The 143,650-nt window shown below is 37.3% G+C and overlaps 9 protein-coding genes and 3 long non-coding RNA genes across 18 annotated transcripts; 6 read left to right on the top strand and 6 right to left on the bottom strand.

Moving 5' to 3' along the window:
* Positions 1–5,012: 5,012 nt before the first annotated feature.
* On the bottom strand, positions 5,013–9,716 carry LOC119075457. The gene is made up of 3 exons (XM_037181900.1): positions 9,286–9,716; positions 5,464–5,672; positions 5,013–5,274 (listed from the first exon to the last, which is right to left on the bottom strand). The coding sequence occupies exons 1-3, from the start codon at positions 9,483–9,485 to the stop codon at positions 5,099–5,101; spliced, it is 585 nt and encodes a 194-aa protein (XP_037037795.1). The 5' UTR covers positions 9,486–9,716; the 3' UTR covers positions 5,013–5,098.
* Positions 9,717–19,873: 10,157 nt separating this feature from the next.
* Positions 19,874–29,917, top strand: LOC119075456 (solute carrier family 28 member 3). 3 transcript variants are annotated; one of them, XM_037181898.1, is made up of 12 exons: positions 19,874–19,968; positions 26,198–26,300; positions 26,809–26,856; positions 26,917–27,085; positions 27,149–27,386; positions 27,684–27,837; positions 27,914–28,111; positions 28,269–28,466; positions 28,606–28,823; positions 28,883–29,210; positions 29,382–29,562; positions 29,632–29,917. In XM_037181898.1, exons 2-12 carry the CDS (start codon positions 26,268–26,270, stop codon positions 29,697–29,699), a joined length of 1,833 nt encoding a protein of 610 aa, XP_037037793.1. In that variant the 5' UTR covers positions 19,874–19,968; positions 26,198–26,267; the 3' UTR covers positions 29,700–29,917. The 3 variants fall into 3 exon arrangements, with proteins under 3 accessions (XP_037037793.1, XP_037037792.1, XP_037037794.1); XM_037181897.1 differs by having other exon boundaries at positions 19,910–20,429; positions 26,200–26,300; XM_037181899.1 differs by lacking the exon at positions 19,874–19,968 and adding an exon at positions 25,985–26,021 and having other exon boundaries at positions 26,200–26,300.
* A 10,551-nt stretch (positions 29,918–40,468) lies between these two features.
* Positions 40,469–42,069, bottom strand: LOC119075455. Its single transcript, XM_037181896.1, has 2 exons — positions 41,939–42,069; positions 40,469–41,815 (listed from the first exon to the last, which is right to left on the bottom strand). Exons 1-2 carry the CDS (start codon positions 41,981–41,983, stop codon positions 40,535–40,537), a joined length of 1,326 nt encoding a protein of 441 aa, XP_037037791.1. The 5' UTR covers positions 41,984–42,069; the 3' UTR covers positions 40,469–40,534.
* A 19,470-nt stretch (positions 42,070–61,539) lies between these two features.
* Positions 61,540–88,971, top strand: LOC119075453 (protein anachronism). Of its 4 annotated transcripts, none has more exons than XM_037181893.1 (7): positions 61,540–62,437; positions 78,391–78,515; positions 78,588–78,702; positions 79,672–79,787; positions 80,035–80,267; positions 84,530–84,605; positions 84,672–85,095. In XM_037181893.1, the coding sequence occupies exons 1-7, from the start codon at positions 62,073–62,075 to the stop codon at positions 84,683–84,685; spliced, it is 1,044 nt and encodes a 347-aa protein (XP_037037788.1). In that variant the 5' UTR covers positions 61,540–62,072; the 3' UTR covers positions 84,686–85,095. The 4 variants fall into 4 exon arrangements, with proteins under 4 accessions (XP_037037788.1, XP_037037785.1, XP_037037789.1 ...); XM_037181890.1 differs by having other exon boundaries at positions 61,542–62,437; positions 80,035–80,271; XM_037181894.1 differs by lacking the exon at positions 61,540–62,437 and adding an exon at positions 64,117–64,616 and having other exon boundaries at positions 84,672–88,971.
* LOC119075454 (probable pre-mRNA-splicing factor ATP-dependent RNA helicase DEAH5) lies at positions 83,343–84,511 on the top strand. Its single transcript, XM_037181895.1, has one exon. The coding sequence runs from the start codon at positions 83,917–83,919 to the stop codon at positions 84,394–84,396; it is 480 nt and encodes a 159-aa protein (XP_037037790.1). The 5' UTR covers positions 83,343–83,916; the 3' UTR covers positions 84,397–84,511.
* A 2,232-nt stretch (positions 88,972–91,203) lies between the features above and the next one.
* On the bottom strand, positions 91,204–96,418 carry LOC119075452 (fatty acyl-CoA reductase wat-like). Its single transcript, XM_037181889.1, has 8 exons — positions 96,140–96,418; positions 94,980–95,581; positions 93,170–93,368; positions 92,829–92,917; positions 92,541–92,598; positions 92,350–92,472; positions 91,938–92,045; positions 91,204–91,772 (listed from the first exon to the last, which is right to left on the bottom strand). The coding sequence occupies exons 1-8, from the start codon at positions 96,310–96,312 to the stop codon at positions 91,484–91,486; spliced, it is 1,641 nt and encodes a 546-aa protein (XP_037037784.1). The 5' UTR covers positions 96,313–96,418; the 3' UTR covers positions 91,204–91,483.
* Positions 96,419–99,202: 2,784 nt separating this feature from the next.
* On the top strand, positions 99,203–99,880 carry LOC119075448. The gene is made up of 2 exons (XR_005087400.1): positions 99,203–99,420; positions 99,572–99,880. It is a non-coding gene; the product is annotated as an uncharacterized LOC119075448 (long non-coding RNA).
* Positions 99,881–100,407: 527 nt separating this feature from the next.
* Positions 100,408–133,657, top strand: LOC119075445 (putative sodium-coupled neutral amino acid transporter 11). Its single transcript, XM_037181885.1, has 10 exons — positions 100,408–100,861; positions 116,197–116,253; positions 118,917–119,099; positions 122,411–122,525; positions 126,485–126,740; positions 127,263–127,333; positions 127,404–127,565; positions 127,638–127,750; positions 128,476–128,661; positions 128,725–133,657. Exons 1-10 carry the CDS (start codon positions 100,805–100,807, stop codon positions 128,998–129,000), a joined length of 1,476 nt encoding a protein of 491 aa, XP_037037780.1. The 5' UTR covers positions 100,408–100,804; the 3' UTR covers positions 129,001–133,657.
* Positions 106,198–107,886, top strand: LOC119075446. The gene is made up of 2 exons (XM_037181886.1): positions 106,198–107,656; positions 107,690–107,886. The coding sequence occupies exons 1-2, from the start codon at positions 106,416–106,418 to the stop codon at positions 107,748–107,750; spliced, it is 1,302 nt and encodes a 433-aa protein (XP_037037781.1). The 5' UTR covers positions 106,198–106,415; the 3' UTR covers positions 107,751–107,886.
* On the bottom strand, positions 110,967–112,150 carry LOC119075447 (brachyurin-like). Of its 2 annotated transcripts, none has more exons than XM_037181888.1 (5): positions 112,019–112,150; positions 111,810–111,956; positions 111,580–111,721; positions 111,227–111,504; positions 110,967–111,158 (listed from the first exon to the last, which is right to left on the bottom strand). In XM_037181888.1, exons 1-5 carry the CDS (start codon positions 112,080–112,082, stop codon positions 111,013–111,015), a joined length of 777 nt encoding a protein of 258 aa, XP_037037783.1. In that variant the 5' UTR covers positions 112,083–112,150; the 3' UTR covers positions 110,967–111,012. The 2 variants fall into 2 exon arrangements, with proteins under 2 accessions (XP_037037783.1, XP_037037782.1); XM_037181887.1 differs by having other exon boundaries at positions 111,810–111,959; positions 112,019–112,116.
* A 2,372-nt stretch (positions 133,658–136,029) lies between the features above and the next one.
* Positions 136,030–136,574, bottom strand: LOC119075449. The gene is made up of 2 exons (XR_005087401.1): positions 136,400–136,574; positions 136,030–136,338 (listed from the first exon to the last, which is right to left on the bottom strand). It is a non-coding gene; the product is annotated as an uncharacterized LOC119075449 (long non-coding RNA).
* Positions 136,575–136,922: 348 nt separating this feature from the next.
* Positions 136,923–137,947, bottom strand: LOC119075451. Its single transcript, XR_005087402.1, has 4 exons — positions 137,833–137,947; positions 137,270–137,776; positions 137,050–137,215; positions 136,923–136,979 (listed from the first exon to the last, which is right to left on the bottom strand). It is a non-coding gene; the product is annotated as an uncharacterized LOC119075451 (long non-coding RNA).
* Positions 137,948–143,650: the final 5,703 nt, after the last annotated feature.

The following is a 143,650-nucleotide window of genomic DNA, read 5'->3' as shown; positions in this document are numbered from 1 at the left end:
TCTGCATTTTTCTTAATTTATTTACTCCCCTTTTTGTTAAATCTAACAGTGCAATTGTTCCCTGTTCATTTTAAAAGAGTGGTTCTGGAGATTGAATCTGGGGATAATTCTGTTGAATATTGTTTGCAAAACAGTAATTTGTAAAAAGTTTATTTTTAAACTCAAGACCGGAATCAGATTGATTTTTTTTTCGGTTTTCTATTAGATTCTTCGATAATGCCTTTGAAGGCATTGAAAATTTCGAGAGCTGTCTTATTTCTCACAAATACATCGATAACTGTTAAAATATATTTGTACCCCGAATTGACTGATGCGAAAGAAGTCATATTACACAAATCCATTTCCCACAATTGATCGATTGAAGTTACAATGTAATAGTTTCACCCAGACTGTGGTAAATGCTTTCTGTGTAGAGTAACAATATCCTGATTAGAAATCCATTCAGAAATTCTTTTTCTTGTAAAATGTTTTTTCCCACGTTTTCTTAGCTCATTCTGCATTTTTTGCAGTTCCAAGAAAAGCATCGCTTTCAGTGTCATAGAATTTTTTTTTCAGATTATCTTCCATTCTGCGTAATAAATATTTCCATGTATTTCCATTATAAAAATGACTCCGTGGTCTTTTTAGGTTCTTATCAATTGCTTTAATTTTTGTCTTTGAGTAACGAAATTATCGTGTTAAATTAGCGACAATAAAATAGCGACAAATATTTTATGACACGTGACCTCTGTTAATGTTATCTCTCACTCTTAAATTTTGCTGGCGCAAATGTAAAATTAAATTAGAATCTGCTATTCGCGTGGATTTTTTTCCTCTTTGGAAGCAATTAAATATTTTAAATATGAAACCAATATAAATATTCTCGTAAACATCTGGATCTAAGCTTGTTTGGTTCCAACATCGGATGTGTAACCATGAGATCATAGCAGCGCGATTACGTTTATTTAAACCGTAATCATGCCGTTATGTCTCATAAGGACACATCCGTATAGTGTGTGCGTGTAATTATTATACATTCGTCCCTTGCCGTTATCTTGAAGCGTCACAGTAATTTTTCAATCTGTGACGTTTCAAGATGGCGGAGAGAGGTGAATGTATACTACTTCAGCATTAATTGTAGACCTCCATGAAATGTGTCTTTGTGCAACTGATCCACTATCATTTTTGTCACCGTATGCATCTTTGTCAAAATGATTGGATCTCTATTTCTGTAGGATATCATTGCATTCTGCAATCTTCCCCCCACTCTCATTATTCCAGCTTCTTCCAAAAATGGATTCAATGATAATAGACGACTTTTCGCCGAAATTTCTAAATAATTCGTTCTTCGAATTTTTCTAGCGATTTCTAATTTCTAATTTGTGTAAATATATCTAATAGTTATTGCTTACTGCCTTTATAGCCGTAAAACGAGCAATGTATGCATTTTGGTAGAGTTTTTCCACTTCAGTTTACTGAACAATTATGTTTTTACTCAATAAAGAAGTTTTTTGTTTTTAAAAAAATTTTAGAACTGCTTTTCTATAACTATTCTCAATGTTTAAAAAAAATGTATTTGTTTACATTGAAAATCAGAAAATTATCAGATTGTTATCGTTATTATACAGAGATATGCTGCCATTCCATCCAGACAAATTTAAAACCGTTTTTGGGTGTGCAATGGTGGTTTCACTGCTGATAATTTGTTGCTGAGAATAAGTGCACATGACAGTACAAACACCATCAGAGCATGTAGTAACATATCAAGGCTGTATACGTCACGCAGATGCAGATACGCGGGTTACACACCACGTTTCATACAAAAATTCACCACGCCATACAAATTCAATTTTGGTGAATTTGTTTGTATGGAAAAGGTGTGTTTCCGCGTGTCTAATCAAATGGCAATCTGCGTGACCTCCCCAAAATATACAGCCTTGGTAATATATGACGTAGGACAGTATGGTGCTCCAGAATTCAATTTCATATTTGAGTCTATTGGGATCACAAATAGGTCTATTCCTTCTGTCAAAGTGACGTTTTAAACGTCAAACATAAAATAATAAAGTGGTAGCGAAATCTTTGATTTTTCTTAATTTAATTGTTAGCGAAAAAGCACTAAAAAAACAGCGAAATGACGAGCACTTTGAAATTATTTCGTGTTTGACGTTGAAAACGTCACTTTGACAGATGCAATATACCTACTTTTAATCCCAATAGACTCATTTACACTCTGTTATGTAAAAAGTGATCAGGTCCAAGTACTTAAAAATTCACTCCGAAAAAACAACCGTCAACAACAAGCTATGCTTGACGACGATAGCTTAGAATCAAGACGCCTCATCAGTCCCCGCAAAAAAAAGGGCTGCGGTATTTTTCGTGACATGTTTAATGTTGTAAATATAATTGATCAATTCACAAATGGAGTAAATCTCAATTTTATTTCAGTCAACACATTCGATCACTAATACACGAATATAGGAATTTCATATTTGGAGTAGCACAAAATTGCCACTGATAAATATAAGCAGTAGAAAACTGCTTTGTTTTCAAATTTTGGGATTTGAAAATTACCGATATTAGGTTGCATACAAAAAAACCGATATAAGCGTGTGCGGATTATTAATTAACAAGCACTAAAAAATGGTCCAACGAATGATAGATAGCAGCGTGGACTTTCAAATTATCTTGTTTAGTAACGATTCAATGAACCAACCCTAGCCCTAAACTAACCCTAAAACTATAACCCTAATAATAAGTTATCATCATTTACCAATAAACTTCGGGCTCAATGTAAATTGGAATCTAATGCATGGTACTGATCTGATGGCAGAATTCTGCTATTAATATAATCAAACTGCTCATTCAAAGACACGATACGAAATTGCTGGTAAGTTTCCATTCCGTTCTAGTGTCATAACACAATCTGCAATTGGTAGCAATGCGGATATATTTATTGGTTGCACTGTAGATGTAGCTAGACTTGATGTATTCTACTCATTCTCTTCTCTTATTTCTCGCAATAAGCCACATTTGTGGCTATGGATTCTATATCTGCTTGACTTAATAATTGGTTTATGTCTTCATTTACCTGGCTCAATATTATGGGTTCTGGGTGCTTTATCACATTTACAGTGATACGGCTGCGGATGTATTTTGTAAATACCTCTACTTTATTTATTTGCTGTACTGCAGTTGCCAGTATTGCTGGATATATCTGGCTCATGTCCTTCATTTATTTCAAGTGATAAACTGTTTGTGTGGGCTGTTATCATTACGGTATGGGGTCAAATGAGCTTATGTTGGCCAGTAAGTCAACATTATCATTCACTCCGCAAACACTATCTTAATACCAGAGTTGAGTTGCGCTACTTTTGCGCTAGTTTTACGCTAATTATTATCGGCTATATTGTAATTGCGTTATGGTTGATCATTATCTAACATTTAACGAAGAACAACTTTCAAAGCGTCGAAAAAATAATAGTCTAACAGTTGTAACGTTTGGAATAAAATGTATCGTCAAAGTTATGAGGATGAGTACTTTAAAGCATACTTTATAAGTAACAACAAACTTACCAATTATGATAGCTCTAAATTAAACAAAATTCAATCAAATCAAAAGGATTGGCGTGTGTTGTGCCATAAATTTATTTTCGACACAACTACTTTAACTCCTACACACATAGCAACGTGAATAGGAATTAATTTTTCATTTGCGTCGTTGTGTGCAGCTAGAAGTCAAGTACACAACCAGTCGGTGAAATGAACATCGCATTCATATTTCAACCCGAGCTGAAAATTTTGACAGATGGTCATTTTCTGTCAAAATATTTCACCGGCTAGTTGTATACTAGGCTAGAGTTAGGCTTGATTTACACTTACAAAAAAACACTCTGTTTAAGTAAACCACATCTCTTTTCTATTGTTTGAAGTATAAACGGAGAGGAAATGGAGTGCTTTTTTCGTAAGTGGAAATCAAGGCTTAGGCGGACATTTGTATTACTTTTTTCTTACCTTCGAAGAGCCTTTCCTAACGTAAAAGCTTTAACTTATCTTTAAATTATTTGAAGTTATTTCGGTCGCATATACTCAGCATACGCGATTCGGATTGTCTAAAAATGTGACAATACACATGGGTTGGGCTATTAACGTTGGGGGTTAGTTTTTCTTTATTTTTCGAAAGCTTCAATACGATAAAGAGAAATACATTTTGTGACGAAAGCTCCAGCTTCCTGTAACAATCGTGAAAGAGTAAGCAGATACATTCATTTGAGGAGGCTACGCAGCCCGCTGTTATTATTTCATTGAAGCCGTATCGCAAAAAATGTTTTTAACTGCAAATGCGTTTTAATACAAAATTTAAACGCAAATGGTCAAAGAGATGATAATATGACGATTGGGACGCCAGTCGCTGTATTATCTTCTCTCTGGAAATGGTTTCGCGCACCTACTTTCGTGTGAAATGCATAGTTTCCTCTTACTCCTCTCAGTACTTCGTGTGAGAGACAAAATTGATTTTTTTCAATTTTTTCTTTGCATATTTGACAGCTCGCTCTCTCACGGAGTACTTTTTGTTGAGTGGACACTTAAGCTGTTCTTCTTCAAAGAAATGATAAGTTGGTACTTATCATTTCTCTGGTTCTTTTGTGGTTTTTCTCATTACCCATTTGAAATTTAGCATCCACAATGAGAGAAATCAGAGAAACGGAGAGGAAAAACAGCTTAGATACAAAAAGGGGTTCTTTACGAGGACAAAGAAGATACTAACGTTTTGTATGAAAATGACAGCGGACTTTTGCGACAACGGTTCCATCCAGATTCTGCGTAACTTTCCAATGTCAATCAAGCTGTTTTGATTTCAAATTCAATAGAATCGCGGTTTTAGTGTTTTCGAAAGAAGTAAATTTTTGGGAGTTCTTGTTTGACATAGGTTAATGATCATGCATTATTAAGGGACATGTAAATCCTTAGGTTTGTCTTCTTTGTGTAGCTGCACCTCATGGATTTTGTTAAAGCTAGATTGTAAGATGAAAAAAAAAATGTTTTTCTTTATTAAAATTGTCGTTTTGTTAATAAATTTCTCGTTTTTTTATTTCCTTATTTTCTCCCAAAAACGTCATCACAATTTCGGTGGAAATTGCATTGTCAAATTCTTCATTATCGCCTTGCGTTGAAATTCAACTTCAGCCCGACAAAACCGTCCCAGAAATGGTGGACACTGGTACCGAACGGATTCCACACAATGCGTATGAATGTCCTTGTGGTGGGTAAATCGAAATTCGCCTCTGGAGTAAACTAGTTTGATGGACAAACAAAATGAAAATGAATTAACTCGAACGTAACATTGAATCACGAAGATGTATGCCGGCTTCACATTCCTGAACAATTGAACAATCGTTCAACTGTGACAAACCAGTGGGACTCACGAACGTGAAGCTAACATAACAAAATTGTTCCCATCTCCCCTTTCCGCATGAAACTTACGGCAATACAAGCCGCCTAAGAAGCATGTGGAATGATTTGATTCGATTGTATACAACGGTCCTTTAGCAGGTCGATCCAGTTTCTTCACAGCAAAGTCGGCATTGGCTACGTTTAGCCAGTACGGCCAATGTGAGAGTCGTTCGCGGTACATAACTGAATACTTCCAATGGTGAATGTGTCCTGAATCAGATGTTATTGTGAAATCGACGCTGTTGGATATACAAAGAAATCAATTTTAGGACTGCGATCGTCGTTCACATTTAGTAAAAGGTAAGACAAATAAGACAAGACATAAATTCGAAGAGAAAAGGTAGGTCCTAACGGTCATTTAATCTGAATGTAGCAGCCAATTACCCTGTCGTTTTCAATGTCTAACATTGAAGGTAATGCAAATCTTCAGCGGATCAGAAAAGCGGTTTATATGCTTTCGTCGCTTTTTCTTATTTGCGTCATCTTTTGCCCAAGGTTGTATATGAGGAGGTTAAGCCGATCGACATTTTTTCACTGCGCTGCTTAAAAAATGCGGTCGAATCTGATATTTTTAATTTTTGTATGGGATTTCACATTCAAACGTTGATATCTCCGTTGTTTTTGAAGAATAAGATCCAGATTTTGCTAGGTTTGCACCTTTTATGGAGTTTTATCGATTGGCATAATAAGGAAAAATGAGTAGAAATTTTTCGATAAAAATCGTAATTGTTCTAAGATACAGCAATTAACATCGGAAGTCCGTTTCAACTTTAAAATAAAACGCAATATTGTTTATTTTGACGCATCGTTTTTGTAAAGTTGTATCGTAAAATTCACTTTTATCGTTTTTTTAGGGTGGCAGTTTTCAATCAGTTTTCGATGAGACAAAATTGAAAAACCTTGAATTGTTTGTAATAAGAACGCATACCTAAGACAATGTTAAGGGTGATTAACATGTTAAATCAAATATTTCTACTCGAGACTCTCGAGCCAAGAGGCGGCGTGGAACCACAAAAATATATGTTAAACCGGTCATTAATTATCTAACGATTAGCCGTTGACATCTGAAGTATAAATGCTCAAATCTATCAAAAAACGAGCCGTCAGAACAGTCGGAGCGTTTGCTGCGACTGAGCCACGTACAAACCCGTACATCTATTGCGTACGTGACCCTAGTTCGTCCGTCGCCTTACTCTTACCGTAAGCCTACTGCGCCCGTAAACGTCGGTAAAGTAAAATTCTTATGAAATGTGTACGTCTTAAAAATTGCGCATAGCGCAATTACGAAGCCCCGTACGACGTTCCTTTCAAATGTAACACAAATTTCGAATTGACCTAAAATTAAGTAAGTATCATTTTCACCGATTTATATTGATTTTACAAAAATCCAAAATGGCGGCCGACGCCCATTTTGTTAGGAGGTGGAAAGTAGTACGGCTGCTTTACATTCGTTAGTACCTTTCAAACAAAAAAAAAAATTTGAAATTCGGTCAAAGTTTATTCGAGATATTAACAAAAAAACACCACCTTCACTGTACGGCCGAGTAGCCTCATATAAGCTCACTCCGAGAGACCTAGCTCACGCTCCGGTGAATCGAATTTCATAATTTTTTTTCCCTGATTGGTACGGTACCTATGTGTACCTATCTAATAAAGCAAAATCCATCTAAATACGTTCAAATTTGGCCAACCTACAAGCAAAAACGGCTTGCCGCCCTGTACCTAGTTCACACCAAGGGGTCTAACTCACGAGTCGGTCATCCAATTTCCATAAACTTTTTTTTTCATTTGACGTATCACTTACAAGTGTAGTGCTTAAATGTCTGGAGATATCGTCGAAAAACAGTTAGGCACTTATTGGGCCCCAGCTCCGGAAGGGTCGACCCAAAATCGCCCATCTTCGAACTTAGCCTCACTATTTTGACTATCTTTCAGGGAAAAAAAAATTTTTGAAATCGGATTTGATTTACTCAAGATATCGACGTGACAGACGGACGGACAGACGGACGGACAAAATTTTTATTGCGGATTCGTTATCTATGAACATAGGCAAACACTTTGCCCTTACCGTCTGCTTCGAACTCCATCAATTACACACGGCATCGTAATCCTATAAGCCCCTTCGTACTTCGTACGGGGCTAATAAGAAAAATTCGATTTTGGTACTGACCACCCTGTATTTTTTTGAGGTTAGGATGCCCATAACCCGAGAATTTCCAAAAATCAAGCTTATCACCCAAACTATTCTTTATCAGTGACCTATTTGCCATAGATTCCAGCAATAACATTTTGTCGACCTACCCGTTCCAACGCCTTGTTTCATAGCGAGTGTAGTTGTACTATTAGAGTTCTTTGTGGAAATAAGGATTTTTTAATAAAATAAGGAGGAATAAGGAGGTTTTTATAAAAATAAGGAAAAATAAGGAAATAAGGAGGTGTGAGAGGCCTGTAATTAGAAACAAATTTTTACTCAACACGAATTTTCAATGGCCGAACTAACACTAATCATACAAATGTTGATGATTTTATGTCTATGTCGATGAAATTTGACAGTATTTTGACAATTTGTATTGGCCTTGGAACAAACCTATTTTGAAATGATCAAAATCAGTGTTACCAACACAAATTTATTTGTCCCAGAAATATTCAGCTTTGTCTGTCTCATATGCCAAGATTCTGAAAGAACATGTTAAGATACTTTCGAGCTGATCACAAGGGCGGTGGAATCAAAATTTTCCTGTGGCGCCAACTAGGTTTGAGAAACTTTGACGAAATATGACGATTTCAACTTAAGAAAAAAAATGGTTTTCAAGTTGACTTTTCACACACAATATGTAATGAGTGCGTTTCACAAATTTGATTTCACCCGCCTTCATGAGTGTCTTAACTCATTCTTTTAGAACCTTGGCATATATCACTCCTTCATATGGATGAACTAAACTAGATTTTTGCGATACGGCCCCAGTGAAATAATTCCAGTCTGCGTAACGTCCTCATATAGAACGTCGATCGAATGAAAAATCAACCATTTCCTTTAGTTGCTTCCTCGTTGCAAACCACTCAATATAAAGTAGAAATTCCAACTCTTTCAATAGTTGATTGATCCAAAAGACCAAGCGTCGAAATATGAACCCCAGTTGAAACAGACATGACTCTTTCAATATTTTTGTTAAGTTTTAACTATTCCTAAATGTTCTGAACTACTTTCTCTTCAGAAGTGTGTCCAAATTTTCGTAGCATTTCCTTTAGAGCTCTAACTATGAATTAATCGAACGCTTTGATTTATTTGAAATATTTGAAAATCAAATTGCTAGTGTACGGAGGCTAAAACGCTGTTGATTTAATAAACATCGAACACAGTCGTGCTGTTTTTGTTTGTACCAAAATAATATTTACCAGATGCATGCGCGACGGATTCGCGCATCCAGCGAATAAAGCTGAACGAACAAAATATAAATTGCTGTGATCGACTAAATGTTCTTAAAAAATTGCTTTTCTATCGGTAGAAATCAGGTTCGGGTTATGGCGCCCAACAAAAAAAAAGTTTTTCAAGAGTCTTTTAGGGCCAACTTCAAAATTTTTTCCAATGTTTCATTTTTCAAGCGCTCTGGACCGAGGCCAAATGTGCCCTTCGGCTAAACCGACCCTGGAAGAAAGTTACAACATCCGGAGGACATGTAAAATAGCAAAATATACTTCGTTGTTATTAAACTCAACGATTTTAATTTGGTTTGTCTGTACCTGGGGCAATTTCGGCTATTTAATTTTTCGAAATTTTTTCATTTTCATAGCGAAATAGTAGAGAACATTCAGAGATAACACCATTATTTACGACGGCGTACAGACACTTACATAGTCGGATTAAGTAATTTCATTTTCGAAAAATCAGCCACAAATTCCCATACTTTGTCCGGTTTCGTATACTTTATAATCGCGTCCACTTCATATTTGTTATTGCTGGCAGAAAATATCATGTACAGTCCCAGCACAGCAATGCACAAGAGCGATATTCGTTTAATATTCCATCGAGTAGTTTGCATTTTCGCTCGCATTTTCGACGACAAACCGATTGATTTGAATTGCTAAGAATGTTCGAAGAATGATCGACGGCGCGAGTGATTTAGTTCACACACTGATTAAAATTTTTACTGACTTTCGTACCGAGAAAATCGATTTACTAAACGACCGTTTGCCACAATTGTTTCGAATACACAGAGAGGCTCAGATTTAATTTTTTGTTCACTTCTTCAACCAGAAACGTTTCAGTAGATTAAACGGCATCCTTTTAAGATAAACAGAAAAAAATTCTCGAAATGAGATGTTTATTTGCTGTTCGCTCCGTAGAAAGTCGAGTAAAAGAGACGAAAATAATCAAAACTAAAACTTTAACATTGCAGATGTAAGATGTTTTGGTGTGTATATTAGAGACTCATATTTACATCGTATACAACCAACTGTAACCACTAAGAAATTTATTATTCTTGTTGCCGTCTCTAATAATTCAGCTTCGAAAATTTGTTTTCTTTGCATCAGATACCTTACCAACCATTTCATTCTATCATATCCGATGCGATAGATCGTAAAACGTTAAATCTTTGCGTCCATTAAAAATGTATGGAGTCTTGGTATAGTGTTGCGGGCTAGGAGCAGTGTTAATGCTATGGTTCAGTAGAAAGTATACCAAAATTGACTGATAATTAACGACATTTTTGAGTTACTGTGACGATCAAAATAACGGTGCTGTGCGCGCGGCTTGTTATTATACTACCTTTGCGGGGATTCACATGGTAAGCGTGGGATGATTATTTCTACTCCTAACCATCTTATTTGTCAAAATTGTTCAGTTAATTTATTTCATTCATTGTCAAGACCACGGCAGAGTAAAATAAACCAGGCAGGAGCGGTTCATTTTTGAAACGTCAAATAAGGGACCTAATACATGGGATGAAAATGAACTCAAATGAACACTGACATAAATTGAAAAATTTTATTCGCAAAATATCAAGGGCTACTAGATTATTCAGGTCCCTAGTCAAACAAGCGCTCCTGCCTGGTTAACTTTACTCTGTCGTGTCAAGACACATATATATGAAAAGTCTTCGTATATCCTCGCGTTTATCTCTAATATGCAAGTTACAATTCGAAAGAGCTGTTCGCCTAGTCGGTTGGTCTGTAGAGGCGCCACATTTTTAGACCCGTACAAAGTACTGGGGTCTTATAGGTTTACGCATACGTTTGTAACACGTCGAATTGGACTCCCTGAGTAAGGGGAAACCTATTGTGGTTGTCTAGAGATGCCAAATCCGCGAAAAAAAAATGTCCGTCTGTCCGTCTGTCTGTCTGTCTGCACGATAACTTGAGTAAAACGCATCCGCAGGCTAAGTTCGAAGATGAGTGATTTTGGATCGACCCCTCCCGAGCTGTGGCCCAATAAGTGCTTTACGGTTTTTCGAAGATATCTCCGGACATTTAAACGTTAAACTTGTAAGTGATACGTCAAATAAAAGGTATTTACAATACCGATCGACAAAAAAAAAGTTTATGGAAATCAGATGACCAACTCGTGAGTTAGACCCCTTGGTGTGGAACAGGCACAGGGCGGCAAGCAGTTTTTGCTTGTAGGTCGGCCACATTTGAACATATTTCGTCTGTTTTAGCTTTATTAGATAGGTATTGACCGTACCAATCAGGGAAAATTTTTGTTATGAAATTATGTTCTCCGGAGCGTGAGCTAGGTCTCTTGGAGTGAGCTCTTATCTGGCTACTCGGAAGTACAGTGAACGTGGTGTATTTTGACAATATCTCGAGTAAATTTTGACCGAATTTCATGAATTTTTTTTTGTTTGAAAGGTATTAACGAATGTAAAGCGTCGGTACTATTTCCGGTCTCCTAACAAAATGGCTGCCGGCGGCCATATTGGATTTTATTAAAAGTGATATATCTTGGGAAAAATGGTACTTAGAGAGTTTCTGTTAACTTGGAAATAATTTGTTATGTGTGTGGGGTTTCAGGGATTCCATATATGGACATCTATATATACCTATATACAGCTATATTGAGCTATATACAGGCATATAGAGCTATATAATATCATATTTTTCTGTGAAATGTTTATTTATAGTGAAATATAGTTAAATATAGCGGTACATAGCTGTTTAAATAGGAATTTATGAAATTTGTCTTCGTACGGGGCTGTCTATGTATATGATAACAAGGCAAAGAGTGGATAATGTAAGTGATTTTAAAGGAAGAATAGTTTTTCAGCAGAGAAGAAAATGAAGTAAGAGAAATGAAGAGTTTCACATTAAAGGCTTTTGATACGAATAGGTGTTTCGTACGGGTCGGCGTTAGCTATGTTTTTTATGTACTTCAATCTCACTTGACTATTTTTTTGTGTAACAACTTCACATTGATTCATTCCCATGAAATGTCACAGCAGTGAAGTTTGTTCATAAAAAATTAATTCAGTGACAGCAGTTTTTTTCTGAAGAGAAGTACTAAATTGTATTAGATTTTACCCTTAGTTTCTAAACTCCATTCTCCTATAGAGTTCCTATATATACGAGGTTTGCATTTTTGATAAAAGCACTGCATTTAAAGCAGCAACATTCACAAAAATGTTTTTATCGGTAAGTCTTGCTGAACCTCGTCTAAATGGATCTTAAAAGTCAGTACAGAGACGCCGACTTGTGTTTGGGAGTAGTGGTGCTCATACAACAAGCGAATCTGGGAGTAGTGGTGCTCTTTTAAGTAAAACTGGAAAGGTGTAGTGGTGCTCATCATTCGAGTAGTGGTGCCCGAGCCTCGCTTGTCCTTAGAAGTCGGCGCCTCTGAGTCAGTACAGGTTCAACGTAAGAAAAATTCGAATAATGTGTATAGAGGAGGAGGAACATGAGCACAGATGTCGCGCGATGTTTTTATAAAAATATTCTGATTCTCTTTCATTATGCTTTGCGATGGCTCTTCGATAATGCGGCGCAGATAATTTCGTTTGTACAAACACTTGTCATACTTAGTCGGGATGTCGGGAAACATACAAAATTTTTATAATTTATTTCTTCCAAATGTCTCTTCCAAATTCTGTTCAAAAAGACTGTCAGGAGACTGTAAGTTTTTTAGAACAGTTTAGAACTTTCGCATTTACTAACACACATAAACTAAATAGCCTCAATACAAACAACACACACTCTACGGATAATAGCGGCAGAGTCAAAATGACCCAAAATTATATCGGCTAAATTCGAAGTTTTTGGACAAAATGATGTATGGACGACTTGTTCATTTATCAAAAATAAGGGGCACCTTCCATACATCACTTTTCGATTGGACCACGGGAAGAGTGTGTGTTGTTTGTATTGAGGCTATTTAACATAAACAATAACAAAGGCACATCGGAGCCGTGTTGTAACATTGCCGATTGTTGTAAAAATTTGATGTGAGTTTTGTGGATTTTCATTTCAATTTAAAAAATATAAAATTGTGTCTTTTTCATGTGTTGTAGAAGGATTATTTTCTTAAAATAAGCTTATGAGTCAATTCCCCAAAACTTCGAACAACTTAAAAACAAGCCATCAGCGATTTTCGGCGGGTACACAGTAATCGATTCAGGTGATCCTCCTGAGTCATTTGCAACAACAAAAAATCCTCGAAATAATTATGTTTTCACGACGGAAATCATGAAAAAATGTACTGCGCTAGGGTGACCAAAACAGTTTTGGTTGCATACCACCAAGAATACGTAACGCATTTATCTGAAATTATGGTCATTGGTAGAGGTGTTGACGCCGCATAAGCTGGCCTTTAAAACATTTCGAAATTTTTCGTGTTTGTGGTGCAGTAGCTATTTTAGGGGGAAAAAATTCCAGAGTGTTTTCAAAAAGTTACAACGATAGACTTGGAAGATATGGGTATCGTTGGGTAGGTAGTGACCTCTACTATCCATGACACCATAAACCTACCGCGGCACGACTTTCGTTGAGCATCAATTTGGATTGAAGTGTACTAACACAAAAATTCTCTATAATTTCGTTTTTATTCGCCTATATTTCAATTTTTCTGACGTATGAGACAATTTTAAATCAGGGCTGTAGTTACTGCCACCTTACGCTTCGAGAAATTTCGTTTGGGGCCTATAAAATTTGAAACAATACCAACTGATTCAATTGTGTCATATGTTCCTCGGGTATCTCCCGACTTCCCAGTACGGCCAGTGCGGCACTGTATCAAGTGTTTACTAGCACTTGGTCACATCTTATTGATGTGGTATGCCCTTGACTATTGTGAATATTTATTTCCGTTATATTGGTTCTTTACTCATTGAGGAGAAATTTTTGAAATTTTGCATTAGTTTCATTTGTAGTAGAGGTCCATGCTAGTGTAAAAGTCCAAAAATAGTTCAGTTCATAGTAGAGTTGTGAAATTTGGACCAGTGATACAGCCTGCCCCTATGATTCCAAAACGATTGACAGACCTTGAAAAAATCCCACCTACCGTCAACCACCCACTTTTTGGATGGAATTAGTTTTAGAGTGTTAGACAGATTATTAATGACTCTTTAATGCCGCAATAGGTTTTAATTTGTACAATTTGTGCAAATGAAATGAAAACAAGGCATCAGAACAGTCGGAGCGTTTGCTACGACTGAGCCCCGTACGACCCGTAAACCTATTTAGCCCGAAACCATTATACGTCCATAGCCCTAATAAGCCCGTAACCCTTATTCGTCCGATATCAAAATGCTTCCGCAACCTTATTGCGTACTTGACATCATTGTCTATTTTTGCAAATTGTAAACTGTAAGCGTTCATCTTTAAAATTGCGCTTAGCGCAATTACAAAAGCCCGTACGAAGTACTTCTCAAGTATAAAACAAAAGTTTACGATGTAATCTTAGGAATCCGAATTTACAACTTTTTTTTATCCCAACTTTCTTTCGGTATTGAATTATCTGTCAAACGAAACAAAAAGTAGCAAAATCTGATGAAATATACTCGATTTATGTGCAAAAAACACTTAGGGCCGAGCAGCGGCCTTAGTTCAAGGGCCCAAATTTGAAACTTTTTTCGCCACGTTCTTTTCTGTATTATATTACCTTCCATAGAAAACTAAATCTAGCAAAATCGGATGAGATTTACTCGATTTATGTGCAAAAAACACTTAGGGCCAAGTAGTGGCCTTAGTCCAAGGGACCCAATTTGAAACTTTTTTCGCCACGTTCTTTTCGGTATTCAATTATCTCTCAAACGAAACGAAACAAAAACTAACAAAATCGGATGAGATTTACTCGATTTATGTGCAAAAAACACTTAGGGCCAAGTAGTGGCCTTAGTCCAAGGGACCCAATTTGAAACTTTTTTCGCCACGTTCTTTTCGGTATTCAATTATCTCTCAAACGAAACGAAACAAAAACTAACAAAATCGGATGAGATTTACTCGATTTATGTGCAAAAAACACTTAGGGCCGAGTAGCGGCCTTAGTCCAAGGGCCCAAATTTGAAACTTTTTTTGCCATCATTCTATTCGGCATTCAATTATCTCTCAAATGAAACAAAAACTAGCAAAATCAGATGAGATTTATTCGATTTATGTGCAAAAACTACTTAGGGCCGAGTAGCGGCCTTAGTCCAAGGGCCCAAATTTGAAACTTTTTTCGCAACGTTCTTTTCGGTATTCAATTACCTTTCATAAAAAACTAAATCTAGCAAAATCGGATGAGATTTACTCGATTTATGTGCAAAAAATCCTTAGGGCCGAGTAGCGGCCTTAGTCCAAGGACCCAAATTTGAAACTTTTTTTGCCATCATTCTATTCGGCATTCAATTATCTCTAAAATGAAACAAAAACTAGCAAAATCGGATGAGATTTATTCGATTTATGTGCAAAAACGACTTAGGGCCGAGTAGCGGCCTTAGTCCAAGGGCCCGAATTTGAAACTTTTTTCCCCACGTTCTTTTCGGTATTCAATTACCTTTCATAAAAAACTAAATCTAGCAAAATCGGATGAGATTTACTCGATTTATGTGCAAAAAACACTTAGGGCCGAGTAACGACCTTTGAGCCATCCCAACAAGCCCACATTGCATCTTACCCAAAAACAATGTTCAGCAACTTTGTTCTACTTGTCAATACCTTTCATTTGATATATCACAAGCAGGTATTGCGTGCGTATTTCGGTAGATATCGGCGAAAGACTGAAAAACACCTATAGGGCCCTAGGTCTGGAAGGGCCGGCCCTACCATGCCCATTTTCGAACTTGACCTTACTTTTGTCCATACCAATCGGGGAAAAAAAGAATTTTGAAAAAAGGTTGTGATTTACTCTAGCTAGAGGGGTCACGGACGGACGGACGGACGGACGGACGGACGGACGGACGGACGGACGGACGGACGGACGGACGGACGGACGGACGGACGGACGGACGGACATTTTTTTTATTGCGGATTTGTCATCTATGAACATAACCAAATGCTTTGCCCTTACTGGCTGCTTCCAATTCGACATGTTACAAACGGCATATTAATCTTATAAGCCCCCAGTACTTCGTACGGGGCTAAAAATGAAAATAGGCAAATACTCAAATAAGAATCTTACAACTGCGTGTAAGACTTCATTTTTCGAATAGTGTTGCCCAAAAAAGTCCCTTTTTCGTATAATCCGAAATTGATATTTTTGTAAAATTTACTTATCGATAACAGCCGTGTACTGGACACTTGAACATTGGGTAAGACTGCTTTATAGGACCCTTGATATACAGTCGTTGTTATTTCATTTTACTTACTGTCAAATTTCAGCTGTTTTTTCAATGCATTTTGAATTGGCAAAACAGCTGAATTTTGATAGCAAGTAAAATGAAATGACAACGACTGTACAAAAAATAAAAGATAATTGCGAGCGTAGCGAGGTCTTTTTTTATAATTATGCTGCTAAAAAAATCAAATGTTGTCGTAAATTCGAATGAAGATAAAGTTCGTTCCTAGACGGACGGACCCTCAAAAACTTCGCTAACGCTCTCGTACATAAACATTCACACTTGGATATATATACGCACGCACACATTCGTCATGTAATTAACATACTATAACAAAACTTGAATGAGATTTTTGAATATTGTCCCGTAAAACAAATTTGATTCAGTTTGATAAATCTCATTCATTTCGCTTCGTTTCAGTGAAACATTTTTTAAGAAATGGAAATTGCATTGTTGCTGTGGATCCTCAAAATCTCCAAATTTTTATCAGAATAAAGTTCCGCACCGATTAAAAATAAATTTGGTAACGTAATTCCGAGAATGTAGTGAAGGTAACGCTGAAATTAGTCATATAAAGTGAAATGCCGCGCAGCGAGAATTTTTGACTTGCTTCGTTTTCTTCTACAGTTTAAACCATTTTTGATTTAAAAATGATTTTCATTGTGTCGTCGAGTGTTGCTCAGCCTCGTCGAATTTGGTCATAGTGTTGCTCGAGCCTCGCGGCAATACCGTAGTCGGCGCCTCTGACACAATTGAATCAGTTGGTTTTGTTTTTTTTTAAATTTTATAGACCCTAAACGAAATTTCTCGAAGCGTAAGGTAGCAGTAACTGCAGCCCTGATTTAAAATTGTCTCATACGTCAGAAAAATTTAAATAGACGCGAAGAAAAGTGAAATTCTAGAGAATTTTTTGTGTTAGTATACTTCAATCAAAATTGCAACTCAATGAAAGTAGCGGTAGGTTTATGGTGTCATGGATAGTAGAGGTCACTACCTACCCAACGACACCCATATCTTCCAAGTCTATCGTTGTAACTTTTTGAAAACACTCTGGAATTTTTTCCCCCTAAAATAGCTACTGCACCACAAACACGAAAAATTTCGAAACGTATTAAAGGCCAGCTTATGCGGCGTCAACACCTCTACCAATGACCATAATTTCAGATAAATGCGTTACGTATTCTTGGTGGTATGCAACCAAAACTGTTTTGGTCACCCAAACGCAGTACATTTTTTCATGATCTCCGTCGTGAAAACATAATTATTTCGAGGATTTTTTGTTGTTGCAAATGACTCAGGAGGATCACCTGAATCGATTACTGCGTACCCGCCGAAAATCGCTGATGGCTTGTTTTCATGTTTCATACAACTTGGTTGAAGTTTTGGCGAATTGACTCTTATTTGTCAAAATAAATTATTCGCTGTTTCCCGACTAATTCTGTAAGAAATTATATTCTGCCGGAAAGATGTATTTGCTCAATATTGTTCGTTAAAATAAGCCTAACGGACACTTTCTAAAGCCTGGCGGATAATTATTAGAGCTCAGCGGTGATTTGTTAAAGCTCAGCGGAGAATTATTAGAACTCAGTCGATATTTTTATTCAAAGAGGTGGCATAATTAAACATAGCGAAGTCTTCTTAGCTTAATAAAGAAGAACGAACATTTATTTCCGCTCAGCACAGTCTTAAGAGATGTCAAAATTTTAATAAATGCTCTCCCATCGTTTGAAGAATGTCGGCTGAGCTCTCGTAAAGCTTCGAAAAACGGTCGGTGAGCAGTTGTGTCGAGATATTTTCTGTGTTTTTGTCGCGACAAAACAAAAAACAAAATTTAGTTTTCGCATTGAGTAAAGTGCTTTAGTGTTCAAATATGCCTTGGGGACCTAAAGAGACGATGCACGAATACAATGGAAAGCATCATGGGTGAGTTTCTGTCATTTCGCTATGACGGACGGGCCTTCTGAAATTTTCACCGCGAAATTTTGCCACGTTGTGACACAAACTTTGTTTTGTAAAATTTGCTTTGTAAGAGGTCCAAATCATGCATAGAAAGCAATCACATCTGTTAAGCGTGAAAACCGTTAATACCTCAAAATAATCTTGTACAAGTGATACACTTGTGGTTAGTTCTTTCCTTGCCACTATCGCCACGGCCTGATGAAATGTTGGCAAAAAAAAAAAATTTAAACTTTTGAGGAATTATGAAATTGCATTGCTCAGATCGGAACAGTTGCAGAAACCATGTCGCTAATTTTAACGTCGTTACTGTATCGCTCAAAGCTGTTCTAGTGCTGAAAAAATCAACATTACAATACTTGTAACACATCATACCATTACACAACCAAACATACAAAATTATTCAAATCGAAACTTATGAGTCGATTCGCCAAAACTTCGAACAGTCGGGATTCAAGCCGACGGCGATCCAAACGAGCTATTGCTCAAATGAATCGTCGTTCAATTCTGATAATATCGTGGAACAACTTTTTTCCAGAAAATTTTTTGTTGGAATGACATGGCCCTTAGAAAAATTTTCTCCGGAGTTGTCGTGAAAATCGTTTTTTATCAATAGATCCAACATGCAAAATGTGAAGTATTGTGTACGTTTATGAAGGTCGATGAGCTGAATATTATTGAGCAACAAACGCCGATGTTCGGCCCACCCAGCCGCCGCAACAAGTGAAAAACCTCGAAAAAACCGAAACTTTTGAAGGGCTCTGTGCGGTTGGGAAAGTTAGTAGCAGGAAACTCTAACCCGAAGTTTTGTAGCTTACTTCTCGCCCTATCCATTGACACCCCACTCGACCATACTCACCGTCTCAGATAGATACTCACCGCCCAGAGCCTTTCAAAATTTCGGTTTTTTCGAGGTTTTTCACTTATTGTGGCGGCTGGGTGGGTCGAACTTCGGCGTTTGTTGGTCAATAATATTCAGCTCATCGACCTTCATAAGCGTACACAATTTGACATTATTCACATCTCGCATGTTGGAGCTATTGATAAAAAACAATTTTCACGACAACTCCGGAGAAAATTTTTCTAAGGGCCATGTCAGCCCAACAAAATTTTTTCGGGAAAAAAGTTGTTCCACGATATTATCAGAATTGAACGACGATTCATTTGAGCCATAGTTCGTTTGGATCGCCGTCGGCTTGAATCCCGATTCCATATAAGCTGTTCGAAGTTTTGGCGAATTGACTCTTATCTGCTTGGAATGTGAGAGGTGCACAGCAACACACCTTTTGAATACTGTGAGTACCGCTAGCAGATAAAATTAAGTGGTAACCAAACACTTGTCTTTTAACATGCTACTACTCACCCAACAGACTCCCTACACATCAAAACTGAAATTCGAAAACAAGTACGAAATCTTCTATTTCTATGCTTCGGAGGAGAGAATGAGGGCAATTTTTTAGTTTTATGAGTTTTACATGTGTATGTACCTGTTTTGGAAGATTGATCTGAGGCAATTTCGCTCGTGAAATTATCTCAAATCAATAGTCCAAAACAGGTACACAAATAACTATTGTTGGCCGAAACGCATATCTACCAGTTTATTGTTGTGTGCTTAAATTTGCCTCTCAAAAATTCATACGCCTGCCATATAGTTACCTAGCTCAATCTCTCAATCTGCTAGAGATTATGCTCTCTTATCAGAAATGATTCGAAATTGTCGAATAAATTCAATTGTCTTGTCACATTTTATATCGGTAGAGGTTTAGGTACCAGTACGTGCTACAGGTGCGATTAGTTTTAAACCGAAGTTTTTTCGTCACAGTCGTGCATTTTGAGTGTGTAATTAAACATTAGCTTTTTAATGTCTATCGAAAGACAAAAAAAAATTCAGCTGACTCGTTGGAGCATTTGAATTCATCAATTAAAAAAACTTGTTTTTCGTCAGAGACTCTGCGCTAATCCAACGTGAATAATAAAAACAAAAATTTTTGTTGTTACGATTTTGTTGATGACCTGGAGTCGGTTGTGATTTTAGTTCTGCGTCGCTTTCATTGAGCGAGTTTGAGAAAAGTTAATTATTTTTGCTTTGTTATCGAGAGAGTGCTTTCATATGCTAAATATTCGGACCTTCCCCGGCGGACAAAAGTTTTAATTTCAATTCAACTAACGTTTGAATCGGTAACAAACCTCTGTGTGTATAAGGTGCTGACGTTTTGGGTGTTTAACTTTTAAACTAAATTATCATTTTTGTGTGTTGGTTTTACCAAATTGTTGGATGCGATACATTGTTCTGTAAGTAAACAGTAAACACACAACGACAAATTGATGTCAACTTTTGTGCTTCCCAATTTTTTTTCGAATATTCTACACTGCTGAACTCATCAAATAACTCGTCAAACGAAACACTAATTTTCGTCATTTCTATCATCTCTTATCAAAATGACAGAATCATCTCTTGTGAACGTAAATCAATGTCCATTCAATTAAACGTTTTTTTCAGTAATTGAATCGGTACGACCGTACGACGAAATCTTTCTCAAGTATTTCGATTGGTTCGGGCACTTATCTCTTAACATTTACCTTGAAGTTTCTCTAAGTATTAACTTGTGGCACTTGTAGAATATTCCGAAGGTCATCATTGAGATTTCTGAATTTGTCAAAACGAAGACGGAATCCTATCCGCTTTTATGTATCTGAGAAATCCTTTATCTCTGTAATTCCTTTAGAATAGTATTCTGCTCTGGTGGAAAAGCTTTTTTAAAAGCTAACAGTCATGTAACATAGCCAACTACTTAAATGAGATGGAGTTCAATTAGATACAGCTATTTTCACCTTTTCGACGCAGAACGTTATTCTAAGCACAAAGTTCTGCTGTAGGTCTCTAAAATGCGTGAAATTGTTGATAAATTTAGTTTTGTCAGCCGCTCAAAATTTGACTGAGGCCATTTATAGCTGCGATAAGAAGAACTGCCTGGGAGCTAGATACATATATGTTTTGGCTACAATTTCGATCAATAAAATGTCTCAAAATGGCGTAAAATTGAAGACAACGGTCCGTTAGTTAGTAATTTTCTAATGGGCGGTACCAATACTCTCACTAGCAAACAAACTCTCAGCTCTATATGTCAAATTCACACCTTCTTTTGTATTCTCATTCTATAGAAACACTATTTTACATTTTGACTGACTACGCTGTAATTTACATGTAAATTCCAAAGGGCACTTGACACTTTCACCACCTTAAAACGAGCCGTCAGTACAGTCGGAGCGTTTGCTGCGACTGAGCCCCGTACGAACCCGTACATCTATTGCGCACGTGACCCTAGTGCGTCTGTCAGTGACAGACTCTGTCACCCTAGTTGAAGTCAAATTATTATGAAATGTGTACATCTTACAAATTGCGCATAGCGCAATTACGAAGCCCCGTACGACGTTCATTTCAAATGTCACACAAATTTCAATTTGACCTAAAATTATAATTTATTGAGAGGCCTAAGGCCTAGTTACGGCCTTAGTCCAACGACCCAAATTTAATTTTTTTTCAACATCATTAAAATTTACTCGAGATATATGCAAAATACACTTAGGGCCGTGTAGCGGGCTTAGTCCAAGGACCCAAATTTAATTTTTTTTTTTCAACAACATTCTATTTGGTGTTCGATTACCTTTCAAATGAAACAAAATTTAGGAAAATCGGATCAAATTTACTCGAGTTATATGCAAAACATACTTAGGGCCGTGGAGAGGCCTTAGTCCAAGGACCCAAATTTAAATTTTTTTTTCAACAACATTCTATTCGATGTTCAATTACCTTTTAAATGAAACAAAAATTAGGAAAAACGGATGAAATTTACTCGAGTTATATGCAAAATACTCTTAGGGCCGAGTAGCGGCCTTAGTCCAAGGACCCAAATTTAATTTTTTTTCAACAACATTCTATTCCTCGTTCGATTACTTTTCAAATGAAACAAAAATTAGGAAAATCGGATCAAATTTACTCGAGTTATATGCAAAATACACTTAGGGCCGAGGAGCGGCCTCAGTCCAAGGACCCAAATTTCAAACATTTTTCTCACCACATTCTATTCGGTATTCAATTACCTTTCATATTAGACAAAAATTTTGCAAAATTGGATGAGATTTACTCGATTTATATGCAAAATACACTTAGGGCCGAGGAGCGGCCTCAGTCCAAGGACCCAAATTTCAAACATTTTTCTCACCACATTCTATTCGGTATTCAATTACCTTTCATATTAGACAAAAATTAGCAAAATTGGATGAGATTTACTCGATTTATATGCAAAATACACTTAGGGCCGAGGAGCGGCCTCAGTCCAAGGACCCAAATTTAAAACGTTCTTCGCCACATTATGTTCGGGCTTCGATTACCTTTCAAATGAAACAAAAATCACGAAAAAAGGATGAAATTTACTCGAGTTATATGCAAAATACACTTAGGGCCGAGTAGCCTTTCACTTCTAGGGCCCTAACTCACGGGCCATTCACCCGATTTTAATAAACTTTCTTTTCCTGGATCGGTATCAACATTACCTATCTTTTGCCGTTTCATTTACATTATCAACGTTTTTTTTGCCGTAAATATCCCCAAAAGACCTTAAAGCACTTAGGCGGCCCTAACTCACGAAGGGCCGACCTAAATATGCCCATCTTCGAACTTAGCCTCACTATTTTGACTATCTTTCAGGGAATTTTTTTTTTTTTGAAATCGGATTTGATTTACTCAAGATATCGACGTGACGGACAGACGGACAGAAGGACAGACGGACAGACGGACAGACAAAATTTTTATTGCGGATTCGTCATCTATGAACATAGGCAAACACTTTGCCCTTACCGTCTGCTTCGAATTCCATCAATTACACACGGCATCGTAATCCTGTAAGCCCCTTTGTACTTCGTACGGGGCTAAAAAGTAGTTTGATTGGACGTAACCTAAAAGAATTCGGAAACCTAATGATCTTAGCGTGAACTTTACAAGTAAAAGCTGAACATTCTCATTGTAAAACATTTCCATTTAGGTAATAATGGGGAAATTTCGAGAGAAGCTAACATCGACAGTGCTTTAAGTTGAGGTAGCAGTCATCCGTTTTGTCTCCGTTTTGCTTCCGTGTACATGACAGTTGACATCTCAAACAATTTAGCACAACGTTATACCAATACCCTCTCTAGCAACGAAACCACTTTTATTAAGGTGGTGAAAGAATCAAGTAGCCTTTGGAATTTTCATGTACATTACAGCGTATTCAGTCAAAATGTGGTATAATCTTTGTAAATACAAAGAAATAAGGTGTGAATTTGACACATAGAGCTGAGAGTTTGTTTGCAGAGAGAGTATTGGTTATACTTATTGTTTGAAGTGTCAACTGTCATGTACACAGAAGCAAAACGGATGACTGTGAATTCAACTTTAGAAAGCTTAATCGTAGCTCTTTCGAATTGACTTCGTCACACTAGAGCTACGCAGATGTTTTTTGTATTTATAATCGCATTTAAACTGAAATAAATGAAATGAAATGAAATGAAAGCTTAATCCAGAGAAAATCTGACAATTAGCCCACAAAAATTGCAACATATTCCGACATTAGTTAGCTGATCTATTTTTAAAGGATGATACCATCCTCCTTACAAAACTGAATCTAGCACTGCTCCCAGCATAGAACATGCAAAATATAAGGAGGGTAATGAAAACATGCATTACAATAGAGTCCTAAGCGGCAGTTCTTACCACCAAAGCCTCCAAATTTGACATTTGTCAAGTTAAAGTTCATGCAGTACTGTGGCTTTACTTGAAAAAAAATGTAAAAAACTTGTTGACGTCGGTTATGTTAAGTCGTTGAATCTTGGAAATATACTGAAGCTCACCCCACTTAAAGTCAATCAAATTTTTGTTTGCTTTCCCGGCTAGTTCATGCAAACGGACACTCACTCACGTTGTAGTGGTAGGACCGAATAAGCACGTATACACGCATGCAAAAAAAAAAAAAAAAAAAAAAACACGAATGCATACTGCATACTTGGGAGCGAAATTGATCGATGACATTAACTATATTTCATCCAACCGATATTACGTATCAACGAATCGCTTTTTTCGATAAAAAAGCTGAACGCCAGAAGGTTTTCCTACGAGAACAAAGGAACATCGCTCATCTCTCAACTGCATGAAGAAAACAATTTTCATTTCTTTGCAAATAAACAGCTGATGTTCTATGACGATTTGAACATTGAATATCAAAGCACTGTCAAGCACCGAAGCTGACTTTGACATCTCTCAATTAGAAGGCCAAAAACACACCTGTTGACTTTTTTTCAACTTTGATCGGTTCAGTCTTCTATTTGAGTGAAGTCCAAATCAGCTTCGGTGCTAGACAGTGCGTTGATTGAATGCGTGTATTGTCTTTGTTATTTTATTCTATACAATGATGGTATCGTTCATAAAATGCGTCCGGTTGAACCTAAAACCACTTTCAAAAAAATTCATCGAAGCTTGTGTGGCTGGTGGGAGGTGATCGAAAATTGAAAACATGGACTTTTCTTACAGAAATTTCTCCAGGTACACGAGCCGTACAGGGTCGTGTGGGGTGTAATTGCATGTACTTTCGAGGCAAATAGGGTCTTATTGGGTTTAAAACTCATCCACACTGAGATATGTTGAAGTTTTCATCCGAAAAAAGACTGAAAACTCACACTTTTCTTACAGAAATTTCTCGAGGTACACGAAACGTACATGGTCGTGTAGGGTGTCATATGAAAGGTAATTGCATGTACTTTCAGTAGAAGTAGAGCGTACGGAAGTTTGGTAGCATCTTCGATGCAATATAAGCACTTAAACATTTCAACTTCACATAATTCATCGTAGATGCTACCAGACTTCCGTAAACTCTACTTCTCCTGAAAGTACATGCAATTACCTTTCGTGTAACTCGAGAAATTTCTGTAAGAAAACTGTATGCCTTTTTTAGGTTGAAAACTTCAACTGTGCATATCTCAGTGTGGATGAATTTTAAACCCAATAAACCCTATTTGGCTCGTGTAGCTGGAGAAATTTTTGTAAGAAAAGTGCATGTTTTCGGTTTTTGATCAACTCACACACGACAGAGTAAAGCTAACCAGGCATGAGCGCTGATTTGACAAGGGACCTGAATAATCTAGTAGCCCTATGTTTTTTGCGAATAAAATTTTTCAATCTATGTTAGTGTTCATTTTCATACAGTGTCTTAGGTCCCTTATTTGACGTTTCGAAAATGAACCGCCCTGCCTGGTTTATTTTACTCTTCCGTGTCTCACACTAGCCACACAAGTTTCGAAGAATTTTTTTGAAAGTGGTTTTGGCTTCTGGGGTCGAATATCTTATTGGGCACATATAAAAAAGTCCAATGGAAAATGCGTCTGATTTCAAGATTCGGTTTTTCAAAAGAATGCCTCTCATCAAAATTAAATCCTAAATAACTCGAGAAATACACGGCCTACAAAGCTATATGCCCAAATAATCATCTAAACATCACACAGCGAGTTATTTATGATCTAATTTTGATGACAGCACTGAAAAAGGCTGTTTAACGATCCCTGGCGGTGAGAGGGGAGTACAACGAAAATGTAACTGTAATCTTACAAGGGACTCTGAAAAATCACATACAAAAGGCGGACGTCTTTTATGAACGACGCCTGACAGTCTAATTGAGTCCATAAATCCATATATTCTTCGAAGCCTTTTTTTATTCCGAGGAAATACCAAGCGAACGTTATCTGCTTTCGATAAATAAAAACTTTGAATTACACTTAACACCAATGGCCAGCAATAAACTGATAAATTAATCTCATGCGACATACAGATAAAGCTCGTCATCGAAACCATTCGAACTGGTGAGTATAAACGACCGAATTATACGTATATTCTGTTTACATTTGAAAATTTTATAACGATTGCTGGTTATAAAGATGCCAGGCGTAACCTAATTCTGCAGTCTCAACATAAAATATTGACGACGCTGCTAATTATGTATTTCTAATCAAAAAATTGTTTGTTCTCGTTCACACACAGAATGTCTGGATACATGATACGGTCAACGCACAATTATTAACAGATTGATTCATACTCCATCCGAAATAATGTTGGGTGCTGTCAACAATGGCTTCAATGAGGTATGAAAAGAACGAAATGGATTTGAGCTTAAAAAGTGTTCAATGAAAGCTCCCACATTCGCAGTTTATTGAATTCAAATTTCTGTTCATCTTCACTTTCGCATTACATTCACCTTGATGGTCTGATAACTGCAGTCACAGCATATGTCAATCACAATCAATTCGATTCAATTCACATTACCGATACGACCGTTAACACTATTTCTGCGGCTATAGCTACAGTTATGACTAAAAATCAGAGAAAAGTAAACGGTTACGTTCACTGTGATTCATTTGTAACATCTGCGGTTATTTTACATAACGGACATTGTGACTTGTTGAATTGATATTATCGTGAATGGACGTGACAATCATTCAAATCTGCAGTGAGTTGAACATTGAAACGGTTTCCCATTTTTATACGAGATCGTCCGGGGCTTTCAGCGAGCTTTGAGTTGATTTGTTGTGTTTTGTTGGGGACTTAATCATTGAGTTTGTAATCACAAAGTCTTCGAATTTCTTATCCTAGGAAAGTTCCTATTCCTCCAAAGCCACATTCGAAATTGCCGAGGTTGAGGTATAACAACTTTTCGTTGCTCAAAGTATGCAAACTATTTCGGATAAAATGAATTTTCAGGTGAATGATACCGACAAGAAGAGTGAATCAAAAGTGGCACAAACCTTTAAGAAACTGAAACTGCTCATAGCCCGGCATCCAGTGTTTCTATCTCGAATAAAAGTATTATTCATAAATGTGATAGCGGTGGGATTTCTGGCGTGGGCAACATATCATTTCATTGATTCAAGTACGTTGACGGATTTAGCCAACGTGGAAGAATTATCAAAACAGAAACATTCCTAAAATTCAGAGAATCGGCACGAAGCATCCACAGATGTACGGCAGAGCAATGAAACGGAAGAGGATCGAATATGCGGTGTCGAATATTGCGGCATTCAATGGTGTGACGGCTATGGAATGCTCTTAATTGTGTACGGGTTCGTTTATGTGGGAGTATTCTATTACCTGATAAAGCGACTGTTTGGAAAGCAAATTTCGGAAAGTTTTGTGCCCATGCGAAAACTGATCGACAAGGTCTTCAGTGTTCGGTAAGTCTGTATGTTTTCAATTCAAATTTTACCGTTTTGTTACTGTTACTGTACCCCCAAATCCCGGGAGTATTTTCCATGACACAATTCGAATCTGGTAGGAAATGTTACCATTGAAGAGCTTTCGCAAGCTTTTATAGTCAGGTGACATGTGTTCAACGCATTGGTCAGAATGGCTGCGTTCTTTACGCTATGCGTGCAAGTACATTTTAAGTGCACCAATTTACCGTTTTCTCAACTCTGTGGTGGCATTTATCACTCGGTGACATAAATAACCAATTCTTATCCACCATTAAGGTTAACGAAAATGACATTAATCGGTGTGGCGCTAGCTGCGTTCGCTGTATTCTTAGCCTTTGATACAATTGACTCACGAAGAAGACTGCAATCGCTAATTGGTATCGGCACTCTACTTAGTATTGGATTTGTATTTTCTGCCAACCCGACCAAGGTAAGTCACAGAGTCCGTAGGTCATAATCGTTTTCCGTCGACGATCCGGACGATCAGATTTTTATTCCGCTTTCAGATAAGGTGGCGGCCCGTAATTAGTGGTTTTACTTGCCAAGTACTTCTAGGACTGTTGTGCATTCGATGGGAAGTAGGACGAAACATCTTCAAATGTTTCGGCGATAAGACGGCCAAATTTTTGAACTTTAGCCTCGTAGGCAGTACGTTCGTCTACGGTGAATTTCTGTCAGAAAAGGAGGGCGTATTCGCATTTGCGGTTGGTGACTTTTTTTAGAACATAGGCTGGTCCACTCTCTCATCGTATGTCCAAAACCAATTTCAATCGACGAATCGATGGCATAGGATGAGATAGTGACCAGGAAACGGTCCGACCAAATAAATTTTGAATTGGATGTCCTTCCTATGTTGTACAGGTGCTTTCCGTCATATTTTTCGTTAGTTTCATCATTTCGATTCTGTACTATCTCGGAGCGATGCAATGGTTCGTGATGAAGTTGGGCTGGCTGCTGCAAAAGCTGATCGGAACAACGGTTTGCGAAAGTTTGACGTGTGCGGCTAACATTTTTCTGGGAATGAGTGAATCTCCGCTGCTGATCAAACCATACATTAAGGTAATTTCACGGAGATGTTGCATCCAGGGCCTATTTTCACGAATTCTCTTTTCGGAATTTCCAAAAAAAATGTGAGAAAATTCTCGAAAATAGGCACCTGCCACTACCAGCTGAACTCATAGCTTCTTTTCCCACTCAGTATTTGACCCGCTCCGAAATCCATGTGATAATGTCGTCTGGATTCGCAACGGTGTCCGGTTCAGTGTTGGCAGCATACATAAGCTACGGCGCCGAACCGGCTCACTTGGTTATATCAAGTGTAATGGCTGCACCGGCTGCCCTCTGTTTTGCCAAATTGTTCTATCCGGAGACGGAAGAGAGCAAAACCGACGCCGACAACATTCAATTGGAGAAATCGTAAGTGATTGATCATATATGGGTGCGGGTGACGACTTAACAGTAAATCAAATTTACAGAACCGATTCGTCGATTCTTGATGCGGCATCCAACGGAGCACAGGCTGCCATTCCATTGATACTGGGCATTTGTGCGAACATCGTGGCTTTCGTGTCATTCGTAGCCTTTCTGAATGCGATCGTCGGTTGGCTGTTTATTCTCATCGGCTATGATGGCATCACATTCGAATGGATTTTCAGCAAATTGTTCATACCCCTGGCATGGATCATCGGCATCGAATGGGACGATTGTGAGAATGTTGCTAGACTGATAGCAACGAAAACCATAATCAACGAATTTGTCGCTTACGAACTACTGGGGAAAATGAAAGTCGCCCAAGAGATTTCGGTTAGTGCACATCACATTGGGCTCTATTCGTGATGTCGGGAAATCATTCTGTGGAGAGTGTGATCCGGAAAAAAAAAACAAAAATCCCGCTACCGAAGATGATCTTAATTGAGAATAGCGCCCACATGACAACACAGTCTGTCGTTTGAGTAAACTTTTTTTTCCTCGTAGCTACGCAGTTCAGCAATTGCCACGTTCGCCATTTGTGGATTTGCTAATCCCAGTTCGCTGGGCATTATGATCGGTTCGTTAAGCGCAATGTGTCCGGAGAAACGGCCCGATATAACGTCAGTTGCACTGAGAGCATTCATTTCCGGCAGTGTAATTTGTTTCATCACGGCGAGTATAGCCGGTGAGTCAGAAGCTTTTTTTTTACCATTTTTGAAGTCTCAACAAAAATTGTGAGCGGCTTTTATTGCAGGCCTGCTGATGACATCCGAAAATTATGAAGTTCACCGAAGCATCAACGAATCGATGCACTTAATGTGAGATTTCGGATTTGTATTATCGGCTGGATTTTGCTGGATTTTTGTAATTTTGTATCATTTGGGCTTAAGTTGCCATTCAAAAATAATTTATTTTTGGTGTATGTGTGCGTGTGTGTGTACAACACTCAGTGATAACGAACCATTTTAATTTTCCCTTTTTTGTTGCCGTTGTGGACAATATTCCGTTAATAAAATTAGATTAACAAACTGAAGTATGAACTGAGATTATCGGAACTAATGTGAGAGGTTAAGAAATGGCTCTGCTAATCGTGTCTCGTCGACATCAACGACAAAGATAAGCATTGACCTATGGCTGTGCATGTGGTTGGTGGTATTTTATAGTAAAACGAATGGTTAAACAAATGAAGTTAAAGATTTTGCATCAAAGCGTAGGCTACAGTTGTGTTGAGAAGTGTATTTAAGCAACAGAAGTGATTGATTTAATGATCACATTCCGATACGCTTTCACTGTAAAACTAGTTCAGTTCTAGAGTCAAGTGATGAAAGTGTGAACGACTTTCTCAGAGTGCTTCTTTTGAACTTCTACTGACCGAAATCGGCGCTTTTTTTTCGGTAGTTTTTTATCTATGCCTAGTCAGGCCTTGGTGCTTAGGCTCGGAAATTTTTGATCTTCCATATCTGGCTGGAGTTAAGGTGGCGAGGACACGGGCGTGTATTGGTTTGTTGGAAAGCTGAGGTCGAGTACTCCTGGGGCAAATATTAACTTCAAAAAATTTGATGATAAACGGCCGAAAATATGACATCCGAAAAATTTCTCAGAATCGATGGAACTTCGGTGAACTTTGATGAGGGCTGTGCCCTCACTAATGCAATTATTTGATTAAAGTATTATTTGCCCCAGGAGTACTCGACCTCAGCTTTCCAACAAACCCATACACGTCCACAATCTCGCCACCTTACGCAAATGAGATCCGGACTACGAAACCCCATTTTCGACTTTTGCCCACTTACCACCAGCCAAGTATGGAAGAAGAAAAATATCTGAGACTGGTTTTGGGGCTTAGACACCAATGCCTAACTAAGCTTAGATAAAAAAGTATCGGAAAAAATAGTGCCTATTTCGGTCAGTCGAAGCTCAAAAGAATCCCTCTCAACCAATCGACTGAAGAACATACAGAATACAGTCTTTGCCGTTTAGTAAAAAAATGCAGGCTTTTAAAGGTAAGTATGTGCTGTACACTGCGCCCATCAATAAAAGTTTGCAGCCTAAAAATTTCTACAGAAAGCTTTCGCTAAGTTTTCATTCTATATTTGAATGGGTGGGTCAGCTCCCTTGACTAATAAACTTATCAAAAGACGGTGAAACATTCTATTCTTCCATTTTAATTTCAAAATTTCATTCTCTAAATTAAGACCAGAAAATGCATAAGCCCAAACGCGCTGCAATGAAAAAATAAACGTAAAAATCGAAGGCAGAGGTCAGGAGGTAATACCACAAGAAGTAAGTGTTTTTAACTGTCTGGTAAAACAGAAACAGTTATTTTAGTTTGGAATCGTCAATCGGAATATTGGATTCTTCGTCGATTGCAACAAAGTTTTTGAAAATTAGTTTAGAATTGCTATAGTTATCGACCATCAAATATTCAGGGAAAAACACTCATGAATTTGATTCTTCAATGAAAAAAAGTTTTGAAGATCTGCTCATCATTACCCAAGTTATTGTCCCACCCAGAAAATAGGCAAAAAATATTTTAAGACGAACTCTGAGATCAGTAGCCCGACATAGCTCAGCTACGAACTTGACCACAAAAATGTTTTTCCTCGTCGATTGAAGCCAAATCTTTCAAAATCGGTTCAGAATTACTCAACTTATCGTGCTATCAAGCGTTCGGGATATTTCTGCATTTTTTTTTGCAAACATTGAATACATTTCAGAAAATCTGTCATGGTGACCGTTAGACCCTTGACTTAATCGACCAGGTAATAATTTGGGATCCTGAAAACAAGATTGTTGTTGGGATTGCAATTGGTACAGATTGTAATTCTAACAGTAATTGTAACCGTGGGTGCAAGTTAAAAAAAATTACGAAAAAAGGTCTCCATGCAGATTCATGTGTAATTTGGTAATCTGTGATACCCATAGAGGGGCATATCTGCTACTAGTCACAAAAAAGAAATCAAATTCGCTAAAAAAAATATTCTTATCATAAGATAGTGGGCTCGTACAGAGTGGTACAGAAATCTGCAACGACAAAACCTTCAGAAGATCGTCATTTTTAATCTTAAACGAGTTTTCACCAGCTTACATTCATGGGACTAATTTTTTGTACCATCGCTATAAGAATTACAACCTCTACCAATTACCACGTAGCCCTGACTCCTAGTGCACCGAATGGTACGGTTGAAAATCAAAAATTTTGACATGCTTTTGATTTCCTATTGGTCGAAAATGGCTTATTACATTAGCAGAGATTTAGTTTGGGAAATATCAGCACGTAAAATCCATTAAATAACTCGGGATAAAAACGAAAAGTCATGTTTCGTGTGATTGTTGACCTCGACTTCGCCTCGGCTCACCAAAATTCACACAAAAACTTTACTTTTCATCTTTTTATCCCGAGCTATGTAAAATACTATCGCAGAATCTTGCTCATGTGTCCGAGGGTCCGAGATGATTAATATAATCCAAAACTATCGAAACTAACGATCACTATGAGCCTCACAGAGCATTTATGTTCCAATTTCTTCAGAGTACGATGTACGAATCAGAGCAAATTTTGCACCCACGAGAGTTGTACACTCTACTGGGCTTCTAATCATTCTCATTGGCTACATATCCTTTCGACAATTATGGGTCATAATTAAATGGGAATCTAAATTCTTTGAGAAGTTTACGTGGCGCATGTCGAGGTGGACACAGGTGCTCCAAATGTTTTGTTTGCTGAGTTGGTGATTATGATTCTAAGCCGAAGGCGCGGATCATAATCCCATTCGTCAAAATATACATTTGATGCATAATGTTAGTCTTACCACACAGGGCCACACAAACTCTTTTTAGTTTTTTGTATGTGCCGTCAACGGTAGACACCTATCGTTTTTAAAAATTGTTTATTACAGCACACAGCATGTTTGATCTCGTGTGTAGTATTTATTATGAATAGGCTGAATATATAGGTACACACACCACACACACCCATAATGCATCCCATCCGCTGCGGTAACAACAATATTCTCATTATATGCTTACGCAAATAAAACCGAAAGTGTCACATTCAATTGCCGAAAATCATCTTCAATCAGTTGTAGATTATGTCCCGTCGTCGTCTACCACGCCACATAGATAAATATAGAACGGAATAAAATCGTAAACGATGCACACATTAAGTATGGTTTCCACTCAACAAAAAGTACTCCGTGAGAGAGCCGTGAGAGACCGAGCTGTCAAGTAAACAAAGCCAAAAATTGGAAAAAAATCAATTTTGTCTGTCGCGCGGAGTACTTTTTTGGTAAGTGGAAATCAAGCCTTAAGTCCATAACAATATGCGAAGCCCACCAAAACCGTAAATGCATTGCCATTTATATATAATGGGTATAAGAACACAGCACAACATACACACGCTGTTCTTTTGTTTTATTTTCTTCATTTCATTAATAATATTTGCATTTGGTCTGATATGTCTGCTATTAATTGAAGGTCATAAATTGCTGATAATTTTTCGGTTTAGAAGATTACCGTTAAACGTTTTCGAAGGCCGCATTTTCATCATTTCAGATTCGTTTGTTCCAAATTAGTTTTGTTTATTGTTTCGTTTCAATTTTTTTCTTCGTCTTCTGTTGGTTCTGTGCAGAACTCCGTCTTTTTTCACATTTGGTTTTTCTTTTTCATTCGTTTCGCACGAATAAAATGTGGTCGATGCGGTCGCTATATACAAATGTGATGACTGAGAATTGGAGTGTTTGGTCTATTTATTTATGTTTTGGCTATTTCTTGAGGAAGTCTTTAATGGATTTGTAAATATTTTGATTTGATGCGAAATTGTCGTACAGTGATAGACTCTCCAAATGACCGTCTTTTTCTAAATCGCTTATTTTCCAACTTTTTTTCATTTCTTCATAACGAATAAATAGAGAAATGAGAGAAGTAAGAGAAATAAGAAATTTACAAAAAAGACGGTCATTTAGAGAGTTTATCACTGTAACGACATTTGTCTAAGATATTTTTATGAGCATGAATGGGTTTTATGATATCTGATCAAACTGTTGCCACATGCTTACATTGCTCTTGAAGTAACAGACGTCTAGGATTGATTTGCTGAATCAATAAATGATGGAATTTGTTTATGTACTGTCCGTTTGACAAGAGGATCGCCGCGTTTCAGCAGGGGGTTTTGAACATTTGTTTTTTACACGTTGGCACACGTGCTCTTGTCAGATTCAAGATTCTTTTTACGAAGGTTACGCTGATTATACTTTGTGAAAAAGGACAATACCTTGCAAATATGTCACATCTTGGACAGAATTTGACACTGCAATATCTGCAACATGAAAAAACTAAATGTTCGAAACCCCCTGAAACCCCGTGCTTCCACCTACGTAATATACACATACTAGATGAGCCAATCTTAATTTATTTTAAGCGGAAACTTTCAGGGCAAATTTTCGGATCAGATTCAAACACGGCAGAGTGGCCAGGCAGGACCGCTTGATCTGACTAGGGACCTGAATTATCTAGTTGCCTTTGTGTTTTGCGAATAAAATTAATTCAATTTATGTCATTTTGTTCATTCATTTTCATACAATGTATTAGATCCCTCATCACGGTGGGGTTGAACAAAACTTAAATAAGATTTACAACGATACCACACTCGCCATACCAGCCTCACAATAAGTATCTGTTACGACATTTTGTTTGCAGCAAGGTCGCTCTACGCCGAAATTTTCAACTTATTATCCATCTTCAAGTGCCCGTTCCTTTAGAATGAGTGGAATTGTTATGCATTCTTCATAAATAAGTGGTATAAGTTATTTGAAGCAATTCTTACATTAATTATACGTGTATCTGGAGTCGGTTAAAGCTGATTTCCACATATTTTTAGGGTAAATTTCCTCTAATGGCTAGCGAAATCACCTTTAACCGACTCCAGACACACGTAATTAATGTAAGAATTGCTTCAAATAACTTATACCACTTATTTTTGAAGAATGCATAACAATTCCACTCATTCTAAAGGAACGGGCACTTGAAGATGGATAATAAGTTGAAAATTTCGGCGTAGAGTGACCTTGCTGCAAACAAAATGTCGTAACATATACTTATTGTGAGGCTGGTATGGCGAGTGTGGTATCGTTGTGTAAGCTTACACTGTAGGCTGATCAAGCATTACTGTTTTGTTGGAGACAGAGGTGGTGTCGCGACTCTATTTAAGTTTTGTTCAACCCCACCGTGTCATTTGACGTTTCAAAAATTAACCGCTCCTGCCTTGCTTATTTTACTCTGCCATAGATTCAAATGTCTAAAGATTTATAGAGTGTTAAAATAGAGTAGAGATTGTGACATCATCGAGCTCAGTTAAATTAACTGGTTTTTTCACTGTTTTTCGCTGTTTCAACACTATTGGTTCGTAATTTTTCTGAGTACTTTTTGTAAGATGTGGTGAAAAGTCATTCTTAAGAAGAAAATTGAATTCATTCGATAAGCGCCCCCCCCCCCATCTTACTGAGTGAATCCATTTCCCTTCTATTTCAGTGAGACCGTTCTACGCATCATTGAGATTTGTAATCCCAAAAACTTGATCTCAACTTTTTAAAGTTAAAATTCAGCCTCTCCAGTAAGTGTAATACAAACGGGGTCCTCTGTTGGGACACTTTGTGCTAACACTTTAATTTTTATTGGTGAGCAATTTCTAAGGTGAGCCTAGCGGGTCGAAAGTTTACACAACACAGCGCACCCATTAACCAAAAAAAAGGTTTTTTTTATCACTAACAAAAAAACAAAAAACAAACGATAAGCTATGATCCTCTTATTTATAATAAACTATTTGTCATGACAAACGAAGTAAAAGAATTCCCATCAAATAGATTATGGATATGACCACTATTTCACAGGACTCTCAATGATTGACGCTGTCGGCAAGTCGGTCACTTCTGTCAATTCACCGAACAATATTTTCACGGACAATGTGATCGAAAATTTAATTTCCTAACAAATGATTTGGATTTTTAAATTTCGTATCTCAAAAGACCGACTCGAAGGCAGGGCCATCACTGATTTTTGAGGTAGTGACGATAACAATTTCCACAATCTATACTAGATGATTATAGATCAGTTTCAAGTATACGCACTAAAGCAGAAGCTTGTGCCGAATCAGCATCAGCTGAACTTCAACAAATACACTCTACATACAACGTATGTATGCACTGTATGTATGTTGCCTTTGAATTCTTTGTCGACCAGCTGTTGCTAATTCGGTACAAGCTTCCGGTTTAGTGTGTATTCAAAATGTCAGAAACTTCATTCGGAACATAACCAAAATTGAATTTGGTTCAGATTATGAACGTAGTGTGTCAAGGTATGAGTGGTAGTAGGACTCTAAACAGAGTACTATAACTGGACGGTGTATCAAACAAACTTTGGCACTGTAAAGAACGTATAAGCTTTTTCTATGCAAAATAGGACTCTATTTGACAGCTGTCATGAGAAGCACTTTGTTCAAATTTGACACTCATAGTCTGTTCAAAAATGAAAACTTTTAACTGTGCCAACGCGTTTCAAGCTAAAGTGAACATAGTCGACAGCTAGAGCTGCCGAAGACAAATAGAGTCCTGTTTTGAATGAAATATGTATAAAAATGATTTTTAGAGATTTTTAGACTATATAAGTGGTTGTATGGTTCCTTCAGGGCTATCTATTAAATCGGATCACTGAAACTAATCCTCAAAGTCTCCAAAATCTTAACATAAGGATTGAATCTGTTACTTTCTTTGATCTAAGTATTTTCAACGGCTGGAAATAAAATCTTTTTTCTCCTTAGCTTTTGCATAACTTTACCATTAGACCGAGAGTTTGGGGCTGTTCATAAAAGACGTCCAGATTTAGGAGGTTGAAAAAAGCGGTCAGAAAATGTTAAATTACGTAGCAAAAACCTGTAAATGGTTGAGGAGGAGTCAAAAAATATCAAAAATTAAGTACTGACGTCTTTTATAAACAGTCCCTTTATGACTCAGTTCCTTTGCCCTAGTATTATTCCAACCAATTCAAAGAAAATTGTTAAATTGAACGCTGGTACGATCTTAACGGAAGGGCATATTTAAGCAGTAAAGTGTAGAAAATCCAAATTCATGGAACCAATAAACCCAAAAGTCAAATGAAATTTGTACGAATTGTTCGAAATGTAAAACCACACAAAATGAAAATGTAAAACCAACCGAACGATCAATTCTTGTGATATTTGATTGCTTCTTCTCGTGTGTGTATCTGTGGTTCTGTTTATTTTTATTTTATTTCTTATTTTTTATCAATGTTGAGCGAAAAATCACTTCACTTTTTTCCCTTCGTTTTAATGGTTGGAACATTCCTAACCGGCACATAACTCTTCAATATGGCTATGTTCATCTTCTTGTTTCCATATCGAACATTTTATGTACATTTACGTTTTTTGCCACACAGTCTGGCACGAGCTCAAATTGGTCTGGTGCGAATTAATGAATACATTTCATTCGTCCGAATGTTGTCGTTTTTTTATGTGTGCTTGGTTTAAAAAAGGAGACGAAGTGATGATGCATTGATGGACAGACAATGTTATTATTACTGTATATACCTATATTGCACTAGAGATGTGCGGGCCGCCCGAAAATGTCGGGCCGCCCGGGTTTTTATCCGGCCCGACCGGGCCTGGGCCGGGCGGGCTTCAAATCTGTCGGGCCGAGCTTGGACCGGACCTAAAAAACCAAATTTTTGGTCCGATTTTCAAAGTTTCGCGCACTTTTTTATATGAAATTTGCTTTCGGGCCGCCCGAAAATGTCGGCCCGTCCGAGTTTTTATCCGGCCCGATCGGGCTTGGGCCGGACGGGCTATAAATACGTCGGGCCAGTTCGGGCCGGGCTTTAAAAATGAATTTCGGACCGGGCTTCGGGCCGGACGGGCTTCAAAAAAACATCGGCCCGCACACCTCTATATTGCACACAGCGGTTTTAATTCTAAATTCGGTAATTCGTTTTTGCGTCAGTTTTGGCAAAATATTTTCGGTTTCCAAACAAATGCTTTTCCAATTTGCACAATTTGATGCAATCGCTGAAATAGGTGAGATTAATCTTCCATCTACGGCAAGTGTATCGTGGCATAATCAATGAATCTGTTACACCATTTCTGTTGCCCGAGATTTGATCATAGCACTACCCCTAGCATTAACTCTACACTAAATTAGCAAAATTCTTTACAAAAAATCTAATGTCGCTTCATCAGCCTCCAAATGGTTTCTATGTTGACGCTGGTCTAAGTGCTTTGGTTTGAGATAAAATCTATCACTTCAATAGGTTCATCATGCATTCCGATATTATAAGTGAACATTACCCGTCGCTGTCGATGCAAATTGAAGATTATCTGTTATAGCACAGCACTGCTCCAAGCAGCAACACTGAATTGACAAGTGTCAAATTTGGGACGAAAACAAGTCATCTATCTTTACAAAAAAGACGCAGTGCCTTCTGTGATTCATCAGCCTCCGAATATTTTCATGCTAGGAGCAGTGCTGTTGTTATACAATTATTAAATGTAAAGCTTGTGCAGAATGAGCAACAGCTGATCTTCACCAGCTGATCAATAAAAACACTCTACTTCTATAATATACAATCAAAACACATTCTAAACAACGTGTTTACTGCGGCCATACGTGTTTTATGTGCATAGATGACCTTAACGTATGTATGCACTGTATGTAGCTTTTCTTTGAATTGTTTTCGATACAAAGGTATTGTCTTTGTCGACCAGCTGGAGGTGTTCAGCTGTTGCTGATTCTGCACAAGATTTACGTTTAATAATTGTAGGTAGTTAACAAAAAATAAAAATGTTTTGGTTCATACGCCAAATCTGTCTCTTTAAGAAATGTTATGAAAAAGGCGACTTGTTCGAATTGCGTTTCCGTTTCATTTAAGCGCAGGGCTTATTTTAGAGATAATTCCTGTGTCTAATCTGTCACAGACGGCAAGCATATTAACTGTTTTACTATCTGATCTATTACTTCATTTGATCGAAGACTTTCAGATATTGATTTAAGAAATCTCTCACTTCATTTGTTTTGAACATGCTTTTTGCTATATAAGACGTTATCAGTCAGAGCTTGTCGTTTATTGTTGATGTCGTTCGTCGTTGTCGATAACAGATGACAAAATTTAATGCGCAGATGTCAACTTTTTACCAACGCACTTCAAGAATGCGTGGTACACTAAATATAGGGAGTGTGAAAATTCGATTTCCCGATTTTTCCTGGTATCCACTAAAATTTGACCAAATTTACCAGTAATAATATTAGGATTTCACGGAAAAGTAAATTTATATCAGAGTAAAGTTAACCAAGGTAAATATATTTACCTTGAAGTTAACCAGGCAGGAGCGCTGATTTGACTAGGGACCTGAATAATCTAGTAGCCCTATAAGGACAATGATGTTTAGAAACTAGGAGGAAATGTAATAGAGTTTTCCCATATTTTAGTACATTCTGTCATAAAATTACTGCTGTCACTGCGCTTATTTTCATGTGAAGCAACTTCATATGGTGACATTTGTTCTGTAATGACAAATGTGAAGTTGATTCACATGAAAATAAGCCGCAGAGAATGAAGTACTATGAAAAAAATGTGGCGCCTCTACAGGCCAACCCACTTGTCCCATATTGCGAATAAAATTTTTCAATTTATGTCAGTGTTCATTTGAGTTCATTTTCATACAGTGTATTAAGTCCATTATTTGACGTTTCGAAAATGAACCGCTCCTGTCTTGTTTTTCTTCATATCATTAGGAAGGCGTGAGCGGAACGAGCGAAAATTTTTATAAATGGAGCCTTACTGATGAATGAAAATGTACGAATCAAGAAAAGTAGCCCTAGCGGAGTATAGTAAATGTCCAGACGTTTGAATGCTGTTCCTTTGAAATGACGCAGGTGCATAGGGAAAAAGTATTGACTAAAGCTACTAAAGCATATCAACGTTTCTGAAGTGAATCGATAAATCGATAATCGATAAACGATGCTTTAAAACCTAAAGCGAGCGAAAATTTTCGTTTGATCTGTTCTTCAACGACTGACAAGCCCTTTTTTCTGTTTTCCTACAAAAGATCTCGATTCGCTTGAGTTGTGTACTCACCTGTTATCATCTTACCAACCTGATTCCTGATTCTTGTTCGTTTCCCCCTCATTTCGTTATTTTTACGATTTTCTAGTTTTTCAATCAATTCTCGATTGCAAAGATCGATTTTCCGTTTTTTGGTAATTTTTCGATTGCTATTTGTTTCCAGATTTCTAGTCATTTCCCATATTCTGGGTTATTTCCCGATTTATCGTAATTTTCCCATTTCTAGTCAGTTTCCCGTTTCTTTTCTTTTTTCATTATTTCTTCCCGCTAGGCCAGGTAGATTTCCCGGTATCCATTTTTCGGGAAAAAAAACTATTTCAAACAAAATAGTTACTCTATTTGGCAGCTGTCGACTATGATCACTTTTGCTTGAAGTGCTTTGCCTTTACGCAGACTATCTTCAACATACCGACCGTCCTGATGTCAATTCTCGATTAAGAAGAGAAAATGAAAACGCAAAGAACTTTGTCCGAAAGATATCTCACAAAATATATTTACATCAAAAACAGCAAGTGCAACAGCAACAATAATCAATTAGCGACATAGTAAAGCAATAAAATCTTCGAATACATATCCGGACTCGCCAGATCAAAATAAAATTCACATTTCAACGTCAGAACCTGCGGTCTGTCCATGACTATAGTCCCGATCTGATCGAATGCATTTCTGCTCAATTGGAATTTGGTCGACTGTATGTGGAAGTAGGAAATTGTCAATTCCTCTAACTTCCCCAGTCGACCGATCATTTGAATCAAATCGAATCGGTCAGAAGTGGTACAACCGTCGATCACCAATTTTGTTAATCCAGACAAAACGTCAAAGTCTCCTGGCAATGAGCATCCACTTAAATGCAGCTCTCGTAATTCAGTCAGTGCCGAAATAAATTGAAAATTCCCACAGGACACTTCAAATAGTCCTAACGTTCGGAGCGATTTAAATGCATGCAGTGACTTGAGATGAGCACTCGTAAACGTTGAGAGTACCACTCTGATCCACAGTTCAACCAAATTCTTACAACTGTTGCCAATTGTCTCCAAAAGAATGATAAACGATTTGTTATCCGAATAGAAGCACAGATCGATCACTTTCAAGTCGTGGTGACGTGCAACAAATGTCATCAGTTTGTCGAAAGATTGGACGAGCTTTGTACGGCGGATTGTGATAGTATGCCTGAGGTGTGTCGTGAAATAAGTAAATCGTTCCAGTGCAGGAAAAACCTTCTCCAAAATTGCACCGCAATTTTCCACCTGCATGACCCTCAAATCAACCAACGAATGCAGTCCGTCGAAAAGTGTCGCATCGCTCGTAGAGACCCACTGCAATTCTAGCAACTGTAAGCGCTTGAACATTTCCTTGAATTGGTCTGTACAAATGTCAGGCAGTTTAAAACCGTAAATGTGCAAGCTTTTCAAACTGTCGAAGTGATGTCTCGTTACGGCGTCCATAAATACACAATCCAAACTGTCTCGTTCACGTTTGCACCGGGAAATCCTCTCCGAAATGGAGAAGTCAGACACAACAAATCCGAAATTCGTCAGCACTCTTTTGACGTCGTGCTCTTCTAGATGTTGGCCGAAATATTTTTCCGCGTCGACGACGTAAGGTCCGTTTCTTTCCAGGGCCAATTTCTTGGGGAAAATGAGTTCGGTAATCAGCTGGAAACGAGTGCAAGTCTCTGCAATTGAACATAGATCCAGCAGATCCAATGATTGGCTCGAGAAGATGTACACAAGACAATCATCGTTCATATCCGTAATTTGTGTGCCGGTGATGTTCGTCGATTTGATCGGCCTATTGTTCTCGACAGGTGCCTGAAAAAGACGAGACAAATGGTGGATGATAGCCTGCGATTGTGATGATTCATCGTTTGTTTTCATCATATAAGGCATCACGTCAAATGGCTATTCGAATCTCTGATCGGAATAGTCTCTTACCTCGCCTGTGCATTCCAAAATTGATGAAATTGGTATCATTTCCATTTGATTTTAGATTTACTTGATTTACAGCTGAGACAAGACAAAATGACTACAGCACAGACGGTAATACACTGAAATCCGTCCAGTGAAGAAGAGAGAGAGAAGTTAGCGGCTCTACCTAAATTGACATCAAAATTAAATAGTTTACTGTGCCGACTGTGTAAAACACGTCGTGCACTCCTGTTTTCTTTTTTACATCATTTAATACTTCATGACCCAGTTCCATAGTTATACTCTACAGGAATCACGGTACACTGTTCGCCAGCATCCAACCTTTCGAGTATTAACTCTATGGACGTTACATCAATACCGCGACATATCGGAACATAATATGAAAATTAACCTTTAACGGACTGCCATATCATCTGGTATCGATAGCACAAATCGTCTTCTATCAACGCACTGCAAAGCAAGCACCGATTTTTCAACGGCAATTTACCTTGTCGAAACGTCGCAGTGGCATAATGAATTCTATCAGTAAAAAAACCATAAAGAGTGAAAGTGACGCAAGTCCCTGTGTCTACTTACAAAATAAGTGAAATTGCTGAGGATGACACATTGTGCGCCTGTACCGAGGCAAAGATTTTATCAAGGAAAAATTGACCCAACAGATTTTGGAAAGAAAACTTGAAAAAAAAAATTGAGTCACAAAGTGGCAGATGATTCGGCTTTCTTCGGATCGATTTTCCATTCTTTGAGGACATATTTTTCCCTATTTTAACAATTTTCCTCACAGTCCTCACAATGTGCAAACATGATTCTGTTGCTTAGTTAAACAAACAAAGTAATAGATTTGGTTTGTTGGTTCAAAGAATTTATGTCTAGTATCTGTTTTGGGAAAGTTTCGTGCTTAATTGATATCTCCCCTGAATGTAGGCTAGCAGATCTAACTGTTATATTGCAACACGCTTTCTGCTTTATGAAAGGTAAAAGAAATGCGGGAAGATGGAAAATTCGACAAACCTTCAAATTCTAAAAAGTCCTCTTCAATTTATAGGTATTGGGATTCGGTACTGCGACTGTACTACTGTCACCTCACAGTGCACCAAACTTCAACCGAGGAACTCTACTACGATTATACAAATATGTACAGCACGCATATGATCACACAAAATGATCAAGTGGCAAGTTTTTTTTTTCGTCCAAAAGTGACCACGCGATGGTTAAATTTAACGCAGAAAAAAAAGTGAATCCAATAAAAGAAGAAGACATTCAAGAGCAAAACATGCGTTCTTCAAAGCCAGACATTCAGACTCGTATTTCAGACAGAAAGAGTGCAAAAAAAAAACACGAAACGCACAGATTCTTTGCATTACAAAAACGTTCCTTCCATTGACTATTTTAATAAAATTGTTGCTATACAGATGAGATAACTCAACGCAAAAAGGAATGCTCGGAATGAAATGAAAATATAATAAATTTAATATAAAAAAAGGTAAGCAGCAAACGTAGAACCAAATGAAAAAACAAATCCGAATGAACAAACTCCTCTCGTTTCAATAAGTATAAGCATTTTTGACGTAATGGAATGCTGGCGGACGTATAGGAAATGGGAAATGGTTATATTTTATGGTTCGAACATCAATATGGTATGCAATAAAATACAAATACGCATTATGTCTGTATCGAGGTATTTTTATGAATGCAGTCGAAGCGAAATGCAATTTTCATCCTTTTATACATTGTGGTGATGAACATATTTCGTGTCTTCGTTCACTTTATACGCACTGAAACTAAAGATATCAATATAGGTGTTTAATGTTATTAATGAAACAACCTATCTATGCGTAGCACCCCGAGATTCAAATTCGTATTGGGCAAATACGCTTTAGCAACGGACTATTACAGTAGATATGCGGAAAGTCTTCAAACGTGCGAAATTCTGAGTGTTAACACATTGAAATTAATTGTGGCTTGTCAACTTTCGGCACCCTGGACTTTACTTAAATAGTCGAGGAATGCCTCCAAATAAATTTCTAAAAATCCAAAACTGAATTCTGAAGAGAAACTGAAGAGTGATTCTGAAGGTGTAATTTGAAATGAAAAATTGGTGCCAGGGTGCGAGACGAACCCACAATCTTCACCTTTCCGGGGCAATGCTCTTACCACTTGAGCTACCCGGCACACTTTTCATTTCAAATTATGTTTAGTCATTTGTTTCCAATGCAATGTTAATCTGATGGTCACACATACTGAAATAGTCGCCAGAGTTAGAATTGCAATCAGTGGGACCGGTGGGACCATATGAAGGTTGAATTTCTTACGTTGCAATTTGGCAACGGGCTACCCACATATACGCGTTGCTCGGACTGGCGCAACTACGAATAAAATACCCATTTTTCAACAAATTTATTCAAGAACCAAAACAGCAGCTCCTTTCCTATAATTTATTAGTTAGGGAAAGCACAGACGAGACAGTAAAACACAACGCTCCTTTGTTTTACATTATTTACTGAAGATCCAGCGTAGATCAAATCGTTGCGTCCTTATCCAGGACGTTTGGAATCTCTTAAATTACCTCCCAGCTGAAATACCTATAGAAGAAAAGCTAAAATAAAAGACAAAACTTCAAGAACAAACAAAGTTTTTTGCTTTTCCCTTTCCCATATGGTTCACGTTTAATGAATAAACTTGAGGCAAAGACGCTGTTTCGACCTCTGAATGTGATGGTGGTCACAGAAGAGTATAGAACTGTTAATCTTCAGTTGCTTCCATCATATTCGTTCACAAGTTTACGTTTACTGTTCGAATTTTCGGAGTTCCTTTTTTTCTACACTTGGGAATGTTCATTCTACACTTGGGAATATTCATTCCACTGTCAATGTGATAGTTCTGGTACCTTTCACCGAATAATACAATAAGTGACATTTTACGCATACACACGACAACAAAAAATTTCCCTGAAAATCTCAATTTCCCCAACACAACCACAGAATTATACCGACACGATAAAGTTCAAAGTTATCGATTTTCCATAATGCATTGTTTACGTATAGCGCCGCCGAGTTTTCATCAGTGTTCTCAGTTTTAGCATGAGAGTGCGTATACAAAGTTCGATCGTTCCGTCTGCTTAATACATATATTTAAAATGGAGAATCGCTGAATCGCTGTTACTCATGTACGCACTTTTCACGATATGAGTTTCAGCAAGTCCTTTTTTTCGAAATTATTTTGCAACATCACAAAACAGCAGCCGTGTCTCCAGCCAGCGTATAACATATTTTTTTTTATTCGTAATCGCATTTCGTTTTTATTGCAAATTTAACATAAACAAAGTGCAAATTTTATTTATGTTCGTTAAGGTTGTCAGACAGACTGGAAAATTTAAATACTGGGCAACTGGCTAATATATTTTGTTAGTTAGTCGGTTTTTTTTTCGCGTTCGTATATCTTTGCTCTTCTGTGTCGCATGATTGGAATTGCAAAATTTTTTTCTTCATTTTGAATTTGAATTTTTTTGGGAAGACAGAATAATTGGCCAGGCAAATGATAAATAGCCAGCGAACAGACGAAAAAAACAACAGCCAACCTCAAAGTCAAATGAATATATGGTTTGAAGCAGGGAAACCGCAGAGCGTAACAATTATGCATAACTAAACGAAATTGCGATTTTTCTTGTTTAGTTTTCGGAATATAATTTGAAATTGAATGCAAATGCAAAACACACCACTAAATAAACATTAGGGGGGTCCAGAATCGTATGGGAAAATAAAAGTTTCGAGAAAGTTGGCGGACCCCGGGGAAAACGAAGCTATATGACCCACTGATAAAAAATGTATATGGGGCCTATGTGATCCGAGTTGATTTATGGGTCGCTCAAGGACGAAATATGTGAAAAACCACGAAAATGAGGGTTAAAGAAAAATTGAATGTAACTAAAAGATGCTGAGGTCACTTCTTAAGGTGAGTTGGATTATTTCACTTCAGAATAATCCAAAGAGACCGATTTAATGATTTGTAAGTGCATTCGCATCTCCCAAGTCAGTCAAAGTTTCCCAATCTGTTCACTCAGTCTTTGGGTTCTTCCAAAACATTTATGGGATGTGCATCGGATATATTAATATCTAACGAGAGCTTATGGCATAAGCTTTCATCGCAAAAAGAAATTTTTTCGAAAACAATTTTTTTAAGCTATATAGAAATCGATTTTGGTGCAAAAATGTCAGGGTCGTGAACTCAGACAATTTTCAAATGACTGTTACGTCAAGACACCAACTTGAAACTTATTGTGTGTGGGCTCGTTAGAAAGCCACTGTCATTACTTTTACAACGACACCTAACACTTAATTTTAAGAGTGACTTCGCCTGACTTTGTATTACTTGGAAATTATCTGTCGATTTTTGTATATATCAATATTGTTAGGTGTGCCCAGACGATATAAAAATTCCAAAAAATGAAAACAACGCATTTTTGTTGCTCTTACATCTAATCTAAGTTGTCTGGACCAAAAAAGTTTGATATTGTCGCTAAAAAATTTTTTCCATAGAAAGTAATGGAAAAAATGTATGGAAAATCACAGCGTTTTTTCACATATTTCGTCCTTGAGCTACCCACAAACCAACTCGGATCGCATCGGCCCCATATACAATTTTTATCAGGAGGCCATAAAGGTTTGTTTTCCTCGGGGTCCGCCAACTTCCTCGACACTTTTATTTTTTGGACCCCCCTAATAAACATCGTGTTTAACATTTTAATGGGTAAAGTCACTTCACTGTAATTTATGTGTGTAAGGACACGATTTTTTTTTGAACTTTTATAGTAGAAGCCACGCCATCATAAAGGTGAATAAATCTCGCAGTTGAATATTATGCCAAGTTGAATTGGTCAGCAAATTTATTTTTCATCCGTACGGCATTAATCACCTTATCTTCTCCACTAAACACTTGATTTTTCCATGGGGAGAAAAGAGTTTTTCTCCTTGCAATTTTCAGTGACAGTCTGTCACTTTAGTTTGATTTCGAAAAATGGTGAAATAAATTCATGTTTCGTGGTAAAAAACGGATATCTACCCCACGCACGGGTGAAAAGTTATCTGCCAACCTCGGGGTGAAATAGAAAATTCCAACCGCTTCGCTCTTGACCACAAACTTTCCTATTTTCTCCCCAAATAACCGCTTTACAACGCAGGCTAGAAAATAGTCATTTTTTTCACCTCAGCTGAAACTTTAGGAGCCTTTGTTAAGAGAAACGCAGGAAAAGTGTGAATATCCAACATTTTTTCCCCTCGATGAACAAATGACTATCGATTTTACTGGAGCTTCATTGAACATACGTTGTAAAGTATAGTTTCCACTTAAAATGAGCACTCCGTTTAGACTCCGTCTACATGACAGTTGTAAAATAGAACAAAAGAACTGTCATGTAAACGGAGGCTAAACGGAGTGCTCTTTTTAAGTGGAAACTATACTTAACAATAAATCAAAAATACTAGAAATTATATTTGGTTCATCTGTTTCGACAGTTTTTTAAATTGAGGCGGCATTGTTTCTTTGAATTTCTATTGAAAACTGTTAAATCAGGAAATTTGTAGACCTTTTTTCTCACGTTTTTTCTTTAAATAAATTTCCGAGTTTGTTTATAAAATCCTTGCCTATTCGTCTTCACCCATCGGACCAAATATTTCAAATGCAATTGGAGTAAAGTAATAATCTCGTTTCAGTGCTACGTAGTGATTATGTTTGCGTCTTTCTGCTTGATCTCCTACTGAGCCAACTACTCTTGCTAATATGATGGAGCAACAGTGTCATATTGTAGCATCACAAATTAAAGATTTGTCACGCCGCCATGGAACGATTGTGACGCCATCAACCCGTCTGCCATCTGATCTACTTAAACCTGCTGGTTCCAATAGCGCCGGAAAATCGACTTTCGAAAGCACATTACGAACAGTTTTGTTGAAAGCAACATATCTCAGTAAACTGCCTGCACTCCTTCTGCACGACAGACCATGGTGGCCATTTTCTTCCACTTGCGCACCGCATCTACACATGTGTTTTTCACATACTTTACCACCCAGACGAATTGCAATTGATTGTACGAGCCGTGTTGTTGTCCAATAATAAACCCAATTCAGATGAAGGAATTTACTCGCAGCCACTTTGAAGATTCGTTTTTTGATGATGCAAGTAAACGCGCTCTATCAGTCGGTCCAGCATTGTACAGCAACTCTTCTAATACCAATTTCATGTTCCGGTAGTCCTATTTGGTTTGGATTTTACGGTCTTTTTCTGCATTTCTTTAATTAAATTTTCGAGTGTCAAGTCTTCTAACTTTCTAATTGCAATGCCAGCAAATGAAAAAGGTAACGAGGATTGTCTCCAAACAGTCGGGTTCATTTTGATGTTACAAGTTTTTTCTAGTGTCGTCCGGAAGAGTTCATCAACGTCTCTTAATAAGTTTTTAAAAAGAAAAGCTTTGCAGGTTCGTAGTAAGTAGATAAATTTCGAGGAAGACATACAATAACGAAATAGACAGAGCGCTGGGTGAACATTTAACAGTTTCAGTCTGTTTCAGTCAATGAACAATAAAATTCTCAGAAAAATTTGACAGTGAGACATTTGAGATGTCGTTCACTGTATGTAAAACTTTCGTGGCCTTCCTTGATTCCAAACCTTTCAATAGGATCGGGTAGATCAATAGATTTCTTTGGATTTGAAGCCTTACAGTAATATTAGGCTTATAGAAATGTTCACTCATCTGCTATCGGGTCAAGAATAAGCGATGAAGTCTATAGTTACTGTCCTGTGTTCTCCGATAATTCGATGAATTTCAGCGAAATATCGATTATAGCTAACGGTGTTTTCCATCAGGCTATGTAAAAGTGGATATCCAGAACTAAAGTTGCTGACTTGCCCACTCATTTTTCTAAAATTATACAAAAACCGTTTGTTGTATCTAATCATTAAGAATTTGTCGATGGTGCTAAGGACAGAACTCAATGTAAAAACGCACATATTATTCTACACTAACAAACAACCACTCAACATATTTAAGACGTCAGTGGTCAGTCAAAGATTTCAAAAATTTTACCAGAAAAAAAAGACCAACAACAGACCACTGGAATGTGAATATTTGCAAAGATTCTATTTCCTTGTATTTTGTCTGCAATTTTTAAACCTTCCGTGAAATTTGTATGTTCTTTTTGTTGTTATCTTTAATGTGTATACGGTCCGGTAGACGTGCAAAATAATATTTGTCTTATGGGATATGGGTCGTTTCCAACGAAATTTCGTTGGAGGCTTTTTTTCCTTCATTTTTCGTATTTATGAATGGGAATATTTTGGGTATTTTTGTACGGCGTCTGTTTATAGTCGGCATGCTTCAAAGTGCCACTTTTCTATAATATCATCAAATTCGCTAAACATCAATTCCACTAATTTGATGTTTGCTTTCGTAGACTGCCGGCACAAGTTGTATCGAATGTAAGAAACGGTCAATTTCTTAAGAAATAAAAGAGTTGAGTCTGGCTCAGAGGCAGAGTGTTTGATATTCGGGCAGTGAATCATCGGTATTTAGGGTTCCCATATGTCACTTTTAAAGAGGACATGTCCTCTTTTTCGCTTAAATTCTTCTTTTCACTGCCAGACTCTAGAACCTCTCTTTTTAGTCAAAGTTTACTCTTTTGTCCTCTTTTTTAGCCTTATACAGTCGTTAAAACAAACAACAGTCGATTTCTGCCAAAAAACCGTAAAAATATCGCTGCGCGGCATAATTTTAAATCTTTGATGTATTTTCTTCTATGACATATACATATCTAAAAAAATCTGGTACTGTTATTTATCGCATGTCAAAATGTAACGGGATTACCGAGAAAATTTCAAAACAATCGTCAGTTCTAGCCATTTTATGTGAATTTGTGCCTTTTTCAATTGAGAATTTTCATTTTGTCTGTAAAGGTAGGTTGAAAATTAAAAAACCATTCATGATAATTCAAGTAATACCGGATTATTAAAAATTTTCAACAGAATTACTGCTCGTCCCGTGAGCGACCGAAAACAAAATGCCATCAAGAAAATGCAAGTTTACACGTGATTTGGAAAAAGAATTTCCGACGTTTGTTAAGACAAAATTAGAGTACGAAGTTGAGTGCGTCATATGTAATAACGCGAAAATCAATATCAGCAACAAAGGCCGACATGATTTAGTGCAACATATTGCCAGTGAAAAACATAAAAAAAACATTAGAAGCGCGACCAAAACCGTTCCGCTAGTTGACACTTTTAAATTAACTAAATCTGAAGAAAGTGATCTGATTTCTGCCATCGAAGCTACATTAGCTTACCACACCGTCTACCATCATTTAAGCTATAATTCAACTGATTGTACGCACCAATTACTTTCAAAGTTGTTCGACGACTCGAAAATTGCGACTAAAGTTCAGTGTGGAAAAACGAAGACACAGGCCATTGTGGATAATGTATTAGCTCCATATTCATTGGAAACTGTCCATGACATTTTAAGCGGAATTAAATTTGTTGGTGTTTCTACCGATGGAAGTAATTTTGGAAACAAAAAAGTTTTTCCGACCTTGATTCAATACTTCGACAAGAAAAAAGGAATTCAGCACAAATTAATAGATGTGACGACATTAAAAAATGAAAAATCCGGCACAATTAGTGACTTCATTATGCAAAATTTAAATGATTTTGAATTAAATGAAAAATGCATCGCTTTTGGAGCTGACAATACAAACACGAATTTTGGAGGCATAAATAGGAATCCTGGAGACAATATTTACACGAAACTGCAGATCGCTCTCAAGCGCAACATAACTGGCATTGGCTGTGGTGATCATATCCTAAACAACGCAGCACATCACGCGCTTGAATTATTCGGTGTGGATATCGATTCAATTGTGTTCAAAATCCACAAACATTTTTCGATTTACACAGTCAGAGTGGAATCTTTGAAAGAATTCTGTGATGATGCTGATATCAACTTTCAAAACTTGTTAAGCTCTACAAAAACGCGCTTTTTATCGATAATGCCTGGAGTTGAACGGATCTTAAAAATGTATCAGCCTTTGAAAGAATACTTTCTATCAATAGCTGCTCCACCAGTGGCCATAGCTGAATTTTTCGAAAATCCTTTGAGCGAAGCTGTTCTATTCTTCATTCATTCTTTCGCCTCCATATTTCATTGCAATGCAGCGAAAATGGAAAAGGAGAAGGGGTCTATTTTGGAAACTATGAAAATCTTCCGCTCTGTAAAAAATGTTTGTTGAAAAATCGATTATGAGCTCGCTTTTGAAAATCTAAGTTCCTTTTCTCTTGTTCCAGACACTGACTGGAAGAAAAGACGGGAAGTTCATACCATTTGCCGTTAGAACCATATTCGCTGCGAATGATACTGAGGAGTGTAAAAATTTGAAAGGCCAACTTTTGAAAATGTACTCAGACGCATTAGATTATATTGACATGTGGACCGAACAATTCAGGGAGTTTGAAGTATTCACATGGATGAACCTGGAGGAAGTGCCCGAGTTCGAAGAGATTCAGGCGTGTATCGCATACCTTCGTCAAAAAAATGTCGATATAAGTGAAGATAAATGCTTCGATCAATTCGCCAAATTGAAACAATTCATCGCGGATGTAAAAGACAGCGACGAATCTGTCAAAAAATTAGCTCACGAGAAATGGGTGAGTTTTTTCGACAAGTATCGTTCATTCGAACAATATTCAGAATTTTCAATTATTTGCGAATATTTTTTTGCGATTCCCGCGCACAACGCGAACGTAGAACGTATTTTTAGTTTGATGGGATTTCAATGGACCGATGAAAGAAATCGGCTTTTAATTGAAAGCATCAAACAAATAATGATAGTGAAATATAATTTTAAGGATCTTGATTGCTTAGATTTTTTTGAAAGCATACGTGAAAAAAAAGATGTTTTATTCAAAGTAAAAAGCAAAGAAAAATATTTTTACGAACGTAGAAATAAGGACTTGTGATTTTTTTAGTTTAACTGTTTGTTCAACATCAACGTAACCGAATAAATATTCAGATATTTAGGGCTTACTGTGACACAATTTTTTTATTTACGAAAAATGGAAACTGTTGCACTTTTGGGGTCTAGTTAAGATATAGGTAAGGTCGAAATTTTGTCCAATTTTTCATGTTCAAAATGTCCTCTTTTGTCCTCTTTTTTACACCTTAAAATCGTCCTCTTTTGTTCACTTTTCCGATATCGAAATGTCCTCTTTTCAAATTTTGTGAGATGGGAACCCTATCGGTATTAGTTGGTTTTTATTTTTATTGATCCTCAAAACAGTAATGACTCGAAAATATGCATTTAGGTTATGCTTAATAACACCCCGTTGATCGTACGATTTTTGTTCGAAACCTAACGTATTAAAAACCTCAACAACACCCTTGCAGCTATAGCAATGGTCATTGATCTGTTACAGACGGCTTTCATCTGTTATCGACAACGGCAGCAATTTATAAACGACAAGCTCTGACTAATGAGGTCTTATATAGCAAAAACCATGTTCAAAACAAACGAAGATTTCTGGAATCAATTTCTGAAAATCTTTGAAGTAATAGTTTGAATAGTAGGAATAGTAATATATATTACACACTTGTCACGAAGAGGTCGAGTCTTGCCGAGACTGATAGTGACAAGTGTGTACTCTATTTTAACACATAAGCGAAAACGAGACAACAACATAGAACTTAAGTGTAATTTTTGAATTAAACTTCTAGGTAAGTAATTTTGACATCCGAACACCGTGCGTATGTGATAAAAGTGTTAAAATGTTTGTTGTCTGTCTGCTTCACTAAAACTTAATTCTGTCATCAGGATTTCACCCATTTCTGAAACAAAATCTCGCAGTGCCTATTTTCGAGAAAATACTTTCTCCAGTTTTTTTTGCGAATTTTGTTGATAGCCTTTTTTGAAAAGAGTGGTATCTTGCCAAATGGGTCACTTTAAGTATGGTTTCCGCTCAAGAAAAAGTACTCCGTGAGAGAGCGACCTGTCAAGTAAACAAAGCCAAAAATTGAAAAAATTCAATTTTGTCTCTCACACGAAAAGCTTTTTTGGTAAGTGGAAAGCGTTAGTCTGAAGTACCGCGTTTGATTCTTAGACGAATTATATCTAAACCACGTTGGGGTTGAACCAAACTTAAATAGGGTCGCGGTACCACCCAATGAAAGTCTAGAACAGGTATGGTCGATCGGCGAATTCGTCTTAAACGCACTCACATTTTATGTCAAAATAATATGAAAATGAGTGCGTTTAAGTACGAAAATCAAATTTTTATGTCCTCCGGGCGGACAATAGACCATACCTGTTTTACACTTTCATTGGTACCACCTTGAGACTCGAAGTTACCAACAAAATTACTTGAACAATGTGTCCCGACATCAAATACGAAATATTTGCAGAGAGTTGCTAATATGACGACTGGGTCGTTTCGACGGATAGAGGGAATATGTCGAATGACAGTTGGGTTTTTGAGAGAGAATTCAATACATTTTCGCTCAACCAATTTCAAAATCATTCGGCATATTCCCTCTATCCGTCGAAACGCCCCAGTCGTCATATTAGCATCACTCTGTATATTTGGTGTTGTGAGAATTGGTGGGCTAATTAGCGCGAAGAAATTGAATTTGTTTACAACAACGAAATTCTAAAATAAAATATGGGAATGATTAACGTGAGGTTGAAGGTGGAAACTTTCAGAGACCATTAGAAGATGCTACAAGAACGGTGATTCATAGATACGCAACCGGTTAAAAAAATATTCTCGAAAACACTCTCAAACATAATTCATTAAAAGAAACACTGGAAAGCTCCGCCTCAATGCTCCAATGTCATTGGCCCCCTGTAGGTTTACACAAATCACATCGATCAACAGTAGTTTTTCGGGTACACGAGACGAAGTCAGAAAAATCCAACCAAGGGCTCATTCATTATGTAACGCTTTTTCAGTGCTGTCATCAAAATCCTAAATAACTCGCCCTGCAAAGTTAAAACTGTGCTATGGTAGAACATAGTTTTAAATTCACTAGCTGCGTATTTCGCGCATTTCTAACTTTAATCGGGATTTAAATTTGATGGCAGCACTGAAAAAGCGTGTCGTAATTTATGAATGATCCCTAAGGGCTAATTTTGTAGCCCAAGCTGAAGGCATTTTTGAATTTTTCCAGTTTACTGAAAATTCGCGCTACATTGCGCTACAAATTCAATGTGTGAAGGTCTATTTTACTATACAGCGTTCAATTGTTCACTTTACGTTCGAATTTGGCTTTACCTATCGATTTATCATGTTTAACACGGACCCCAGCTCTCGTTGACACCATCAGTTCATTTCGTTTTATTATTTTAATTTTTTGGGACAGACTGGTTCAATTTAAACCAGATTAAAGGAAATAGAAATTGACCGATTGTTAGCTAAAACGGGAAATTATTCAATTTTCAAAACTAGTCTAAATTTGATAAGTGTGTTCCATAATCGTAACAAAAATCACACGTTATTAATAAGACGCACCATACAATAATGATGCCTCTAGTCGTTCTCGACATAATCATCATCTTCACAGCGCAGAAGATGCTGTGTGAGAGCACGCATTATTTGTGTGGTGTGGTTTTGTTTCGTTACAATGTAGCTTTTTTTGAATGGACATGAATAATCAAGTTTTATTAAAAAATACTTTTGCCGTTCATTTTACACACACAGAACATTTTAAAATGTTAAACGAATTCCTAGACAATCTCCAGATTGGCTCAATGTCTCAATAAATGCGGTCGTCGGCTGGAACACAAAAAAAAATTGTATTTTGTTTGTGTGAATGTGGCCGTTTGTATGATAATACCGGGAGCATAAAACTATCTTTTTTATGATGTCAATGTCACTTAAGTGTAAATTGAATGCTCCCAAATAAAAATTTTGTTTTTTTTACTTCATTCAAACCATTAAAATAGATTTCGTCTCATTTTTCTCCATCAAAAGAAAGGATGAGGTCTTTGACCATTTCTTTAGAGCCATTTTATGCATAGATAATAGAGAGGAAAAAATAGACAAATTATTTCATTCGGCATGAATGTGGTGAATTAGAGTCTCACGAAATTTCAATTATAGAACGGAATTGGATTATAGTAAATTGTAGACGACGTTTAATGATATTGTTTAATGATATGGGGCCTCTACTGTGTGCATGTCTATAAACCAGCGAACGAAAACATCGTAATTCAGCAATTTATGAGCTGCTCTATTTCTAGTGGTAGACACAATTTTTGCGAGTTTTTTTGTCGATTTAATTTTCTGTACAACTTAATCAACTCCACACAAATGGTAATTGATGGCATTGATCGATGAAATGTACTCTTTTGAAGAAAGGGACCTGGTTGGCAGCACTGAGGTGTGTTTTGAAAAATTTACCCTAGTGTTGCCAGCACTGTCAGTTTCAAATGAGAAGTCTGTACTGTAAAACTGTTATATGTAAAACGGTGGAGTCATAAGATTTTGGATCGTTTTGGATTTTTGCCATTTCGAACTCCCTTTGCATCGTCCACACAGTTTCAATGTTTATAGCACTTTGCAGTCAAAGCGCCTCATAAAAAAATACAGCTGAAGACTCAGGATATAGTTACCTGCTACAGGTGAAATTTTCCAATCATTTTCCTTTGTCACCGCTGTGAACACTGAACACAACGTACTTTTTGAAACAACCCGTTTGTATATGATGTCAATCTGAGATAACAGAAAACTGGCACCATTAACACTTTTGTCGTTGTACCGTAATATTTACCGAATTTACTGAAATTTACCAAAAACTATCGCAATTTCCTGACAGTTTCTTGTAAATTTTTTTTTTAAATATGGAATTTATTTCTTGTAAATTGTCTTGAACATCTTAAAATTAATTTTTTCGATAACTTCAAGAAACCTTCCCAGAAATTTTAAGAAACTGATTTCTCGAAAGTTGTCACTGAAAATGGAAAATTCGAGACTGGATGTAAAATCAAAGAGACTGACTCTGCCGCAGGGGCGCCGACTTCTAAGGACAAGCGAGGCTCGGGCACCACTACTCGAATGATGAGCACCACTACATCTTTCCAGTTTTACTTGAAAGAGCACCACTACTCCCAGATTCGCTTGTTGTATGAGCACCACTACTCCCAAACACAAGTCGGCGTCCCTGCTCTGCCGTTTGTCTTTGCTTAAAAAGAGCTTTCGAGAGCTTTAAGCTTCTTTTTTTATTCCACTGAAATATTCAACTTTTTTATTGAAATCCAAAAGAAGCTCAAAGCTTTCAAATGCTCTCCAAAGCTCACATGCGATAGGGAGTTTTGGCTTAACATGGTATTTTCTATTCTGAGACGTCTGCGAATTGCCAAACTATATGAAGAAGATGCTGCTCTCAGATTGAATCTATTTTACATCTACGTCTTATCAATAAATCCTAAGTGCTATCGATTTAACAAAAATCTTGTCATGAAAAATTTACCTCCAGACCGAAGCACTTGAGCGCTACAAGCATCAACACTAAGATGTTATGGCCAGACAATTACACAGGTAAATTAAAAAATTGAAAACAATCTGGCGTCAATACTTATAAATAGCTAAAATATAATGTTCTGTGGCACAGAGGTCTAGCCTTTCAGCAAATTATGCATTTTCGATTTGCATATTATTCATGTTCGCGTAAGTTTATTCCGCATAAGTTAATACTGAGTCTCTGTCGAAAATCTAAAGTCAGACCGAAAATTGAAAACGCAGTGCCAGTTATAACGTTTGTTTCTTCTTTTTTTTTTTCTTGTCTTACTTCATACCCTCGATAAATAGAGCCGGGCAAATCAATTCCGAAAATTATGCAAATTCTATGGATTTTTATTCGACAACTTGTTTTTATTTCGAGTGAATTTTTTGTTCTTTCTTTTGCATAACAAAAAAGACGAACAAACAAAAAAAAATGCAAAATTATTCCGAATAAGTAGACACACGATTTCTTACTATACACAAATTTGTAATACAGATTTGTCCATGCGGACCAGAAATAGTAAAAAGCAAAAAACAAATCGGACGAATCCTAATGTGCTACAAAATTTGAGAGAGCATAATTGATTACACGATCGAAAATACTACGACTCTAATTGGACTTGTAAATGAGAGCAACAATGTACCTGGTCGATTTGTTTTGATTTGCGTTTGGCGTTCTTTTTATTTCTTCAAACTTTTCGCTTGCGCTGTCGAGGTTGAGTAGACAATCAGGGACATTATACATTCCGTTTAGCATAATGTATGGTTGCCATTTGAGACAGCATGATCCGTTACTACAACGTTGACACACCAGTCTGTCGACCTTACATCGATGGGAATATTTTAAAAAATTGCGCTTGTCGGTGCTTCGCGAAAACAATACACTGAGGAAATTTGTCGTAAAGTTGAATTCACAGTCATCCGTTTTGTCTCTGTGTACATGACAGTTGACATTTCAAACAATGCAGCACGTTTTATACCCAATGTTTGCAAAGTTCTAAAAGAACAGCTTAAGACAACTCTGACTTGATCACGAAGGCGGTGACACAAAAATTGGGTCAGCGGCTACGAAGTTTATTTGAAAAAGGCAACGTAACAAAAAAAACCTTCTTCACACACAAACTGATTACGGTTATTAATTTTGGTGTCATCCGCCTTCGTGGCAGTCTTAACCTGTTCTTTCAGAACCTTGAATGTTTGGACGGTCAACTGTCACGTACACAGAGGAAAAACGGTGCTTCTGAGGCCACCTTACTCGTTGTGTGTCGTTCATGATACGGGAGGTTACAGCCAAGGTAAATATATATTTACCTTGGTTACAGCATTTATCCTGGACTAGTACAACTACTATTCAACCATTTTTAAGGCTCGGAGCAGATCAGGTCGGCCTGATTTTTACCTGAATCTGACTCAATGCATTTTAACCTAACCTGAACTTTCACTGGTTTCAACCCGTTGAGGTTGACGTATTACAAGCTTTTTAATAATTTAGAAGACAAATTGAAGTTTTCCATTATGTTCGACTGAAAATAGGAGAAAGGATAAGAGATGGCGTTGCTTCTGGCCCACTTCAACGTATGCGTCATATTTCGTTTAATTGCTCACCTTAGCAAGATTCCTAAGAACATATGATATGGAGAAAGTGACAGTTTGTTAAACTAAAATCATCAATCATGGCTTCGAAAAGTCTATGTCACTATGGCGTCGTCAGCTTTTGTCAAGGTACATTGAATTTCATGCTGATCATATATAAAGTAAAGGCATGCAACTAGCTCAAAATCAGTGTTACCAACACGGATCCCTTTTGTCCCTCGAATATTCAACTTTGTCACATATGTCACTCCTTCATGGGTGATGCTGATATAATGCGTTAAGTGTCAATCAGATATCAAGATCACCTTCACAGATTATTGAGACAGAAGCCGATGACGCAAATTACAGTTTACGCGTTCAGTGCGACATCGGTTTATGTCAAAGTAAAATTAATTTCATGACGTGGTAGCCTGTTGAGAATGATTTATGTTCTGCTTTGTTAAAGATTCGTCGCGTCATGACATTCAGTATACTTTGGTATTAGCCAATATCGCACTAAACGCGAGGATTAAGATAATTGCAAAATTTGCTGATATATCTACGTACTGTTAGTCTCTGGTTGTTATTGGTTCATTTTACGTGAAACACATTTATAGATAAATACGTCACACTTGCAATGACGAGGGTTCATTAGACTCGCAAATTACAGTCGAACACGAAAATGAATTAGTCGAAGAAATGAAATGAAAATTAATTTCAATCTTTCTGCGTCTGCAATTAAATTTCATTTTGCCTATCACTTAATAAAAATAAATTTTCATATTTCCAAAAGTAAATTTCGAACAGAAAAGACTCTGTGGGAAGGAAATTTATTTAACAAAATGTTTCACATAAAAAATTATTTCTTTTTTTCTTGGCTTCACATATTTTTAGCTAATGAAAGATGAATGAAGAGATGAGTGAATGCTGAAAAGAACTCATTAATTTTGTGCAATATTGCACAGTATAGTTAGATGTACGGCTGTGGAGCTGTGGATATCTAATTTAATTAGAAAAACTTTCTACCGAACATTTTATTTTTTGAACAATGATGAATCGCAAGCACTCCGCCTAATTACTCACCCGAAATTCTGTTGGAATTCGCCAATATAATCATTGCATTAACTAAAATAGAACAGATTGCCCTTGGGGAAAAGAGTCAATCACGTGTTGAAGTTCGCTGTAGCAACGCGTTTCGATCAAACAAATCATAGAAAAGATACGGAACTTGACTTGTCCTATACATCAGTTAAATGGGATAATTTTATAGTCGATTCTTCACTGTCAAAAAGAGGAAAATTAAATGTCGTAAACATGGATTCATTTTTGTGCCTAGGGCGATTGCTAACGAACTAGTCTCTTGATCATTAAAAATTTCCTTGAAACAAGGAGTCACAAGATCTGTGTTTCGTGGTCTGTAAACCAACCATCCCAAACCGAAAAATCAAAGCAAAAATTTCATGTGTCCGTTTTCACAGATACCGTAGAGTGACTCAAAATGTCCGGTAATTCGTACGTTTCGCTTGAAGTGTCAAGGACGTCAAGGATTTACTGTACACAAGACAAGTATCCGTTGTTAGGAAAATCTTCAAATTTCGTTGAAAATCCACAAGAAATTCCTTCAAATTTTTACAAAATCCTTGGAAATAATAGAAAATTCGTAAAAATCAAAGAAAAATCCTTTGAAGATTTTCCTTTACAAATTTCTTTTGCACTCAAAACACAAGATTGTCTTCCCCCTTGAGTACAGCGTGGATAAGTCGAAGATCATAATGTCCAAAGGCAACAAATGTTCTCTTTAAATTTAAAGCAAAAAGTAATTCCTACTTGCTTATAATGTAACACTGAGACGATAACCGTTAAACAATAGAAGTAGTAGATTCGATAATTATACTGGCATTAAGGTTGTCGTGTGTGAAAGGTTAAAAGTATTTCTGACGAAGAATTCACGCCGTAGGTGAGCTACAAATTGAAAATGGAACACGCCCTTACGACGGGAATTTCGTAGAATAAACATTGTTTCCAGATGCAGATAGATGAAGTTGTAGACAATTTATTTCAAAATGGGATTCAAAAGGGAACTATTTTTGGGAAATGGTTTTCTTGACTATTCCAATATTTTCCTCGATTTTCCCATCTTTTCCCATCACGTGTTTCTTCGGCCTCAATTCGTTTAACGAAAAAAATAATTCATTTCGGTGCTACGTCAAAATAGATCAACTGAAGTCTGTTGAAAAGATAATGATTTTCCTTTATTGGGTACAGGTTATGGGCTAGTGTCGTGTGGTAACCGACTCGGGTAATTGACTACACACCCTTAAAGGAATTGCCGAAGTATCCGGTTAATAATTGTAATTGATGGAAATACGAGAAATTGGTGGAATTTTGAGAGCGGAGTATCCGGGAAACTACAACATCGCTGTTCCAAATTTTAGTTGTGTATAGTCTGACCATTCCTCTTTGACTTTAGTCTCTATTTTGACAACGATACAAAAGAATATGTCGCAATGGAATTGAATAATGACGGAAAATATCGTGGAATTATTTCGAAGATTCGTGGAATTGTAGAAATTTATTAGAATTATAGGAATTGAAGGGCGAATCCGGCAAGTATATGTGTTGATCCGGTAATTGAAGTAATAAAAGGAATTGAAAGCAATTAAAAGGAATTAGGAACTGATTTGCCACTATTTCGACCAGTCGATTACCCCTCGGCTAGTGTTTAAACAGTCGACTAGTGTTTAGAGATGCAAAATCTTGTACTTCAATTTGTTAAACGTTTTCTGATGTGAAAGAAGGCTCAACTAGAGCACATCGCTTATGTCCGCTGTCGTTATCGATTTTCCCTAATTTTCTTCGATTTTCCCATCTTTTCCTTAGTTTTCCCAATTTCATTTATTTTTTTCAAAAATGTGGGAAATTATAGGATAATCTGGGAAATTTGAATATTGAACGAATTTTGACGCTCGTAATAAGTTCAATTTTTTGCGCCAAAATTCAACAAAAAAGACGATACGAGCAATACCCTAACCTAACCGATACACAAACATTATATTCATGCTGCTGTTACAAGAGACCTATTCTCGTAAGGGTATTCGAACGTCTCATTAACATTGGGGCCGATTCACCGTAACTGGTAGCCCACTGACTCTGGTGGCGTAAATAACTATTCTGACAAAAATGCATTGAATCATAATTTCCGTTTAACATTATCCTAAATACACCAACAGATTTGCGACGATCAAAAAAAACAACAACAACAACAGCCAAACCAACCATCGTCGTCTAAATTTATAATTCTTTCTCTCTACACACAGAAAAAAAAAGAATTTTGTATTTTCACAAATTAAATTAGCTACAGAAAAGGCTTAATGCGAAAATCATTCACACCTTTCAGAATAACTATAATAAGAGACACACACAACATATTATGCCAAAAGAGTTTCAATGTTTTTACAATGAGAGCAAAATCTTATTTAAAGTGTTAACTTCTCTTCGTGAAATCATTTCATACTTTGCCGGCTCATAGTCACCACACGAGAGACACACATATTTTCATTATATTCCTCCATATCCAAAGTTGTCATCTGCTAATCTTTCTTTTTTATATTTTATTTAAAAAAAAAAGTTTGTCGGTGAAACAGTGAAAAAGAGTTGGGTAAAATTTTGAGATTTTTCTTGCGTTGGAATAAAATCAAATCGGTTGGCAAGCGCGGTTTTTTATTTTCGATTTAATTTTAAATGATTTTAATCGTAATCTGAACTCGATTACCGGTCGAATAGTTAATAAGATGAAAGGATTTTTGGAATGAGATTTTAGAATTATTTTTTTTGTAATTGTCTCCAACGAGTGCATTTTCTATTGTGTGCAATCAGAACAATTGAAGTGAATTTTTACGTAACCACAACGCGTATCCTAAGAAGAAAGTTTCAAATTATTGAATTATTGAAACGACAAACGGACCAAATACAGCGAAAAAGCTGACAAAACAAATTGAATCCGAAAAGAAGAAAAAATAAACAACAACAAAAAATGTTGTGCCCAAAGCCGTGCCACATTTTAATTTTGCTGCTAATCAAATCGACCATAATTTTCGGTGCACCCCAAACGGCCGACGACGATGATCGCGTAATATCACACGTTATCGATCCGACCAGCAATGAGACCGAATTGTTTACGTTCGATTCGAACAGCCATGATGACCGGGTCGTTTCGACCGTTGTCGATATGAACAGTTCCGATAGTTCGAAATTGTTCAATCAGTTTAACATCAGCATGGAAGAAGTTATGCGACGCATCAACAAGCAAGATCAGACGAATTCGCATCGGAATGTGGACGAAATGGAAGCGCAGGTGAATGATAATAGCGATGGGAACAAGGATTCGGCGGAGAGGGGGTGAGTGATTTTTTTTTTGTATTGTCTCGTTATTTAATTCGACATTTTTATGCTGACCTGTTGAGTGCTCTAGTTTGTCATTTGTTGTAAAGTGAGGGTGATTCTTGTGTATAGCCAAAAAAAATTGTCACGATGAATGGTAGTGACGCAAACGAATTCGGTCTTTTTCCATTTTTTTGATGTGCTCCGCCGATGTTCTTTCACATTTTACCGTAATTTTCGAAGAGCTACAGAAAGGTGACTCCTTTTCGATGTTCGAAGAGTAAGGCGGAATTCGACAATTAAGCTCCGTTTCCCATTGTATTCAGACATTCACCACAAGCTAAACAATGGAAAACGCAGCATAACTGTCGATCCCATCGAAGCAAAATTGCACGTGTTTCTTCGGCCTCAATTCGTTTAACGAAAAAAATAATTCATTTCGGGGCTACGACAAAATAGAGCAACTGAAGTCTGTTGAAAAGAAAATGATTTTCCCCTATTGGGTTCAGGTTATGGGCTAGTGTTTAAACAGTCGACTAGTGTTTATGTAGATACAAAATCTTGTACTTCATTTTCTCATGTGAAAGAACGCTCGCTTATGTCCTCTGTCGTTATCATTGGCTGACCATTTCTAAGAGACTCAAATCAATTGTTTGAGGTAATGTTCGCGACAAACCGAATGTGAAAGATTTTAAAATTTATGGAACTCGATTGTGTTAAGTTTTGTCAAGACCGGCAAGACTTTCTGACTAATCATTTGTAGTTAGATGGCGGCACAAACAGAACATTTCCGATTTTTTTTTGTCTCTGTGAATGATGAATCAAACAATTTTTAATATTGCCAGTCCATCGATTCGGCTGGTATCGATACCATATATCCGACATTAAAATACAGCTGGACCAACGTGAACTTTTTATTAATTGTCAGATTTCATGCAAAATCGGAAAATTTTGGAAAATTCCTTCGATTTCCTTCAGAGAACGAGGAGTTACCGAAGTTCGAAAAATTTCGTTGGAAATTGAATTCCATTGAAAGGTCTTTTTGATTTGTCGGTACAATTTACTTTAACAGCAACTTAACAAGCTCGAATTGGGAAGATGTCTTCTTTTGTTTACAATTTACCGATTCATTTCTTCCCGGCCGAGCTTGATTAGTCAAACATCAAAGTGAATCAATTTCTCTGTAGGATCCAAGCATGTACGAGTGTCCTTCAAAATCAGATATAATATTCTCTAGCTAGAAAGCGAACTAAAGCCCATCAAAGCCCTAAAGCCCTTCATATAATTGCACGTAGAAGACATTTCGCAAAGTTCGTTGATCATTTCGAAATGTGTAACCGGAGACTTGACTCAGACAAATATTTTTCATTTTCGAAAAAACCACACACTTGAGTCTGAAAGTGGTCACCAGGCATTGGTCAACCGTCATTTTCATTAAAAACGAAAACTGAACCGAAAAGAAAAATACGCCGAGTATTGCACATAACTCTACACATTGAGTGGTATGGATGTAGCAAACCAAACCAAAACAAACAAACAAACGAAAAAAACGAACCGAACATGCATTTTATCAGAGAAAGAGAGACAAACAAATGAAAATAAAATATAAAAAAAATGGGAACCGAAATCTTATTCAAAAAGTATTATGTTCTCGTCGCGCAATCATATTTCAATTTGCCGGCTAGTCAACACCACACGAAAAATCACTAAAAAAACACTATTCAGATTCAGTGTGGTATTAAAACACATTGGTGGCTGACCAACTCTAGAGAGAGAAAAACTTTTTTGAATTTTTTTTTCTACATTTTATCGGAACACAATTTGTTTTTTGTTCGATTAAATTTTGTGTGAAATTTTGTCGTAGCATCAGTTGATAAGTGCTTGATAAGTACGAACACTAAGTGCGTCCAAGAAACTTCGAATTTTTAAATTAAAAGAGAAAAATGTTCGACCTAATCAAAATTGTGCTAAGTGCAACCGTTGCCTTTTTTCTGTTCAATTCATTCGCTCAAGGAGCACCGTCGATCAACGATGGTCAGACCGTGCATAATGATGAAATCGTTTCGACTGTTATCGATATGAACAATTTCAATACGTCAGCGATTTTCAATCAGTTCAATATTAGCAGGGAAGATGTTGAGCGACGATTGAATCGAATAAATGAATCCGATGCTGATGAAGATGACGGGTCTAGGCGGTAAGTTTATCGTTTTTAAATTGATTTGGAATGTTTGATTCAAGTGAAAAAAGTGACTGAGTAGTTTCCATCTACTCAAACGATATTAAATCAAGGGACTGACGACTTTCGTAAACCAGTGATCGAACTCTAAGACATTGTTCGATGCAGTTGGAGTTACAGTTTAAACGGTCAAATCTTGTACTTCATTTTGTTAAACGTTTTCTAATATGAAAGAACGTTCAACTTGAGCACATCGCTTATGTCTGCCGTCGCTGTCTATAGCATATTATGGCTGAACGTTTCTAAAAGATCAAAATCAATTGACTGAGTAAATGTTCGCGGCATACCGAATGTGGAAAATTCTAAAATTTGTGGAACTCGATTGTGGCAAGACCGGAATCTGACTATTCATTTGCAGTTAGACACAAACAGAAATTTTCCGAATTTTATTTCGGTCTTTGTGTGATAAATGAAACGGGTATCTTAGGCACATTTTCTAACATTTAACGAAAAGTGAACAATATCAAGAGCAAAATATGAGAGAATTGATTTACCTGCCCGTCATTTATTGAACAGTTTTCGTTTCTAAGCGAAGTACCACTTACAGACAACGTAATTGTCTCCCAACCGACGCAAGAATCTTTAGCCGGATGTTTAAAGCTTTTCTTAAATTCAATCTCATTCCGAAGAACAGATCCTTCCAAATCACTCTACCTTCTTATCACTTTTTTTGGGATAGTTACAAGCACTAAAATGTGTTTGTCTATTATCGTGTGTCTTAGAGTTGTCTGTAACCAAAATATTCCAACCGTTTTCAGTTCGTTTTACGTCACAAAACTCAGAATGAATTTGCTGTCAGAGTTCACCCAACAGTTCTACATTGACGTTTACAATTATCTTTTCCTTGCATCATTGATTCTTACTCGGTATCGCTGTAATTGAAACAAAATTTAATCAAACTCAAGTCGCGTGAAATTCGCAATTTCAGTAAAATTTGGATAGTTGGAAAAAGTAACCGATTGTGCTCTGGTTTCCTTTGTAGATATTCACCACAGGCCAGGGCCCATTTTAACGAAGCTAAATTCGCTAAAATTCCTTAATTTTTTAGACTTCTTTTTGATATTCTACAAGAAAGACTAGACAATTGAAATTGACTATAAAACTCTTGTGGAAAAATGAAGTGCTTGAATAGGAAAGGAAATTTAAACTCCCACTTTTGTCTGCGAATTCAATCGAATTCATTCACAACTGAGAAAATTCTTAAAGAATTGGTTAAGCGAAGCACTGTGTAACCGGTAAAAGTCGACGACTAAACATCTGTTGTTGAGCAGACAACATCTACAATTAATGATGATCTCTAGCTAGGTTGCTCTTATCTTCCAAAACGTATGCTAAATCGAAAGAAGTACTAGATCAGGTATGGAAAATTACGCGATACTCACAACAAATGAAGTAAGAGATTAAACCGTTTCTAAAAGATAAATCAGACTAATATGTTCGACATTCGACAACTTTAACTAAAAGATGCTGGAGAAATCTTGGAGAACAATATGTCTGCCCTTGCCCTATTATGAAACCGATTTTCTTACGGTTTTGGGTTCAGTTATTTGCTGCACTGCTCGCAGGTTACGATTTTTTTTATAGGCGAAAAGTTAATTAAACAATCAGCTGCCCGACTTTTCAAGTTCAGCTAACTAATGACGCGACTATCTACTTGATCTGAAGATTTAAACCGAATTTAACGACGTGTAATTTTCACCTTTACCCGAAACTTACGTTAAACGTGACGTGTTATTGATTTACCACTCGTTTGTCGTCATTAGTCATTTCAATCTACTAATGTTTTTTACTAAAATCAAATTAGTTACTGCCTTCTCATCGCCTGACAAAACGCACGTATATATCGCCCAACTCGTGTTCGTACACGACCATTGTTAATGGCATAGAAACAAAAAAACCAATTTACACTTTCCGAATCGTTGCGTAAATCATCGATGACAATGTCTTTAAGGTGCTCATCTCATTGACAGACAAGACAGATGATTTTTCCGGTCCTCTCTAATATTTCTGAAATTATTAAACATCCGGACTTTAACATTCACGACGTTTTGTTTCGTTCGGAAATTTTTCTTCTCTCAAAATAGACCGTGTGCAGTATAAATAATTTATTTTTAATTGATGTAGATTATTATTCTGTAGAACAAAAGTGTAAACAGAATATCTGAAAAATGTTTGCTTGATTTTATATCGCACTTTAAAAGCTGTAATTTGAATAAAAATAAAAGGATATCCGAACCATTCTAATTCATTCTAATTGGATTCTTACTAAGATTCTAATAAGTGGGATGGCATCGGGATGGCAACAATATTTTTCAATAATTCCTATTAAAAAAATTAAATATTTTTTTCAATGGTTTTCATGGTAAATCTTCTTTTTATTGAAATATGAAACTTTTTTCTCAAAATCGCACACGCTCTATTTTAAGTTTTTTCTTCTTCATCTTCTTGTATACCCGTTTCTCTATACTCGTGCAACATAAAATCTGAAATTAAAAATTATCGCCAAATTTTCTTCTCGTATTTATTCTGGTCTTAAGAAAATTTGCAATTCTTTTTTTGGCAGTTAATAATTTACTGTCGCCAAATCGTCTCTCGTGCATGCTCATGCTCATTCTCTTTTTTTTTGCGTCGACGTTAATGTGTTTCGTTGGTTGTTGTTGGTTTGTTTTTGTTGAATGCGAAACATGACTTCACATGAGCATAATTATAATGAGAGTCAAGACCAAAAGTGCACCTGAATTTTCGGTGTTCGTCTTGTTTACCACAACAGAACCACCAACAACAAAGACGAAGACCAAAAAAAACCTCCTCTAATTCTTTATTGCGTCTGGTGTCTCCACACGTCTGGAGATATACGTACATATGTTCTGTGTGTGCATTTATTATACCTCACCTCTCCTTTTAACGAGTCGTTATACATTTTTAATGATTCCCTTTTTCGATTCTGGCCTCCAGTTATGTAGCCATAATATAAAGTGTGATCGAAAATGAAAATCCAATTCTGTGGTGCACGTTTTGCGTTTCGAGAGATGTATGTACGTACGCGCGCAGAGGGCTCCAAATTAAAAAATTATTAAGTCGCAACTACTGGTATTACGAGCAGCAATTTTTTTTGCCTCTTCTTTTTTATGATTACCTTTTCGTCTTCACGTCGTTGTTTGAGTATATGCCAAAACGATGAATAAGAAGAAAGCAAAAGCAACCAAAAAAATGCGTAACCGACCGACTGAATTTGATTTATATTTCGAAATGGGGCATTTTAATGGTAAAATAATTGAATGGACCGCGAAATTTTATTACATTTTCGGAATGGACGTTATGTGTTTTTGGTGCAAAATATGTTGAATTTTACGCGGTTTTCAATTTATTATTTCGATATTTTTATTGCCGTTTCGTTCAAAAAGTGCTCGGTTTGCTGGCTACAATGTTGCTTAAAATTTACCGAATGGACAAAAATTATTATTTTTAGATAATTGTGGCACATACCAACGAGAGAGACTGGTGGTAATAATATATATGAGGCGAGGCATTCTACATACGACGACAGTTTAAAATGAAATTGCATTTTCATGAACACGTGTAGCACTCTGCAACTGAGAGCTCACAGTTGACTGCCTCAAAGTTGTATCGCTAAATGCGATGCAAAGATAAATGCAAGGATTAACGGTAGATCGTTGCTGTAGAAATCTTCAGGGTCTTGTACCTCGCCTTAATTCTCAGAACGTTCTCACCAACTGGCAATTCTGGTCCTAAATGTCGTCACTCTGCTCTGCAGGTTTATTGGCTCGAATCGCCAGTCCTAATAAACTGTAGTCTCTATGTACGTTGTTCCTCTGCAGGATCTGTTGCTATGCAAGAGTTTAGCTTTTGAGGAGTTTAGAGTTTTACTTCTGCTTGAGTTTTAGCTCTACATGAGACTTAGCTCTGCAAGATGTCTTGCAGGAGATTCAGTTCTTCATGAATTTTAGATCTGCAGGAGTTTTAGTTGTGCAGAAGTTATGCAGGAGTTTTAGTTCTACACGAGCTTTAACTCTGCAAGAATTTTAGCTCTGCTTAAGTTTCTGTATAATTTTAGCTCTGCAGGAATTTTAGCACTGCAGGAGTCCTAGCTCTGCAGAAATTTTAGCACTGCAGGAGTTTTAGCCCTGCAAGAGTTTTAGCTCCGCATTAATTTTAGCTCTGCTTAAGTTTCTGTAAAATGTTAGCTCTGCAGTAATTTTAGCTCTGCTTAAGTTTCTGTAAAATGTTAGCTCTGCAGGAATTTTAGCCCTGCAAGAGTTTTAGATCTGCAGGAGTTTTAGCCCTGCAAGAGTTTTAGCTCCGCATTAATTTTAGCTCTGCTTAAGTTTCTGTAAAATGTTAGCTCTGCAGGAATTTTAGCCCTGCAAGAGTTTTAGCTCTGCAGGAATTTTAGCACTGCAGGAGTTTTAGCCCTGCAAGAGTCTTAGCTCTGCAGGAATTTTAGCACTGCAGGAGTTTTAGCCCTGCAAGAGTTTTAGCTCCGCATTAATTAAGCTCTGCTTAAGTTTCTGTAAAATGTTAGCTCTGCAGGAATTTTAGCCCTGCAAGAGTTTTAGCTCTGCAGTAATTTTAGCTCTGCAGGAGTCTTAGCTCTTCGAGAGTTTTAGCCCTGCAGGTGTTGTAGCTTAGAAAAAATATAAAAGCTTCATTTTTCGTACATCTTGTTCATAAAGTTGGAGCCCTGCTCATAATCTAAAGCTAGCTCTAGTATAAAGATCAAAACGTATCACAAGAATATGGAGTTAAATTTGTAGAGCCTTGTCTTTCCAGTTTGAACATACTTGCCATGGAGTTTTGACTTTATCTTAAAATGTGTAACGACCCAGTTAGATATAGACTTTGTTCCACATTCAAATCCCAATCAAGGGAATAAAAAACTCAACTGAAATTGAACAAATGGATTCCACTAAAATCTCTTCAAAATCCACAATCTATCGAAAGTCTTATGTGAAGCTGAAAACATTCAACGTTCAAGCGCGTTCTTCTCATATTATGTTGAATTTTATCAACACCGAAACACAACGTTCAACTGAATGAATGCACTGTGATGATTGTGTAAATTGGTTATATGTTCATACAACGCTCATAACCATAAATAGAAAATTGAATCTTTTCATGAAAGACTACGATATTTTCGTCTGGCCAATGTCTAGTAGCGCTGGTATAAATGAACTTTTTGTAGGTCGATCGAACATGGATTTCAGTTTGAATTAAATAAAGAGAGAAAAAAAAACCTTTAACGGCATGATCATGACTATAAATTTCAGTTTTGGAATGCAATTGTAACCAGTTTCGTCATTTTTAAAACAAAATTCTAATTCGAATAAAATTTGAATTTACAATTTAGAATCGGGCTGTCGAATCAAAGTAGTTCAACGAACGTTAGATAAACTCTTAATTTTAATGGACTGCATTTTTATGGGCTGTGTAGACTGTAAAGCCGATAAATTGAGAATGGAAAAACACATTTTTAGAAAATTCCTCCAGTGTCATTGGCTAGACCAATTAAAATTCAAGTTTTAGTTCTTACACAGTAGGCAGCCGTCCGTCGTAGAATTTTATGGCTGTGTGTAACCGGCGACATTAATTGTATGTACAACTAGGTTTTACGTCTATTCACATTTTTTAGGAGAAGAAATACGGACCGGTTAGGTGTGACGGGTCAACTCTTATCGTAGCCACAACGCTAAGAACTGACTGACAGTTAACGAACGTTTTCATGTTGTTACATCGATCTCGCACTTTGTCGACTGTGATTTTAAAGCAAAAATCTGCCTACCACTCTTTTCATGCAAGGAAGAACAGAAAGGTTACCGAAATCCGCACAGTTGACGTCAGTGAAATTTAGACATGAACTTATTTCTGATGATCCATTCATACAAAAAAAAAGTCTTTATACGGGTGAAAGAGTAACATGGTAGTGGTAAAACCCCGTATAAAGATGTATGAGCTGAGCAGTTATGTTTGCATGAGTGGACCAGCAGAAAAACAGCTGACGCAAATGCTTGTCTAAATTTTACTGTCGTTCACTGTAGAAACATCGAAAACTTGTTGAAATCTATTGCGGAACGGTTATCACACTCCGACGAAAAATAAGTTGCAACGAAGAGCACACAAGCAGTGAGAATTTCGTCAATGCAAAATTATCGGTCTGGCGATCTTTATTTTCATGGAAATTTCCACTTAATGAAATGAGCGCGAGTGCTGCTTTCCCATTTAAATTGATTTACGCGCACACAAAATTAGTGGTTTTATCTGCAAGCCGTAAACTACCTTTGAACATGCGTGATTTTCCTTATTTTTTTATTTTTTATTATTGTGCTCGACTAACTGTAATTATGGTGCACAGCAACTGGATAAATGTACTTAACGCTGTACATAAGTGACTAACATTTTGGACGACACAAAATACACTTGTAGGTCGAGGGGAAAAGCACTGGACTGAAAGTTAGTCTAATAAATTCGCCAATTCAATTTGACAGCAATTTCTTTCGATTTGAAAACCAATTTCCCAATAAATGTGAATGAAAGCATCCAGAAATTCAAGGCTGGTAAATTGCAAAAAATTCAAGTTCTAGCAAATCTAGACATTCAACAGTCCTAACACAAGTAGCTTTGCTTGGGTGGTACGGCAGTATTTGCAGTCTTTGCGGCTATGTCGTTAATTCAAAATTAAATCCTCTCGGTAAGACAAAGACAGAGTCTACTAGTTTGGTTTGGTTTTCTAATTCTTTTCAAAACGTCAACGTCTGATTTGTCAACGTCTGATCAAAGTACTTCCGTCAACAATCTAAGATAAATTTATTCATTTATTTATAGATACACTTACAGGCGACCGCCCAATTACAAGTAATCTGCATTATCAATCGATGAATTCAGATAGAGGCCAGACATTTTTACTGGCCCGACCATTGTATCAATGTTGCTTGTTGACAGTGGTAAACTCTGCAAGACCATCATAGTATGATGTACTATCATTGAAACTATCCGTATATAGGAGAACGTCGTTGGCCTGTAGAGGCGCCACATGATGACTTCATTCTACGCGTTCTAAATATTTTCTTGTAAAATAACTTCACTCTGGTAAACATCCATGAGATGTTATAGCAGTGAAGTAAGCTCACCACAAAATAGGTCTCTGAACACGGAAATTAGTAATTTTATGACGAAATGTACTAGAAATGTAATAGAATCATACACAAATCTGTTACATTTGAGCTAAAGTTCCCTGTAGCGACGCGGAACAGGCCTAATTCAAAAATTTTCTTTTGTTATATTCTCAAACTTGATAGAAGAACAAAACACAAATTTCAATTAGGTCTCCTTCGCGTCGCTATGTGTAGCTAAAGTTAGTCATCAAATTCCTTCCGACGATCCGACTCCCAAATATGAATCCATTGACCTGTCCCACAAATTGCACTAGCGGTTTTCCCCTCTTCGTGTAATTCTGCTTCAAACAGCAGTAACCGGCCGGCAGCCAGCAACAAGATGTTTCAGATTCGGATGGGTGTGTTTCGAGACAGCATCGAGACAAAACAAAAACAAAAGTACCTACCCAAGCATAACACATATTTTGTGGCTATATACACATTATCATAGTATAGACTCGTGTGTGACATCAAATGCATATGTCGCACTCTCGTGTTGGACTCTTGTGTTCGAAAATGAATGGAAGACGACTTGAGTCTATAAGTAGACATGGGAAAAAATGGAAAGAAAATCTATGGAATTTAAACGTTAGAATTAAGAAATTCATTTTGCAAAGACTCTTTTTTGTTATCTGGCCGTTCGAGACTGTACGCCTACTTAAGATATAATTCCGAGACGGGTTTTGCGCTGAACACCAGACCAAAAAAAAGAAAAATTTCTTTTTCGCAATCTTTTTCTTTTATTATTTTATTGTGCGCGAACATAAAAAGGTTGGCTAGACTCTTAGACATTAAAAGATAACATGCATAAATAGAGGTAACACTCTGTGACAAGTTAACATGTCGTCTGGATATTATTATGCATTTTTGCTGTGTGATGATGAATGTTTGCATTTTAATGTTAAAAATAGAAAAGAATGTGCTCGCAGAAGAGGTTCATTAAAGTGTGTGTACCTGTAACCATCTCGGAGTTTTTTTTTCTTCTGTGAAGTAAAAAACAAACTACAACGAGATGAACATGCATTAGAAGGTGATTATGATGTAAATCAGACCTCGCACTCAAAAATGGCGTGCCTTATTAAGGAAATAAGGAGGTTTTTTAAAAAAATAAGGAGAAAATAAGGAATTTTTCGGTTGAAATTAAGGAGAAAATAAGGAGCTTGGAAGTAAATTTTTGGGTAAAAATCTTGATGATTTTTTATACGCACACCCCCTGCACGCTTTTTTAGGCTCATAATCAAAAATTACGAAGTTTTTCAAAAATTCCCATACCCATATTCAACGATTTTACACTAATTTAATCCACTTAAATCCACTTAAACGCAATGGGCCACGTTCAGAAACGAAACGTTCATGACATCTGGGTAAACTTTCACGACCAAAGTACATCGTGAGAAATCTAACCTCAAAGTTAAACTTGACAGCGTTAACTCAACGAAACGAATGTTCACTCAGTGAAGAATTTTTCGTTCCTGAACGCGGCCTATGAATTACCATGGTTTAATAGTAAAAGTTAATTTGAAATTATTAACCTTAGCTTACCGCTACTTTCTTATACCATGTCAATTGTTTATTTTGTGGACTGTGAATATTTACGTGTAAATATTAATACAAATAATCCACACAACCCACAAAATAAGACTATGGCTCTTTACAACATTCCATTGGTTGTAGGTCGTGTTTTGAACCTCAGGATAAAACTGTACATTTCTCAATATGCTACATTCCTTAATTTTCTTTTAGGTGAAGTAGAGATTTGAGGTCAGAATTATATCAAATTTGTAAACAACACAATAATTTGATCAAATGAATTTAAGTTTATGTAGGTCTTGTTTTTTTGTGTGATCTACCACCAAATAGTTTGTTGGGAAAGTTTCCCTCTTAGTACATCAGTGAAATAATAAAATAATGATTCTTCCCATAGATGACTTGGAACAGGTAGAATCCATTGACCTTTTCAAGCCTCCAACAGGTCGCACACAAGTGGCGTCCACCAAAATTTTGAAACTTTGGGACCCCCTCCCCCACTGTGCTCTATTGTCGTTAGATTGTTTCTTAGACTGACTTTTTGTAAAGTCGATGCTTTAACTGACTTAGTATGACCGCGCTTTTTAGCGTGAGACAGAGGCAATTCTTTCCAAACATTCGTCCGTTACCTTCAATTCTACCCTCCCTCCCCTTCTTCAACACCGCTCTTCCCATTGAGTGGGAAGGTAGCAAAATTACTGTAATCCACGTGGATATTTTTCTTCAGTAAAATCGACAACAAGGAACTACATTTCTATGGTTTGTTTACTAGCAGTAGGAGATCGGGTGAAGATTTACGATGACCCTATTGCTCAGTATTCTGCCGCGCAGCGATTTTTTTTTATTATCTGTTATCCAAAAATGTAGTTTTCTCGTCAAAATTATTGAAAAATAAGGAAAAAAAAGGAACTTTTTCAAAAATAAGGAGGAATAAGGTGGTTTTTTCAAAAATAAGGAAAATCAGGAAAATAAGGAGTAGTACGACCCCTGTGTAAATTACCTATTTATTTTACCATCTTCTTAACGTTTTTCTGCTTCTTCTTCTTCTCATTTCATCGTCGATGAGCATCGTTTAAAGCAAGGAAGCAATTTACTGTTTCATATAATATAATACATTATGCACAGTCCAAGGGTGTTCTTATTTAATTTCACTATACACACACTCTCTGGCCTCCATATAAACAATAATTTTATCGCAGAATCGCAGACGGTATAAAATGGTTTTTATTTACCTTTTTGTTTCGTGTGTGCGTTTTGTATAAATATATACAACAGCTAGCATAATCCATCGCGGTGCTGCTGGGATACAACCAACAATATATTGCAACGTGTGACTATTCAATTTAATATACCAAGTGATTGTGACATAACTTTATAATGATGATGTCTGATTATCCAGACACAGACGCGCGAATGAGTAAAATTATCTTTTTTTTTCTTCATCATATTTTCATTCATTCAATTATGGCTAGCAAGATTGGACCGTGCGTTGTTGTGGGTTGTAGGGTAATATAGACGGACTTCTTCTGGGATTTTGTTTTTGTTTTAGTTTCTTTCACGATACATTGCGTCCTTGTTTGGAGATTTTTATTTTGTCTAGAGGGAGGTTTGTCGTCAGAGCCGAAGGCGAGGGCTTATAATCCCTTGTGAAAAAACAACAATCTCCAAACAATTACGTAAGGTATTTAACTTGCGAAGCCTTGTGAATATGAAAATTATCGCAAGGATTTTTTTTAGAGAATGAGAGGTTGGCAGCACGAGCCGACTTAAAAAGTTCTTTTTTCTACTTTTTTGGCGAATGAGAGATTCGAACCGGAGGCGAGACTTTTAGCATGCGTTAGGAACAGCGTTTTTCTTAAATGACGAGTTAGGAAAAAAACCTTTTTTCAACGTTTTGCTTGTAGTAATACTAGACAAACAATAGTTATTAGTGTATTTCGGGCTACAACTCGCGAAATTGCCTAAAAACAATCGGCCAAAACAGATACACAAATAACTATTGTACGGTATTTTCATGTAAGGGGTCGAAAACCCGAGAAAAATCTCGAAACTCCCTCATTTTCGGCCCGACACATGAAAAATAGTATGCATCACTCGGGGCAAAAGTAAAAAAATTCAAATCGTGTGATTGCCGCCCTTGCCTGCGGCGCGGGCTGCAAACTTCACACGTTTGATTTTTTTTTACTTTCGCCCCTTGTTATGCAAAATACTATTTCGCAATTCCGGTCCATCATCATCACCTTTCCATGCATCCATTTAATGTCGTTTTGAAGGTATTTATTTCACAGTGCGTTTTTGATTATTTTTTCGCACTTGGGCTTTTTCACATTTTTTTCGCACGCTACATAGCTTAGTACCTTTAAGAAAGACTAAATTTTATAAATAAAAACTTTGCACAGACCAGGATTTGAACATCCAACACCAAAATTCTTCCAAACACCAAGCAACGACCATAGCCATTCGGCTACAAAGTCACACAATTATACAGAACGTATTGTTGAAGCGTACATACTAAGCATTGACTACTTGATTTTATTTAGCGCGTCTCTATACATCACATTGCAATGTGTATATAGTGCAGGTTGCTTGATCGTTCAAATGAATTCATGTTTGCATGTGAATGTTTGGTAGAAATTTTGGTAATATTTTGCATTGGAAAGGTGATTATGGCCCGAAATTGCGAAAAACGTTGTATCTACCACGGTAGGTATGCCTTCATACCTACCTTGGTAGATAAATAACTATTACATGCTTTTGTTTTCCCTTGGGTCGAAAAGGACTAATGACACAACTTGAGAAAACAAGAAAAAAATTTTCGGTTTCAAAAGCACGTAAAATCCACTTCATAACTCTCCATCAAAATGATAGACTCGGAAACACGAAACTCTTCTTTTCAACTGTTAATCCTTTGTCATGTAATAGTTATTTACATAACAAGGGATAAAAAGTTGAAAAGTAGAGTTTTCGTGTGAATTTTGTTGATCCGAGGCGAAGCCGAGGTCAATAAACACATGAAAACGAGACTTTTCAACTTATATCCCTAGCTATGTAATGGATTTTACATGCTTTTGGAACCTAAACTAAATTTCTTCAGTTCTCAATACCGATTACATTTCGTTTTTAGATCCATTTTCTTGATTCCCGATCTTCATTTCTCATGCAGTTCCTCTTTTCCGATTTTAGTTCCGTAGCTCAAAACTGTTGCTAAAATTCAAAATCGATCACGTCGTCACGTTCATCTCGACGGTATTCCTCAGATGTAGGAATAGCAACACAGATTTTGTACACAAATGGTGGCGTTGTGTGTTGTATAGGTTTCGATGTTTCCAGTTTAAAATACGCATCCGTTGGTCACAATGTCGTCTGTAGTTCCGCTGCAGCCGATTAACAAAAGAAAATGCAGTGCAGTTATTGGTGTAGCAAGTATTTAGAGAACAGTTAGTTCTGTCGATAGGTAGTGGTGACTTATTTGAATTCAAATCTCTCCAGATACCTGCTGCACCGACAACGGTCCCGTTTCCATTACCTCTTAAATTTTTCTTTTGTGAAGCGGCTGCAGTGGATCCAAAGAAGGCATTGGGACCAACGAAGAAATTTGCGTTGTTAACGCTACCTTCTTACACCATTACCTCGGTTTATTTATCGCTTCGGTATAACTGCAACCCGTAAATAGTTGTTCACATCGCAGCAGCAATCATTTATGAATATACTTAAGGTCCCAGCTTGATTTACTTGATATCAATTGATTCAAAATGCAGTGTCCAGAAATAAAAGAAGACACAAAGTGCACGACGGCCGTATAGTAATGTATAGTATATACCATCCATCGGCTTATAACTCCATTTGTGTATGCCATAGCCATATACCATGTATGCATATAACTATAATACGACAAACATTCAATTTCATTTTCATTGTCAAGGTTATCGTTATTATGTCTATGTTGGAAACATATTAAAACAAATCTGATGCAATTAAGCATTCCTCATTTGTTTATTTGTTTTTTTTTTTGTCTCTGTTATTCTGCGCGACGACGAAGCGACGGTTCTCTGGTTGCATTATATAAATGTCAAAATAATAAAAATGGAAATGCGTTTGGGGACTATTCAGAAAACTTCACCAAAGAGATCTGCACAGTCTCGCCGATGAAAGAATTTAATTTCTTTGATTTGCAATCCAATTGCATTCGTACTTGCAGCTTAATTAGACATAATGCAATGGGAAATGAAGACAATGTAACCAGAGGTTCGTGAAAATAAACTGACTGATTAATAACAGTCGGCGGAATTTCAATAAGGTGACCTTCACGAATGGTGTATGGTATCGGTAATAGATTGCAAAAATTGAAGCCAGAAATTCTGTGAATTAGCCAATTCATATGTGTAAACTGTCGTCAGCCTCTTCGGGCTTGAATTGGATGGATAAAAGGTGTATAAAGGTTCTTCTGAATACTAGATGTAACCCCAGAATACATCTGCGGACGTCCATAAATGACGTCGTCAATTCAGTGTTGACAGACACTGTTCTAGCTCAAAACGTATCTTTTGGTTTGTCTTTCCTTCTGTTACGTCCATAAAACGGGGAACTGGAACATATAACAAATGAAGGGGCGCGAAACGTATGAAAGAGAAGTTAAATTTTCGAAGGTTATTTACGTGGGTCGGTCAAACATTTGACACTCCAAAAATCCATACTTATCAATGATTTTAAAGCTTTATGGCAACACTGAAATGTGAAGGTCATATACAGATGGGAGGTGGGTTTCTGGCGAAACTGTAGAAATTCTGTACTCGCTGCACTCGTATTCACCCGAAACTTGGGTTCCGTATGTTTTTCTAGATTTACATTACCTTCGTTGGCTTATATACTTTGGTGGGTAGAGGCGGATCTTTATAGAAATTCAACATTTTTATCGTGGGCACGAATGAATCTGACAGGATTAAATTATGCATTTCCCTAGTTTCCAATTTTACCTCTGATTTGTGCTGCTTTTCAGTGAAAATTTTTCTAATTTATTTTTTCTTTCTCAATTACAGGCAATTCATCGAAATCTTTAAACAAAAGATCATGTCATCAGTAGACAGACAAAACAATGGCACGCATGACTTAGCTGACGATCAGTCGTCAAATACCATTCACAATGTGGCCTTCTATCCTGTTTGTAAGTTCAGCGCACACGTTATTTGTCTTACGAGATAGAATATTTTCTACTTCAAATAATTGAATTGCTTAGGTTCTATGAACAATGAAACGTCATGGCTGGCAGATAATACAGCGAAATTATATTTTTCAACGCATTTATTGGCCAAATTGGAGCCGAACACTTATTTGCACAATGCGAAATTAAGGTGAGTTATCTTTGCCCAATTTTTCTTCCGTTAACTTCTCTTCAATATTGTGTGTCCATCACTTAATTGACATGTTTCCTGTCCCATTCTTATGTCTACGCCATGGTTGCATAGTTCAGACACGAAGTCCAGGGCTTGTTATTTGGAATTTTTATCCTGAAAATTCGGAAAAAATCTGACAAAATCCCGAAAAGTTTCTAAAAAATTTCATCGAAGCTTTTCGGAGCTTTTTTAGAATTTTTCGGAAATTTTCCGAATTTTCAGAATCAAAATTCTCAGAAATTTGTCTCTGACCAAAGGTTATTTAGTGCAACTAAGTCTGCTGTCCATGATACTATTACAAAGCTTTCAGAAATAGAAATTTTGTACAGATTTCCAAGCACTTGCCAACGAAATCGTTAGGTAATTTTAAACAAAACTTCAACCTCGTCAAACAGTCTCTTGTACTGACGTCCTCTCTCTTTCTCTCTCTATTCCATGAGCCTACCTATTAAACACCTTCGTTAAGCCAGTCGAAAATGTTTCATATTTAAAGAGGACTGGGCTTATGAACAGTTTACTCACCTTCATCACTCCGCATCCATTTCACGTATCTGCTAGCTGATCACTTGATTTCACCGTTGACGCCACATCCATATTCTCGTCACAAAAAATCCTCAAGCTCAACAAGACCGTACCGACCGTATGTTCATCGGCTCCAACAACTCCGACAGTGTCACAACTTCTCTAATCTGAGGGCCATGTTTTCTAATCTCTTTCATCACGCAAACCATCATTGCACTGAATTGCCTCTCCTCTCTCTCAATGGACAAGAATTTGAATCCAAAGTAGTTTTTTTTGACGTGACGTGTCATTCCAAAAAATGTTCGTCGCTTCCTTCTTCCTGCAGACCTCTTTCACCGGCAGAAATAATCACAAACAGCGCCATAGTTATCCACAGATTTACTTACAAACATTACAACTTTACAGGCTAAAGCAAAAGGATCCGGATCATTCCGAACGAACAACGCCGACACGTTGCGATGAACCAGTTGAAATAATTCGGGTTACCGTATCCGTATTCGTGAAACGTAGCATCAAAGGAGGTAATAATAGAACCGCTAGTAGTAGAAGAGCTAATAGTAGACGAGGTACGAACTCTAATGCCGATTAAGTCAAATTGGTTTGCCGTGTGTGCATTTCACTTTTTCTTTTGGATTTTTGATTTGATTTTTGTGGAGTTTGGCGTGCTGCATTTTACTTTTAAGGTTTTTTTTTACCAAAAAACAAAATCCCAACCATTTGAACACGGCAACAAAATGATCTAAAAGCAAATTCTTTTCTCTTTCCAAGAAATGAAATCAAAGAAACGAGTCTGCACCAGCTTCACCACACCGAAAAACAATAACGGTTGGATCGAGATCGATGTTCGCCAGGTGATTCGTCATTGGGAGAAGGCGTACCGCGCCAATACCAGCAGTCGTGGCGGTCAAACCATAAATGATCCGGTGCTTACCATTGATGTGGAAGATCAGGATCAGAATCCGTTGAAAGCGGGACTGTACTTCGAACCAACAGATTGTCAGGCATGTAAGTGTGCGGTGTCCTGCTTGTATTTTGATCTAACCAAATTAATCGGCGCAAAAATCCAAAAATTATGAAAAATTAGTTAGAGTTGGCGTTCCCGAGTTTGGGGGCGTAGCAACTCGAACCGTTTACGATAATTGTTAAGGTGCAGGTGATTTGAAGTAAAAAAAAACATATTGAGAAGCGAAATTAGGCTAGGCCGGGTAGTATTGGGATTGGATTGGCGTATTCTAAACATCAAAATGCGAAATTTTTGCTTAAGCCAATAAAAATCCAAAGTTCCATCAGTATTCAATCAAAGACTGAGTTTATAGTCCAATTAAGAACGGAAGACTTTGTTATATCAAAATAACGTATCGCATGGGTGTCTTCGCTATTAAAGAGCTTTTGAAAGCTTTGAACTCATTTTGTAGTCCAAAACACCGTATCCCATTGCTTGTGTGCTTTTGAGAGCTTTCGAAAGCTTTGATTTGCTTTTGGATTCCATTGAAAATTGTGGAATATTTTGGTGAACTGGAAAGAAATCTGAAAGCTATCGAAAGCTCTTTAAAAGCAAAGACATAAATGCGATTCAAAGAAAAGCTTAAAGCTCTTGAAAGTTCTCCGAAGTACATACACAATACGAGATGACGTGATTTTGACTTAAAATGACAACTTTACTCTATCACCTATAGTGACAGCAAGCAAGTGCTTTTCAGTCAAAAGTCGGTATTATTCCCAACAAAGCGCAGTGCGTACTGTGATTTCGTCAGCCTCCGTATATTTTCTATATTCATGTTAACTAGGAGCAGTGCTGTGGAAAAGCTCTATTGAATTCGTGAGTGCTACAGAACCTCTGAAACTTGAGTTCCGTGTGGTTTTTAGAATTCGCATAACCATCGGTGATTTGTATACTTTAGGGAGATCATTTTGGCGTTAATGTTTACTCGTAGTACTCCTACACAGATATGAATCATCACGTAATTTGAGATAACTTTTATTTCCATTAATTTCACGAGTGAAACAAGTCTCGCCGTTATTTGACTTATTTATCTGAAAAAATCCAATAAAAGTCTTAAGGCAACCAGCTAAAATTGAGATCTTTTTCATCAAAGAAAAGTCAAATAAATTAAACATTTCATCGCTACTGTACAATGACAAAACATAGCTGGAGCGAGGGGAATTTTATTTCTTTCATTTTGTCGAATCAATTGGAAATCTCATTTCGAATTACTCTTAGATCTATCAGTTCTCCAATTTGTCCACCCTACTTCAATCTTAATCTTAGCTGGGCGTTGAATTTCGAACGTAAATGGACATTTCGTATTTACGTAATTTCGTATTTACGTAATTTCGTATTTACGTAATTTCGTATTTACGTAATTTCGTATTTATGTAATTTCGTATTTACGTAATTTCATATTTACGTAATTTCGTATTTACGTAATTTCGTATTTACGTAATTTCGTATTTACGTAATTTTGTATTTACGTAATTTCGTCAAACACATGCTGAACGGTACTTTCGGATATGGGTATTATTGTACTCAAGCAACATTCCACTTAGCCGATTTTACCGTCCGGCACCGGTGTAACGAAATTACATAAATGCGAAATGCTCAGTTACGTACGTTAAGATTATCTTCGTGTAAAAATCAAATCAACGGAAAAGTGAAGAGACGGAACAAAATTGCAGCAAATTCAATTAAGAGATGACCTCGGTCAGAGCAGAAGACAATCTTCTTTTTAATTGCAATTTGATCCAAATCGTTTTTTTTTTCCTCTCTCTGTCTTCCTTTTCGTTTTTCTCTGGAAATATTTCTAATATTTTACTGGAATTCATGTTTCATGTTTTGCTAATTCCGTAAGGTGTTTACTGCATCCGTAAGGTAAAAAATTGTTTTAAAAACGAAGTTCATTAACTTTCTGTTGTGGATTAAATATTAAATTACTTGCGACAAATGACAAAAATAAAAAAAAAGTTTACTCACAAAATCAACGACGACGAAGAAAATAAATAAATTTCATTCACTTGGCAAAGCGTGCCATGTGAGCAGTTCTTTGTATTTTCCCACAAGCCTGGTTGTAGCGTATAGTAGCTCATATTATAATACACAAAGAATTGAATTACATAAAATTAATAAATTCTTTTTTTCCCTTTTTATTTATAATTAAAATGGAATAAAACAACAGAAATAAACGTTGTTTCGTTCATCGTCGTTTATTTCCATCAAAAGAATTTGTCAAGTCAGCGACTGTGTTAAATTAAAATAAATTAAATAGACGACGCGACTACTTGTTGCGCGGCTATAAAAGAAAGAACAAAAAATTGTACCGATGCACTAAATTAAAAACGCATTTCAATTGTCCGATGCACACACACCGTCCGTGGTGCGAAATGAATAAACCGCTTATTTCACTCATCCACATCGTATGCACAGCCCGCGCACGTGTGTGAGTGAGTGTGGTGTACTCCAAGTTGAAATTGTAGATAAAACATTTTGTGCATTCCATTTGCGTCAGCAGTACGTAGGGTTCCCAGACCGTAGTACACTTTGTGGTGTATAGGAAATGAACGTTTTTTTTCGTCGTAAATTGATTACAAAAAAGTTCATTTTCCCTCTGTCGATCCTAATATAGTGTTCCAGTTCGTTATAACACAATTGTGGTCCGCAGCCTCAACTGTGCTAACTGTTCGAACCATCTTCTCTCACTACATGTTACGGCGAAATGAAGTTTTTGCTCGCAATATCTGCTGCATTTTCAACGTAAATATCGATAAATGTGGACTCTTGGCTCTTGCTACTTCAATTTACAAACACATTTCATTGCGAACACTAGTCGTCTTAACATTCATTTTTGACGGTAGCGGCTATTTTTGACATCTAAGGGATCGAGGACTAAATTGATATGTTCCTGACATGGTCTTCGGCTTGATTTCTACTTACAAAAAACCACTCCGTTTTGCCTCCGTTTAGCTAAGTCACGCCTCTTTTCTATTGTCTAAAGTGTAAACAGAGAGAAAACGAAGTGCTTTTTTCGTTAGTTGAAATGAAGTCTAAGCTCTGCGCTAAATGCTTGAGAATTGCCAAAACGCATCACAATTGTCGGTCTCAGCAACACAAAATTGCTCGAGTGCTTTCGACCATGGCAAATGTTTTTCGTAATAGTCACGTTAGCTCTGAATCAACTCGATTTCGAAAATGGGTTTGGAAAGACCCAGTCTGTTACTACTAAGACAACTGCAACTGCCCTGAGTGTTAAGTCAAAACGCCGTATCGCATTGTCTGTGTGTTTTGGAGAGCTTTCGAAAGAAATAAAAAAGAAGCTTAAAGCTCTCGAAAGCTCTTTAAAAGCAAAGACACAAATACGATACGGTGCTTTGTCCCTCACGTATACGCTCTCATTATCCAAGAAGCCCAGTTTGGTATGACATCCTAATTTTGTAGCGCGTTATGGTCATAGGTAGCCAACATGAAAATTTAATTACAGTACTGCATGCTGTGTTCATTGAAATAACTAGAAATTCTAACAGACAAGCATGATGAATGAAATCTCCGAAGAAAAATACTCAGAAAAGAAAACTTTGAAGATCTGAAGCACAAATTTAATGACTCTGAGATTTAAAACTCTGCAATAAGAGATTCTCGAGTAAACGACGTTTAAGTTAATGAGTTGCGAGTTAGTAACCGATTCTGAAAACTGTAGACGTGAAGACTCTAGAGGTGAAGACTCTAGACGTGAATACTCTAGAGGTAAAGACTCTAGAGGTGAAGACTCCAGACGTGAAGACTCTAGAGGTGAAGACTCTAGAGGTGAAGACTCTAGACGTGAAGACTCTAGAGGTGAAGACTCTAGACGTGAAGACTCTAGAGGTGAAGACTCTAGACGTGAAGACTCTAGAGGTGAATACTCTAGAGGTGAAGACTCTAGAGGTGAAGATTCTAGAGTTGAAGACTCTAGAGGTGAAGATTCTAGAGGTGAAGATTCTAGAGGTGAAGATTCTAGAGGTGAAGACTCTGTAGAGGTGAAAACTCGAGGCGTGAAGACTACTTCTTCACATTACAGGAATTTACGACTCTGTAGTTGCTTAGTGTTAAAATATGTGATTAGACTCTCTACAGCTAGAGACTCCCAAGTCTCTTCCTAATTCCCTTTAATGTTGTTGTCGTTGTTGTTGTGTGTTTGATGTTCTTATAATTGTTTTTTGTTTTCGATTGCTTTAACACTAAAATCTCACATAACATCAGCAGAGAAAATTCAATTCCCAATTACCATTACAGCAACAGCAGCAATCCCATGGAGTTTCTATCGGGACGATGACATTCGGAATAGTGATGGACATAGCTCGTTGCCCAAGTAAGCCCGAAAATGCGACGACACCCAGTTCACATTTAAACAAAAAAACCCTCCTATCTTCCACAGCAATCCACGATTAGATATCAGATACAGCCGAAGTGAAACAAATGAACCCATACCGATCCATCGTCACACCCATAGCCATCATCATCGTCATCAGCATCGCAAAAATTTGAATCGATTCGACAACAGCAATTATCAGCGTATCGGCGCTGATGGTTTCGTTGCCGACGAACCGGAACGCAGAAACTTTCAATATGTATCGGAACAACAGTTACAGCATCGACAACGTCATTCGCAAAATAGAGAACAGCATCGGCATCACAATAACGACGAACTGGCTGAATGATAATTTTTACGGTTTTTTTTTGGTTTTTATTCCATTTCGTTTAGTTTTCATTTCTCTTTTTCTTCTTCGGTTTTTTCGTTTTCTAATTTTTTTTTCGTTAGTAAGAAACAATTCCATTTTCCTGAGCGTTAAGTTATAAGAGAAAACGGGGAAAGAATCGTAAGTGTAAGTTTTAGCAGAAATTAATGTTTCGGTGTGACTATGATGCACCGTTTTAGTGTAGACGAATACACTGTTAGATTTATGATGAGGCGAGAGGAGGGGGGAGTTTCCACTTAAGTTTTTTTTTATGTTTTACTAAGAGTGAGTCAGAGAGACGAGTGAAAATTATTTTGAATTTTTTTATTAATCGGTAAATGTATTAAAAGTGAACTAAATAAATGTGACGAATTTAATGACAATCACGAATTATCGCGCAATCAAATGCGACTTTCGTTCCGCCTTACGATCTCTCTCAAAATATATTTTTGGTGGCCCTACTGCATGTATAAATGTATAAAAGCAAACAACCCTTCGGTCCACAACGGCCAGTCCGATGCTGCTTATGACAGCTCCGAGAAAATGGAAGTTTTGCCCCTGGGTTAGTTATTGACAGAGAATGGCATACAAAATGGAGGCAATCCCATCTGTCATTCTCATGACATCTGTTATCTCTGTGAAGCACAGACATCTCTCTGTTCCTAATATCCCGAGACCGTAATCGGAAATGATTTCAAATTAATTGAGCCGCGGAAAATGCCTGCAAGCCTTTCTCGCATCAAAAATGTGCTAAATGTTTGAAAATTCGCGCCACTGGAGCTTAACAGAATCCTTTTTCGACACCTGATGTGCACAATATTTTAGCAGGACTTTCAACAGTCTGCCGCTTTTCTAGAAGTTTTCTTTGGTTCTCTTAATTATCTCCGAAAGATTTCGGAACGCTGAAAGTTCCGATTAACCGATTAACATCAAACGTACCACGGGAAAGACAAAGAATGAGGGCGCACCTTCATATATCAGAAATTGTACCACTAGCTTAGGATCATAGCTTAGGCTACATGTCAACTTTAGGTTTAACCTGACTTTAGATCAATATCACTGAATCAAGCACTAGAAGAGATTTTTTAACGGAAATTTTGAGTACTCTCTGTTCTCGTGCTTGGCTTAGTGCTATGCTCCAGGTCCAAGCAAGTCCGATGTCAAATGAACTTCAAATTTTATACATAGGTTTCGTACCGTGACCTTTACCCGGACTGAAACATGGGTTTGCAATCGACTCAATATTTTAAGAAATTTTCCCACGAAAACTGTCGGGGAAACGTCTGTTCGCATACGTAATTGAAGCAATTTTTCCGAAATAAAATTTTCAATAAACACGAGATGAATTCAGCCTACGCGCTGCAAACCAAGAACCAGAACAGAATTTAAACAAGGGGCCTGCTGGAGTGCTGGACGCAGTACTCAGAATTTCTCATATAAATTGAGGCGTTAATATTGGTTCAATAATACCACTGTTCTCCGACTTTCTTTACAAAATAAGGAGCATTTAGACGAATGTGTTCTGGTGCTTGGTTTCCAGAGCGTTGAATCGGTGGATAACTACTTTGTGTTAATGGAGCGACATTTTCAATTGACGAGAGATCAATTTTTTACTGGAAAATGACGGCACGCCTGTTCGACAATAATGACGTCAATATTTTTCAGTGCTGCCAGCAAATTTAAATCAACAACTCACCAAATATTGATGTTATGAAGTCAAATGTGTGTTCTACCCCCTAATCATTGGATAGGACACACATCGGACTGCATAGAACAAAGTTTTGTCGAATTATCAATGGTTTAAATTTACTGGTAGCACTGAAAAATGTTGACGTGATTATTGCATGATCCTAAAGTGACGTCATTTTTTCAGAGATAACAATCTCTTGTGCATGGAAAACATGGGCCCGTGAGCACATAATTTAGACGCAAAAAAGGAAAGTGTTTCTCTCTGACCATTCGATCGATTTGTAAATAAAATTTTGTAAATATTTTGAACAATTATTTATTTTTATGGTTTTTTTGCAACTATTTTGGTTTTTAGTTTCTAGTTTTAGAATTTATATTTTACACAAATATAATTTAAGGATGAGCAATCTATTGTCAAATAACTTGAAGATGCGTATGCAGTTGTTCCTATACACAAGCGTGAAAGAATTTGTCATTTTCGTTTTAAATCTTTTTAATTATATTTGTCTGTCTATAGAAACAAAATAATTTTGCTTGTTAGGTAGGCAAACATGTGCCACATTCGCCAGCAGTTTGGAGCAAAAATTATTTTCGATTGACAAAGTTTCGTTGCTAACATTTTTTCGCTTCGTCAAAATAATAAACACCGAAAGTCACGACGAAGCGTTGAGAATTTCGTTAAGTGTCAAAAGTGACATAAGAACAATAAATTTGATCGAAACAGATTCTCCGTCTGTTTTCAGCATACTGTCGATACACCAGTGCGTCCATCAAAATTCTCTTCGTTATTGTTTCGTTAAGAAATCAAAGAACAAAGTAAATTTTGGGCGAAACACGTTTTCGATGCCCGAGCTTAATTGAATTTCAATCGACTCCTCTATTTTATAAGGTTCTTTTGTGAAAAGTGAACGAAGATGCAAGAAAAAAAAAACTTTCCCTTCGTTAAGACGTCGTGTTTATTAGAGGAATTATTCGTCAACATTCAATTTTTGACAGTTTTAACAATACTACCCTTGTCGTAGATTTGGGTAGACGAGTAAGATGGATAGTTAACTTTGACTGTTGTCACTTAACAAAAAACACGCGACCTGAATCTCGATCTTAAAAATATTGAAATTTCACCGAACGAAAATTATCTCATCGAGCGGGACGAGGATTTTCGAAACCCAGCCCGAATTAAATTTTCGAAACCCGAAACCCGATGAAGCTGATACTTGACCCAATCCGAATTACATTTTTGAAACCGGAGAACCCAAAAGCCCAATAAATATAAATCGGGTCGGCTTCGGACCGGGTCTTTTTTACCTGGTAGCCCGCTCATCTCTACGTAGAAATCTTATTTTTCATACGCACGTGCTGTTTTTGCCTTGTTTTTTCCGCTTAAAAGGCCTTTAGAAAATTGCGTATTCTTGACAACTGGTCGAATGAAATTTCTAGTGAGAAAACTGCAGCACTTCCTCTCGCGTGTGGAGAAAATAGAACTTTTCTCATTCGAACTGCCACTTTGTTTATGTTTTCGAAAATGTTGTGGCGAATCCGGGCGAATCGATGTTTCCGAACGGATTTTTTTTATTCATTGTAATAATTGGATTACGTGGTTCTTGTGAAATATTATTTATTTTATAATTCCGAGCTTTCGGAAACAAACAGTTTCCTTCATCAGGGACTAAAATTGAATGTTTTACGGTGCGGTGGTATACAGCATTTCATTATCGTCAGTATATGCAAAAACTTCCTTATTCATAATATCGAATAGCACCGAGACCTCTGTCCTGATGATTCAAATTACGTGAAATAAATTTCCGGTTTTTCAACCACAGGATTCCAATGCTCCTCCACTCCAGACATTTTACAATTATTTCCGACCGACAAATGTGGCACATCGTCGCACTTAATTATTTATTTGCCTTTTATTTCAACTAACGATTTAAACAATATAAAATGAACAGAAAATGACAAGCGCTCCCCCGTTTCTGGCATGTATGTCTTATGAACCGAAGTACAAATCCAGAATTTTTTTGAATTCAAAATTTTTGTTGCTCTGCTGATAGCAACATTCATTTTCACGCGCAATTTCTATTATATTCGCCACTCTAATTTTGTAGTTTTGTGTACGAGTTAAGATTTAAATTTAAGGAAAAATTTTCTTTTTGTCTTGGAATTTGATTTTCTTTTCGTTTTTTTTTTAATGGATCAGAATCATCTTATTTAAGTTAATGTTTACATGTTCCTTATATACTAGTTTTTATGACGAGACAAAATGTAATAGGTCGCTGTAAGTGTAAGTTTTAGAGAATAAATTTGGTAAATAAAAAAATTGTTTTTGCTTCTTTTCAACAAAATATCATTTTTTTGGTCTTTTACTTTTCAAGACGAAACGTAATTGTCGATCCCGTTAATGCAAAATTGCTCGTGTGTTTTCGGCCTAAGATGTTGTTTTGTCTACTAAGTCGTGCTAGGCGTTATTGTTATGGTCAACACGTTTATGAAAATAAATGATAGCGGAGCTGCTTACTTCCGCTGGTGTTAACAGATGACATAGCCATCTGCAAAAGGTTAATCCGTCGTTTGTTAATCAGTATATGTCTTGTCATTGTCGTTACTTAGCTGTACATCGGTGTGCTTGACTCATGAAGTGAGTATACTTAGTTTGGAATTGGTGGAATCTCAAGATTTTGGAAGGTGTTTTTTGGGGTTCTCCCCTGAGCTTTTGAGACTGTTTACTTTTGACTTATGAACTCACAATTTTTACTGTACAAGTTGTCGACTGATAACTTATGACTTATAACCACCTTTACCTTTATAACTTATAAAATTGCCTAAACTCTTTAATTTGACTTAAGCATCGATGACTGATTCAAGTCGAAGTCTAGAAATAAACTTAACTTCTTTGATGATCCGTACAATAATCTCAATTGCTTGAAATCTTACGAAATGATATGAACTGATTAAAGTGACCGTTGTGATTAGCGAATCAGATCTATTTTTAACCTAGGCCCTCGCCTCGGCCACCTATCGCATTAGAAAGACAAAGACAAGCTGTAGAGTTCATCAGTTACAATTTGTGCTTAAATCGATCATGACGACGTTAATAAACCTTTGTCTACTTGCAGTTCGATTGTCGCGACACCATTTGCCATTGTCACAACAGCCATGGATGCCCTGGAATTGGATAGACCGTTTCCAGGCTAATGTATCGAATTCCTTTTACCCTGGATCGAACATCAACGTCTTATTAATGGTGTCTCTATTGTCGAAGGCTTTGACTTGCAAATCTGGAACAGAGATTTCGCACCTCTTGGCGCAACAAATTACGGAATTGCTGCTGATGCCACACAGCACGTTCTGTGGCGTATTCAAAATGGTGAAGTGGACAACATATCGAACATATCTCGGCGAATTGTGGTACTCATGATTGGTACACACCGTCAACGTACATTATTTTCCTTTTTCATTGCGATAACATATTAATCCCGTCTTAGGCACCAACAATGTTGGATGGTACAATGAGGCCGACACCGTTCGTGGTGTTGAGGCAATAGTGGATGAGCTGTTGTGACGATTGTTCAATACCAGAATCCTTCTCTTGGCCATTTTACCGAGAACCAATTCAGCTACAACTGCAATTGTGGAACGAATCTACGGCAGACGAGACAATTTTAACAACATTCGTTACTTAAACATGAGAGATGGCTTTTATAGAGGAAATGAACAATTCTATATGGAACTGTACAGCTCAGGCGATTTACTACATATCAATGCAGCGGGTGGTAAGAGCTAATGCATCCACTGTTCGCTCAAATGTGGAATGCATAAATTTGTGGAATGCAGCACTTTGTTGTCTTGCGGCCACAAAACGAAACCTTGTAAACAAAAACCAATTTTTCGCAATATATGGCCGCAAGACAACAAAATACTGTCACGCTGGGAAATTTTTTGTTTCGACGTGTGGGATATATTCCCCGCCTCGAAATACAACCTCAACACACGCCTCAACAAAAAATGTCCCAACGAGACAGCAATGTACTATTTCATACCTAGGACCCGATATGAAAAATACTATTCGTACCATGGACTAAAAGTCTTTTTTAGCGTATTCGATTCCAGACCTCGCCTTCGGCTCTGTCTGGAAACTTCTCACACGCTAAAAAAGACTTAGTCCTAGGTACGAAATGTACTATTTTGTCACTTCAACTGTCACTTTGCTTATGTTTTCAAAAATAGTATGGTGATGGGTTGGTTCCAAGGTCATTTCTAAATGTCAAATTTCATCCACATAAGGCAACTTAACCTTAACTTCAGGTTGAATGTAATTTTAACGAAAAATTTACAAAGAATTTGGTTGACGTTTGGGTTATGTTCATCTCTGTGGATGAAATCGTCGTCCTTCGTGCTGTCAAAATTCGGGTTTAGTTATTTGGAACAAACATATTGGTGAATCAAGTGCGATCTCGGGCAATGTTGAAAGTTTAAAAGCTCCCAGATCGGAGTTTTCTCACACGCTAGCCTAGCCCGAAGATATTTAAAATGAAATAACTGAAATTTTCCAATAAATTATTTTAATTGTTCTTATCATAAGGTAATGCGAATGCGGATTTAACGTTAAAACAAAGTAAGTGGTAAAGAGGTAGAGATCTGAAGTAAAGAACCTCCATATACTAATACACGATGCTCGGGCCCAAAGTGCATGTAAGTACAGAAGCGCTGTGTATGGCAGTTAATTTAAGCACGAAAAATGTTCGATAAAAAATAGTTATGGTGCAAGCAGCATTACGTTTGGTCGATTGAATTGTTAAATAAATTTATCGAAACGAACGCGAGATTAAACTGCATTCGCGAAATGAGATCGGTAAACATTTCGCATATAACTGTTCAGGCCGATCGTTTGGAAAAAGAAGTAGTAAAACACAGCCACAAAGATGTAGTAGATCACCAACACGAAATAGTGCGCAATTTTCATTTTGAGCAGTTTCCGTCTAGCAGCATCAATATTGTCGATCGGTTCTTTAGCTATGTACGTGCGCAGGCCCCACAAATATTTGTAGCTGAACTCCCTGAAATCGTAGCGATTTACATCGCATGGGAAAAATTCTTGGTCGTGGCGTGACATTCTGGAAGAAAAGATTTTAACGGTTTACATTGAGTCTCTGCAGAGGCTCCACCCACAGTACATAAATATCAAAAGTAGCGAGAATCGACATTTTGCTAGAGACGCAGTCACGCAAAGCTCCTCATCACTACCAGTAGTCATGCCAAGTATTACAAATAGAAATTACCTCGCAATGATCTTTCTCAAATTCTCAGTTTCGAATGTCCACGTTTTTTTCATAAAATACGTCGTGTGCAACTGGAACAGTTCTACTTTCCGGTAGTTGGGCATTAGTCTGTGAATGTAAACAACTTTGTACAGAAAAACCCCATAGATTCAAACTCGATTGATGACAAAATTGAGCATCATAAATCGGCAACAAATCTGCTTCCCTAAGAGCCTGTCCATAAAAGACTTCCGTAATTTTTGAACCCATCCCCTACGTCCACGTTTTTCCAATACTTTTAACATTGTTTGCCCGGTTTTGTCAAACTCATTCCCCATCCTCTGAGTCTGGACGTCTTTCATGGACAGTCCCTACACTATATTTTCGGTGGTTCGTCCCAAGTGCAATAACTCAATCTCATGACAACCCGTACCTGAACTTATTGTTGGTCATCTTTAAGTAAATATCAAAAATGAAAGCTGGAATGGCATGATAAAGAATCGCCAACCAAGCGTACATAAATGCGCAATTTGTGTTGTTCGGTCGATGTAACCATCTGAAATTGGTCAGAAAGAACCATTTTAGCATCAACAATTATCGCATCTGAACGTCAAATTCCATTACAATGCATTACAAGACGGATATTCTTCAAACATCTCGCTCATGATCTGGTTGATTTGGCCTGAAATGGAACGAGAACCAGCGATTTCAACAATACAGGTGGCGCTGATTACATTTCTTTTGGTGTAATCAGTGCCCCTACAGCAATTTATGTCATTTCGCGATGTCAACACTGTTAATTCATGGGACTTGGCTGGCAGCACTGAGGAAAATTTATATGCACACTTCTCAGTGCTGCCCGCCACGTCGCTTCAAAGGGAAATAATACGAAAAAATGGTCATTATACTGACAGTATGTTAAATGGTCATTTTTTGCTGTAACATTGTACACGGTTCCAGAGATCTCGTCGTCGGACATAGTCTGCTCATTCGATTCGAACCTAAAACCAATCAAACCATTCATTATTTCCAGGTAATCAGCTGCCGTGTTAAGCTAAAATAACGTGGCCTATTTGCGTCTCGGCTTTTGAAGAGCTTCCACGAGCTTTCAGTTTCTCCAGTATTCCACAGAAATCTTCCACTTTGCCAATGGAATCCAAAAAAGAAGCTTTCGAAAGCTCTCCAAGCAAACATACAATGTGATACGTTATTTCGTCTTAACACTGCGGATATCCGTCCGTAGTTCAACGCACCTCTCAATTTCATTTGATTTATTCCATACGATCGCTAACGTTGCATTCGTTACAAAGTCTGCGCAGATGATGTTGGTTTCCGTTTTGTTAGAATAGTGCATGATTCTGATAAAGCCCAGGCCACAAGCGACCAAAAATCCATTCAGACCGTACGTATTATTGCACCAGGCGGGAATCGGATCCTCATGGGTGGCGATGACTAAGAGTTTTGTGAGAAGATAATCTTAGGATCATGTCGTCAAATGAAATGATGACAAATGGCTGATAATTAGTTGGGACTCAGGACTCTTATGTGGCAATTACTTTTGTTGATCGGAATATATAGGAGCAAATCTTAGGCGGGACATTACAAAGGGATGAAAGTTTGAGTTTAGCTTAAATATGATGACCTCCGACGCGAAACGTGAACACGCTTTTGGTATACTGACAAATTGACCGGACAACAAAACCGAAATTCAGAGATAATATGGCGACTGGGACTTCGCTTCGTCGTATCATGGGCGCGCGTTAGCATAGCGCCCGTGACGCAAGTCCTATTACTAGAAAAAATTTCAAAAAATTTTTTTTGTCGTAGACTGCAGAACTATATATACAGCAAATATTGAAGTTCCACAATTCAAATACAAATGACTCCAAATTACCATTAAAAAAAACTAGGCGTCCGTACGAGTTCAACGAGCTATCACACGTTCTTGCAGCTTAAAATTTGGCCACGCAAAAAATCTTCCAAGAAGCCCCATTTCCATACATTTGGCCAATTTCAGTACTTTAAACGAAATGAAAAAATCCTACGTTACTTTGTTAGTCCGTCCGTCCGTCCGTGTTTCCTATCTTCTAAAGTCTTCTTTAGATTTTGTTGAAATTTTGGGAGTAGATTCTAGTCGTCATTCTAAGACATTCCAGAAAAAAAAATTTGGGGGGAACTGGCCTCGTTTCGGAGCTAGGGCTCCTCGAAGTTCCCATATAAGAACACCTTTAAGTGTGTGTGTGTGTGGATGGGTATGGTAGAACAAATTTGTTCGCTTTTGGTAAGCTCTGCTCGCCTCAATTTTTTTTCCCAAATTTATATTTTTTAAAATTTTTCAATTTTTTTTAAATTTTTCAAAAATTTTTAAATTTTTCAAAAATTTTCAAATTTTTCAAAATTTTTTACATTTTTCAAATTTTTCAATCTACTAGTTCTTCCAAAAGAACTGATATCAGTTAAAAACACTCAAAAGAGTATAAGTGACGCAAGTCCCTGTGCATTCTTCCAAAACAACTGATATCGCTGGATGTGACGCATTCTGCGTTTGTACGCAAAAACTGTAACAGGAAAAATTTGACCAAAGAAATTCTAGAAACAAAATTTTACCAAAAAAATTTTGCGTCACAAGTGGCAGATGTTGAGGAAAGTACTTTTAAGAAATTTTTTAAAATAGGCAAGAATACGTCCTAATACGTCCGAATCATCTGCCACTTTGTGACGCAAAATTTTTTTGGTAAAATTTTGTTTCTAGAATTTCTTTGGTCAAATTTTTCCTGTTACAGTTTTTGCGTACAAGCGCAGAATGCGTCACATCCAGCGATATCAGTTGTTTTGGAAGAATGCACAGGGACTTGCGTCACTTTTACTCTTTTGAGTGTTTTTGACTGATTATCATCTCACTGGAGAAACTTGAATTAGGTTTAAAAACTGAACGAAACTTAACGAAATTAAAAGTTTCTGGCAGATAATTATACTGAACCTTAGGCACAAAATCATCCAACAACTCCCCAGAATTCTCTATCCGATAGTCAGACATTTTATTTTTAATTAAATTGCACTCACTGATTGATGGTCGGATGAGCACAGTTGGAACATGTAATGATGCCCGTCGTACCAGTTCTTCAGTCAAAGCTTTCGTAAATACGTACGTGTTTTGCCAGGGCCCAATCAACCGCGTTGTCACCGTTTCAAAGACGTCCGAGTCCCGTTCGCTATAATACTCAGCCACTCGAATCATTTGATCCGGATCCACCGGTGCGGGATAGAATTTCTCCTCAATCACATCCCTCGGACTGTGTGAATAAGCTGTGGAAATGTACGCAAACACCAGCAGATTTTTCATCTCCTTGGTCAGTGTGATTACTTCGCGCGTGCCACGAACGTTACTCAAACACAACTGTTGCAGCGTTTTATCGAATCTGACATCAGCGGCCGCATGCAACACAATTTCCACATTGTCGATCAATTCCTGGCGCTGATTGTCGGCCATGCCCAAGTTCAATGCGCCCAGATCGCCTTCAATCAAACAGATCCGTTTCATGTAGCTCTTGTCGATGGAATTGAGGCGCTTGAACAGCGGCCCGACAAATATCTCCTGGACACGATCCCATGACGTTTTGTTCTTTTTCGGTCGTGCGAGTAAGTAGATTTGTTTTACACGGCACCTGAGAAACGAGACCCAAATAATTAGGAAAATCAACCGACACCGACACTCCCAGAATAGAGTTCCCAAATTTCTTCCGATCGATTTTGATACGTCTGCTTTATCATAGCACTGCTTCTAGCATTAACATAGCAAATATTCCGAGGCGGATGATATCGTAATGGGCTTTGCTTTACTTTCCTACACGAGTCAAGCTTTTTTCGTGTGAGTAAATGCGTTAATGGACGTACGAGTGATAATGCTAGAAGCAGTGCTATGGCTTTACAGTTGTACTGAGCAAATACGTAAGTAGCGGAACTCGTGAAGACTTTTCAAAACTCTCAATGATTCACAAAATTGGTTTGTCGAAACCCTTTCGAAGAAATATAACAGATGGTGCTGTGAGACTGTAGCTACGCCATCTGTTATCAATTCTTTGGCTTAATTCTGAATCAAGTTACTTGATAGGGAACCCAATTTAAGGAAAGTTAGTGCCGTCGAAACTCACACCTAATTACTTGCACAACAGGCCCATCTGAGGCCTAGGTGTAGGATTAACTTCACCGAATTTCTCAATTACCTCAACAATTTCTCAACGTAAAGTTGCCCAAGAAATCCAGTACCACCCGTCAGGAAAATGGTCTTGTCCCGATAAAAGTCTTTCATTGGTGTACTGTCCGGAATGGTCTCATCGACCATTGAATCGGCCGTAAAGTCAAGAGCGGATATCACCGGCGGATATTCGGACGACATGTCGAGAGTACAGTACAAAGTTCCAGTAAACGAAAATTCAAAAACTCAATTCGGTTGAACCGTTTGCCATGAATGATACGGTGATAATGAATTTGGTGTTAATTTACGTTGTATGGTCGGGTTCTCAAAAACAAAAGACAATCGAACTAACGTTAAATGCAAATTCGGTTCATTTAAATTGAATTCCATTTCCTTTCAAACATTATTTTTAGAAAATGATTTGATTCTCGTTAACCTTTCACCAATATAGTTGAACACACTGTCCGTTGTACCGTTACTTTTCTTTCGATCTATGCATCCTTCAACAAGTTTGCCTTGGTGAAGAATCTTTCGTTTCATTTGTTATAAAACTTATGTTCATTGGATCACACTGCATCAGACAGAGCTCGTTGCTGACTTGAATTGTCATCGTTGTCGTTAACAGATGACACAGAGTGGTGTGTAAAATTACTCATTAATGAAATTACGCATTTACGCACAGTCTTGCTGATGTCATTCCAATGGAAGAAGCTCGTGATTGCCATTCAAAACAATTATGACAAAAAGGGGTCAATGAAACGAAAATGTTTGTTTCGTTTCACCGTAATTGATTTAATCAATCGACTAAACGGTTCATTATGGATGCGCGGTGTTAGTTTTTCCATGTTAATTGAATTCAAATAAAGTACAGCAGGTTATCGCATTAGAAAGCGTGTGCTTTCAGTTGAAATGCATCTTCTCCTTCTGTTGTTGTTGTCGATGTTTCAAGACTGTCCGACCGGAGATCAATAATTGCTACCTGTTAGGTGTTATATTGAGTTTGTTTGAGTTATTTTTTTCTGTTAAACTTCCGTTTTCTTTCTTTAAGAAACTTAAGTTTTCGTTTTAGTTTAGACAGTGCCATTTCTGGCTAACTTTGATTATTTTTTACTTTTTGAATTTAGACGATGCCATTTTTGGCTATTTTTGTTATTATTTGTGATATTCCTTTTTTGCTATTTTTTCGTTTTGTTCTTTCTACCAGCCGGCTAGCGGTATAGCTGTTGTTTTTGATTTACTTGTTTGTTTTTGGGTTGCTCTTTTTTTTATCTTTTTTTGTACTCTTTTTGATCTTGTATTCAATGTCGGCTAGAAGAGAGTAGACATCAATAAAAGGAAATTCATTCATTCAACTCGATTTTCTTAAAAATTGAATATTTTGTCTCAGTTGAAATTTCGTACCGAAATAAGGTTAGCACCGCCGTGTTTTCATCGCGAAACTGTCTCAGCAACGCACTGTCTAGCACCGAAGCTTACTTTGACATCACTCAAATAGAGGACTGAACCGATCAAAGTTGGCTATTCTTTTTCATACAATGGCTATCAAAAAATTTAAAAAAATAGTCAACAGGTGTGCTTTTGGCCTTCTAATTGAGAGATGTCAAAGTCAGCTTCGGTGCTTGACAGTGCTTTGGTCTCAGTGAAAAAATGGTGATGTAAGCTCTTCATATACAACCTTGGAAAATTTGACGTATACTTAAGAACGCAGCTACAAAATAGTTATTTTCATGCTTCTTATAGGAACCGAAAGTAAAAATGGCAATTTTGAGGAACGAAAGTAAACTTGAGAGTACTTGAAAGTAAAATTGACATTTTTTTACGTTCGGTCGCCATAACAAGCATGAAAAATTTGATAGGTTTGTTCCAAATAACTGTAAACGCGAACTTTGACAACCCGAAAAACGACGATTTCGTCCACAGAGGTGAACATAACCTAAACATCAACAAATTTCTTTGTAAATTTTTCGTCAACCTGAAAGTTGAGGTTAAATTGCCTTCTGTGGATGAAAATTGACATTTCGAAATGACCTTGGAACAAATCTATACGTCACGCGAAAGTGAACGGTCCTTGTGACGTAAATAACTAATTATGCCTAACGTCACGTATGTACCTTAACAAATCGTATAGTGTTATGACCAGAGCGAGATAACCGAAGACCATTTAATTATAAGTTGCCTTGGGGTACTTGTCAACGAATTTGCTTTTCTTTCATCATAATGCTCAATATTCACCGAAACGTTGGGCTCCCTATTTTTGGTGATTCGCTTATCTGCTTATTAAATTCTTTGTTTATATACTTTGTATTGTTGTAAAAGTTCTCAATTTGTTGGCTTTTACATTTTGAAAAGCTAAGATACTGCCCACCCTTTGTCCACTGTTAAGTATAGTTTCCACTTAAAAAGAGCACTCCGTTTAGCCTCCGTTTACATGAGTACATGACATGTAGACGGAGGCTAAACGGAATGCTCCTTTTAAGTGGAAACTATACTTTAAGATGAGTACGCAGTTCGTGAAAAAGAGTTGAAAAATGACTGAAAAGTCGACACTCTGCAAAATGATTGAAAAATTGTGGCGCGAAGTTTTAAATGTACGAATTAAAGTTTCTGTTTTATGTGATTTATTGGTTAGTTATTAGTTGAAAATATTTCCTTTTCGTTCTGGGATGCGAAATATTAACTAATAAAGTTGAAGTTCGCACATTCAAAACGTGGCGCCGAAATTTTTCAATCATTTTGCAGAGGGTCGATTTTTCAGTCATTTTTCACAAACTGTGTACTCGCCTTTAAATGCAATTTCGACCATTTCGACTAAGTTAAAGCATTTTTGGTGAAACCCCGAGAATCTATATTATATTCACCCATACAATTCAAAAAAATTTTTTTTCTATGGGGAAGTCCACACTGATTTTCTTTAATAGAAGATGAATGGAAAGTATAAAGAAGAGAATGAATAGCACGCTGCACGCTAAATACAAAATGCGATAAGAAATTTATGTTTTGTTTTGCTTTGCTTCTTTGCTCTCATTACGAAATATCACCTCGGCAGCACCAAAAAAATATCAACAATTTCATGGGGCATCACCGAAATGTGTTAAATTTGCGTCACAAATAAAGTGATACAGAATGGTGAATCTCTGGACTGTATATAAAGCGGATTGTTCGTTTCAATCAACAATCAGTTTTCAATATATCTCAGTCTCAGTTGAGTCCGTACAGTTAATTAAGTAAACCAAACAAAAATTCACAGAATGGCCAAATTTGTTGCTTTTCAATTATTGGTTGTGGTGTGTTCTGTATCAATTGCTATTGGTAAGGACCTAACGATTTATCATTTTTTTACATTTTATCATTGACTCAAACCTTTGGGATTAGAGTGTGTTAGTACATTGTCGTTTCAGCACGTCTCCCAAGCTTCATTAAACATTTTTTCGTCATATTAATTTCAATATTTTCACAACAGCTGCACCAGCGCCAGATCTCGATCCAGACAACACATCACACCGCGGTTTTTCAGATAGGCTCGATAGCCGATTTGGCGGGAACATGATCTACGAAAATTTCGCTCGTCCCGCAATTCACGGAGCGTATCACGCTGGTCGCTATGTGGGCAATGGAAGAAATCCGGAAGAGTGGGCCCGGGCAAAGGATCAATTTAGTAAATTTGGTACTGGTCAACAGCGTACTGACTATCTTCGGGCGCACCGTCAAGGTTGAATCAATAAAATGTAAATGTAGTACGTGCGTGGGTAAATAAAATAATTTCTGGAAAGAAACATTTTTGGTTTGAAATGCACCGTTTCTACTTATGCATCGACATGCTAGACTGCTAAGGACATGCTAGTCCTTTACTTCTCGTTGTGGTCGACTATTTATCAAGACATCAGTAATACTTCTAATGCTCGACACAGTGATTCGGCTGCAACTATTCCATCTCAGTCCTATCAAACTTCGTTATCGACACCCTTACTGAACAAGTGCAACAAGTATCACAAACCTTACTTCAGAAATTTTACTGTTCGCCCTGTAGATGTGCATAATATAAACCAACTCTGCCGTGCACACAGATAACATACACCATCGAGTCAGCCGCTATATGCCATTCGAGCACAGGTTGGAGAAACATAATTCCCCAATCCACGTGGATGATGTCTGTATCGATCATCGCAGCATAGGCATGCGCCTAATTTTGACCTTGTTTACTCCACCACCGTGTATACCCTTACGATACACCATACATGCTTACCATGGTGTCTTGCCTATTATCATTTTTCGTCCATTCCATGTTTTTACCCATTTTCCGCATTCTTTTCCATATCATCACCAGCATTCGTCCGTCAACCAACCGATACAACCCAGAGCGAGAGTGGTTTCAACCTTTGATGGATGGTCGTTCAGAAAACGTATTGCAGATCGCATCATATCGTTGGATGTTTTTGTTGTGTGTCCGTTCGTCACGTTAAAGTTGAAATAAATTTTGTTTTTTGTGTGTGAGCGGTGTGAGCTTTAAAGTGGGATACCGTTCCTTGGCAGAAAATACAAGTTAAAAAGAAACGGATCGGTTCAAGTGGAAACGGGTTAAGTGTTTTGTTAGAAATCGAAATATAAATCCCATTTATTCGGTGGAATTGAATAACATAATTCTCTGGTGTTGTTTGTTGAGTGAGTGGCGTTATTGGCAAACAAATTTTGCGATATGGATGAAGGTCGACGAAATACAGCAACAGAGTTTAGCTATATCCTTCAGAGACAGGTGCAGAATTTATTATATTTTTTTTGACCTTAATAGTCACTGTAAATTCATTTGCGATCTGTTGCATGAAAGTGAGAATTTTTTTTGTTTATTTGTTCCATCGACTGGGTGAATTTTCTTGACCTTGTCACAGTTTAATAACGAAAAAAATTCAAGCGAATTTTGTTTGTTCCACTCAATTTTCGCTTATTGCACAATTATTTGATTGCACAACGAGCTGCATAGTGTATACCGAACGTGATAATATTTTTATGAGTAAAATAAAGTTGAAATGGGGGTATGGGAACGGGCCAAAAAGGATTGTAGACTAAGATTGGGCTTTGTTTTTTGTTCTCATTTTTTTTAGTAAATAAATTTAAAACGATTAATGTCGTACAACGCTCGGTGCGTTGAGTCAACTCATTCACATTGGTAGCAGCGAACAATAATCTTTCTCGTTGGCGTTTCATTGATTCTACTAGACTACTAGACTACGGTAGAGTAAAACCAGGCAGGAGCGCTTGATTTGACAAAGGACCTGAATTTATCTAGTGGCCTCATATTTTGCGAATAAAATTTGAAATCAATGTATGTCAACGTTCATTTGAGTTCATTTTCATACGTGGTGTACTAGGTCCCTTATTTGACATTCGAAAAATGAATTGCTGCTGCCTGGTTTTACTCTTCCGTGCTCATTACAACACTCTAGTCTTGTTGTTCTGTAAAATCCTTGTCGCTATTTTACGGACCCATCCATATTTAAAGGCGAGTATACAGTTCCTAAAAAATGGTTGAAAAAGAAATGAAAAATAGCATTCTACGCCGTTGGTAACTTTGGTGAAATAGAATTACCAACAGCACCATATTTGTATACCATTGGAATATAAATTGGTAGCTGTGGACTGTAATTCCACAGATTTTTCAAACATTTTTCAGCCAATGTACCGTATGCTATTTATCAGTCATCTTTCAAACATATTTTTTTAAGAAATGTGTACTCATCTTAAAGAGTTGATGAGCCTAAAGGACATTTGCCCTTGGCGCATAAATAAATCTGACACTTTCAAGTGGAGGTTTTATACAAGGCTGTAAAATTTGGGGAGGTCATGCAGATACAGATACGCGGGTCGGGTGACACAACACAAATTCACCTCCTGTGACGACAAATTCAGATACGCGGGTGACACACAACAGTTGAAGATAAAATGGCGGATTTCATACAAAAAATCACCTCCTGTGACGATTCTCGTCGCCGCGCCGTGACGATGTGGTGATTTTTTTTTATATGTGAAATCTTCAGAAGTGGTGTGTCCCCGCGTATCTAATAAAATGGCAAGCTGCGTGACCTCCCCATAGTTTACAGTCTTGGTTTTATATGGGTTGTGATTGAAAACCGAAGACACGGACTTATCTTATGGAAATTGCTGGAGGATGTAAAAGGTCGTGTGTGGTGTCATTAGAAGTGTGTACTTTTGGTGGCAAATAAGGTCTTATTGGGTACAAAATTCATCCACACTAAGACATGAGTAGTTGAAAAAGTAGATAAAAATGAGAATATTCCGATGAACTTCTAGCGGATCCTCAGCACCCGAAACGCACGAAAACATAAAAAAAAAACTGAGATAAACTCAATTCCTCTGCTACTCCCATACTCGAATAATTCCGTACACAGGATAGGTTTGATCAGAAAATATTTGTTATGTAACAACTCTAAAGGCTTTTGAAATCAGCGTACATCAGACATTAGTCGATTTGCAACGATTCGGTTCTATATGGCATTACCTCCGCCCATATGTCGTCCGATAAAGATCATTTTCATGATTGTCCTGAAATTTCGACGACATGAGTATCGGTGACTTCCTGAAGAAACGGTGATTTCCTGAAGAAACGACGAGAAGATACGGTGACTTCCTGAAGAAACGACGAGAAGTAACGGCCACTAAAGTCGCCGTTTCTTCTCGTCGTTTCTCCAGGAAGTCACCGTTTCTTCAGAAAGTCACTGTTTCTTCAGGAAGTCACCGTTTCTTCTGGAAGTCGTCGTTTCTTCTCGTCGTTTCTTCAGAAAATCTGGAGAGGCGTCAGTACATGTCGCCGTTTTTTCAGAAAGTCGCTGTTTCTTCGAAACCGTCGACTTCCTGAAGAAACGACGAGAAGAAACAACGACTTCCAGAAGAAACAGTGAGATGAAACAGCCTCTGATTGCAACCAACTAAAGCAAATAAAATAAACAGTTCATATTTTAATTTAAATGAATTAAATCTACGTATAGAGGCTTATTTTTGAGTTGAGCTGAAATTTCGATTTCGATTCCTAATTTTCTTCTCGCCGTAAAGGCGTTTTGTTGGTTCTTATAGAATACATCCTTTTACGAATTGTAACGTAAAGGAGTTTGGTTCGTCCTTACAGAATGCATCTTTTTACGAAATGAATTTTCATTTTACATAAAAAGCGTTTTAACACGCCGAGCGATCCGGCCCATTGCCCCGGAGCGAAGCGGAGGGCCGCAATGCGAGCCGGGCGCCGGAACGGTGTCGGTAACTTGGGAGTTATTTTTTTTTTTCTCGCATCGTCTAATAATTAGCCGCATAAAAAGCGTTTTAACACGCCGAGCGATCCGGCCCATTGCCCCGGAGCGAAGCGGAGGGCCGCAATGCGAGCCGGGCGCCGGAACGGTGTCGGTAACTTGGGAGTTAATTTTTTTTTCTCGCATCGTCTAATAATTAGCCGCATAAAAAGCGTTTTAACACGCCGAGCGATCCGGCCCATTGCCCCGGAGCGAAGCGGAGGGCCGCAATGCGAGCCGGGCGCCGGAACGGTGTCGGTAACTTAGGAGTTAATTTTTTTTCTCTCGCATCGTCTAATAATTAGCCGCATAAAAAGCGTTTTAACACGCCGAGCGATCCGGCCCATTGCCCCGGAGCGAAGCGGAGGGCCGCAATGCGAGCCGGGCGCCGGAACGGTGTCGGTAACTTGGGAGTTAATTTTTTTTTCTCGCATCGTCTAATAATTAGCCGCATAAAAAGCGTTTTAACACGCCGAGCGATCCGGCCCATTGCCCCGGAGCGAAGCGGAGGGCCGCAATGCGAGCCGGGCGCCGGAACGGTGTCGGTAACTTGGGAGTTAATTTTTTTTTCTCGCATCGTCTAATAATTAGCCGCATAAAAAGCGTTTTAACACGCCGAGCGATCCGGCCCATTGCCCCGGAGCGAAGCGGAGGGCCGCAATGCGAGCCGGGCGCCGGAACGGTGTCGGTAACTTAGGAGTTAATTTTTTTTCTCTCGCATCGTCTAATAATTAGCCGCATAAAAAGCGTTTTAACACGCCGAGCCGGGCGCCGGCCAAAGTACCTGACAACTGGTTTTTGATACATTTTGTAAAAGGATGAGTTCCATATGGTTGAATAAATCGCGTTTTCGATGTATTTCGTAAAAGGGTAAATTGCCTATGGTTAGCAAATTTCTTTTAGTCACATAAGGATAAAATACAGCTATTTGTTCAGCCATAGGGAATTCATCCTTTTACGAAATGTATCAAAAAGCAGTTGTCAGGTAATTTGTCTGTAACTTCAGTATACATGCTGAATTTATGGACAACTTTCTTGCCAAACTTTCGCCTGGCTCCACTTCAGCAGCTCGTCGATTTGTGTGGCCTGTGTTATAGGGAAATGTTCTAATTGTTTTTTTGTGGTTCTTCGGTCTCACTTCTTCAGAAAGTCACAGTTTTTTAGAATGTCACCACTTCTTCGAAATCGTTCACTTCCTGAAGAAACGACAAGAAGAAACGGCGACTTCCTGAAGAAACGATGAAAAGAAACGGTGAGTTCCTGAAAAAACGACAAGAAACTTCCGTCTCCGTTTCTTCAGGAACTTGTCATTTCTAATAAATTCACCGTTTCTTCCCGTCGTTTCTTCAGGAAGTCATCGTTTCTACAGAAAGTCGCCACTTTTTACCAAAAACGGCGACATCCTGAAGAAACTGTGACTTCCTGAAGAAACGACGAGAAGAAACGACGACTTCCTGAAGAAACGGTGACTTCCTGAAGAAACAGTGACTTCCTGAAGAAACGGCGACTACTCGCCGTTTCTTCATGAAGTCGCCGATACTCATGTCGTCGAAATTTCAGGACAATATTTTCATGACCTTGTAAACGTCAGACACGATCCCAACTGTCAGACATGTTGAAAAATATCGAATGAATTGAACGAACGATTTTCATATAAAAATCAGTAAATTGAACGCAATTAACATCAATTGATTGAGGTTAAGGACTACTTGACGAAAAATTAAGTGGGGTTACGTTGACAAGTACCGTATAATGAAAATGATCTATTCACATTTTTTGAATAAAGAAAATAGTGGCATCTGTTGAACCAACGCACTTTGTGCTTCGAATGACAGCTGTCAAATAGAGGACGAGTGTGTAAGAAAAATTTGTACACATTTTTTTACAGTGTCAAAATTCTGGTCAAGGTTCTGAAAGAACAGGTTAAGACATTTTCGAGCTCGTTTTCGAGTTGATCACAAAGGCGGTGGAATCAAAATTTTCCTGTGGCGCCACCTCTTCACCTGGCTATATTTGAAAAAAAAAATTGATATGGCATGGGCTGCAAATCCGAAAATAACGTTGGCAATGTTTTCTTGAGAACGAAGTATCCTGTTCCGAAGGACATGAAATCGAAGGTGATACGTAGAATGACTTGTCTGGACTGTGAGGCCACTTGGGTATGTCAAACAAAACAATGGCTTAAGAATAGATGTGCGAAGCATAGATATCAAACAAAAGAAATTAATTGAGACGAACGACTCAATTCCTCACGCTGTCAAAGAAGACCACAGTTTTGATTTTGATAACAGCACACCATCCCAATCGTTACGAACTTTCAAAATTCCAAAAAATCCATTTTTTCAAGAATTAAGTTATTCTTCTTTTGTTCTAAAAATAGACGACACCAGCAGTATTCGTTCGGCTATATTAGACCACATTCCGAACTATTTTCAACGACTCATAGCCGAGAAAATGCACATTTGTAACGCCGAAAATGGTGTAAACCTTCTAAATGACACAAATGGGCTACATGAATCGTACCAATGCAATTCAAGCATGAGTTAGCGGTTATCTAAATAGAGTACTGACACCTGGACAGTGTATCAAACAAACGTATAACCATTTCATACAAAATAGAGTACTTTCTGCATCTGACCACTATGATCACTCATGCTTGAAGTGCGTTGATCGTACGTAAATTTGTTCAAAAAGAAGTGATTATGAACTGACAATACTAACACATGGTTCAGACTGTGAATGAATGTGACGTGACATACGCGAAACCAAAGAAGAAAAGAAGTTTGTTTTCGAATGGTTTTCAAATATAGCCTAATGAAGAGGTAAACAAGCCGCTAAGTCCAAGAAAATTTGAACATTTGGTGTTTGACTCGGAAAGTGAAGCCTATAGTGTGTTCGAACAGACCCCAAAATCAAAGAAATATTTTGAAAAATTTGTGGAATCGAAGTAAGTTCCTTTCAGATCTGACCGTCCTACCCTCAGCCAAAATTAACCTTTACTTCGAATGTGTGATGGAAAACAAACCGAGTTTGTTGGCGAACAACACACAACCGAAAGACAACGTCGTCGAAGAGAATGTAAATGAAAACGTGCTGAGCGCAGTACCACTAAACAGCGACTGCATTCAAGAGATATTCCATCGAGTGAAGAATTTAAAAGATTTCCTGAGCCTAGCTCAGGTTAGCAAACAATTCGCCGAAAATGCAACTGCAACTGCAAGACATCGCAAACAACTGTTCATCGGCAACAACCACAGTAACGAGAGTTGTTTTAGTATTCGGGACACACGTCATTCAGTCCTACTGCAGAAATTTGGTCATTTGGTCGACTCAATCGTTTGGTGTGGTACTGAAGCCGCTGACGAATATCGTACGGACAATGACGATGATGAATGTATGTACGACTACGACATTGACTTGTACAGCGACGGTGAACTGTTGCGCCGAGAAGACGACGGCCTAATTTTTCAGGCGATCATTGAATATTGCGGCACAAATCTCAAAACATTGGATACTGCTGACGTACGGCACAACCAGTTTTATCTTGATGATGAGAATAAATCGTCTTTCCCAGCCCTAGAAGAGATTCGTTTGTCTGGTATCGAAGTGTACAACGAGGAGATGGTTTGGCTCAAGAGAAATTTCCCGAAATTGGAAAAAGTTCGTTTCAAGCATATGGGCATTGCAGACAACGACCTGATCGAATTCCTCGAGCACAACCATCAGATTCGCAGTTTAGAATTGTTCGATTGCTACAATGTGACGCCGAACTGTCGAAATGATCTCGTTAAACGATTTCCCTCTATGGAGCTGAGCTACTTTTTCTGTCGCAATAACATACAGATCCGGTGTCTGCAAAACCTGACCAGTCTGAATGTTACATTCGATGGTAGAATGTTGCTGCGAGACTTGCTTGACCACTTTGCCATCAACAACGTACCGCTTAAGCACTTGACAATCTACGGTGATTCCGGCGATGGAATCGGTGACAGTTTGGCGGGACTTAAGATGCTGAAATCGTTAAGTTTGATGAAGATGTCTGGTGCAATGCTGGTGCAATTAGCCGAGAATCTGCCTGTTTTGGAGTCGATAATTGTTCGTACAGCAAACTCAATCACTGTGGATAGTATCAAACAGGCGTTGCAATGCGGGCGCTGTCTAAAGTTTATTCAATTATGTGGAATTGACGGTCCGCTTGACTTGGATGGATACAATTCGATTCTGGCTCTCGCTCGTGGACATACTCAAATCAAATTGTGTACACTCGGCGAGGTCACTGTCGCCACAGAAATGAGCGAAGCGAATCGCGAATGGATTAACCTCAGTTGGTGTATTTTACCTTTTTAGCGTGAAAGAATCCATGTGATCTAATCGTAGGATTGGTCGTAGAACCGGAAAACATTTTCAGTCACTAGTCGCCTAGAATAAGTAATATCGAAACCAAAAATGAACAATAAAATCTCACATGCATGTAAACCGACTGGACATTTTCAATCTGTAAATTAGTTCAGCACCCAAAAAAATGAAATTTTGGATGTACATTAAAATCGCCCAATTTCTACGAGTAACCAGAAGAAAGTACGTTTAGTATGTAAAATTTGCGGATGAGTAAACCAATGATCTTATCGCGTTTTTGGTGGTTTTATCCGTACGTTGATGTACACTTTATTCGTACATTGTTGTACATTTAATCCGTACTTATTTTGTGACAGTTTAACTGTCTCAGTTGCAATTGTGATTTCTATATATTCCGCTCCTCAGGTATCTTTTTTCAATTATTTTCTTAGACAACAATAATTTTTGTTGGTTGAATTAAAAATTAAATGAAAATGTTAAAAAAAATAATCTGACGCGGGTTTGATTCGAAATTACGCAGAGGGCAGCCACATCAAGAATTCATAACTTTGATCTGATGAGGCGGATCAAGTTGATTGATAAATGAAAGGTTGCTCGTAAAATTTGCAAGTCGGGAAATATTTAAATAAGAAATAAAATTTTTACAAAATCTAGAAGTTCAACTTACATTTTGATACGTCGTATCTGAAACTAAAAAAGCACCACTGTGCCAATCAATTATTTACGTTACTTTACTTTTCAACCGTTAATTAGAAGCTAGTCGAAATACGCTTCGATTCTCTCAATAACCTGTTAGCTCAGCGGGAAAGTCTTAGTCTGGAGTGTGAGAGATACCCGGTTCAAATCCATTGAAAAGTTTCTTTTTTTATTTTTGTTTGTAATATTTTTTCAAAACTAAAAAACAGATGATATGATATGATTGTATCATTACGAATCATTAATTAGCTTTGATCTATTTTAAAATAGACAAATAAACGTCAAAGTCTATATGACACTTACTGTACGTTTTAAATGTACATGGTGTACGGATGAGCAAACCATTGGTCTTATCGCGTTTTTGGATGATTAAAACGTAGAACTTTTTTTTTGGATGAGTGAGCCAAGGTCGGCAATTTTCGAACATAAAGGAATTCAGCTTAAACGTTTTCTTCAATCTTCGTGAAATTTCGTGATTTTCGCGATTTTTGAGATTCACGAAAATCGTAACAAATCGTGAAAACGTATTCAGAATTACAGGTTCTGCTGATGTGAGGATTCGAACTATCACTGCTTCTACTCGTCATGATCGTTATTCGAAATCAGCTTTTCCAGTTTTCCAGTTCGTTATTTATTACACATCTGTGATACGCAACCTTAGGTGTTCGAAAACTGTAGTAACTGTTCGAATCTTAGACAAGTTATACCAATACACGTACGCGTTGACGCTTTTGATAGTTCAATTTGCCCACTTAATTAAGAGGGCAAACACATACTACCAAACATTTCGTATTTCATGTTGGGACCACATATTTTACGTAATTTTGTTCGACATTTCTTCTCTAGGTATAATTTCTATTAGGCTCGAACTGGAACACTTTATTATAACGTCACCACACTATATACTCTATTTTATTATTGCCAAGTTTTTTAACGTTGCGATTTGGCAACGGACGAAATGCAACACTAGAACTCACCCACAGCGCAAGGCTATTAGACTAAAACAGAAGATAAGTTCACAAACAAAGCCAATGCTTTTCCCTTTCCCAGGGCTCACGTTTAGTGAATGAATTGAGAAGAAGAAGGCTGTTTCGACCTCGAGAACTAGCGGCGGTCCAAAAGTCAGAGTGGACTTGAGGGGGAATTTTTCAATTATTCTTCTAGTTAAGAATTTTGACATCCGAACACCGCGCGTATGTGATATTACACTTCGTTGATACTATAAAATTAGGTTTCAGGTAGTGTTCGGATCAGATCAATCTTAACTCAGATTTCAGGAATCTTGAAATTCTTGAAAAATTTCGAAAATTTCCGAAATTCTAGGAAAAAAGCACGAAAATTAGACCAGTACCTTGTGTCAAGCCGCTTGCTTTACATTTTTCAAAAGCTATTATACATGATTGGGAAAGAAAAGTTGTGGAACAAAGATAGGAGTCATGGTTTCTTGGTGTGTATAAAAACACACAACACATGCAATCGTACACGCACACATATTTGAAAATTTGAGGCATTTGATTTGGCAGATAAATTTACTGAGAAGTGTGTTCCTGATGACTTTACATATACAAAAAATTCACCACATCATCCAGGCGACGAGAATCATCAGAGTAGGTGAATTTTTGTATGAAATCGGCCATTTTATCATCAACTGTGGTGTGTAACCCGCGTATCTGTATCTGCGTGACCTCCCCAAAGTATACAGCCTTGGTACAATCGCCACGCGAGGCAGATTTTTTCGGGAAAATTTTTGTTGAAAAGTTTTACAGTCAAAATTTTCTTCATCAAAGTTTTTTGCGTCAACAACAGCGATATCAGGTGTTTTGAAAGTTGGAAAAGATCGGAATTGCGTCATTTATTCTTCTTTTGAGGTTTTGGGTGTTGGCTGTTTAACGTCATTCGACATATTCATTCTGTGGGGTGACCGCAGCGCCACCTGTTATCATTTATCTGATTTTGATACAAGATTATGAAGAAGTTTTCAGGTGAACCCCAACTATTCCGAGATTTAATATGCCCAATAGCCTTTGTTCAATAAGCGAAATAGTTACAAACAAGAGAGTGAACTGGTTTGAGCTATGAAAGAACAGATTAAGTCACTCCTGAGGCCGGCTAGGCTTTAAAATTTATTTTGGTGGACGATCTGTGGATTTTCGAATGTTACGATGCTAACAGGTCTTTTGATAGTTTAAAACAAAAAAACATCGGAAGGCTATTCAAAACGGAGCTAAATGAATGAAACTTCATTTTGCTTATAATTCGCTAATGTTTAACTTTTGCATTACCTCTTAATATCTACCTTGGATTTCTTCTGTATACAATTTTTCGAAGAGAAAACCGTTCTCTTCTGAGTCGATGGATGGAGGAGCCAGTAAACATTTTTTGCTGCTTTCGTGATCAACCCAGAAGTGTCAGAACTTAGTTTAAGTTATTAACTGAGTTCCGACAATCAAAAGTCGAAAAACTTAAGGTTTTAACAACTTCTCGTGCCTCATCAACGGCAAGAACAATAATGCAACGTGAAACATAAAAAAATGTTTTCGCTCTGAATATGGAAGATTTATGTGCTGATAGTTTGCCTAATCCAATCATACATGTAATTAACACGAATGAATACGTCCGGATAACGTCCACCGCAATCACCGACTCCCCATGACACGATTCCAACCACGGAGTTTCCACTAAGTAAAGCTCCGCCAGAATCTCCTGGAAAGTCATTTAAACCAATTGGATTCGAATTCCACAAAACAAAACCATTAAAAGCGAAACGTTACCGAAACAAACACCCGCGTTGTTAGCGTACGTGCAAATCTTCTGATCGAATATGTATGGAGCATTTTCAGCTGAATGACGTGACATGCAATCTAGATTCGTCAGCGTGGTGACATTCAACACTTGCAATGTATTCGGCCATGGTGGTCCATCGGGACCAGTTCCACCCCATCCGGCAACAACGGTATTTTGTCCGCCACCGATTAAGGTGGAGCCTAAGTTTATTGGAGCCACGACGGCATTGAAAACGAACGGAACTTGATTCTGTATGACGACGACACTGTTTCAAGACAAGAAATTTTTTTGTTCGTCGTTAATGGTAGTGCCACTGTAAGATCTAAGATTTTCAATTTACTCGTATTCCAGTGAGTAATCATCGTATAGAGGATGCATGATGTATCTTAACGATTGATGTCTGGCTCCACCAGCATCAAGGTGTATGGTACCAGCAACTACCAAAATTCCATTTTGTGGTTCACCGTAAACGCAATGTGCAGCTTTTCAGTAAAAGATTGTAGAACAGATAAGTCCAGCGAGACGACACATCATTTAGCGAACAATAAGAGAAAATGAATTGTTTCATACCACTGAGACTCCAACTTTGAGCGATGATCGATCCGCCACAGTAGAATTCATCTTGAAGCGTTCGCAGTGAGACTTGATGAGGAAATTCACCGGGTAGACTAGGACGACCACCAACAATCCTACTTATGGTGCGAGACCGTGCTCTAGCTGCTGCAAAATCACACGTCTTTAATAATCAAACTCATTTCTCTGTCCGATGATTTTATTACGAGATCCCCAAGCACAAGTGGTTGCCAGCAAAATCAGGAAAATGTACGATCGATTTAGCATCATTGCAGAGCTTCCAACCGTCTAATCAATAGTGAACTTGATTTTTGCAATTTAATTCTAATTTTGTTGGTAAGATAAATGTCTGAATCTTAAGATAAATGTGTAACGGCCTGATTTGGTTGGGTGTGATAATAAAACCATTTGATAAGGAATTATGTTAACATTCGTCGTACGTGTTCAAATTATTTTGGTTGTAGCTGGTCTTACAGGTTTTGAAGGTATGTGGTGTTTGTGATAAACGTATTTTCTTATTTTTTGGTTTTTTGAAGGTTTTTATATTGCCGCACCCCGCAGTTTAATTTTAAATATTTCCACTTAAGAACAATAAACAATTTGTAGATTTGTAGCCTACATTTAGGCTTTGAAAAATGTTCGTTTTTTGATGATTTCTGTGAACCAAAGTCTGCAAAGGTTTCTCCAAGTGGGATTTGTTAACAGCCACAAACAATTTTTTCCCTTAAAATTTTCGTGCTGCAAAAGTTTTACATTTTCAAAAAAAGATTTTGGTTCAGAGAAATTATCAAAAAACGAATATTTTTCCACCTAAATGTAGGCAACAAATTTGCAAAGGGTCCATTGCTTTTAAAATGCAGATTTAGTCATTTTCAGACCAAAAATTCACCAGATGTAACAACGAAGATCAAAAGCAGGGTACATGAACCATTGAAGGTGATGCAAATCCGAAAAACAGACTAAGTCCAAGTATCGGGTGAATTTGAGTGCAGGGCAAGTTCACTTCATTGTAGCACCCACGATTTCCCTGCAATTTTCGCAGTATTGAAATACTTTTACAACATTTATTCACCACATTCCATCGATTCTACAGAAATCAGCGCTATACCAAACGAAAAATGACGCTGCACTTAAATTCACCGGAAACTTGAGTTACGCATTTTTGGTGATGCGCTGAAGACTTGCATAACGTTATGTGTTTACATCCTTTACTACATATCCCATGCGAAAGTTGAACATTATATAGACCCCTGCGAAAGTGATCGATTACATGTGGAATATTTTCGGTTCATTTTCGTGAGCATTTTTATGTGAATTTCAACTTTTGAAAGGGATTCATTGTGAGGTACAACAATTTTCTGATAAAATCAAACTCACTCGTGTATTTCTGTGCAATAAGCTAACTGTTTTTTCGACATGTGTAGAGTTTGTATATCCGAGTCGAAGGTGAAAGTAATTCATTTTCTTTACTTGAGGTAACAATTTTGTGGCAAAAGCGAACACAGTCTGCGAGTATCACAAAGTTTTTTTCCCCGAAATAATGAAGTACGCAGCAACATTCAATGTATACTGGTTTACTGCCTGTCCCTTGCAAAAGTTGATTTTCACATAGGAAAATCAAAAAAAAAAAAATTTTAACCGAAAATAGTCAATAATGGATTAGTTTCGCAGGGGGTAAATTTTTATGTAATGGTCGAATTTCGCATTGGGCAGGTAGTAAAGGTTTGTACGCATCAAAGGGAAAGTGTTTTTTGACCTTCGCGATAAAAATAAAAAGTCTCGTTTTCGGGTGTTTATTGACATCGGCTTCGCCTCGGATCAACCAGACTCACACGAAAACTTTACTTTTCATCTTTTTATCGCTAGTAAAAGACTCTTCATATCAACAACCTTGAGCCTACGTTTTTGACATATAAACTCCTACTTTTTCATTGCCAACAGGTCGGTTAAAAAGTTTTCCTTCCGAGTGCATAGTGAGCAAATGTCATACCATGTCGGGAAGTAATTTTCTGATATTTAAATTCAAGCTCTTCAAAGAAAAAGTTCCGTGACAACATGTGAACTATAAACTTAACCGACCAAATACAGTTCAAATAACTTTAATAAAGCACCACACATTCAGAAACCCTTTGGTAGCTGCATAAAAGCTTCGTCTATAAATACGACACCTTGTTTACTACATCGTCGCTTTGAAGTGGCAAAGTACTTAATACAAAAGGCTATTAAACCAGCAATCAGAAACCAGCTTTTTTATACACTTGATAAAAACCCATAAAATGAATTCCACGATACGTGGAAATGTACACACAAAGCGAATATAAAAAGGGATATAATAATATTCAAATGTTTCAGGCGTAAATAAACATATATCTCAACCGGCATATTTATCTGTATTATGCGTACATTATACACACAACTGTATCATATAATCGTCTACTTAGGAAAAACGACCTTTTCGCCCACTCATTGATAACAGTTGAGTTCACTTGAAGATATTTTTTCGTTTGACTATGAATGGAAGTGCTGAATTAGAGAGTTAAAAAAGAAAGAAGAAAAACAGACCCACACACACACACAGCCGCACAGTTTTGGCAGTAGAATAAAATAAATCGCTGTTGTGAATAGTGGGTGGTTTTCTTTATTATGCTTGACATTGGTATGTTTGTGTAACCGTTAAGGAGATTTGTGTGTAACAGAACATACAGTCGGTGAGCATGGAAAAATGTTTCTGTTCAAAAATTTTTCTTTTTGCCTTCAATTTGATGGAAATGAGGGACAGTTTTACAATTTGTCTTTGATGGAAAACTTTTCTGCTAAAATTAATTAATTGAAATTAGGAAGCAAAAAAAACGAGTCGCCCACTTGTGCAAAGATACAAGAAACATTTAGCTGGTCCATACTGACAAATGTATCAAGAGGATTAGGGATAATGCTGCACAAGCTCTGCACAAGGCTCGTTAACCTATAGAAACGGCAAGCGTATTCATACAATCATTGAATCTGTTACTTCATTTGTTCGCCTAGTGCACAGATAGAAAATCTTGTACTTCAATTGTTAAAACATACTTTTGATTATATAAACCAGAAGTCGTTGATTATTTTTCTCATTACTGTCGATAACAGATGATAAGCCCTCAGATCGCACATTTCCTTCATGGTAAAGTTTGGCAGTAAATTGAAATATCTTTTGGGGAATTTCGACCATTAAATTTCTGATTACCATAACAATAACGTCCTCAGCAAGCATAGTCTCGATTTTGTTGGGTTAATTAGCCGAAAATATGGTTTGAATTCTTAACATGTACCTATCGGAATGGTATACAACAAACTCAAGCATCGCTGTATTACAAATTACTTTACAGCGTGGTTAAAGTGAAGAAATTAATTAGAATAGAGAACCGCATGCATTCTCAACTGGAAGAGTGGATAATAAATTAAATTAAAATTTATGATGAAAAACCAGCTTATGTGTAAGAGCAATGAAAACGAAGTAAATTTGTGGAATGTGCTGTTTACATTGTAACTCATCTGATACTAATTACTAGTCATTTACATTCTTTTGTTTTCCCTAGGGTCGAAAGTGGCTTATTATCACTGATAGGGAAAACCTGAAAATTGGTTCAGGTTTCAAAAGCATGTAATAGTAGATTGCTGTACCAAGAAAGTAATTTAATATCTCGTATCCAGATGAGTGTAAGGATCCGAGGGCTTCGGCCCGATGTACATTTACTCATCGTGATACGAAATATCAAATTCCCGCGTGCTATTTTACTTTACGAGTGAGGTAAAGCGTTTTCCCTAGCGAGGAAAAGGCCACATTACCTCTCTAGTTAAATTCATTACGCGACTCGTTTTTGAGTGTTTATTGACCTCGGCTTCGCCTCGGATCAACAAAATTCACATGAAAACTTTACTTTTCAAATTTTTGATCCGAGACGAAGCCGAGTTCAATGAATACATGAAAACGTAACTTTTAATTTTTATTTTGAGTGAGTGTTGTAATGGATCTTACGTGCTAAGGCCGTCGAACTTTCATGAAATTTAATGAAAAGAACGATTTTCGACCCGTAAGCAAGTACAGCAACTTAAAACTAGGGATGAAAGGTTCAGTTTTGAGCGGATATTTGTTGATTCGATGCGAAGAAATGAGCTACCATTGAAGTGAATCCGATTCGATTCATGCGTTAGGCAAAAATTTCATATGAAATTTTCTAGCAAGTGGTATTGGTATTGGTAACTCCTCCACTTACTTTAATAAAATTTTGTCGTTTTTCTCTTTATATCAAACTGGGATTCAATTTTATGTCTAAAGGAAAAATGTATTCAATTTAATTGAACAGATTCATACACACATAACATTGACCATAAAAATTGTTTATTGCAGGCAAGTGACGAGTCCGTCGAGGAGCATGCATTTGACGACATCAAATCGTTGATGAAGGTACGGTAAAATTATGTCTGAAACTAATTTTTGTTCTATTTGATTAGCTCAATTACAAAAGAAGAAATTAGCGAATGCCTGTGCAATTTAGAAATATTAAGACATCTCTCTCCATACCATGCACTTTCTAAATCGAATTCGATTCGAGGTGGAATGAAAATTTTATTTCATATTGCTTACGATTCGTCATATACGTACAAAGGGTAAAAGTAGAAATGATTTGCTGCAGTGCAGTGAAGAATTGAAAAGGAAAGCGGTCATACGCTAAATATGTAGTTAAATTGTTCATAAAATCTTTGCGACGATATGCTCACTGTGGGAATAATCGAAATAGTTTACTGGGAGAAAATAGGAAATTCCAACAATTTTAAGGTAGATCAAAGCGAGGGTCGTAAATCGCTTGAGTTTTTATCTTTAATCCTAAATGCTAAATAAAGCCCACAGTATTACTAGCGCCAGTAGTAATAATTTTTTTTTAAAATTATTTGGAACTCTACTCTATTTGTAGAGCTAATTCTCACGAATTAGACTTTTTTATGATTTCGTTTGAATCGCACCAGACAGCCATTCGTTGTTTTTTGGGCATTTCTTAGCACAAAACAAAACAAAAAAAAATATTAAAAATCGAGCCAATTTTATGACGGCCTATTTACAGCTGTAATCAACGACTATAATGATGCTAACCTCGGCACTATAGCGCAATTTACTTCGAATCGATACGTAGTTCACATTGTACCCACCCACCCACATAATATGAAAAGCCATCAACATTCAGCACACATATAGACATCAGCGGAGTTATTAAAAAAATGAAATGCTGAAACTATGTTATTCATCCACCGATGCATAATAAAATGGAATGTTATATTCCGAACGGCGTTTGCCGGGACTGTTGTAATACACAATCATATTCAGAGAGAGTATGGTCTCCTGGGTAAATATGTTTTTGTTGTTGCGAATTTCCAATCTCTGAAATAATATCTTTTCGAAACGACAGCTTCACCGTAAAATTTCGATGGTTATGTTAGACAAAAACCAATAATAAAACGTGTGAGTAAACGAGAAAAGGCGGTTGGTATGTACCCATCGGGGTGGCAATTATGATATTCTGCTGTGTGTCTGACTGTTCAATGTACTTAACTCAATAATTCCAATCTCCGATTTCTTTTCTATTATTTGAGTGGTATATTTGCAATGTACATAGCAAGCCACATGAATACGTTCTATATCTAGCATCCATCTAGTTATCCCTCCCACAGTCTAAAGACTGATGACCGAGAGGCCGAAAACTATGTTGAAATAATTCTTTCGTATGTTATAGCGTGGTTATTTGACAGTCTGGCATCGCTGACATGTTTTTACGTAAACGTACCTCAGTGATGCCACCCATCTCTTTCCAACATGGCTGGCATCACTGACATAGCTTTACGAAAATTTACCTCAGTATGCCAGCCAGATCGCTTTCAAATAACTTTGTGGTTATTTGAAAGAAAAGAGATCTGACTGGCACCATTGACATTAGCTTACGTAAATTTACCTCAGCGATGCCAACTTGCCCACTTTCAAATGACCGTGTGGTCATAATTGAAAGACAACTGACACTCACAGTTGACATGATTTACGGAAATGTAACTCAGTGATGTCAGCCAGATTACTTTCGAATACAGTGTTTAAGGAGAGAGATTTTTGACCACTTTGTTTAAACTGGTCTCGGGGTCACACGTCAAAATGAAAGAAATCACATACAAATTTAAACTGAGCTCAACTCTCAATTTCTTTTTTCATTGATGAATATTTGACAGCTGACCCCGAGACCAATTAAATTTAACTGGTTTTCGCTCTCGTTAAACACTGTATAACTGTGTGATCATTTTTGAAAGAGACATGGATGTCACCACTGACATGGGTTCACTTAAATTTATCTCATTGATGCTAGCCAGATAACTTTCAAATAACTCTCAAATTTCAGTTCACTTTTTGTCTCTTACTGCGATTGTTTTATATGCGGATATTAAACGAGTGACTTGACTTCTTAACAAAGACCCAGGAACGTTTCGATTTATTTGTTGAGATAACGTTAACCAAATGAATATATAACCAGCCGCCTGCTAGTATGAACATACCATCAGATGTGGAAATAATGTCTAATTTTGGTCTATGCTATTCGGCATACCAAGGTCGACAGTTTCTGTGGAATATATCACCTACCTGAATGAGATTCGAAAGAATCTCTGAGACATTGCCTTTTTATATCTTTTGTAGTACGTGCCCTGAAATACATAACAGCCACATGGCCCATTTTTCACCTCCGAAATATTTAATTTTCCCTTTGTTGCACCGATATATCGCGCGATACGTGGAACGCCTACACGTGTGTATAAAGGAATGTACGGTATATCTGTAAGAGAAATGTGAGCACCACATATCGGATGGTGTTGCCAATTTCTTATTGACTTTTGCTCATTTATATTGATGATAGTCATTAATTGAAGACATTTACTTTCTCATTCGGTTAGAAAAGATTAATTATCATCCAAATCGCATCGATTTATTGTTATTAAACGCGAAAGGTCATATAGCGCAGTCTTAGCACCTATTTACCTCATCTTATTTTTACGTCTTTGGGTTGAACTGGTAATTGTGAGCTTTTTTTTCGCCAATAGAATGACAATACCAAGTCGGATACGATGTCAACGCTGGCCCAGACGTCCTTCAACTACATAAACTCCATCGTTGGAAGTGGCGTTATTGGAATACCGTACGCTTTTCATCGGGCTGGTTTTGGATTAGGATTTTTGTTACTCATTTTGGTGGCTGTTATTACCGATTATTCGTTAATTTTAATGGTGAGTTAAATCTTCAGAACTTCAAACTCCCTTAAGTAATTGTAAAAACAAAAGAAGTTTGGCAACACTACAGCCAAGGCTACCACGTGCGCTAAAAAGCTGAAATAATGACAAAAGTAATTGCAAAAAAACATACTAAGTCTATAACTTAACCTTGACTGCAGTGTTGCCAGACTCCGTTTTTAGACCCGTACGAAGTACTGGGGTCTTATAGGTTTACGCATACGTTTGTAACACGTCGAATTGGACTCCCTGAGTAAGGGGAAACCTATTGTGGTTGTCTAGAGATGCCAAATCCGCGAAAAAAAATGTCCGTCTGTCTGTCCGTCTGTCCGTCTGTCTGTCTGCATGATAACTTGAGTAAAACGCATCTGATTTTGAAAATTCTTTTTTTTCCCGTTTGGTAATGTCAAAAGACAGGCGAAGTTCGAAGATGAGTGATTTTGGATCGACCCCTCCCGAGCTGTGGCCCAATAAGTGCTTTACGGTTTTTCGAAGATATCTCCGGACATTTAAACGTTAAACTTGTAAGTGATACGTCAAATAAAAGGTATTTACAATACCGATCGACAAAAAAAAAGTTTATGGAAATCGGATGACCGACTCGTGAGTTAGACCCCTTGGTGTGGAACAGGCACAGGGCGGCAAGCAGTTTTTGCTTGTAGGTCGGCCACATTTGAACATATTTCGTCTGTTTTAGCTTTATTAGATAGGTATTGACCGTACCAATCAAGGAAAATTTTTTTTAGGAAATTTGTTCTCCGGAGCGTGAGCTAGGTCTCTTGGAGTGAGCTCTTATCTGGCTACTCGGCCGTACAGTGAACGTGGAGTATTTTGTCAATATCTCGAGTAAATTTTGACCGAATTTCATGAATTTTTTTTGTTTGAAAGGTATTAACGAATGTAAAGCGTCGGTACTATTTTCGGTTTCCTAACAAAATGGCTGCCGGCGGCCATATTGGATTTTAGTAAAACGATATAAAGTGGGAAAAATGATGCTTAGAGAGTTTCTGTTAACATGGAAATAATGTGTTAAGTGTGAGGGGTTTCAGGGATTACATATATGGACATCTATATATACCTATATACAGCTATATTGAGCTATATACAGGCATATAGAGCTATATAATAGCATATTCCTCTGTGAAATGTTTATTTACAGTGAAATATAGGTAAATATAGCGGTATATAGCTGTTTAAATAGGAATTTATAAAATTTGACTTCGTACGGGGCTGTCTATATTGCCTCCGGCAATTTAGTTGTATATGATAACAAGGCAAAGAGTGGATAATGTAAGTGATTTAAAAGGAAGAATAGTTTTTCAGCAGAGAAGAAAATGAAGTAAGAGAAATGAAGAGTTTCGCATTAAAGGCTTTTGATACGAATAGGTGTTTCGTACGGGTCGGCGTTAGCTATGTTTTAACAACTACTTCAAAAGGCTAAAACTTCAGATATTCAGAAAGTAATTTTAAGCAAAACAATTTGGTCAGAACCATATCCTAGGTTACTAGTTCCTTGGTCAGACTTCCTAGGCAACAAATTCCGGAAGCAATCCATTACAGACCCCATCCATTTCGATGTTTATCTTAAATTTAACTGAAACAACAGTAGGATGAGAATGGAATTATGATTGTTCGTGGAAAAAGGAAAACATTTTCCATCCGGTAATAATCCTCAACTGATTGCGATCCCTTAAAAAACACATTAAATAATTCACAATGTAATTGTAAAGTTCGTCGGTCCGTAAGATAGAGAACCAGAAATAAATTTATTTTTTTCCATCATCTCCCATCTGTACGCACAAAGACAATATAGACACGTGCGCGTATAATCCACTCAAGTCGGATATAATAACGTGATACTTATCATCGTCTTTATGTTTTAATAACAAACAAAAAGAAATTGACGCGAACAATATGAAGGGTGCTAGTTAGGGGCACATTCGCCGCGTTTTTATTGTGTTAGAAACGTTCAAGTTGGCAATGTACCTAGCATAGTAATAGAATATTTGGTGTGTCAAAATACTGCTCAGACTCAAGATACTATTAAATTAATACCATTCGTACCACTATTACCATTAATGGTATTAATCACAATACCAATGGTATATATGGAGTAGTATCTTGAGTACCAGCAATACCTTCTCTAGCAAACAAATTTCGTTTTGACGCAGTCGAAAGACCGCCTTATTTTGACAAGTGTGACACTGAAATTCTTAGTGATGTAGTTTTCGTGCCCCGCTTTTTTTAAAGCAATATCGACATCACAAAAAAAAAACAAATTCTAAACTTTGTTTCTCACCGAAATGACGGTGAATAACACAAAAATGGACATCACAAACACACATGATTTACTTTCGCACACCGAAATTGAGACAAAGGTCATCATATTCTCAACACAAAAAAGGACATCTTCACTGCTCATACTTCCTCACTTCCTATCATTTATTGATAAAAGTACGTTTTTACCACACTAATTTTCTTAGTTTGTTTGCTAGAGCAAGAGCAGTATTTTGACACACAAAATATTCTATTACTATGCTAGGTGCTTTGGTTTCATCATGTTTTGACGTAGTCGTCATTTTTCCCTCCGTTTTACACAAATTTTGCGAGCTTTGCTAAAACGGCGTAATCGAAAATGAGTGGAATCAACGCACTACAAGCAAACGTGCTTCGAGTGCTTCTATAGCTGCCAAATAGAGTACTATTTTGTATGAAAAATGTTTCCAAATTAGTTTGGTACACTGTCTAGTTTCAGTACTCCATTAAGATAACCACTCATGCTTGAAGAGCTGTTGAGAGAAGAAGGTACATTGATTGTTTAAAATCACTGAGGCAATGTTAGCGTCCCAACCATCTTTCATCTATCAATCATATAGAGTAAATGAAGATTCAAAAGGTCCAAAGGAGATACCACGTGTTTCCGTTGGTACTCAATCGACTTTCCGAAACCCGTGTTACAAGCCCACTCATACCGTTATGCTCCTTACTATACCCGAAGCGTATGTAGTGTATACACAACAGTGTTAAACTGACTGACAGATGACCCAATTCAAACATAATAATAAAATCTACAAGACATTCCATCATCGTCGTCGCCTCTCGGAACATTGCCATGATGAAATTATGAAAACAATTTTGTAAACATGCCCCGAGATGGTGTACAAATGAGTCAATTTGTTACGTCTTCCAAATTGTATCGTTAAAATTTACCTTTTTTAGAGGTTGAAACCGGAGAGGGTGATTTCGTATTGTTATTTGGGAAAACGAATGAATTAATCAGGGAATTAACTAAATTTTGTTGCCTTTAGGTTCGATGCGGTCATATATGTGGACGATTTAGCTATCCAGGGGTTATGGAAGCGGCTTACGGAAAATGGGGCTACTATTTTCTATCTTTGTTGCAGTTCATGTATCCATTTCTAGGTAAGAATTTGTGAATTAATTAATTTTCAGTTAATTAAATAAATATGATGAGTGAGTTGAATGGCTTGCGTGTGATTTGTGTGAATTATTCGCATGGTAGGACGGTACGGCTCTAAAAATGTTTTCATGCCTTCAGAAAAATGTTAAGTTTGTACGGTGTTGAGGAATTTCGCGCCGCGTCATTCACAATAATTCTCAAAGTGACATCTTCCTTATACAAAATGTGTCAAAATGATAATTATTGTGAATGACGCGGCGCCAGATTCCTAGCAACCGTTGGTACACATGAGGCGAGATAGAAGGAACATGTGAATGACAGGTGGCACCTGTGCGAGAGAATGCGATAGAAGGAACATGTGAATGACAGCTGGCACCTATGGGAGGTAATGCGGTAGAATTTCATACGAATTCTATTCCATACGTGACAGCTGTCTTTCATATATTCCTTCTATCTCGCCACATGTGTACCAACTTAACATTTCTCTGCATGTCTTGGCATACATTTCGGAATTGTCGAGAATTGTTCTCGTAATATAGGCCCTCAGCATACAAAGTTGTCTATGCATCTGTTGTGGACGGTTTATTTTAGGCACTTTCGCTTGTCGTCATTACTTCGTTCGGGTTCGTAGCTAGATACGTAAATAACTATTTTCATGCGCGCATTGCGGTATATGCGGCGAGAATTCGTATGAAATTATCTTGCATTCTACCCCATAGGTGCCAGCTGTCATTCACATTTTCCTTCAATTTCGCCGCATGTGTACCAACTAAACTTTTCTTTGGTTTTGCCTCATTTTCTCTTCTCAATAGGTCACGAGAAAATTGCGTTTTCTTGACGACTTGTCGAATGACATTTCTAGTGAGAAAAGTGCAGCACTCTCTCTGCCGTGAGGAGAAAATAGAACTTTTCTGATTCGAACTGTCACTTTGTTTATGTTTTCGAAAATATCATGAAGAATCGACGTTTTGTTGTGCTCACCTCTGGGAATGCCGTTGCACTGAAAAATAATGCAAAGGCCAGTTTAAAGCGCCTTAGCCTGGCTTTAAAAACTGTATTTAGTCACTGAGTTTAGAAAATTACTATTTTAAACAGGACACTGTGAGTTCATTCTCATGAGCTTTATGAGCTTCCCATCTTCGTCTAAAAAAGATTCGTTCAAAAATCTATCATCTGATAGTGGGTAGTGTTTCATCGATGAACTATTTTCATGGGTGAGCAATATTTATCCACCCTTGAACAGTACTGGATATCTAGTCTGATGTACAAAACTGACGTCCAACATTTTATTTACGGTATCCATACACGGACTGCCAATTACATGGCCATTGTTTTCAAAACAAAAGAAAATAGCACGCCACGATAACGCGTGTTCGATCATGCTAGTTTATTTGAATATCCATCCATGTGCAGTCCGCATCACATGGAGATAATAATAGCATTCCAGTCGGCAACCTTACGCTGCCCCCATTCTCAATCGTAAATTAATTTCTATTCATACAGATGCCAATTAAACGGTGAGATAAGCTCCAATTCGTTGCGTAATTATCGTATAATCGATAGGTAACGTCTTCTTCGTCATGGTGTAGCCTCCTCTTTTACCCAACGATAAGACATGAATTAATCGTTGAACCATTTGTCACATTAATTTGGATGAGGGCAGATTCATAATGTCGCATAATTTACATCGATAATAATGTCTGGAGACGAAAGATTGACTTTCCGTTTGTGATTTCCATTAATTTCGAACGGAAATTAGTTCGGTGTCTAGCAATGGCTAAATTAAATAGCGTGCAGGCACCAATTTCATAAAAGTGATATATGTGTGTGTATGGCACGTGCAGTAAAATCATGAAAAACGAGAATGAAAATGTTAGCATCGAAAATGGAAGTGCACAGGAATGTTAACTGAACCATTTTATATACGTACATCAACCTCGTATAATGTACATTACCAACTGCAATAGTTTTGTGATGTGTGCGGTGTGAAAAATACAAAATTCCGAATCGAGCGATTTGAGGCGCTCGCTTCCCTCTGGTCGCTAGACCTTGCTCTTTTTGGAGTTAAATAGAATTTTCTACTTTTCTCAGAGGTGAACAAATCAATTTTCACGTGTTTTCACGAAACTCAAGCATTAATTTGTTAAATCATTTTTGAAAAAAGGTACGACAATTTGGGAGAGAAAATCACCACCGAATACATCAGTGTCAAATAGCGGTTTCTTCTCTGTAAAAGTGTCAACTAAGTTGTCAATTTCACAAAGTTAACCTCAAAAGATGTTTCGTTCACAGAGCCGCCCCTTGAAATGTATGAAAATTTGTGTGGCATCTCACACCCCAATCCTTTTTTTGGTTCGATTTGAGGTTAGCATTGTGAAATTGACAACTTATTTGACATAAACAAAATGTCATTTCGCCAAATCCTAAGAGTAATTATACCTAGAGAGGTAATTTGTACGACGAAATGTGGTTCCAACATCAGTTTGTATAACACAATAACACATTTCGTACAATTTTACACCAACATACATGTAGTTGACGTTTTTGATAGTTCAATTTGCCCACTTAATTATGAGGCCAAACACATACCAATAAACATTTCGTATTTCAAGTTGGGACCACATATTTTACATAATTTTGGTCGAAATTTCCTCTCTAGGTATAATTACTCTTAGGCCAAGACATTTTGAGTCGAGAAATTAATCACACATGAAATATTTATTTGTTCGGCGAGGGAAAAAAAGGTAAATTTTGATTTCAAGGGTGTCGTTTGTGGCCAGAGCGTCTTTTCCATCTTTTTTAACGAGATCAACATAACTTTTTTTATAACAAAGGCTCGCGAAGTTTCAGTGTTGCCGCCTCATTTGCTACAAGTCATTTTTCTTTTTCTTTTTTCAAAGTAGTAATTCAGCTGAGGTGAGAAAATGTGTTTTTTCTCGCCTGTGTTGTGAAATAGTTATTTGTTCAGGGAAGAAAACTTGGAAATTGACTACGCTCTGGCCACAAGTCACTTGAGATAATGCAATATCCACGTTTTTCACAACAAAGGCTTTCGAAATTTCAAGTTTCAGCAAAAGTAAGTAAATTACTATTTTCTCGCCTGCGTTGTGAACTCCTTTTCATGCGTGAGTTGTGATCAACCTATTTTCTCAATAGACCATGAAAATTGAAAATTGAGTTTTGTTGACGTTTTGCCTCATGACAGTTCAGGCGAGAAAATTTCTACCTTCTCAACACTTTCTCTCCAGTGTCGTTGGGAAGAAATAGAATTTTTCTCATATGCTTTTGTTGTCATTTTTTTTAACGAAATGACGCTTTCGTTTCGTGAATAGAAACGGTTTATCACACCACGCATACCAGAAAAACAATGTGTGGGCGTAAACTTTGACCTCATTGGAATTTCCTGTTTTCCACCCTCGGTAAACAAATAACTATTCCCAATTCAATTTGGCTGAGTGTACAGTCTGTACATTCAATCGAAAACAGTTGTATAAATGTAATAAAGGCAAAAGTAAAACGTTCTGACCCAAAAACACTGTTCAATCAAACAGTTCAAAACAATTTTCTTTCATCTGAATTCAAACGTATTTACGGTAAAAGTTGAATACATCGAGAATTTACCAAATTGGAGCAGAATTCTTGAGGGTGCCCCCTTTAAGTTATGCACGTAAAACGAATTCTTTCTTCGATAAATATGCTGAACCAGAAATGTGTCTGAGATCTTGTTGATTTCGAATTCAGATTTTTCCATTTTCACAGTTTTTGTTTCCTCGTCGTCGTCCTTTCGCACGATTGTGTTGGAATGCATGTGGCCTACATAAAATATTCAAATTATTTCTTCATTTTTCCATTCACTTTACTATCCTTTTACACCACTCATAAAGATTTTTCGTCCGTTTATCATCATTTGCTTTCCTTTAATCGTTTTCCTTATTTTATTAAATGAAAATCCCATTCCCAGCCATGATATCGTATAACGTTGTGGTTGGCGACACGCTGTCCAAGGTGCTAATCCGTTTCATTCCGTCGTTGGAAACATCGATGGGCATCGTTAGATTTGGTGTGGTGTTTGTGGTAACCGTTTGCGTTGTCATACCACTGTGTTTGTACAAAAATGTTTCGCGATTGGCTCGAGCCAGCTTCATCAGTCTAGCGTGCGTTGTATTCATCTTGTTTGCGGTTATTTGCAAATTTATCTCCGGAGACTATGATCTTGTGTAAGTACATAACACTTTAAACTTTATTGAACTAAAAATTTTCGATCTAAAAAGCAATTCCGAGACCGAAGATTTGGTTCAGGGCGTAGATTATAGTAGCGTTCGTAACGCTAAGAATTCGTAACTTGACAGTTTCATGTATAAAATCCCATAAGAACTGTCAAGTTACGAATGCTTCGAGAATCGGCAACCAGTCCCTTGATTTACAGAACAGTCCCACTTTCTTTCGAGCTGACATTATTGACCTTTTGCGACGTCTCTAACCAACATACACATTTTCAAGTGATAATACGAATATGTGACGAAGTTGAGACCGATTCGGTCTATCAAATTATCTATAAGTCAGCAACGGCGCTGAAAGATACAATACCAAAATTGACCATGTCATTTTGTATACGTACAACTCTAGTGAATCGTAAGAGAAATGAAAATTTCATTTTTATCTCGTATTGTCTATCTATGCTATAAACCTAAGACATGAATCCCCCCTAATGTCATACATTCTTTTCTCATTTTCCTCAGACCTGACACACCCGAGTCCTGGCGCTTTGCCCACATCGATGTGATTCCAGCAACAGGCATCATGGCTTTCGGTATGTAAATTCTGTGAACAACCTCACCAGAAAGACGACAGTCTCAATTTCTTACTAATTAAACACACAGCCTTCATGTGCCACCACAACACATTCCTCGTATATCAATCGATGCGCGATGCCTCGTTGGAGCGTTGGGAAAAGGTGACGCACATTTCAATTGGTTTTGCATTCTGTGTCGCTGCATTATTTGGCATTGCTGGCTATGCAACATTCCGTGCTCTGTCGCAAGGTTTGTAGTAGATACATCGAATTAGTCGAGACGATGAATTTGCTTAACAAAGGAAACTCCGATTCTTTTCAGGTGATCTTTTAGAGAACTACTGCTGGGACGATGACTTAATGAATTTCTCCAGAATTCTGTTTTCGATATCGATTCTATTAACATTTCCGATTGAATGTTTCGTTTCCAGAGAGGTACGTACTTCAAGCGAAATTAACATTTAAATGAAAAATCCATAAAAAAGAGTCTCTGTAAAAGCTATAACATTTCAATTCAACTCATACGTGCATGATGACGATGGGGTTGCGATGGTATTTATGTGTTTTTATCTTCTTACGAGTGAGAAAATAGATTATTTCGCTTAGATTGCTATGTGCTCTTTTGTTAAAATTTTTTTAGGAGAGTTGAGGGAAAATGTAAATTTTTTGTTCTGCTTCACTAATGAGAAATGACTACCACTTGAGGCACTTGAGTTGAAAACGAGCATAAAATCTCTGAGCTTTGCAGGTCACTCTTGCAATATTTTGCACCTTTCGGACCATTCCTAGCAATATAAACAGGTTAAAGCTGGCTCTGCATAGCAATTTCAATTCATTGTGATATTCTCGCAACTTACGCCCGTATTCATACTTGGGTAAATGGGGATCATCTAATCGTGCTGTTCATCCTGGAAAGTTTTTTTTTGTGTTTCACGATTCAATTTGAATTGAAATTTCGAGCGCAAGCTCTTTACATTACACAGAGAAGAGCTGACAATCTTAGTTTTGTGAACTAAGCAGAAAAACAAGCAAGAACAATGTCATGGGTTGGTTCACAGCCGGTTCAGTTACCCTGTCCCTGACATCATTTCACTAAAATCGGAATGATTTTTTGTCAAAGATGCATTCAGATCAAGTCTACCACTCGAAACATTTTTCAGATCGTAAAAGCTCAGATCGACAGAGCGAAGGGCATCGAATCATCCGACTTGGACAAAGAACGTGATCCATCGCAAGAAAAAGGAGACGATGACGAACATTCTGTGAGGATCACCTTGGCCATTGTTTTGACTGCGTTCTTCATTTCACCGATGACGGAATGTTTGGGACCAGTTCTTGAACTAAATGTTGGTCAAATGAAACAATCAAAGTTTCGGGGTCGAAATTTTTAATTATTTTCCATTTTGAAGGGGTTGCTAGCGGCAATTCCATTGGCCTACATATTACCCGGTTTGGCTTACATTCAAATGGAGCCACATTCATGGACTAGTAGAGAGAAGCTTCCAGCTGTCGGGTTGGTTGTTTTTGGTACCATTGTTACAATTGCCGGAGCGGCTGTTCTACTTCCAGGATTATTAGGCGATTGTAAATCAAACATTGACCTTGGTTACTGTAAAAGTTACGACGATTTATCAGCCAGTGTCAATAAATCGAGATTGTTGACAACAATGAAAACTCGTACGTAAAATGGTGGATGGTGAACGTTCACAAATGCAGGATTTTTGTTTAATTTGGAAAGATTTTTTTGTCTTACTCGTGAAAACATGTGGACCTTTCGGTCCATCTGATATTCTAGGCACCTGTGAAGTAAACGAAGTCAGGTCACTTGAACCTGATGTCAGGGGACTTGAACTTGAAGTCAGGTCACTTAAACCTGAAGTCAGGTGACTCGAACCTGAAGTCAGGGGACTTGAATCTGAAGTCAGGGGACTTGAGTCTGAAGTCAGAGGATATGATTCTGAAGTCAGAGGAGATGAATCTGAAGTCAGAGGAGATGAACCTGAAGTCAGAGGACTTGAATCTGAAGTCAGTGGACTTGAGCCTGAAGTCAGGTCACTAAAACCTGAAGTCAGGTCACTTGAACCTGAAGTCAGGTCACTTGAACCTGAAGTCAGGTCACTTCGACCTGATGTCAGGCCACTTCAACCCACGGGCCCGACACTATTCACGCAACTCTTCATTTTTTAAATGCTGCTATTCATAGAGTGTCCAGCCCGTGCTTCAACCTGAAGCCAGGTGACTTGAATCTGAAGTCAGTGGACTTGAATCTGAAGTCAGTGGACTTGAATCTGAAGTCAGTGGACTTGAATCTGAAGTCAGTGGACTTGAGCCTGAAGTCAAGTCACTTGAACCTGAAGTGAGGTGTATTGAACGAACACTGTCATTTCCACTGAAAATGAAACATTTTCCGAATGTTATAATTTCCTACAGGGCCTAATTTATTAGAAGTACAGAAATTGGCACCTTCTACATCTACAGTTTTCTACAGAGAGTTTTGATTGAGATATTCGTTTGGAATTAATTTAGAGACTTATTTTTGTGGTGAATTCAAATTTTGCGCCGGATGACGTAAAATTCCTGACTCAATCTATACTTGCAATTGTGAAGAGAGAAGACTAATGGGCACAATTTTTAAAGGGAATTCCCCGAATGGAAAATAATTTAGCTTTAATCGGTCAAAATGATAGGCAAACAAGTTAGTTAAAAATTTATTTAAGAAAATATTTTATTCAAACCGCAAGGAAAAAGCAACAACAAAGTACCGAACCAAAACGGATGAAACAAAATTGTAATTGAAGGAAATTGAAATTGAAATATATTTTTGAAAATTTATTTATTGATAATAGAATATTGTAATTGTACAGCTTTATAAAGTACCTGTTACGACAAACACACAAACACAATGGCATCTTAATCATAATCATTTTTAATTGTTAATGTGTACAATTGTGTAAGATAGAAATTTAATCAAAATTTACAGCAAAGATAATGAATGTAGAAGTAGAACATACCGTTTTCGATTACAGTCAATGCTAATACAATTTCCTTATGTTGATGTAGAGCATGCAATGATTTAGCGAATTGAAAGAAAAATGAAAATATTTCTTTAACCAGGGGAGGTGTGGGAATTGTCAACAATTCATCATAATTATTCATATAAATTTGCTAGTCACTATTAGAACTATAAACAATTCCTTAAATTATTTCAAAGTAATAGAAAATGCAAATTATCAAATTCAAAAGCGTTTGTTCGTTAATGCATAACCATATCCACAATCCACTGAAAGTATTTACAACAAAAAAACTCCACGAGTTGTTTCAAGGTATGGACATTTTCGTCATTTTCGGTCAAACTGGTACAATCAACCACCATGACTGGTGAATTTTCGCAGAAAGTTTTTTTGTGAAAATTTGAGAAAATCGCGAAAATTTGAGAAATTCGTGAAAACATTTTCACGATGATAGGCACTGATGACTTCTGTATCAGCTTAGTCTTTGAAATAGCCATTGAATGGCGCTCGATATGAAATGGAGAAAATATCCTTTTGTCAGCACTGGAAATACCCGCACTGTTCATAAACAGAATCGCTCAAATCCTCGGAAAAACCAAAACGAAATTATTTTTTAAATACTTTTCGTCTCAAGCATGTTCCAGCTGATTAGTAGTTTAAACATTTCACAACAGTGAAATCAGAATTATGATAACCATTTGATTTAAAGGTGCAGAGTGCAGTAATATATTCTACCAAGTGCTCGTGATTCAAATGTTGGTTTAATCCGCGTATTGTGCGTTTATTTTTCAAATTGTACGCCAATTCATATTTCCATACTGGCACAGGATTGAGTCATTATGGACACTCCTAAAGTCCAAAATTCTTTTCTTCTTAATTTTCGCTTCCACGTATTGCTCACCTACAATTTTTTCACATAATTCAAAACTAAATTCATAAAAAAATCTCACACGCCAGCGAATGAATAAATCGTCGTTTGTTTCAAACGTCTCGTTTCATTCATCAATCCTACCAATTGAGTTCGTCAATTTACGGATAGAATCGATATTCATACAATTTATGACCACCAGCGCTGGAACGATGTCCGGTTCCGGCCACAAGACTTGCACGTGAATTAACAGTCGACGAACTTCCGCCGGAAGTGAATTAACAGTCGATGGAACTTCCCGATGTTCGGATCCGCCAACAAGAATTGCATTCGATTTAACAGTTTATGAACTATCAGTGTAAGCAAGTCAATCTCTACCAGTTAGCAATTTTCTTATTACGACTATTCAAATCGCTTGCAATCAGCCTTGAAAAATTGTCGATTGGGTGAGCAGGGATCAACAGCTCGTTTCATGCAGATCATCGATTTTTCGTGAAGTTTTGCCGCTTTTTCTTTCTTTCATCATGATTTTAACATTTGCTTCAAATGTGAAAAGTCACTTCATCCCAATGGCACATTCCATCGTTACCTCGCACCTACAACAAAACGCACTTCACATTTGGAAACTGCATAATCAAATGTGCCGACATATGGCTTAAATGTGACTGTGCAATTCGTTGTCTTTGCCTCGGCTTACTTCTAGTTCAACCACCATCGTGTTGAGTCTTCAAGAATTCATTTCACTTGAATTGTTCTTGCAGTTTGTCATTTTCTTTTCGTAATCTTATAAGATAGTCAACTTAATGCAGATCTACGCGTAGTAGCTTGACTGTAATCGTGCGGACATAAATAACATCAACTATTTTGACTTTAAATTTGAATGATAGATAAGTAATTTACTGAAAAAATAGAGAATTTAAAAATGGTATCTCTGGAATACCTAATAGAACTAAACGATATTCCTAGCAAATAGTTTGTTCGATGAAATTCCTGAAGTAAAAAGAAACTGAAAGTATAACAAACGAACGAACTATGCGAATTCCAACGTTTAAATTGATCACCAAAATTAGAAAAGTCGAAACCGACACGGGAATTTATATTAAATCATTAACAATTTTTGTTACTTACCACACAGTGAATTACGATGAAATAAGTTATCGACCAGACGGACCCTGCAATACAAACAGTTTTACACGAACCTTTCTCTTCATTCTCGAATTATTTAATAAAATGTACCAGGTTTTTTCTTCTAGTTGCTCGAGCCTCTACGAGAAAATTGTTCGTAAAGTTCGTAAGTAATGGCAATTTCGTGAACTTTTGACATTTCTCCCATATATTAAATGTCAAAAGTTTACGAAACTAACTTACTTACGATTTTTACGATTTTTACGATTTTTACTTCATTCGCTTTCTATGTAACACTCACTCATATGATCTTCTAGTCCGTTGCCAATTCGCAACGTTAAAAATATCGAATGTCCTCAATGTCCTCCTATCCCAATGGTTGACCCATACTATACAGAATTAGCAACAGCTGGTGTAAAACCACTGGGAACGCGCAACGAAGTTCAACAAAAATAAAAAAAATTACAGAAATTATGAACAGGTGGCGCTAACTTCACGTGGTGCTCAAATTCCTATGATCAACACACTTCAAGTAAAAGTGAAAGTAGTGACAGCTGCCAAATAGAGTACTATTTTGAATGAAATGGTTTTTTACAGTGTTTTCCAGTTGTATGACACACTGTCAAGATTCAGAATCCTATTTAGAGTACCACTAAAGTGCGTTGCTATTATTTGTGCTGAAGGTAAGCCAAAAAGCAGATTCTTAGACACCAGCGCAGCACTGATACTAGCATGAACACTGAATTGACAATTGTCAAATTTGGAGGCTTTAGTGATATGAGCTACCGCTTAGGATTGTTTGTATTGCATATTTTAACTCATACAGCGAGAACAGAAACGCAGTTTAATACTAAAATGTAAATTCCAGCATAAATGTATGAGAACAAGTGCGATGAAACATACCAATGTAGTACCACATAGACTTGCTCTTAAGCAATGGAAGAATGTTTTCAATCTTATTTTAACACACAACGAGCTTAACGAAGGAAGACGGAGTTTACAGCGAAATGACCGTTGAACATACTGGGAGCAAACAAAATATTTTGAAAGATATAATTCAAACACCCGCGCCCCATACACTCGCGTACACAATTTTATAAACAACAACCACGTAATAACACATCATTTTATTTTGAAGACAACAAATCGTTTCGAAAAGACTGATTCATATTTAATTCGTACTCTTCTATTTTATAAACGTTCTTTTGCTGAAAATATACACAATTTTATCGGAACGAAAACGTTGAAATGAAACCGCCTGAAAGTATGCATATATGAAGGGACACCAAATAAGACACAGATAATCTAAAGAGAGGCGCATTTATCAAAAAAGAAAAAGTTGAAGCACAAGAGTGTGTATTGTAATAATCAAAAGAGTATTATACAGAAAACGACTAAAAAAATAATCCGATGAAAATATGAAACATTTCATTTAATATGCAAAGATTGAAATGGATATATTCCAGGAAAAAGAAGAAAATATTTTAAGAAAATAATCCAAAGTTAAATAAATAATCGAAAACAGAAATATTTCATTGAAAGTAGCACTACAGAGAATCAAAATATATTCAGAATAAAATTTTAGAGTATTAAGAAACCCAAAAATGTTTCTTCTTCTAAGACTTCACCCCAATTCGCCTACAATTTGGTGGTGGGACATTTCTACACGGTCGATATCGTTCTTGACGATATTGACCGTGTAGAAATGTCATCTCTCCCCAAAAATTTATACTCTGTGTTTTTGCGGTTTTGAACCACCTTCAGTGGTTTATGTACCTGTACCTTCTTGAAGGGCTCTGGGCGGCTGGGAAAGTTAGTAGCAGGAAGCTCTAACCCGGAGTTTTGTAGCTTACTTCAAGCCCTATACATTGACACCCCACTCGACCATACCCTCCGTCCCAGTTAGAAATGGAGTTGATTTTCCACAATGTGTCTCAACCCATCAAATTTTGGAGAATCATCGAACTTTAAAGTTCCCAAAATAACGTTTTTTCGAGCGAATTTTATTATTTATAGGTTTATGAGATAATAGTAAGTAAAACTAACTTGATACAGCCTGAAGATGTCTCATAGAATTTTTTTTGTAGATGACAGACTGACGAAACGAACCAAAATTCTAAAATTTTACTTCATCAATTATTTGAAAATAGTAAATTGACCTCAAAATTGTTTTCAAAAATCAAAATTTTCTGTTTTCTCGAGGTTTTTCACTTGTTGCGGCGGCTGGGTGGGCCGAACATGGGCGTTTGTTGGTCAATAATATTTAGCTCATTGACCTTCATAAAAGTGCACAATTTGACATTATTCACTTTTTGTATGTTGGAGTAATTGATAAAAAACGATTTTCGCGACCACTTCGAAGAAAATTTTTCTAAGGGCCATGACAGCCCAACAAAATTTTTTCGGTAAAAAAGTTGTTCCACGATATTATTAGAATTGAACGACGACTCATTTGAGCCATAGCTCGTTTGGATCGCCGTCGGCTTGAATCCCGATTCCTTATAAGCTGTTCGAAGTTTTGGCGAATTGACTCTTAAGGGGATAATAAACCACTTTATCCTTTTTAAAGTAGCGTAAACAGGTCAAAATTGCAAAATTGGTTAGAGCGCTTACCCCTTGGCAATTTTTTAGCCTACATTTGTGCGCAAAAATATTCGTTTTTTTGATGATTTCTCTGAACCAAAAACTTTTTTTTGAAAAAGTAAAATCATTCAAGCATGCAAAAATGTGTTACTTTAAAAGGAAAAATTGGTTTGAGGTGAATAACTTATCCCACTTGGAGAAACAATGTTTTCTCCCAGTAGATAAAGTTTTGACTAACAAACCAAAATTTCCCTTAGAAGTAGCACTGCATGCTTGAATCATTTTAATTATTTTTTTAAAAAATTTTTTGGTTAAGAGAAATCATAAAAAAAGAATATTTTTGCGCACAAATGTAGGCTAAAAATTTGCCAAGGGGTGAGCGCTCTTAACACGTTGAAGTTAATTGTGGCTTGTCAACTTGACACCCACGAAGACAGATGGCACACACATTTTGACAAATAGATACATTTTGTTGAACACACTCATTGTAGATTGTTTGAAATCGACTTAAATTTTGTTTTTGTTAAGTTGCATTTTTCATACAAACTTCGTGATCAACTCAGAGTGGAACCTGTTCTTTCAGAACCTTGGACATTTCAGACAATCTGTAATGAGTGTGTTCAACAAAATGTATCTATTTGTCAAAATTTGTTTGTCACCCGCCTTCGTGATCAACTCAGAAGCGTCTTAACCTGCTTCTTTAGAACCTTGCTATTTCAAGCAACTTTTTGACTCCAATGTTGAGTTATGGCAATGTTGGAATCTAGGCATCCATACGAGTTCAACGAGATATGACACGTGAAAAACGGTTAAGATTTGGCCGAGATATTGCATTTCAAAAAGTGGATTTTTGTATCATGGTAAATCACCAAAATTTCGTATTTTCAGATTGATCAAATTGCCTATGTTAGTTAGTTGCTCCGTTAGTATGGAGACTCTGTAACTCGGTAACTCCCAAACGTTTCTATAATTGGTCCAAAATTAAGAACGGAATTTTCAAAAGTTGGATACAACCATGCCTTGGAAGCTAGGTCTCCCCAAAGTCTTCATACAAGTGCTACATAAAAGCCAATTTGTATATGTGTGTGAGAGAAGTTGTATCGTCGTGAAATGATTTGTGTGTTGAGTTATCATTAAGTTCGTTTATTTTTATTTATTTTTAGTTGAAGTATTCGGTACAAACCACACAAAAACAGAGTCTTTCGTGTCTCAAATAAAAGGTGACGGTCACATTTTTCGGCTTCATTTTAGAAAGTCTGATGCCAATTTGGTAACTGCGTTCATATTTTCTGGTTGGACTGCACTACTTAACCACTGCTGAGCCTTCGACACAATCAATTCCCATCGGTCTTTTTCGTCGGCTAGTTTACTTCTGAAAAAATCTACTGCCAATGCCGTTGCAAACTTTTGTTCGGACAAATTATGTGTGACGCATGCTAGAAAGTTTTGATGGCAAGTGTAATGTCGAACTGACATTCAAATTCAATATTCAAATACCTGCTTTGAGTTCCTGCAACGATTTTCCTAAGATCTGTGATAAGTCTTCGTTCAAGCTGAATGATCCATCATACGATTGAAGATTGATGAGTCGCATCAACGTGGACGAAGATCCTAATGCAGCGTTATTTTTAGTACTATTATCGTCGTCATAATCGCTGTAGGATGCGTCGGCCACCTATTAACGAACTATATGATCTGCTTGCGGTTGTCCCCGAATAGCGAGTCGCACCATATGAGTGATAATTGTAAGGTAAAGGCTGATAATTGTAAGATGGTTGCTGACTATAATGTCTCCACTGTATCCGCTCACACTAGATTGTATCCCACTATATCCGATCCCACTAGATCCGACAACACTAGATCCGATCCCACTAGATCCGACCGCACCATATCTACTATATCCGCTACTATATGAACCTCGCGCTGGAAATGCCGCCGCACTCATCCGATTCCCACCATGCCAGCCATGTGCAATTTGACTAGGTACATGTCTTGTTACCATCACCCAGCTTTCATCCGAATTGCTTGTCGTTTCTCACGTCAGTGGCAATAAAGGAAGTGTATCTGGACGCAATTCCTACAAAAACGAGGAAAAAGTTATCGAACCTCGTACAGAAAAGCGAATTGCTCGATTTAAACATGAGTACCGTTCTGACATGCAATTTCTATGATTTCGTTTTTCAAGATCTTCTCTGCTTCCGAATGTTCGGATTGCAATGCAGAAACTTCCATTTCCAGCTCACGCATCAGTTTTATCGCTGCAAGACGATGAAGTAAATTTCCATTTCCGTCGAGATTATTGGAAGGAGAATGCTTGAAGGTGTTTTTTGTTAGTAATTGAAAGACACTCTCTCTCCATAGTCTTACCTCTATTCGCACAGTAAGTGGCCCATCAGGTGTGTGCGCCGTAATAAGCACCGATTTCGGACCACCATTTTTTGAAAATTCCAAATACCAACAACTGTGACCCGTCAAATATTGGACGAACTTTCTTGGGTGATTGTTTGATCCCCGAAAGGCGCGATTCTGGAGGTCACTGCTTCAGTCTCGATTGGTTTGTTATAGCCGATTAAAGTTCTAGCTGTATTCACAACAAAATCGGACGCTTTGTCGCTCTGGAACATCATCTGTAGCCGATTCATTCCACTTTATTGTGACATTGAACAGTGACGGTTGCAATGCATTTTTCAGTTGATTGATAACCTTCTTATCCATGCTTTCGTTATAATCTACAAAAACCGCTGTTCCACCACCAGCTGTGGCAACTCCTTCAACCAAATAATGTGATGCGGATGCACCGATACCAAGTGTAAACACTCGTACTTTATGTGCGTTAGCCTTAACTATTCCGAGCACCCGCTCCGTGTCGTAAACCTGTTACCATAGCCGAGTGATAGTGAAAATAAGACAGTCAGAAATGAATTACATACTTCGCCGTCGGTGAGAATAAAGAACTGCTTCGAGTATCCATCGATCGATGGTGTTTCGTACAATGCTTCTAATGGCTCAAAAATGTCGGTACCACCAAGATCGGCGCTCAATTCTGTTTAAAAAGAAAAGCTCATTGAATTACGGGATTGTGCACCAGCACTGCTTCTAGCATCAACATACGAAATATTCCGGAGGCTGAGTAGGCACTGCGTTTCTTTTGTGCAGATAGATGCCCTGTTTTCATTGTATGAGTTAAAACATACAATACAAACACCACTGAGCTGTAGCTCTTATCACTAAAGTCCCTCAATTTGACACTTGTCAATTCAGTGTTCATGCTGGAAGCAGTGCTGTGGTTTGTGACAAAATTTTGTGCTGTTTTTCAAAAGAATCCCTCAGGTGAAGTGATGCACTTTTAAACTAAGTAAAGGTGAACTCGCACACGCAAGTTTATTGCTGCAAATGCTTTTTAGCCATGTCATGGACTTAATGACCTCTTTTACAAAATTTTGGTATCGAAAATTTGTGTGCGAGTTCACCTTTTACGTAGTTGAAAAATGCGTTGTTTTAGCACTGTGAGCCAAATTACCCCACGCCTTTGGCGTATTTTTTTCGCACTACAGTTGAAGTCATAGAAATGATTCTGTGAGTTGGAGTGTGAGTTGCCGGTAACATTTCTCTGGTTGAAGTTAAGGATAAACATGAATTATCTGTTGAAATGATATCTACGGGAGCGCATCTCTCACGGGACGTGTTCAAAAAATCGAGGTAGGTATAGTATGATACAGGTAATGAAAGGAAGAGGTGCCTATGTGTCGAACTATCGTGTCACCGCATATATGATTATACATTACCTCCCACCATACCACTATAATAACTTGGGCATGCCCTATGAGTCAACAAAACCCTAAAACCCTAAAGGGTGAAAGTGACGCAAGTCCTTGTTTGCACTTACAAAGTGAGATGATGATATGGCTTTCTTCCGTTTGAATCTTTGCTGATCTTGACAAACATTTTGTATGGTTGTCACACGATTCCAGACGATTCAGAGTTGCAAAACACGAAAACCGATGAAAACGCACGATTTTCGAAAATTGCATGTTACTAGTGGATGATTAGGAGCAGTGTTAGGACAAGAAAAAAGTTTTACCTTCTGTATGATCCCAAAGAACCATATATATTGATCGATCTACGCGGCTTACCCGTAGCTTGAAGAGTTGTTTTTCAAAATAGGCAGGTTTTACAATCATCTCAATGTTGAAGATCTACAATTTTAACCAACTTAAGTATCACAGAATGACTGCATTTGGCATTGCCGTTTTCTGGGTTTTCAAGGACTGTGGTTTTGTATCCTGAATGGTGGACATGGTAGCATTATTTGGGATGTGGTAGAATTCTCGCGACCCATTCCCATCCTGGCAATACAAACGATTGGCATTAGGTTGCATTTTGATAAAAAATTTAATGATTTTGTGTTTTTTTGCTTAATTTTTTCTAAATTTTAATCAATTAAAAAGCAGCATGTAGTGCTGTCGTGTGTTGAATAATTCGTAATCAAAATCTAAATTCGCGGAATTTTCAATGAAGCGAAATAAAATAACGCAAAACTTGGTGATAATGAAATTATGTTTATTTTTTGGGAATAACAACATTGCTGATACAAATAAGAAAGACATGTAGGATGGAACATCATCAGTTTCAGTATCGTTCTTGACTTCGACTAAGTAATATTGGAATCAAAATCATGTTTACGAATAGCTTCGGAGAATACAAAAATATTTCCTGTGGCCTAGTGTCAATGGTGGATGCAGCTCATCCTGAAGTCTCTCCAATTCCATTGCTATCTGTGTATGTGAGCATTGGTGCGCATGCTGTGGCGCAAGTGGAAATAACCCAAAACTATATGAACAGGAAGAGCAGCCGATTGAGGCTATTTATTACTTTCCAATTGATCCGGATGGAGCGGTGACCAATTTTCGAGTGGAGCTGGATGACAGAATGATCAAAGTATGTTGTTGTCAGTATAGTACAGTCTCGTGTAGCTAACGACAAAAAATGAAATGTTTAAGGGCGTAGTGAAACCCAAAGAGGAAGCACAACGGACGTATGATCAGGCAGTGGCGAATAGAACGACAGCGTTCCTGGGAGAGGAGATTAAAGCTGATATGTTCAAAGTGAGTAAACACTTTGAACTTGACTTGATCAAATCTATAACGGTTTCATTGTTCAGCTTCGAGTTGGTAGTTTGCGACCAGGCGCTCGCGTGAAGGTTACCATCGAATACGTTACAGAAGTAAAAAAGAACCCGGAACAAATAACATTCGCTTCTATATACCAACGACAATTGCACCGCGTTACATTTCTGCCAATGAAACCGATCCCCAAGCGATGGATATTAGGAACATGAAGTTCTCATCGTCATCACCAGCACCTTTGTCGATGAGAGTGGAAGTTTCCGTCCAAGGTGGAATTAAGTCCGTTGTTAGTCCACACATACAGTGACCGTAGAGAAATCTGAAGCAACTACGTTCGAAAATGATGACTGGCAGAAGGCTACCGTAGAATTGTCGGACAAACAACCGACATGGATCGTGATTTTGTGATCATTATTGAACCACGGGAAAAGCATCAGCCAAGACTGTATTCAGAGGTAATAATGGGTGCTTGTTAACTCAACTGCCAATTACCATGCGCCATTGTTTTCAAAACAAAAGAAAATAGCACGCCACGATAACGCGTGTTTCGATCATGCTAGTTTATTTGAATATCCATCCATGTGAAAAAGTCCGCATTTCAATTGGACGATATAATAGCATTCCCAGTCGGCAACCTTACGCTGCCCCCATTCTCCAATCGTAATATTAATTTCTATTCATATATCATGATGCCAATTAAACGGTTGAGATAAGCTTCCAATTTCGTTGCGTTAATTATCGTATAATCGATAGGTAACGTCTTCTTCGTGATGGGTGTAAGCCTCCATCGTTTTTACCCAACGATAAGACATGAATTAATCGATGGAACCATTGTTTCACATTAATTTGATGAGGGCCAATTCATAATGTCGCATTAATTACATCTGATTAATAATGTCGGAGACGAAGATTGACTTTTCCTTTTGCTTGATATTCATTAATTTTCGCAACGCGAATTAGTCAGCTGTTCTAGCAATGGCTAAATAAATAGCCGTGCAGGCACCAATTCATAAAAGTGAATATATGTATGTGTATGGCACGTTGTCAGTAAAAATCATGAAAAACGAGAATAAAAATGTTAGCATCGAAAAATGGCACCAGTGCACAGGAATGTTAACTGAACCATTTTATATACGTTACATTCAACCTCGCTATTAATGTACATTACCAACTGCAATAGTTTTTTGTTGATGTGTGCGTGTGAAAAAAAAAAAAAAAAAAAAAATAAAATTACAAAATCCGATCGAGCGCATTTAGGCGCTCTCCTTCCCTCTGCGTCGCTTAGACCTTGCTCTTTTTGCGAGTTTAAATAGAATTTTCTACTTTTTCTCAGAAGTGAACAAATCAATTTTCACGTGTTTTCACGAAACTTCAAGCCATTAATTGTTAAATTCATTTTTTGAAAAAGGGTTACGACAATTTGGGAGAGAAAATTCACCACCGAAATACATCAGCTGTCAAATAGCCGGTTTCTTCTGGCTGTAAAGTGTCAACTAAGTTTGTCAATTTCACCAAAGTTAACCTCAAAAGATGTTTCGTTCACAGAGCCGCCCCTTGAAATGTTATGAAAATTGTGTGGCATCCTCACACCCCAATCCTTTTTTTGGTTCGATTGAGGTTAGCCATTGTGCAAATTGAAACGTATTTGACATAAACAAAATGTCATTTCGCAAATCCTAAGAGTTAATATAACCTTAGAGAGGTAATTTGTACGGACTGAAAATAGTGGTTCCAACAATCAGTTTGTATAAACACAATAACACATTTCGTACAATTTTTACACAACATACAATGTATGTTGACGTTTTTGATAGTTCAATTTGCCACTTAATTATTGAGGCCCAAACACATACAATAAACATTTCTGTATTCAAGTTTGGGACCCATATTTTACATAATTTTGGTCGAATTTCCTCTTAGGTATAATTACTCTTAGGCCAAGTACATTTTGAGTCGAGAAATTAATTCACACCATGAAATATTTTATTTAGTTCGGCGAGGGAAAAAAAGTAAATTTTGATTTTCAATGGGTGTCGTTTGTGGCCAGAGCGTCTTTCCAAAATTTTTTTTTTAACGAGATCAACATAACTTTTTTTATAAACAAAGGCTCGCGAAGTTCAGTGTTGCCCCTCATTTGCTACAAGTCATTTTTCTTTTTCTTTTTCAAAGTAGCTAATTTCAGCTGAGGTGAGAAAATGTGTTTTTTCTTCGCCTTGTGTTGTGAATAGTTATTTGTTCAGGCGTAAGAAAACTTTTGGAAATTGACCTACGCTCTGGCCACAAGTCACTTGGATGATAATCCCAATATCCACGTTTTCACAACAAAGGCTTTCGAAATTTCAAAACATAGCAAACAAACTAAATCAACTACATATAAGACCTTCAAAACCCAGATAAGCTTAGATTCAATATCTGTTACACGCAAACGAAAATAAACAATTATACTATCAAACAGAAAATAAGTTTTAGGGTAAATCTCAGGAAACAACCCCCTCAAACCAACACCATTCCGCTTCAGCAAAAGTAAGTAAATTTACTATTCATTCTTCGCCTGCGTTTGAACTCCTTGTCATGCGTGAGTTGTGATCAACCTATTTTCTCATAAGACCATGAAAATTGAATAATTGGAGTTTTGTTTGACGTTTTGCCATCATGACAGTTCATGGGGCGGAGAAAAATTTCTACCTTGCTCAACACTTCTCTTCCAGTGTCGTTGGGAAGAAATAGAATTTTCATATGCTTTGTTGTCATTTTTTTTAACGAATATGACGCTTTCGTTTCGTGAATAGAAACGGTTTATCAACACACGATACCAGAAAATATATATATCATATTGTGTGGGCAGTAAAACTATTTTGACCTCATCTGCGAATTTCCTGTTTTCCACCTCGGTAAACAAATAACTATTCCCAATTCAATTTGGCTGAGTGTACAGTCGTACATTCAATCGAAAACAGTTGTATAAATGCTTAATAAAGGCAAAAGTTCAAAACGCTTCCTGACCCAAAAACAACTGTTCAACTCAAAAACAGTTCAAAACAATTTTCTTTCATCTGAATCTCAAACGTATTTTTACTGGTAAAAGTTGAATACATCGAGAATTTACCAAAATGGAGCAGAATTCTTGAGGGTGCCCCTTTAAGTTTATGCATCGTAAAACGATTCTTTCTTCGATATAATTATTGCTGAACCAGTAAAATGTTGTCTGTATATTGATCTGTTGATTTTCGAATTCAGATTTTTCCATTTTTCACAGTTTTGTTTCCTCGTCTGTCGTCCTTTCGCACTATTGTGTTGGAATGCATGTGCTCTACATAAAATATTCAAATATTTTCGTTCATTTTTCCATTTCACTTTACTATCCTTTTAACACCACTCAATAAAGATTTTTTCGTCCGTTTTATCATCATTTGCTTCCTATTAATTCGTTTCTCTTATTTATATTAATAAAATTCCCATTCCCAGCCATGATATCGTTATAACGTTGTGGTTTGGCGACACGCTGTACAAGGTGCTAATCCGTTTACCATTCCGTTCGTTGGAAAATCGACTGGGGCATCGTTAGATTTGGTGTGGTGTTTGTGTGTAATCCGTTTTGCGTTGTCATAACCACTGTGTTTTG

Source organism: Bradysia coprophila, unplaced genomic scaffold (genome assembly GCF_014529535.1).
Source record: "Bradysia coprophila strain Holo2 unplaced genomic scaffold, BU_Bcop_v1 contig_211, whole genome shotgun sequence".
NCBI lineage: Eukaryota > Metazoa > Arthropoda > Insecta > Diptera > Sciaridae > Bradysia > Bradysia coprophila.
This window is presented reverse-complemented; position numbering and strand designations above follow the sequence as displayed.

What these genes read in the sequence shown, in the direction of transcription:
- LOC119075457 (XM_037181900.1), bottom strand. Translation starts at nt 9,485, where the DNA reads ATGCGAGCGAAAATGCAAACTACTCGATGGAATATTAAACGAATATCG. An exon ending in AAATTACTTAATCCGACTAT is followed by an intron (nt 5,673 to 9,285) that starts GTAAGTGTCTGT and finishes TATATCCAACAG; the next exon opens with CGTCGATTTCACAATAACAT. An exon ending in CTTAGGCGGCTTGTATTGCC is followed by an intron (nt 5,275 to 5,463) that starts GTAAGTTTCATG and finishes CCATCAAACTAG; the next exon opens with TTTACTCCAGAGGCGAATTT.
- LOC119075456 (XM_037181898.1), top strand. Translation starts at nt 26,268, where the DNA reads ATGTTGGGTGCTGTCAACAATGGCTTCAATGAG. An exon ending in TCGAAATTGCCGAGGTTGAG is followed by an intron (nt 26,857 to 26,916) that starts GTATAACAACTT and finishes ATGAATTTTCAG; the next exon opens with GTGAATGATACCGACAAGAA. An exon ending in ATATCATTTCATTGATTCAA is followed by an intron (nt 27,086 to 27,148) that starts GTACGTTGACGG and finishes CCTAAAATTCAG; the next exon opens with AGAATCGGCACGAAGCATCC.
- LOC119075455 (XM_037181896.1), bottom strand. Translation starts at nt 41,983, where the DNA reads ATGGAAATGATACCAATTTCATCAATTTTGGAATGCACAGGCGAG. An exon ending in TTTTGGAATGCACAGGCGAG is followed by an intron (nt 41,816 to 41,938) that starts GTAAGAGACTAT and finishes CGTCTTTTTCAG; the next exon opens with GCACCTGTCGAGAACAATAG.
- LOC119075453 (XM_037181890.1), top strand. Translation starts at nt 62,073, where the DNA reads ATGTTGTGCCCAAAGCCGTGCCACATTTTAATTTTGCTGCTAATCAAA. An exon ending in TGTGGCCTTCTATCCTGTTT is followed by an intron (nt 78,516 to 78,587) that starts GTAAGTTCAGCG and finishes TGAATTGCTTAG; the next exon opens with GTTCTATGAACAATGAAACG. An exon ending in GAAACGTAGCATCAAAGGAG is followed by an intron (nt 79,788 to 80,034) that starts GTAATAATAGAA and finishes TCTCTTTCCAAG; the next exon opens with AAATGAAATCAAAGAAACGA.
- LOC119075454 (XM_037181895.1), top strand. Translation starts at nt 83,917, where the DNA reads ATGAGTTGCGAGTTAGTAACCGATTCTGAAAACTGTAGACGTGAAGAC.
- LOC119075452 (XM_037181889.1), bottom strand. Translation starts at nt 96,312, where the DNA reads ATGTCGTCCGAATATCCGCCGGTGATATCCGCTCTTGACTTTACGGCC. An exon ending in AAATGACCATTTAACATACT is followed by an intron (nt 92,599 to 92,828) that starts GTCAGTATAATG and finishes GTTCCATTTCAG; the next exon opens with GCCAAATCAACCAGATCATG. An exon ending in TTGAGAAAGATCATTGCGAG is followed by an intron (nt 91,773 to 91,937) that starts GTAATTTCTATT and finishes CTTTTCTTCCAG; the next exon opens with AATGTCACGCCACGACCAAG.
- LOC119075445 (XM_037181885.1), top strand. Translation starts at nt 100,805, where the DNA reads ATGGATGAAGGTCGACGAAATACAGCAACAGAGTTTAGCTATATCCTT. An exon ending in TCCGGAGACTATGATCTTGT is followed by an intron (nt 126,741 to 127,262) that starts GTAAGTACATAA and finishes CATTTTCCTCAG; the next exon opens with ACCTGACACACCCGAGTCCT. An exon ending in AACAGGCATCATGGCTTTCG is followed by an intron (nt 127,334 to 127,403) that starts GTATGTAAATTC and finishes TTAAACACACAG; the next exon opens with CCTTCATGTGCCACCACAAC.
- LOC119075446 (XM_037181886.1), top strand. Translation starts at nt 106,416, where the DNA reads ATGGAAAACAAACCGAGTTTGTTGGCGAACAACACACAACCGAAAGAC. An exon ending in CGTGGACATACTCAAATCAA is followed by an intron (nt 107,657 to 107,689) that starts ATTGTGTACACT and finishes CACTGTCGCCAC; the next exon opens with AGAAATGAGCGAAGCGAATC.
- LOC119075447 (XM_037181887.1), bottom strand. Translation starts at nt 112,082, where the DNA reads ATGATGCTAAATCGATCGTACATTTTCCTGATTTTGCTGGCAACCACT. An exon ending in TCAAAGTTGGAGTCTCAGTG is followed by an intron (nt 111,722 to 111,809) that starts GTATGAAACAAT and finishes TTTACTGAAAAG; the next exon opens with CTGCACATTGCGTTTACGGT. An exon ending in GATTACTCACTGGAATACGA is followed by an intron (nt 111,505 to 111,579) that starts GTAAATTGAAAA and finishes GTCTTGAAACAG; the next exon opens with TGTCGTCGTCATACAGAATC.